Source organism: Mollisia scopiformis (assembly GCF_001500285.1).
Source record: "Mollisia scopiformis unplaced genomic scaffold LY89scaffold_39, whole genome shotgun sequence".
Lineage (NCBI taxonomy): Eukaryota > Fungi > Ascomycota > Leotiomycetes > Helotiales > Mollisiaceae > Mollisia > Mollisia scopiformis.
Window position 1 is genome coordinate 116376 of NW_017263619.1, and position 128929 is coordinate 245304.

At 47.5% G+C, this 128929-nt stretch overlaps 44 protein-coding genes and 2 non-coding genes across 46 annotated transcripts in view; 26 read left to right on the forward strand and 20 right to left on the reverse strand.

Annotated features, from left to right (window-relative positions):
- The window catches only part of LY89DRAFT_631905 (26S proteasome regulatory complex, non-ATPase subcomplex, Rpn1 subunit), a 3147-nt gene extending 1933 nt beyond the window's left edge, over positions 1-1214 (forward strand). Inside the window, exons 3-4 of the mRNA XM_018211289.1 lie at positions 1-1039; positions 1089-1214. The exon at positions 1-1039 is cut by the window's left edge and continues 1442 nt beyond it. Of these exons, the coding sequence (XP_018061311.1) occupies positions 1-1039; positions 1089-1118 (1069 nt within the window). The 3' untranslated portion in view covers positions 1119-1214. The remainder of the gene's footprint in view (positions 1040-1088) is intronic.
- Positions 1215-1227: 13 nt separating this feature from the next.
- On the reverse strand, positions 1228-3744 carry LY89DRAFT_631908 (DNA mismatch repair protein MutL). Its single transcript, XM_018211290.1, has 3 exons — positions 3540-3744; positions 3309-3488; positions 1228-3262 (listed from the first exon to the last, which is right to left on the reverse strand). Exons 1-3 carry the CDS (start codon positions 3636-3638, stop codon positions 1382-1384), a joined length of 2160 nt encoding a protein of 719 aa, XP_018061312.1. The 5' UTR covers positions 3639-3744; the 3' UTR covers positions 1228-1381.
- A 138-nt stretch (positions 3745-3882) lies between these two features.
- On the forward strand, positions 3883-5477 carry LY89DRAFT_661108 (uncharacterized protein; the record flags this gene model as incomplete). The annotated part of the gene is made up of 2 exons (XM_018212585.1): positions 3883-4195; positions 4271-5477. The coding sequence occupies 2 exons, from the start codon at positions 3883-3885 to the stop codon at positions 5083-5085; spliced, it is 1128 nt and encodes a 375-aa protein (XP_018061313.1). The 3' UTR covers positions 5086-5477.
- Positions 5478-5690: 213 nt separating this feature from the next.
- Positions 5691-8841, forward strand: LY89DRAFT_790056 (uncharacterized protein; the record flags this gene model as incomplete). The annotated part of the gene is made up of 10 exons (XM_018223328.1): positions 5691-5810; positions 5861-5936; positions 5968-5998; positions 6047-6216; positions 6302-6571; positions 6623-6894; positions 6942-7155; positions 7201-7293; positions 7338-8005; positions 8055-8841. 10 exons carry the CDS (start codon positions 5691-5693, stop codon positions 8691-8693), a joined length of 2553 nt encoding a protein of 850 aa, XP_018061314.1. The 3' UTR covers positions 8694-8841.
- A 3706-nt stretch (positions 8842-12547) lies between these two features.
- On the forward strand, positions 12548-16337 carry LY89DRAFT_790057 (ATP-dependent protease-like protein la). The gene is made up of 10 exons (XM_018223329.1): positions 12548-13307; positions 13357-14476; positions 14531-14790; positions 14838-15002; positions 15053-15140; positions 15284-15548; positions 15596-15682; positions 15733-15848; positions 15900-15953; positions 16002-16337. The coding sequence occupies exons 1-10, from the start codon at positions 12836-12838 to the stop codon at positions 16087-16089; spliced, it is 2715 nt and encodes a 904-aa protein (XP_018061315.1). The 5' UTR covers positions 12548-12835; the 3' UTR covers positions 16090-16337.
- A 1007-nt stretch (positions 16338-17344) lies between these two features.
- Positions 17345-18151, reverse strand: LY89DRAFT_373828 (uncharacterized protein). The gene has a single exon (XM_018207071.1). It carries the CDS (start codon positions 17793-17795, stop codon positions 17379-17381), a length of 417 nt encoding a protein of 138 aa, XP_018061316.1. The 5' UTR covers positions 17796-18151; the 3' UTR covers positions 17345-17378.
- A 9972-nt stretch (positions 18152-28123) lies between these two features.
- On the forward strand, positions 28124-31224 carry LY89DRAFT_661113 (uncharacterized protein; the record flags this gene model as incomplete). The annotated part of the gene is made up of 2 exons (XM_018212586.1): positions 28124-28729; positions 29977-31224. 2 exons carry the CDS (start codon positions 28124-28126, stop codon positions 31222-31224), a joined length of 1854 nt encoding a protein of 617 aa, XP_018061317.1.
- A 1035-nt stretch (positions 31225-32259) lies between these two features.
- On the forward strand, positions 32260-34581 carry LY89DRAFT_726096 (uncharacterized protein; the record flags this gene model as incomplete). The annotated part of the gene is made up of 6 exons (XM_018219027.1): positions 32260-33629; positions 34004-34033; positions 34109-34132; positions 34172-34193; positions 34254-34456; positions 34560-34581. The coding sequence occupies exons 1-6, from the start codon at positions 32557-32559 to the stop codon at positions 34579-34581; spliced, it is 1374 nt and encodes a 457-aa protein (XP_018061318.1). The 5' UTR covers positions 32260-32556.
- Positions 34582-37757: 3176 nt separating this feature from the next.
- Positions 37758-38715, reverse strand: LY89DRAFT_374286 (uncharacterized protein). Its single transcript, XM_018207072.1, has 3 exons — positions 38615-38715; positions 38457-38550; positions 37758-38406 (listed from the first exon to the last, which is right to left on the reverse strand). The coding sequence occupies exons 2-3, from the start codon at positions 38505-38507 to the stop codon at positions 37825-37827; spliced, it is 633 nt and encodes a 210-aa protein (XP_018061319.1). The 5' UTR covers positions 38508-38550; positions 38615-38715; the 3' UTR covers positions 37758-37824.
- Positions 38716-39564: 849 nt separating this feature from the next.
- On the forward strand, positions 39565-41675 carry LY89DRAFT_374327 (uncharacterized protein). The gene is made up of 2 exons (XM_018207073.1): positions 39565-40668; positions 40721-41675. The coding sequence occupies exons 1-2, from the start codon at positions 39722-39724 to the stop codon at positions 41463-41465; spliced, it is 1692 nt and encodes a 563-aa protein (XP_018061320.1). The 5' UTR covers positions 39565-39721; the 3' UTR covers positions 41466-41675.
- A 255-nt stretch (positions 41676-41930) lies between these two features.
- On the reverse strand, positions 41931-42002 carry LY89DRAFT_t88. The gene has a single exon. It is a non-coding gene; the product is annotated as a tRNA-Val (tRNA).
- Positions 42003-42322: 320 nt separating this feature from the next.
- Positions 42323-45144, reverse strand: LY89DRAFT_661119 (uncharacterized protein). The gene is made up of 4 exons (XM_018212587.1): positions 43462-45144; positions 42718-43285; positions 42600-42669; positions 42323-42551 (listed from the first exon to the last, which is right to left on the reverse strand). The coding sequence occupies exons 1-4, from the start codon at positions 44877-44879 to the stop codon at positions 42415-42417; spliced, it is 2193 nt and encodes a 730-aa protein (XP_018061321.1). The 5' UTR covers positions 44880-45144; the 3' UTR covers positions 42323-42414.
- Positions 45145-45279: 135 nt separating this feature from the next.
- On the forward strand, positions 45280-46783 carry LY89DRAFT_692049 (uncharacterized protein). Its single transcript, XM_018216459.1, has one exon. The coding sequence runs from the start codon at positions 45357-45359 to the stop codon at positions 46683-46685; it is 1329 nt and encodes a 442-aa protein (XP_018061322.1). The 5' UTR covers positions 45280-45356; the 3' UTR covers positions 46686-46783.
- A 14-nt stretch (positions 46784-46797) lies between these two features.
- LY89DRAFT_374372 (uncharacterized protein) lies at positions 46798-48727 on the reverse strand. Its single transcript, XM_018207075.1, has 3 exons — positions 48518-48727; positions 48443-48470; positions 46798-48341 (listed from the first exon to the last, which is right to left on the reverse strand). The coding sequence occupies exons 1-3, from the start codon at positions 48601-48603 to the stop codon at positions 46938-46940; spliced, it is 1518 nt and encodes a 505-aa protein (XP_018061323.1). The 5' UTR covers positions 48604-48727; the 3' UTR covers positions 46798-46937.
- Position 48728: 1 nt separating this feature from the next.
- Positions 48729-50064, forward strand: LY89DRAFT_374386 (uncharacterized protein). Its single transcript, XM_018207076.1, has one exon. It carries the CDS (start codon positions 48817-48819, stop codon positions 49819-49821), a length of 1005 nt encoding a protein of 334 aa, XP_018061324.1. The 5' UTR covers positions 48729-48816; the 3' UTR covers positions 49822-50064.
- LY89DRAFT_602064 (cyclopropane-fatty-acyl-phospholipid synthase) lies at positions 50059-51681 on the reverse strand (the record flags this gene model as incomplete). Its single annotated transcript, XM_018210227.1, has 3 exons — positions 50059-50173; positions 50311-51224; positions 51277-51681. The coding sequence occupies 3 exons, from the start codon at positions 51679-51681 to the stop codon at positions 50059-50061; spliced, it is 1434 nt and encodes a 477-aa protein (XP_018061325.1).
- A 1294-nt stretch (positions 51682-52975) lies between these two features.
- On the forward strand, positions 52976-53932 carry LY89DRAFT_692056 (ribonuclease H1 small subunit). Its single transcript, XM_018216460.1, has 3 exons — positions 52976-53378; positions 53429-53718; positions 53766-53932. The coding sequence occupies exons 1-3, from the start codon at positions 53249-53251 to the stop codon at positions 53802-53804; spliced, it is 459 nt and encodes a 152-aa protein (XP_018061326.1). The 5' UTR covers positions 52976-53248; the 3' UTR covers positions 53805-53932.
- Positions 53831-54582, reverse strand: LY89DRAFT_374393 (uncharacterized protein). The gene has a single exon (XM_018207077.1). The coding sequence runs from the start codon at positions 54462-54464 to the stop codon at positions 53856-53858; it is 609 nt and encodes a 202-aa protein (XP_018061327.1). The 5' UTR covers positions 54465-54582; the 3' UTR covers positions 53831-53855.
- Positions 54583-54802: 220 nt separating this feature from the next.
- On the forward strand, positions 54803-58223 carry LY89DRAFT_661134 (MCM-domain-containing protein). Its single transcript, XM_018212588.1, has 3 exons — positions 54803-55148; positions 55196-57689; positions 57741-58223. Exons 1-3 carry the CDS (start codon positions 54871-54873, stop codon positions 57861-57863), a joined length of 2895 nt encoding a protein of 964 aa, XP_018061328.1. The 5' UTR covers positions 54803-54870; the 3' UTR covers positions 57864-58223.
- Positions 58224-58472: 249 nt separating this feature from the next.
- LY89DRAFT_726106 (uncharacterized protein) lies at positions 58473-60868 on the forward strand. Its single transcript, XM_018219028.1, has 4 exons — positions 58473-59237; positions 59291-59404; positions 59451-59583; positions 59635-60868. The coding sequence occupies exons 1-4, from the start codon at positions 58718-58720 to the stop codon at positions 60707-60709; spliced, it is 1842 nt and encodes a 613-aa protein (XP_018061329.1). The 5' UTR covers positions 58473-58717; the 3' UTR covers positions 60710-60868.
- Positions 60869-62242: 1374 nt separating this feature from the next.
- Positions 62243-62571, reverse strand: LY89DRAFT_743306 (uncharacterized protein; the record flags this gene model as incomplete). Its single annotated transcript, XM_018220935.1, has 3 exons — positions 62243-62256; positions 62322-62473; positions 62546-62571. The coding sequence occupies 3 exons, from the start codon at positions 62569-62571 to the stop codon at positions 62243-62245; spliced, it is 192 nt and encodes a 63-aa protein (XP_018061330.1).
- Positions 62572-63287: 716 nt separating this feature from the next.
- On the reverse strand, positions 63288-63959 carry LY89DRAFT_602176 (uncharacterized protein; the record flags this gene model as incomplete). The annotated part of the gene is made up of 2 exons (XM_018210233.1): positions 63288-63400; positions 63458-63959. 2 exons carry the CDS (start codon positions 63957-63959, stop codon positions 63288-63290), a joined length of 615 nt encoding a protein of 204 aa, XP_018061331.1.
- A 1024-nt stretch (positions 63960-64983) lies between these two features.
- Positions 64984-65520, forward strand: LY89DRAFT_692060 (uncharacterized protein). The gene has a single exon (XM_018216461.1). The coding sequence runs from the start codon at positions 65306-65308 to the stop codon at positions 65477-65479; it is 174 nt and encodes a 57-aa protein (XP_018061332.1). The 5' UTR covers positions 64984-65305; the 3' UTR covers positions 65480-65520.
- A 366-nt stretch (positions 65521-65886) lies between these two features.
- LY89DRAFT_743308 (uncharacterized protein) lies at positions 65887-67002 on the reverse strand (the record flags this gene model as incomplete). Its single annotated transcript, XM_018220936.1, has 1 exon — positions 65887-67002. One exon carries the CDS (start codon positions 67000-67002, stop codon positions 65887-65889), a length of 1116 nt encoding a protein of 371 aa, XP_018061333.1.
- A 90-nt stretch (positions 67003-67092) lies between these two features.
- LY89DRAFT_374431 (uncharacterized protein) lies at positions 67093-67497 on the reverse strand. The gene has a single exon (XM_018207078.1). The coding sequence runs from the start codon at positions 67399-67401 to the stop codon at positions 67183-67185; it is 219 nt and encodes a 72-aa protein (XP_018061334.1). The 5' UTR covers positions 67402-67497; the 3' UTR covers positions 67093-67182.
- A 183-nt stretch (positions 67498-67680) lies between these two features.
- On the forward strand, positions 67681-69796 carry LY89DRAFT_743309 (uncharacterized protein; the record flags this gene model as incomplete). Its single annotated transcript, XM_018220937.1, has 6 exons — positions 67681-67805; positions 67856-67933; positions 67996-68532; positions 68589-68834; positions 68883-69151; positions 69201-69796. 6 exons carry the CDS (start codon positions 67681-67683, stop codon positions 69794-69796), a joined length of 1851 nt encoding a protein of 616 aa, XP_018061335.1.
- Positions 69797-70102: 306 nt separating this feature from the next.
- LY89DRAFT_743310 (MFS general substrate transporter) lies at positions 70103-72461 on the forward strand (the record flags this gene model as incomplete). The annotated part of the gene is made up of 11 exons (XM_018220938.1): positions 70103-70327; positions 70378-70454; positions 70509-70560; positions 70608-70782; positions 70832-70855; positions 70913-70976; positions 71129-71136; positions 71188-71547; positions 71686-71829; positions 71877-72037; positions 72087-72461. The coding sequence occupies 11 exons, from the start codon at positions 70103-70105 to the stop codon at positions 72459-72461; spliced, it is 1665 nt and encodes a 554-aa protein (XP_018061336.1).
- A 1272-nt stretch (positions 72462-73733) lies between these two features.
- On the forward strand, positions 73734-75919 carry LY89DRAFT_726110 (HET-domain-containing protein; the record flags this gene model as incomplete). The annotated part of the gene is made up of 2 exons (XM_018219029.1): positions 73734-73988; positions 74195-75919. The coding sequence occupies exons 1-2, from the start codon at positions 73851-73853 to the stop codon at positions 75917-75919; spliced, it is 1863 nt and encodes a 620-aa protein (XP_018061337.1). The 5' UTR covers positions 73734-73850.
- Positions 75920-76129: 210 nt separating this feature from the next.
- Positions 76130-79448, reverse strand: LY89DRAFT_790076 (uncharacterized protein). Its single transcript, XM_018223330.1, has 4 exons — positions 79297-79448; positions 78973-79195; positions 76861-78915; positions 76130-76813 (listed from the first exon to the last, which is right to left on the reverse strand). Exons 2-4 carry the CDS (start codon positions 79098-79100, stop codon positions 76522-76524), a joined length of 2475 nt encoding a protein of 824 aa, XP_018061338.1. The 5' UTR covers positions 79101-79195; positions 79297-79448; the 3' UTR covers positions 76130-76521.
- A 118-nt stretch (positions 79449-79566) lies between these two features.
- On the forward strand, positions 79567-81386 carry LY89DRAFT_374684 (glycosyl transferase). Its single transcript, XM_018207079.1, has 4 exons — positions 79567-79858; positions 79909-80736; positions 80785-81073; positions 81120-81386. The coding sequence occupies exons 1-4, from the start codon at positions 79808-79810 to the stop codon at positions 81185-81187; spliced, it is 1236 nt and encodes a 411-aa protein (XP_018061339.1). The 5' UTR covers positions 79567-79807; the 3' UTR covers positions 81188-81386.
- Positions 81387-83123: 1737 nt separating this feature from the next.
- Positions 83124-84086, reverse strand: LY89DRAFT_631956 (ribosomal protein S12). The gene is made up of 3 exons (XM_018211291.1): positions 83784-84086; positions 83441-83734; positions 83124-83364 (listed from the first exon to the last, which is right to left on the reverse strand). Exons 1-3 carry the CDS (start codon positions 83934-83936, stop codon positions 83293-83295), a joined length of 519 nt encoding a protein of 172 aa, XP_018061340.1. The 5' UTR covers positions 83937-84086; the 3' UTR covers positions 83124-83292.
- A 137-nt stretch (positions 84087-84223) lies between these two features.
- LY89DRAFT_692066 (uncharacterized protein) lies at positions 84224-85100 on the forward strand. The gene is made up of 3 exons (XM_018216462.1): positions 84224-84433; positions 84484-84839; positions 84898-85100. Exons 1-2 carry the CDS (start codon positions 84287-84289, stop codon positions 84655-84657), a joined length of 321 nt encoding a protein of 106 aa, XP_018061341.1. The 5' UTR covers positions 84224-84286; the 3' UTR covers positions 84658-84839; positions 84898-85100.
- Positions 85101-85437: 337 nt separating this feature from the next.
- Positions 85438-91684, reverse strand: LY89DRAFT_661156 (uncharacterized protein). Its single transcript, XM_018212589.1, has 3 exons — positions 91350-91684; positions 91099-91294; positions 85438-91048 (listed from the first exon to the last, which is right to left on the reverse strand). Exons 1-3 carry the CDS (start codon positions 91513-91515, stop codon positions 85693-85695), a joined length of 5718 nt encoding a protein of 1905 aa, XP_018061342.1. The 5' UTR covers positions 91516-91684; the 3' UTR covers positions 85438-85692.
- A 126-nt stretch (positions 91685-91810) lies between these two features.
- Positions 91811-92400, forward strand: LY89DRAFT_374777 (uncharacterized protein). Its single transcript, XM_018207080.1, has 3 exons — positions 91811-91944; positions 91994-92225; positions 92275-92400. Exons 1-3 carry the CDS (start codon positions 91830-91832, stop codon positions 92291-92293), a joined length of 366 nt encoding a protein of 121 aa, XP_018061343.1. The 5' UTR covers positions 91811-91829; the 3' UTR covers positions 92294-92400.
- On the reverse strand, positions 92200-93645 carry LY89DRAFT_692069 (putative Deoxyhypusine hydroxylase). Its single transcript, XM_018216463.1, has 3 exons — positions 93037-93645; positions 92277-92989; positions 92200-92227 (listed from the first exon to the last, which is right to left on the reverse strand). Exons 1-2 carry the CDS (start codon positions 93510-93512, stop codon positions 92482-92484), a joined length of 984 nt encoding a protein of 327 aa, XP_018061344.1. The 5' UTR covers positions 93513-93645; the 3' UTR covers positions 92200-92227; positions 92277-92481.
- A 291-nt stretch (positions 93646-93936) lies between these two features.
- On the forward strand, positions 93937-94008 carry LY89DRAFT_t87. Its single transcript has one exon. It is a non-coding gene; the product is annotated as a tRNA-Gln (tRNA).
- A 371-nt stretch (positions 94009-94379) lies between these two features.
- On the forward strand, positions 94380-95246 carry LY89DRAFT_692070 (uncharacterized protein). Its single transcript, XM_018216464.1, has 2 exons — positions 94380-94854; positions 94927-95246. Exon 1 carries the CDS (start codon positions 94437-94439, stop codon positions 94749-94751), a length of 315 nt encoding a protein of 104 aa, XP_018061345.1. The 5' UTR covers positions 94380-94436; the 3' UTR covers positions 94752-94854; positions 94927-95246.
- A 1112-nt stretch (positions 95247-96358) lies between these two features.
- Positions 96359-97843, forward strand: LY89DRAFT_602266 (L-fucose:H+ symporter permease-like protein; the record flags this gene model as incomplete). Its single annotated transcript, XM_018210236.1, has 2 exons — positions 96359-96671; positions 96732-97843. 2 exons carry the CDS (start codon positions 96359-96361, stop codon positions 97841-97843), a joined length of 1425 nt encoding a protein of 474 aa, XP_018061346.1.
- A 744-nt stretch (positions 97844-98587) lies between these two features.
- Positions 98588-101747, reverse strand: LY89DRAFT_790085 (uncharacterized protein). Its single transcript, XM_018223331.1, has 3 exons — positions 101233-101747; positions 99505-101179; positions 98588-99456 (listed from the first exon to the last, which is right to left on the reverse strand). Exons 1-3 carry the CDS (start codon positions 101506-101508, stop codon positions 98789-98791), a joined length of 2619 nt encoding a protein of 872 aa, XP_018061347.1. The 5' UTR covers positions 101509-101747; the 3' UTR covers positions 98588-98788.
- Positions 101748-101857: 110 nt separating this feature from the next.
- On the forward strand, positions 101858-103378 carry LY89DRAFT_692074 (uncharacterized protein). The gene has a single exon (XM_018216465.1). The coding sequence runs from the start codon at positions 102190-102192 to the stop codon at positions 103339-103341; it is 1152 nt and encodes a 383-aa protein (XP_018061348.1). The 5' UTR covers positions 101858-102189; the 3' UTR covers positions 103342-103378.
- On the reverse strand, positions 103179-104347 carry LY89DRAFT_692075 (GCN5-related N-acetyltransferase-like protein). The gene is made up of 2 exons (XM_018216466.1): positions 103977-104347; positions 103179-103927 (listed from the first exon to the last, which is right to left on the reverse strand). Exons 1-2 carry the CDS (start codon positions 104023-104025, stop codon positions 103410-103412), a joined length of 567 nt encoding a protein of 188 aa, XP_018061349.1. The 5' UTR covers positions 104026-104347; the 3' UTR covers positions 103179-103409.
- Positions 104348-104604: 257 nt separating this feature from the next.
- Positions 104605-106366, forward strand: LY89DRAFT_602123 (amine oxidase; the record flags this gene model as incomplete). The annotated part of the gene is made up of 6 exons (XM_018210229.1): positions 104605-104733; positions 104786-104823; positions 104874-104899; positions 104963-105325; positions 105382-105680; positions 105734-106366. The coding sequence occupies 6 exons, from the start codon at positions 104605-104607 to the stop codon at positions 106364-106366; spliced, it is 1488 nt and encodes a 495-aa protein (XP_018061350.1).
- Positions 106367-108877: 2511 nt separating this feature from the next.
- LY89DRAFT_743325 (uncharacterized protein) lies at positions 108878-110396 on the reverse strand (the record flags this gene model as incomplete). Its single annotated transcript, XM_018220939.1, has 3 exons — positions 108878-108987; positions 109043-109480; positions 109649-110396. 3 exons carry the CDS (start codon positions 110394-110396, stop codon positions 108878-108880), a joined length of 1296 nt encoding a protein of 431 aa, XP_018061351.1.
- A 366-nt stretch (positions 110397-110762) lies between these two features.
- LY89DRAFT_767316 (uncharacterized protein) lies at positions 110763-112011 on the forward strand (the record flags this gene model as incomplete). The annotated part of the gene is made up of 2 exons (XM_018221753.1): positions 110763-111487; positions 111567-112011. The coding sequence occupies 2 exons, from the start codon at positions 110763-110765 to the stop codon at positions 112009-112011; spliced, it is 1170 nt and encodes a 389-aa protein (XP_018061352.1).
- Positions 112012-112284: 273 nt separating this feature from the next.
- On the reverse strand, positions 112285-126985 carry LY89DRAFT_767318 (uncharacterized protein; the record flags this gene model as incomplete). Its single annotated transcript, XM_018221754.1, has 2 exons — positions 112474-126985; positions 112285-112422 (listed from the first exon to the last, which is right to left on the reverse strand). The coding sequence occupies exons 1-2, from the start codon at positions 126838-126840 to the stop codon at positions 112285-112287; spliced, it is 14505 nt and encodes a 4834-aa protein (XP_018061353.1). The 5' UTR covers positions 126841-126985.
- A 1891-nt stretch (positions 126986-128876) lies between these two features.
- LY89DRAFT_602139 (P-loop containing nucleoside triphosphate hydrolase protein) overlaps positions 128877-128929 on the forward strand; it is a gene marked incomplete at both ends in the record, with an annotated part of 3941 nt that continues 3888 nt past the window's right edge. The window contains one exon of the mRNA XM_018210230.1: positions 128877-128929. This exon is cut by the window's right edge and continues 194 nt beyond it. Coding sequence (XP_018061354.1) covers positions 128877-128929 — 53 coding nt within the window.

Here is a 128929-nt window from a genome sequence, read left to right on the forward strand (position 1 = left end):
GACGTTCCTTGATGATGACCGAAAATCACAATTGAAGGATAAATGGACTCGCTTCATGGCCCTCGGTTTGGGATTGCTGTTCTTCGGACGTCAAGAGGAAGTGGACGTTATCTTAGAGACTCTGAAGGCTATCGACCACCCCATGTCAAAGCCAACTTCAGTACTTGCTGAAATCTGCGCATGGGCTGGCACGGGTACCGTTCTGAAGCTCCAAGAGTTGTTGCATATCTGTAACGACCACATCGAGGAAAGCGATGACAAGAAGGGCGATGAGCTCCTTCAAGCTTATGCTGTCATTGGTCTCGGATTGGTCGCGATGGGTGAAGATGTGGGACAAGAGATGGTTCTCAGACAATTCGGCCATCTGATGCATTATGGCGAGGCCAACATCCGAAGAGCAGTGCCCTTGGCAATGGGTCTACTCAGTCCCAGCAACCCCCAGATGAAAGTTTACGATACCTTGTCGAGATACAGTCACGACAATGATAACGATGTCGCGATCAACGCTATCTTTGCAATGGGTCTTCTTGGTGCTGGAACAAATAATGCCAGATTGGCTCAACTGCTCAGACAATTGGCCAGCTACTATCACCGAGACCAAGAATCACTCTTTATGGTCCGAATTGCTCAAGGTCTCCTCCACATGGGCAAGGGCACGCTCTCCATCAGTCCATTCCACACCGACCGACAAGTATTGTCAAGAGTCTCAGCTGCTGGTCTTCTCTCAGTCTTGGTTGCCATGATCGATGCCAAGCAATTCGTTACTGACAAGTCACATTACCTCCTTTACTTCCTTGTCACAGCCATGCATCCTCGCTTCCTCGTCACTCTCGATGAAGATCTTAAGCCCTTGGTAGTCAATGTCAGAGTCGGTCAAGCAGTGGACGTTGTTGGACAAGCAGGTCGACCAAAGACTATCACTGGATGGCAAACACAGAGCACACCTGTGTTATTGGCGTATGGTGAGCGAGCAGAGTTGGAGGACGAGCAATATATTCCATTGACGAACAACCTCGAGGGGTTGGTCATTCTGAGAAAGGTGAGCTTTGTTCCCATTGATTTCTTCACCAAAACTGACGCAGATATAGAACCCAGACTGGGACGATGGTAAGAGCTAGGGGAGTTGGCATGGGATGAATAAACTGTATAATAGCGGTAGACCTGATCTCGCGAAAGCATCACCTACAAACTGATAGATGAAAAAACAATCGGGCTTTTCAATGAATCCATTTCATACTATGTCTACATTGAGCAAATGCTTCTAAGATATGAGCCAAGACGCCAGACTGTATGATGCATGCTATGCTCTTGTAAAAGATTGTTACCGCCGCCCATATGTGCAATGCCTGTAACCCACAGTAGCAACGATGATTAGATACATCTAGCAACGCTCAAACACCCTGTACAACCCTTTCAAGTTGGCTATTTCTACAACGGCGCCTTTGGCCAGGGGTCTCGTGGCGATCAATCGTGCTCGGAAGGCTGGGAACAGGATATGTTCAACGGCTTTGACGATTTCTTCTCTTCTTGCCTTGAGTTCGTCGTCTAGTCCCTCTGGTCCGGGTGATGGTGGAAGTTGCTCGGGGACGTAGTAAGAGGCTAGTTCGCGGAGCAATGTCTCGAAACATTCCTTTTCGGATGTCCAGTTTACGTGTGGTCCCAGCCGGAGCAGGAAGCGTGGGAGTTTGGCGAGACTGGGTAGGTAGCCTTTGAGTAATAGGGGAATACTGATTAGTTGTCCTTCTTCTGAGATCTCGAAAGAGAAGTATTCTAGTAGCATTTCGCGACGATCAATGAGTTGGGCTGAGACTAACTCGACTACTTCTTCGATTTCGAAGTCGTCTTCTTCGCTAGCTGGCGGCGAACTCTCCTTTTCGTACTCGGCGGCCATGGCGAGGAGTTCCTTGATGTCAAGGGGTGGGTTGAAGCGGATTACCCCCAAATTTCCGAAGTCTGTGAGGCCGACTTGGTAGAAGTATTCGTTGCAGACCATGCCATAGTCAACGAGGAAGAGCTTTACTCCGCCTTGGATGGCGGCAAGACGTCGACGCTCATCAACTACACCGACGAAGGTGTGCCCAGCGAAAATCTCGGTCAGCTCGTTGTGCATGTCATCGCGTACTTCGGTTCGAAGATCTTTTACCGTCATGAGGCGACAGGTTACTGGTTCGCGGTCTGACTGTTCGTACTCCATGTCGTTTGTTCCAGCTTCGGGTGGTCCTGGTGTCTCAGAAATTGTTCTTGCTGTACTGGGAGGTAGCATGCTTGTAATCTTCCGGAGTTTGGCATCAGTGCGGACTAAATTGTTCTCGTAGGGTCTTGACTTTGGTGTCGCTCCTGTGGGGGTAGGAGCTCGAGAATCATCGTTGCCAGTGGTTGGTTGTGGTACTCTGGCTCCAGGAAGCAGTGTTTGTGTCATGAACGTTCGACTTGTGTCTACATCGGCCAGCTTCGTCCGGATGTCAGTGCAAATCATTTCAATGATTTCGTCCTCATTCAGAAAGTTGACTTCTCGCTTGGTAGGGTGGACATTGACATCGACTCTGTGAGGATCAATCTCCAGACTGAGATATGTCCATGGATGGCCACCTTTGGGTAAGAAGGTTGAGTACGTCTGTTCAATCCCCTTCCGGATGTTATTCGAGTCGACGGATCTGTTATTGATGAAGAGAAGTAGTGTAGTCCTTTTGACATGATAATTTGCGTTTGTTGTCCAACCTCGCGCACGATAGCCATACTTCTCGCTCGAAGATGTGAACTCAATAAGCTCGTTCGCTACAGATGTTCCATGGATCTGGCGAATTCGATCAACCGTGGAGGAATTGGATTGCGTTGAGATGGTGGTGCTAGCTTCGCCATACTTCTTGCAGCTGAATGCAACTCCATCGCAATGAACAGCGTACTTTCCAACCACTTCAAGAATCTTGTTGTATTCTTCGGATGCAGATCGGAAAGCGCGTCGTCGAGTAGGAACATTATAGAACAGATCCTCCACAGTGATTTGAGTTCCTTGTCGACCTGCTGTGGGTTTCGGGTCCGCACTCTGGCCTGGTTTGGCTGGCTTGAGACGTCCACTATCGTACAGAGCTTTCCAGGCGCAGGTTGAGTTTTTGGTCTTAGTCGTGACAGTGAGGTGGGCGATATGACTTATACTAGCCAAGGCTTCTCCACGGAATCCATAAGTTCCGATCGATTCCAAGTCCTTGAAGTCTTTGAGCTTAGATGTTGTGAAACGCTCACATAATATCGGAAGATCTTCTTTCTAAGGGACATTAGCTCAGCTCATAATGTTTGCCGCGAGATGGTACATTTATTCCATGACCGTTGTCTGTAATCTGAAGAAGTTTCAATCCTCCTTCTTTGACAAGAACTTCAAGAATCGTTGAACCAGCATCCACGGAATTCTCTATGAGCTCCTTGAGAGCATGAACGGGAGCGACGATGATCTCGCCTGCCGCAATCTTGTTGACCACATCCGGATCAAGAGCCTGTTCTCAAGTTAGGATGAGAGCAGCAGTTTCGAATTATTTGCTACTCACTTTTATACGTCTTGGTGCTGTGACACCAGCCGAAAGCTCGCCAGCCTTCCTCTTCGTACCCCTTAGAGACTCCGCATCTATCTCCATCGGCTCGGCCATTGAATGGCGATGTTTTGGTTCGCTTCTCGAACCATGAAGCGTTTATTAGTGCGCCAAACAAGAAGAAGTATCTAGACGCACATCGATGCTTTGGATGTGGTCTACGAATACTTGGTTGTAAGTTCCTGATGTTCGATGCCATGGCGACTTCTTGAATGCCCGCCCCACTTCCCCGCTAGATGACTAAGCCACAATGAGACCTCATAATGGAGCTTCTCACTATAACCCTCTGTCAAGTATCACTATGCTTCGAGGAAATTCAACGCGATCTGTCCTCTCGCGTTCTCTCAAATCATTTTTCAAGATAAACAATGGACCAGTCAGACACCGCAAGCTTCATCTAGCACCGCCTTTCCTCCTTGACGACTACATCCCAAGATATCATTTACTCTCCTCTGTCGACGCGTCAAAGAAGAGATCTGCTGCTTATGCGCATCTTCGAAATTGCAATTTGTGCCCTCGACTATGCGGAGTCAACCGCTACGAGAAGACCGGAACATGCCTCATTGGTGCTGAGACTGTCAAAGTGAACGTTATTGCACCACATTTTGGCGAAGGTAAGTAGAACCGCTAAAGTACGATCCCTTTGATATCACACGCAATTGAGCAATCGCTGACTTTTCCCTTCTCAGAGCCTTGTATACAGGGACACAATGGATCCGGTGCAGTTTTCTTCTCAGGTTGCAATCTGCGCTGCGTCTTCTGCCAAAATCATGATATCGCCCATCAACGAAATGGATTCGACTTGACGCCAGAAGAACTTGGAGAATGGTATATCAAGTTGCAGAACGTAGGAAATATTCACAACATCAACCTCATAACACCGGAGCATGTTGTCCCACAAGTCGTCCTTTCGATTCTTCATGCTCGCGATCACGGTCTAAAAGTACCAATCATCTATAACACCTCAGCTTTCGATTCGTTAGCATCGATCCAGTTGTTGGACGGACTAGTGGATATATACCTTCCTGATTTCAAAGTATGGAATGCGAGCACGTCGAAGCGACTTCTCAAGGCAGACGATTATCGAACGGCTGCCGTTGAAAGTATACAGGCGATGCATGCACAAGTTGGGGATCTTTGCTTCACTCCTGATGGTATTGCAAAGAAAGGTCTACTTGTGAGGCATCTAGTGATGCCTGGCTACGAATCCGAAGGCGAGGAAATCATGAAATGGATGGCTAGTAATGTTTCAAGGGATGTATTTGTGAACATCATGGAGCAGTATCACCCCGATGCTCATGTTGGCAAATCCAAACGACCTCGAAGATCAGTGCCTGTGCCTATAGAACCAGGCGGCGAGGCAAAACCTAGCGAGTCAGTAAGATATGAAGAGATCAATCGCCATGTTACCAAGGAAGAGGTATCAGCCGTGCGGCAGGCAGCCGAGAAAGCAGGCTTGTGGAGGTTTTGCGATCCACCAAGACATGATGGGTTCAATTTATGATCATGAGTGAGCATGAGTTACATCAGATGCCAGGCAGATTGTCATTCAAAGGTGTCTAGACATATTGAGGCAACAAGATCCCTGATTCTCCCCGAGTCAATGGGACTTAACGCTCACAACTTTGCTGGATTTGTTCCCAGCTCGTTGATCTTTAAGAGCGTGAGCAATGAAGCATCGTCATTGAATTGCCAAGATACGGATTTTGATATCAGAAGAGTGGCATTCAATAGTTTGTCGCGAAAGCAAGATGGTTTGGACAAGGCAGAGGCGACAACGTCCATGCATTCCAACACCAGGGAACCTAATGGTTCGTGGGACCATTGAACGGGTTGAACATTACGGTAGGTTATGATATGACAAGAACAAAATGAATGAACTTGCGAAATAGACACTTCAACTGAGTGTGAATGATGGAATTACTGCCTACTTTCATGCCAATGCCTTCCCTGTCTCTACATAATATTTGTGGCAAGAGCTACCCATGGTCTGGCTCAGTAAATTGCCGTCGACACTTCTCTGCAGTTGCTCACCTACACTTTTGTCTCGTCAACTTCTGGTTAAGTCAAAACCACACTCGCTTCTTCTTGGTCAATTTCTTGGAAAGGATGTCCAATTTTGCTCTCGCTCTCTTGCTCTTCTCTTTTCTCCTCGCATTGGCTGCTCCCTTGCACATCAATCCTCGAGATTTCGATGCTCCGTTCTTGGACTGTTATGACTACATCATTGTATCTGCAACTCGAACAAAGTGTTCTTGCGAGTGACTAAGTCTTCACAGGTTGGAGGTGGAGTATCTGGGCTTGTTGTAGCAAACCGCCTGACTGAAGATCCCAATAGCAAGCTCTATATCCACTGTCCTAATAAATATCTGCTAACATTTCGAAGTCACGGTTCTGGTCCTTGAAGCTGGCCCACTGTAAGAACTGCCGCCGATCCTACACGAGCTGCTGTTGACATTGGGTAGTGACGACTATGAGGATTTCATAATGTTTCCGATAGAAGATGGGTACGGTCTCGGCACGGAGTATGATTGGAATCTTTGGACCGCTCCGCAGACCTTTCTTGATGGTGCTTCTCGACCGTACGACATGGGACGGGGTATCGGTGGTGGAAGTCTCATCAATGGAATGTGCTGTAAGTCGTGTCTGCATTTCTTGGTCTAGTCAACCCGAGCGATGTACCACGCAGGCACATACAATACTTACGCACTTTGAATCAGGGACTCGCGGTGGTAGTGCTGATTATGATGCGTGGAAAGCACTTGGTAATGACGGCTGGGGTTGGGATGATTTGCTTCCATATTTCCAGAAGGAATGTCTACCACACAGTTTCCACTTCATCAACACTGACAGACTCCAGACTGAGAATTATACAGACAACGTCGATGCTGATTTTAGTCGTGAGCTCTACATACAACCAAATATCTCAACTCATGGTACATCTGGCTATGTCCATGTGGCATACCCAAGATACTTCTATAATCAATCTCGTATGCCACCTCTTTTCGTGATCGATATCTGCCTTTCTGACAATCTTTTAGAGCTCTTTCTAGACGGGCTGCAAGAATTAGGAATACCAATTTTGACGGATCCGAACAATGGCACTGCCGCTGGTGGAATGCTTATCCCAGATTCCATCCACCCTGATAATCAAACCAGATCGTACGCCCGCTTGGACTATTTCGATGGATTCATCAACCGTCCAAATCTACATGTGACTACTCATCAACATGTAACTCGAGTACTTGTCAGTGTACCGCACAATCTCAAGGGAAGAGACTATCCAGCAGGCTTCTGGATCAGCGGCGTAGAGGTCTGCGCAATATCCTTACTTTTGAGGGTCATGCTGAGAGGTTCTAGTTCGTCACCGATGGAAGCCTGACACTCCACAATGTATCTTGTTCTCGAGAAGTTATTCTTGCTGCCGGAGCAGTTCATACACCTCAAATTCTCGAACTTTCAGGTATTGGCTCTGAAGACATCCTCAACCAGTTCGATATCCCCGTCATTATCAACCTGCCAGGAGTCGGAAACAACTTCCAAGACCATCCTTATGTTGGCGTCGTCTATTATTGTGGGTTTCGAGTTCCGTGATGTTGAATGTTGCTGATATGCAAAGTTGATAACACGAGCTATGTCAATATCGACATGATTGAAAATAACCCGGGTCTAGACAATCAAGCAGCCCAGGAATATTATGCTAATAAGACAGGTAAGTAAGTTTGACAATTGACGCACAGTGTCTCACACTTCTAGGTCCCTGGACAGCGGGAGCCATCAATACTGTCGCTTTCCCATCCTTACCTTCGATTTCTCAGAATTGGACAAACATGATGACAGATGCTTCAAGTCAGAATACCACCCTGTATCTGATACCTGGTCTTGATCGAACTGTTATTGCCGGATATGATGCACAGAAAACAATCCTCACAGATCTGCTCAGTCGGAGAGACGTTGGCGCATACGAATTATTAAATGACAATATTGGATTACTCGCTGTCGCTGCAATGCATCCATTCTCTAGAGGAAGTGTCCATATACAGTCCACAAATCCTTACATGCAGCCTTTGATCGACCCCCGGTACTGCTCGAACCCTCTTGATTGTCAAGTCCTTGTCGAAGCTCTTCTCTTCAATAACCAACTCATCAATACAACATCGATGAGACTTTTGAGTCCTACACCATACTATCCTTTCTTCCAGGGTGCAACCAGAGATTCTCTCATGCCAGCAATCAGTATTGGAATTAGAACCGAGTTTCATGGCACTGGTTCAACTTCAATGATGCCGCTTGACCTCGGTGGTGTTGTCGATACGCATCTGCGTGTCTATGGAACCAAGAATCTCAGGATAGTCGACGCTGGGATCCAACCTCTTGTGCCAGCAGCGCATCTCCAAGCACCTGTGTATGCTGTAGCAGAAAAGGTCTGGTGTTTCATTATTTTCAAACATATCTATACTAATGTTCAGACAGGCAGCGGACATCATCAAAGCGGACAATTCAGGTTTGGTTCTTTCCGGTTGCGGTGCCAACTCCGGATTTGCTGGTCAAGGTCCTGTGATAGCCAACCACTCTATCATCAGCTCAACGTCAAGTTCGGTGCTAGTCCCATCGACATTCCCAGAATTCCTTAACTCGAGTGTCCTCTCTTCAATGAACACTGCACAACGTTCGGCCAATCCCACTAGTCCACTGTCTCTGGCTTCTGGTGCTGTGCCGGACCAGCTACCAGTATCATCAGGAGTCAACACAAATGCGATTAAGGGCGCGGTTTCTGTGTTCCTGAATGGAGCTGGCATCTTGACTTCTCCACCATTCTTGCTGAGCAAGGGCTTTGTGGCGCCATTGACATTTCCTTTGCAGCCATCAACCGTTCCTGCAGTACCAACAATGTCACTGATTCATCGTGCTCGGGGAGCTTCTCACACGAGACACCATGCAGTACTAAAATCGAGCTCTCCAAGTCATAGAACTACGACGTCCGCCCCATTCTCACCTACAACATTTGACACTCGCCACATCTCGGCTACTTCTGCTTCTGGTGTCATAGCTGAGACACCAGGCATCGTCACTGTCAAGATTGCTGCTCGTGAGAAAGAGGATGGTCGTTGAGTCAGATCGATTGCAGATCTTCATGGACTCGTCAGGAAGCGATATCTTGGGAAGGTACAAATCCTAGCAATATTGCCATGGTAGATTTTGGTAGTTGTCCCTGGACTATAGGGATTGATTTTGGGCGAAGTTTTAGTCATCATTCTACAGAGAAATACAAAAGGAGCTTCTAGTGTTCGTGCTCAAAATCTTGTTAGTACCAACAGCCAATGAATGAGATCACTGTAATTACCCAACCCATACAAAGTTTTACGTTTGCTTGAAATGCCCATTGCAGGTGGGTCAATACTCATCTGCATGTTTCTCCTGTGTTGGGCTACTTACTTATCGCAGCTGTCGTCTGCAGCTCAAAAGCAGCAGGTTGTTCCAGCTGATATCATTTCTTCACAAGATCGAGGTCGAGTCCCAAGAACTAATTCACTACCAAGTATCACGTCCAATGCTGCAAGCGTCCTTCATCTAAAGAGGGTGTTTGAAATTGACTGTTGTCAAGACTCTGATTGTTCTCATCTAACTACTGTCTTTTGATTGTTATTTATAGTTACCAAGTGCCCAATTATTGTCAAGTGCTTGATTGTTGTCAAGAACAAAGCGGATTTGATGCATTTCATAAATTGTCTAGCAAGCGCCAAAAACATATCTCTCAAATGAATATGGGTATGAAGAGGTCGCCGCCATGGCATACCTCGTCGTCTGTGCGGGAAGACTCTAGAAAATGTCGGTATTGTTGATGGAGAATGTTGCAAAGGTTGGGAGTTTATATAGCCGTCTCTCAATAGATCTCTAGAGGGAATTCTAGTATTCACTCTCGTTAGTCAGCTGTTTTTCGCCGACTTCTGGATTTGAGACGAGGTTCTGCTATTCACTCTTGTCAAGGAGCCGTTTCCGCTGGTTTTTGGCTCTGGTATTCTTGCATTCACTCATGTCAAAGAGCTATTTTTGCCGACTTTGATTTGAGATTCAGAATTCTTGTATTCACTCTTTGTCAACGAGCTGTTTTTCGCTGATTTCTGTTTTTGAGGTTCTGGTATTCACTCTTGTTTGTCGACTGTTTTTTCGCTGACTTCCGAGTCTGAGATTCAACTGAATCCTCGTGGTGACGCTAAAATTATGGCGAGGGTATAAAAACATCTTCTCATATGTTGCAAATGTTTTTTTTCTTGCAAATCTTAAACGCTCGATTCCTCCAGCTCTCCAGCTCATTCCTGTGTTTCCTTGCACAACATGTGATTGCTTGGAATACTAAGTATCATTTCTGTCATGTTGTGTGTTTTACTTTGAATGTTTATCTTTGGGATTGTAGATTAGATTGAGAGGCTGGATTTAATATTAATTAAGAAAACAAATGTTATTGACAATGACGTGAAATTGGCAGTGATGTGAAGTTGAGAATCATAACTAGGATAGAAAGTTTCACTGCACCCAATATTTTTTCAACAATAAGTTGAGACCAAAAAACATGGACATCTAACCCGACTCATCAGCAACAAAAGTCGTGATTGGGACCGGGACAATAAGGCCACCCTAACATTGTTCACCGGACTTTCAAGTTGGGGAACTTTAAGATAAGATGCTTGGTTTACGAAGAGGAACCAGAAAGAAGCATTTATATACTTCGCATATCTCGAAATACAACACAGACTCGATCTCAAAATTCACTTCCTCAGCACGTTTCTTTTCGAGCTGGTATACTCTCAAATTTCTCATTCACTTTCCAAATTCGACCCACGTAACTTATCTAACACGAGTCTCACAGCCTCATGGATCCCAGAGTACAAGATCTATAAATACCTCACCACGTTCTGCCCCGTCGTCCGTCGCACAACTCATTTGCAGGTGGATTCGTGGTTTCAGGATGACTAATATGAGTTCAGCGGCTAAGATGATTTACAAGATGGGTTGACAATTGCTCATGTGACGACGCGGAAGAAACTTGACACTGGAAATAAGATATTGATAACAGAAATGAGATGACGACAACTAAAAGAAACAAGCCAATGAGTGGTGTAGTGAGCAGCTAGAAGAGTTCTTTAACGCTAAATCTGATGCCCGGCTCCCTTAGCTCAATCACAGTCTCATCCTCCCCAAAGTCTTCCAATTCTTTTTTGTTATTGAAATAAAGAGAGCAGTTTTGATTTTTATATACGCTAGAAAAATTTCTCCTAGCGGCGATAAGTTTGTAGAGATTTTAGTGGATTCTTGTCAATGATAATGAATGAAAAGCAGAGCAGGCTTCTTCAAGGTTTACTGTAAATTTAACAGTTCCATATTATCTATCGCTTCTCTGCGCTTTTGAACTTTATTCGCACAATTGGATAGTTAGGGGGATGTTAGAATGAATATATGTGACTACGTCTCTGACTCCAGATATATATATACCACAAAATCTCTATCTAAATATCAAAGAAAGCCTATCGAAGACCTCATTGGGAGTTGTGAAAGTCCCGGCCCTTCCCTGCTTGGTGATTTATCGGGTGGGTTTTGCGGATTGTAATAGATAGCAGAGAGAAACTAACAGCAAAAATAAAGGGCTAATAATAGAAAATCAGATATTAACAACAAAAATAAAACAATGGCAAGTGAAAGCGCAAGGTCCATGAACAGTATAAGCAAATTCTGAAACCGGGTTTGAACGCCGACTCCCGTATCCTCCTCCCTTTCCTCAATGACGAGGTTCTCTTCATCGCTGAAGTTTTCTTTGCTGTAACTAGGAGAGTGGTCTTGATTATTATATACCCGTAGAAATTCTTCCCCAGCGGTAAGTTTGCAGGAATTTCGGGGAAATGAATTCACTAAAATTCCTTTATGGTGAATGAAAAATAGAGGACTATCAAAATCTGCAAACTTGACATAAAATCTGTCTCTTACCTGTGCTTTTAATATTCCATGTACACAGATTGCGCGCTCACACTCACTCCGCGGCTTGGTGTTCCACATATATCACCAGATAGTACTGGCGCAGCATTCGCTTTCCGTCTGGTTTACTCATCTCTTTGCCCAATGTCTTGTCGATGCTGTGCTTGTCGCTGTCCAAAACTCCCTTCCAGATTTCGGTCAGGCTGCAAATCACAAAAGCTCGACACAAAGAGATTCCCGCAGCTGGCTCTCAAAGGAGTAATAGAATCTACATACCCCTGTATACCTGCAGCTCTTACCTATAACAACTCTCTGGGGCGAGAATAGCAAGACAATGAACAAATACTCGTTGATGTCCTCAGCCTAGAGTAAAAGCATGGACGACCTTGCCTCCGCGTCTTGCTGCAATGACTAGGAACGTACATACCTACCAAATGCCATTTGGTCCGGCACTCCTGCTATTACTTGCAACCTTATGATGTATCCCAGGACCGCAGACGATGGGCAATATCACTTGACAGTCGTTGTGGTTCGTACCTTCAGTCCTCTAACTCCACGAACTTGTACTGTACAAGCATCGAGCGAAATCTCTGAGCTTCGACTATCAGGATTGCTTGAAATCTGAGATGAAATATGATTACGCATCTGCGCTCCATAGACAACAACGCAGCGTAGACATGGAACATTGACAATACAATAACTGAGAATGATTCAAATATGTACAATTAGCAACTAGACTTGAGAGAACAATGAATACGAAAAGATTTCGGGCAACGCTCGGACGGTGTGCTCAAAGAAGTACGAAAGTCTGCGATTTAAATGGTCACTTGCAGTCTCAAGGCTTTCCCTTGCTCACGGCATCATTCAAGAAGATTGGAAGAAGCCTCAAGTTCTGCAGAACCTCGAAAGGATTCACATGATCTCGACAAAGCACGTGACTGGACTTTCCTCGAGCTTTCCAAGCCATTGTTGAACGTGAGTTGACCTATAATTGGCATATTTCAGGTCATGTACTGACACAAATGTTCGACTTAAGTTGATCAGGCAAGGGAACCTTCCTCCCGCGTGTCATTGTTGCACAGAAGTAATCTTCAATGTTCGGAATCCAACCTCGGCACGCGATGACGGTATTTGTTGTTTGCCACAGCTGAGCTTCCTCCGCATTCTACTCCACACATGCACACGACAACTACAGCTTCACGATCAACGATATCGCGGCCACAGCAAGCAGTACTCATCATCTTGTTCTCGATAAAAAAGCTAGGATTTCGGAATAGCAGAGCAGTATGGCGCCTATTAAGGCCGCTACGCTCCCGATCATACCATTAGCAAAAGATACAGTCCTTCTTCCCGGAATTGTCCTTAGGATACCAGTTGCGGGCAATCGACCAGACATCCCAGCATTACTTTCAAGTGTATACAGCCGTGCAGCCTCGAAAACTCATGCTGAAAGGCTCGACAATGTCAACATCGCATGCGTGCCGCTCAATTCCCCATCCTTGTCCCAGAATGGGCAGAAGTTGATCTCGCAGGACGAGAACAAGTCGGATGCTAAAGAACGAGTAGACATAAACCCATCCCAAGCGACGAAGAAAGATTTGTTTGGATTTGGCACAGCAGCGAAGATATCTGGTGTGGAGGGTCGGGGCACTGGAGAGTTTGCTTTGCTGGTGGAAGGAGTGGCTAGAGTCCGGATAGAGAACATCACCCAGGATCGACCATTCTTTGGAGCGGATGTGATATACGAATACGATGATGGTGAGCATATTCATTATTTTGGATTGGCAGATGTGCTAAAATACTCCAGCAATAAATCCAGAAGACGTGGCCATGCAAGGCCTGTTTGCACATCTCAAACAGCTATCACGCGAGCTTTTGACTCTCCTTCGACTATCCTCTTTACTTCCTCGCACTTCCGGCTCGTCAGGCCTATCACCCGTGCTAGCACGCCGTCTTGAGATATTCATAGCACGGAAAGGACTACAAGATGCTGGGGTTCTAGCAGACTTTATGGCCAACATTGTTGAGAGCTCGTTCGAGGAAAAGCTGCAGATCTTGGCAGCTTTGGATGTGAAGGAAAGGGTCGAAAAGGCTATCGAGCTGCTCCAGCGACAGGTTGGGAATATCAAGAATAATGTTAGCATCACAACAATTACCAGTACTATTCCTTCCAATATCGATCTGGACCAGATGAACAAAATCAATCAGCGAACCAGAAGACCGGGAATGACTATGCCACCTGGGATGGCTAGCATGGGCGGAGGTCCAGAAGATGAGAATGAACCAAATGATATGGACGAATTGAAGAAGAAAATTGATGCTGCAAAGATGTCCCCGGAGGCCGCCAAAGTCGCAGATCGAGAATTGAAACGTCTAAAGAAAATGTCCCCAGCCCAAGCAGAATACCAAGTCACCAGGAATTATCTAGAAACCTTGACAGAAATTCCTTGGTCTGCGATGACAGAAGATCAGCTAGGTGTCGAGACCCTACCAAGAGCGAGGAGACAGCTAGACGACGATCATTATGGACTTGAGAAAGTTAAGAAACGATTGCTAGAGTACTTGGCTGTTCTCAAGCTCAAACAATCTATTAATCAGGATGTGAATACCCAGATCATAAAGGCAGAGGAAGAGAAAGCCGAAGAGAAGGTTGAAATCCTGAAGAGTAAGCGGCTGATTGATAAGTCCCCTATCCTTCTTCTGGTTGGCCCTCCAGGAGTTGGAAAGACAAGTCTAGCGAAGTCGGTGGCAACAGCACTTGGGCGCAAATTCCACCGAATATCTCTTGGCGGTGTTCGGGATGAAGCTGAGATCAGAGGTCATAGAAGGACCTATGTTGCAGCAATGCCTGGTTTGATTGTGCAAGGGTTGAAAAAAGTGGGTGTATGCAACCCAGTATTTCTCCTCGACGAGATTGACAAAGTTGGGTAAGTAATGTTCCAGACATTCTCGGTCGAATGTTGAGGCTGATTGTCCCAAAGTACGACAAACTTCAACGGTGATCCTTCAGCTGCCATGTTGGAGGTTCTCGATCCCGAGCAGAATCACACATTCACCGATCATTACGTCAATATCCCAATTGATCTCAGCAAAGTCTTGTTCATTGCAACAGCCAACAGTCTAGACACAATTCCTCCTCCACTTTTGGACCGAATGGAGACAATTTACTTGTCAGGATACACCACCCTAGAAAAACGACATATCGCTTTACAACATCTAATTCCGAAACAAATCCGGACAAGTGAGTACCCTTTTAATCGTGTTCTGCACATCGCTCACGCCGTGTAGACGGGCTTGGAGACGGGCAAGTAGAATTCAATCAGGATGTTGTGTCCAAAATCATCGAGTCCTATACTCGTGAATCAGGAGTCCGAAATTTGGAGCGAGAGATTGGTTCCGTCTGCCGTGCGAAGGCTGTGGAATATGCTGAAGCAAAAGACTCCGGGCATGAGGGTAAAGTTTCCCTATCTGACCAACATGAGCGGTGCTTACACGTCTTACAGAGAAATACAAACCGCAACTATCTGTGCAGGACATTGAAGACATTCTCGGAATCGAAAAGTACGACGAGGAAATTGCCGAGAAAACAAGGTATTTATCCGAACCCCCTCTTCATCACTCCCTCCCGGTGTTGTACTCCCCAAACCATGGGTGACTGCGTGGGATGCAAGATAGGAGATACAAAATCTCCGAAAATATATTAGAATGAGGTGATGGCTGACACTTGTACTCAGTCGACCCGGTATAGTGACTGGTCTCGTGGCCTACAGCTCAGGTGGCAACGGAAGCATACTTTTCATCGAGGTTGCCGATATGCCGGGAAGCGGGAGCGTGCAGCTCACGGGAAAGCTGGGAGACGTTCTCAAAGAAAGTGTCGAGGTTGCACTGAGTTGGGTCAAGGCCCATGCGTACGAACTTGGCCTGACAGCCGATCCTTCCGAGAACATCATGAAGAATCGTAGTATTCACGTTCATTGCCCGTCAGGTGCGATACCAAAGGTATGTTGAATGTGTCAAAAGGTATGACAATGTACTGAATTCGCTAGGATGGCCCATCTGCCGGTATGGCTCACACAATTGCACTTATTTCCTTGTTCTCTGGCAAGGCTGTACCTCCAACCATGGCCATGACGGTAAGTTTTCTTTCCGAGTAGGTTTGAGGCACTATGCTAATACGAGTCAGGGTGAGATCTCTCTCCGAGGCCGTGTTACAGCTGTCGGTGGCATCAAGGAAAAGCTCATTGGTGCTCTCCGAGCGGGCGTCAAGACCGTTTTACTACCCGCGCAGAACAGGAAAGAGTAGGTTACAATACTCCGATTATCTTTTTGCATGCACTAACCTTATTTCAGTGCCAAAGACTTACCACAGGAGGTCAAAGATGGATTGGAGATCATCCACGTTAGGTATGTGCAGTTCTTACCATCATTTAAGATGGCTCTAACGTGCAATAGACATATCTGGGAAGCAATGCGCCACGTCTGGCCTGAAGCACACTGGCCCGGCGAGCAAAATTTCGCTGGCATCGAAAGTCAGTTGTGAGCACCTTACCACTCCCGGTCAAGCAGGCGATCCTCTTGAGCATCAACCCTACTGTTGATCTCCACTCATTTCATTCTTACCTTGTCTTTTTTTTTTTGGTTTGGGCAGAGCACAGCACAGCGTAGCATTTGCTTCCTCCTTCAGCCTCATCTTGGAGTGCTATGGAATGGTATCACAGCAGCAGGCGTTCAAAGATGTATTTACACTACAAAATAGGACTAGGTAATAGGGCATGGAATAAACATTACTATCTAACCCCCTTGAGCCGCAAATTCGGAATGTGCCGTCGTTATCGTCTTGCATTAACTCGGAAGGAGGTAAGGAGAGATCATCACCGTTGTGTCTCGTGGGGCACAACATATCGCTTTCCCCGAGATGAGCTGTCATTTTGAAGCATGCGATTTTCAATGTTGGACTCGGGTTCTAGAGCAGGGCTCTTCAAGCTAACGGATGGAATGGAGATCTAGACTCTAGCAACAATCCCCGGACACAGAATTCGGAGCCCGGAATGTACAATGCAACGACGGGAACGATCACTTCCTCCAAACCAACACGAAACGAAACGAAGCAAGGGCAACGTTACACGACACGTCGTATTCTTGCCGGCCCAGACTGCCGACTACATTCAGCTGCAACGTGATCCCTCCCTCCCTCGGAACGAAGCGAAATGGGGATACACAAACAATGAGAGAGCACAGCATGGAGTCGGAAGCAAGCGGATCCGCGAGTGCAGGTAACCGCAGGAAGAGGAGAAGGAGGAGCTAGGGAATTTTCTGTCACGTGTAAAGGGGTGGGACGGGATGGATGTTGTGTGAGGTGGGACTAGGGCTCGGAGGAAGAAGGAGTGGTTGGGGTGTGGGAGGGAGGGGGTTTATTGTTGTTGTTGTTGGGCGGTGATGATGTGGGTATTCGTACTGTTTGGGAGGTAGTTATGATGAATGGTTTTGAGTTGGGATGGTACCTCAAAGGAGAGAAGGTGAGATGTGTGTGTGCCCTCGGAAATTCAGAAGAAATTAGGGCAAGAAGAAACAACAAACACACTTGCAAAATGTTCCGGCACGTATATTCCGAATCTGCACCCTCCGATTTCGTTGGGATGAACTGTTTTGCGGACAAATGGTTCATGCAACCAACGGGTATCGGAAGATATCTATCTCTCGTTCCTTCACTGGAACTCTGCATGCATATTTTTTCGGGAAGGGAAGCATATTGGGGCATGTGATGGCATGCATGTATGTATGTTTGTTTCTGCGCCCAGGATTCATGCCGTGTAGAAGATTTTTTTGCATTCAGCAACACTTATTATTGTTTGCTAGAAAAAAAGTACAAGTTGACTTGGGGTGGATGATGAGGAGTATGCATGCATGCTTGCTAATGCACCCAGCATTTCCGGGTTGCAGAAAGCCATCTACATGGGTCCTTGAACATGCATGCATAGATTGTTTGCAGCGGAGGTGCAGGAACGAGAGGGGTGTTGCATTTTGGCAGAACTTTGAAGAAGGTTCACGTGGGTGGTGGTGATGATGATGGAGAAAAGATACAGATATCCATCCGCACGTGCGAATGTGGTTGTCCGAGGATAAGTGGCTTCGACAAGTAGAGACATTGAAGGGGGAGAGAGAGAGACATGTTCGACAGCATGTATACGGCACAACGGGAATATTCAAGCCCCAAAAACACAAGCTGAGCTGAGACAAAACGAACATCTTTCAAAACCTAATATCACGCAATAACCTGTCTTACTGTTTTTTTCTTTTTCCTCGATCTCTTCAGAACGTGAGACGAAACAGGTGGCTCAGAAAATCCTTCAGAAACTCGGAAATCACGAAATCTCAGACCTCGGCGAAAGCAGGTATATTTCCTGTTCGAGGTACATTCTTGTTTTTATGTCTCAGCTCTTCTCTCCGGAAATACTTTTTCCCTGCTGAGACATCTTTATCACGCACGTATTCCTTTTTCCCGATCCAAGATCGAACAACGGAAGAATTCTCGGCACGTCGAGAAATATAAGATGTGGATCTTTTCTCGACCATTTGCAGAAGTGCAAGACATGGACTGCGCTCGAAGAAGTCTCGTTGACCTAACCTGGAACACGAGTTTCGGGCGGTGAAAATACTATCACGCGGACGAAAAGGTCTTGTGGTACCAAGTGAATCATCGCTCGGAGTCAACGGTCAAAGCTTCAATGACGACATTCTTCTTCTTCAGCTCGACACGATAGATTTGCTTGGCTCTCTCTTATTTCTTTTTTTTCTCCGATTCCGCGGAAATTTCCAATACAGATAGAGATAGATCTGACCGGATCACGGACCGAGAAGCTAGCTAGCCGTCCGTCCCAGCCAGCACTTAGGTACTATACTTGACATCAAAGAAAAGCTAGACGAGAAACGGTAATTATCTTCGTAGCACATCTCGAGAAATGATTAATGATCAAGTAACAAAAAGAAAAGAAAATGAAAAGAAAAGAAAGAAGCGAAGGATCGTGTCCCGGGAGCGAACAACAAGATCTACTTGTCATCTTCCCCGCTATCTATCTATCTATCTTTACCATACCTGTAAAAGAACTTCGCTTCGAGCCTTTCCTCCCTTCCTTCCTTCCTACTGCACCCACACTAAATCAATCCCCAACTTTCCTTCCCATCAACGACGAGTGCCGGCACCAATCCAAACCCACCCATCCACCCAAGCAGAAGATCGCCACACTACAGTAGCCCTGAGCTTAATCTAGCTGACACCTCGACGCAGTATTTGAGTTTTTGAACTTTGTTTCCCCGGACTTGTTTCCTAGAGTAGTAAGGATGATCTATCTAGTGGAGGGAGCGTGATTTAGGCTGAATGGTTTTTATGTACAGGTACCGCGTTGTTAGTCCATTTTTATGTTTCAATGGAAAATAGGAGGATAGGGAAATTTGGAAATCGGAAATCGAAAGAAAGGAGAATTTTAAGGATTTTTCCTTACTGGGGTGAATGCAGTAGCGGTTAATACAAACTTATTCCGTACGTTTGCGTCCCAAGTACATAGTTAGTTGTATCGAAAGAGAAACCGAAATTTCCGTGTCAGCCAAATTAATCCATCAATTGGCAGCTGTCACGAGCTTTCCTCTCCAGCTGCCAAGAAAACCGCATTTCTTGCTGCACATCATCACCACAGGAAACTACGAACTCTGTTGCTCGAATGGGATTAGATTTAGAGGCTGGTGTCGGCACTGGCCTCCAGGTCCAGCTCGCGCTTTCGGTTATGTGCCGAACCGGATTCGAGAGACTATTCACTTGATTGTTAGCTAGCTCACAATTTAGGCAGAAAAGAAAGACAAGGAGAATTTAGAAAAATCCCATTAAAGGAGTTTTGACTTTGCGATCGGATATCGGATCTTCAATCTCAATCTCGATCTTTCTCTCGGAAGAAAGGATCGTGGATGATCGGAACATAAAAAAAAGCAATATGTGTTGCCTTTTAATTCGTAGCTTCGATGTTGGAATTCCGGTAGCCAATGCAAGAAGTGAGATCGAGAGGCGCGTCTTGACTAACTAGTGTGGCGCAAAACAGGGCAATCCGGTGTTCCGCGGAAGAGCTTCAAGTAACTATGACTTGCAGCTGCATCACAAGCTGAAGATCGCGAACTAGTCCTCATGCAATAATTGACAGAAGGGGAAATTTGGGACTTTGACCAAGTATTCCTGAATGTTCGAGCCCCAATAATTGCATATTGTAGTGGTAGTAAAGAGCTGGAATCCAACCTCAAGGAGATCGCCGGTCGATGCACAGCCCACTACTGTACTTCACTTACTCATGGCATTGACTTATTGAAAAGTATCTAACCGAACCTTCACAGCTCAGCCTCATAGTGCAACGCCATGACAGCAAGGCTACTACAAGGCTGCATGCGCCTCATCTCCTCATCGTCGGCATCTGAGTCCAACTAAGTGGGGAGAATGCCGTCCGTTATTGATTGCTGGGCCATCAAGGCTGAGATTGGCGTGACTGGCGGCGTGCTATCGATTCTGTAATCGATAGCTTCCATGAGGTAATAAGTAATGAACCACCGCGTTTGGCGCGACACGCGCCTTTCGTGTTCACGACTGATTAATAACAGCTCGGATCTCGCAGCCGAAAACCACTCTATCTGATGCACTGAAAAAACGTGCGAAGGAAATTAAAAAATTCCTCTTTTGTGTGCCCATCTGATATTAACAAGGGGTCATGGAATATAGGACATGGCGCGGTTGGCGATCCTCGTTACCGTCAGCCCTTTTGGATCTGCGCGCCAGATCCAGAATGTCGGATAAGTTATTGGTGTATTATTAGGTGGAGCGGGCGTTTGGGAGTGGAGTGGATCGAGCTCGCGACGTCGTGTGTGCTCGGTGTGTAGGTATGTTCATCGGGTTCTCTCAAAGTAGTGATGATAGTGATGGAGTCTGGAATAAAGTTTGATGAAAACAGATAAACTGCGCACAGAGGCTTTTCGGAGAGAATAAAAAATGTTGAGTTAAACAGACAAAAAGAGGAAACCCCGTGCGCTGCTTTATTTCTCCGTCATCTGAAATGAGCCAAATTCATGCCTTCGACATCGTTGTTTTGAAGAGCACGTTCGTTCGTTCATGCCCCCCGCACTCTTTGCCGCCTTGCGGCGTACTGGCACGAGTACGAAGAGCGAGTATTCCCGCTCCCAGCGACATTGCACAATTTGCGCTGGGCCGTTTGAGATTAATGAGAGAAGCGTGGTCCACTTTTCGTTCGCAGCCTCGGGATTGACAGCCACATGTGACACGCTGGAGTCTCTCTTACTCTTCTGCGACCTTTTATTACGAGGCTTTTCATTTCGAAGCTGGGTGAAGCTTGGTATACATACGTAGTCCCAGTAGTTCCGAGGGCCTCGCTTAGAAAGGAGAGGGTAGCTGCCGTTGACGGTTGTTAGGGAGTGGTTGCAACTTTATGTGAGAGCACGTTGTACCTGTCAATGCCAATGTGGTTGTCGGTTGGTCTGGAAAGGAAGGCCACTGGCCCTATCATTCCATTCGTGTGCATCTTCCCCTGAAGGAGCGACAAAGCGATGAACGGGAGCACGGATCGTCCTGGTATCCCATCTCGGCTCCCAGAAAGAGGAACACGCCTGTGCAGAGTCTTGCGTCGTACGAGATAGCATGGCATGGTGGATCTGAGATTAGATGAGATCTGAACGATAAGGGAAAAAACTTTGTGACGGGCCCCATCCCGTTAGCGAGAGATGATGCCACCGCCACGAGGCGTTGTATCAGGGCTCAGGTTCAGGTTTTGGCTCTTACCAGACATGCATAATAATAAACGAGCCCGAACCTTGGCCTGGTCGCTCTATATCGTGATGCTCATATTACACATGGTTCGGTTGGGCCATCAAACGCATCATGATCCAGGGAATCAATAGCGTCCAATAACTCACCCTTTCCTCTGTGTCCGTCTGCTAATGGCGGGAAATTGAGCGCTCGAGCCAGGAGAGGGGACGTTGCCATGTCCGTGTTGTCTGGCTTGTTCCCATTTGGATCTTCATCCATACCCGAAAATATATTCCCATATGTGGAAAGACAAGGATATAAATTTCCATGTCCAGGGCAATCTCTCTCTCTTTCGCTTGGTTCCGAGGAGTCGTGACGTCCGTGAACTGGCAACATCGGCAAGTTGGGAGCGGCGGCGGCGTGTCTTTGATGAATGGTCCCCGGGTTTGATATTGCAGTACGACGAGTCTGAGATTTGTCTTCCAAAGAAGAATCTGCTCCGATGCTCTCTCTCGTATTGGCATTGTTTGGGATCGTTCGTTCTCTGGAACCGCTCCAGCGCCGGAAGCAGGCATAATAGACGTACAGTGTCGTGTGCTTGCTGGGTCCAATTCCAATCTGCGGCTGCACACCGTCAATCAGTACCAGCGGATGCAACCTCACGAGCCCTCCAATAGCCGCACAAGTGCACGATCAGGGTCGCATAAAACACCACCCCGCCATCAAGGATAGAGGATGGACGAGCGCGCGCAGAGCCAGGTCGCTGTGAAATAAAAGAGGTTGTCATCTGCGATCCTGAAGCCCTGACTCGTCCACACAGCCAGATGCATAATGAAAGTCCAAGCTCGCAAACCTTGATGTTCCCAGTTTCCGTTTCTGCTGGTCGGAAGGGGCAAGGCACGCATGATTGAGGGTGCCGAAATCAGCTATTGTTCATAGCGAATATTGGGAGGCATAATGAAGATGCGCATGTTGTGGAAACGTGCACTGCGTGGATGTTGAGGCTGATGGCGATGTGTTCATCTCATCGGACTATTCCCCGCTCGGGATCGCGAGCCAGGCGGCGAGTTATGCCTCAAAACGAGCGAAATTAGACGAACTATTGGCAGGGCTATTGCCTGAGGCCGTTTTATGCTTTTCTGGGGGCGTCGATCGTGATGTTACTATACTACAATTGAACGGCGATGCTTGTTCCTGAGCGTGACGGTGATTTTGACAACGTCGAGGCTCAATTTATTTCCAGGACCCAGAAAAGGTGACAGAGGCGTGAGCGTTCTCCGGCGTGATCTTCCGGTCCAGCTGTCGTCCGAAGTATTTCATACAGCAGTTTTGGCTTTGGGGATCCACTTGCGCACGTCGTCTCGGGAAGCGTTCAGTTTCCAGAAGCCAAGTCTCTGGTGGGTAACGAGTCCAACGGCTTCCAACATCCACCAAGCCTCACTATGGCAAAGTTAAAACGACGCCTCTGGATTTTCCTTCAGCACGGCATGCTGCTGGCTGCTGCACGCAAGCTCTGCTCGCAGCGAGTGGCAGACACTAAAGCCCATCGGGCAGCTGTCAGTTGGACTGGACCAAGGGCGTGGGCCGTAGGAGTTAGTCCTGTACGGTATCCTGTCCAGCAGTACAATAGCGAGGGTGAGGGTGGGCCACAGCGCGGACGATGGCGTCGCTAGATGCGGGAAGCAACTGGAGCAGAAAATCTAAAGTGATGCAGAGGTCCGCCGTTTGGGTCAAGTCGTGCGTCGCCGGCGTGCTCTGACGCTGCTCTAGCTCCACGTCCTCCAGCAAATTGCAGGTAGCAATCAGGGATCTCACTCCCTGTCAAAGTCTCTGAAGTTGGAGCTGGCAAACTCAAATATCCCTCTGCTGCGGCTAACTACTTAGAGCAATTCACGACTCGATGCTGACTGACATCGGACCACAGGCGCATTGTGGTTCGTGATCCCCTCGAGTCGGGACTCTTCATGCGGATCGGGCTGCACACTCACTGTAGACACACGCATCGGGGACGAGAGACGAGAGTGAGACGGCGTGTGGTGGTCTAAATTTAGGTGTCTGCTGGCTGCTGCCATGGATGTCCCAGCTGAGGAGAGAGTACCTAACATAGAACACGATATTTGCTCGAATGGAGCAGTGCATCGACGCTGGAAGGGTCTCAGATTGGGAGACGCCTTGCAGATGCGCGAGGTGCATTTTGACTGCTGCAGACCGGGGCTGTCCTCGGACGGGATGTGCTCATGAAGGAAGGAAGGATATCTTCTTGAACCCTCGAGGATAAGAGACAATTTGGAGAATCCTGTACCTGTCTGTAGAACGTGTCGCCGTAGCTACGTAGACATGGTCGTGGCCGGGTCATGGATATTGACATCGTTTGTGGCGCTTGCCGTAGTTACCGAAACGCAGGCCAGATGGGTGCAGATTGAAGGAGGGATAGGGATAGGGATAGGTATTAGGGATTAGGGATCATGGATGGAGGAAATTGGGGAGATGGGACGAGCAGCAAGATCGGTTGAGTATGCGGGTATGTGTGTACTGTACTGTATTGTATTGTATGTGTGTTCGGATCTGTTGAGTGTGCGTGTGTCCAGGAAATCACAAATATGGTTGGTGACAGCCACTCGACCGCACTGGCACAGCCGGCTGACTGGGGAAAGAGCGAGGGTTGCGGATGGGATTGGGATACTGTCGAGGGGGATGCTTGCGTAGGCGTGCGTGGGCGTCGGACGTTGAAGGCTTGAAGCACCCAGCTACGTAGGCGAAGACAGACAGACAGGTAGGTAGAAATGAACAGACTGACTGACTCAATACCACTCACTGGCTGATGCAAAGGTGGAAAAACTCAATCTGGTGGAGGTGGAACTGGTGGCAGTCTGAGAAGATGTCAAGCAGTTCAAGCCACCTGCACCTTCACCTGCATTCAGTCTGCACGCAGCCGTTTGATGCCGGGTCCTTGATGCTTGCTTGAGCCCGGTCGTGCTATTGTCCTGGCATGGCCCGTCTGGAGATTCGGGATGGATCATCAGGATCGCCCAAAGGGTCGGACTATTGTTTGGCACTGTCGAAATATGTTGCAACGAGAAGAGAACACGAACACTTTGGCAAATTTTGGCGAATTTTGGCGAATTTTGGCGACGCTGTTGGTTTGCTCTGCGCCCGCCATGCGCAATGGCCTATGAGAAGAGCGGGATGGCGTGGATTGGAGATGGAGGGGTAAATTGAAAGTTGTGTGCTCAGCTCTCATCTCATTTCAACCATCGACATCCAACTGTAACGATGTTGGAACAAGCTCGCGCCGACCAGGTCCTCGTTATTGTCCGGTGAAGATTGCAACGGGCGTGCCGTGCGGTGGTTTATGATGGGATGACGGGGTTCTGTGACAGCTGCGAGGGCGTCGTAGGGTTGGTATGGAGGGGGAGGATGACGATGGCCGCGGTGAGGAAATTAGAGGCTCAAGATTCGGGTTTGATGGACAGGAAGCATGTTTTGTAAAGCTCCGATACGCACTCGGGCCAACTCCTGGGCTGTCCGCATTGGGACAACCCAGTCGTCGCCATGATCGGAATGGGTCGAGTCGAGTGTCATAGAGGATTGTGCTTGTACTGTATGGTAGGGAGGGAGAGAGCGAAGACGGGGACTAGGACTGGGACTGGGACTGGGATGAGAAGCCGTAAAGCATGAAAAACACTTTGATCACTCGCCAGCTCTTGCTTGCTGGTGGAGGTGCCGGCGATGGTACCTGACCTAAAGTCGCCTACGGCATATACTTTGCGGCCAGCTACAATATATATTGCATTACTTTGCTCGATGGTGGATCTGCCGTCAATTTCACCCTGTCCGAGAGCTGTTCATTCGTTGGGGGAGGAGGAAGCCGCCACGCCTGTATATACCATACCTACCTGACCTGCCTCCCTGCTCGACTCTCCTCTACCTTTTTCTCCCCTGGCCAGCTCCAGCTCCAGCTCCACGTCTAACCCGAAAGTTCAACATACTTGTACTTGTACTGGGTTGACTGCTTGTGCTCTTCTTTACTCTCTCTTCTTCCCTCTCTCCTCTTCTTGTCTCCTCTGCTTTCCATTGGCCGATACTCATTGGCAGTTCGGCACGGCGAGGCATCACGGCACGGCCATCCACAACATATCTCAACGACAACGGGTCAATCAGAGACATTCGACATCCTCCGAAGTGAAGAACCACCATACGGAGATTATTCACAGAGACTGTGTGATCACATCACCGTTTCAGGCGGCGCAAAGAAGGTACGCAGACCAATTTCATAGCTGCTGTTTCTGTCCTATCCCCTTCAACCATTTACCCTCGCCTTTCAGCTATTGTCGTCTTGAGATTACGTACTCTGGTCTCTTCGTCGTCCAGGCCCAGATCAGAGGCCGAGAATCAATGCTCGGATGAGAGTTCACATGGAGTTCCAGCGGACAGACATGGTGGCAGCGAGCAGAAGTGAGGTGCATCTCGCTGTCTGTCAGAAGTGCAAGTCCAGTCCAGAGGAGTCAACATCTGCACCTCCACCTGCATAGCATCTGCGGGCTGCAGCTGTTGGAGCGCACGTCGAGATCCCCAAGGGACATGCATCCTCCTTCGACAGCGGGATCGCCAATCCGTGGAGGCCCTGGAGCATCCCAACGGCTGTCTCTGCTCGACAGCGGGCCTTGCACAGCTGCAGGTCAATTCTAGTCTGGTCTGTCTCCACGGCCTCTTCTGAGTTCTCTTCTCTTCTGGGCCCCCTTGCGTGCGGATGCACACGCCGCAGAGAACCCAGTCCCAAGTACCCAACTCCCAGGCATGCAGACTCCGTACATTTCCACCTCCCAAGTTTAGGGAACGGGATGAGCAGAGCCAGACAGACTAGATTGGCAGCAGCAGCACCAGCAACCACTCAAGCAAGCCATCCCGCCAACCCAACTCCCTCCCTTCACTACCCATCATCCATCACCCTCACCCTGCCACAGTTCCACTTGGTCAAGCAACTGAATCTCGGAGACCTAAACTAAAGTTCAGCAGGGGTGTCGAATTTTAACTCCATAAGATCAACCTCCCTCGAGCTGCCCCCCCGCCCAGTCGACACCGCAGGCGAATGCACGTCCTCCTGCTACCCTGGAGAGCCACCGTCCGTCAACGCCCCTGTCGAACCCTGACTAGCTAGCCGACATTCCTGGCATATCCTACTTAGCACTGGCCAGCCCGCCTAACCCGCCTAACCCGAACAACGCTAAGTCACTAACACTCACTAAACCGCTACGCTAAGCTGCACTCACGCTGCAGGCCCCCAGTTCAGAGCCCGCTGTCCAGGGCCCACCAGCCGCGCGAACGGTGGACGCTGAACAACTGCTTGGGTCGACGTGACTTCACCACTACCCGACACGACGGTGTCAGAAGAAAAGAAGAAAAAAAAGGGACGAAGGAGCCAAGGACGGACGGATACGACTGGGACCTCCTTCTTGCGGACTGACTTGACTTGACTGGTAGCTGTACCATACCGACCAACCGACATACCAACGTCGTGCACCGCGTTGCTTCACGGCCTCTCGAACTCGGTCCATTCCCAATCCAATCGAGTGCGCGCTGCTCGAGGCACGCACGCTGGGACGCTCCCTTTTCTGCTCTGTTGCCCCATCTCAGAGTCCAATTGAATTGTCAGACAAGCCAATACAAGCTCTGTTTCCATTCATCCCATCAGACTTTGCGCCTGCATTTGCTTTTGCTTTTCTCCCCGGTTTCCAGACGATTTGCGGACGCTACCGACCACGCTTAACAAGCCTCACCCATACCTCATTATTTCACCTACATATCCTTACCATACCTTATCGATATACCTTGCCGCTCTTCATACAAGAATAACTCTCCAAGGTACCCTTCACCCATTGCACACCGACAACCCAAAATCAAGCACCAAAAAGCCAAATCGAGGTCGTCCCGAACCCGTACCACGATCCAGCTTCCAGTACCACGCCGAACATCCTGGCAACGACTCTTGTTCCATTCCAACTCTAATACGCACTCCCTCAACCCACGCTTTCGTTCAGTACCACCAAACCACCACCTGTACAGTCTCACGGCCGCGATCACGATTAATTTTTAAGTCTTATTACCGCGAATTCCCTTCCGAAATCCGAACGGCAATTCGGGGTTTGGTCCTTGCTCGAAGCTCTGTTCATATCCATCACCGAAGCAAGGGTTCGAGATCACCTACGCACGTTGCACATCCCGCACTTTTTTTCTACTCTTGCTGCAGCTCTCCGACCACGTCAGTTCTTCACGAACATTTTGCATCTGCGGTATTACCTGCGGTACATGTCTTGTGAGATCTTGTCTTGTCTCATCTGACTGCGAAACTAGCGCATACGATTCGGAGACACACTTGGGTAGCTCTTCCCGAACACAGACATTCGATCTCCTCCACCCGGAGCTGCTGGTCCTGTCCTCCACCCCATCACATTCTTTGGCATTGAAGCTGCGCGCATTCTTCCCGCGCGTCAAAGGCTTCTGCCCGTCCTAGAGGTGAGTAGTGAGAAACAGACAGAAGGGAACGTTCATGATCTTATGCTGAGCAGTCCAGACCATTCTTTTCAAATCCAGTCGCAAACAGAAGCCCGACCTTCTCGAGGCCGGTGGAATCATCCAAGGGCTTTCCAGAGCATGCAGATACCGAGTAAACAGCCTTACCAGCGACTTACATATCTTTCTTCCCGTTGGAGAAGAGGTGGGACGTCTGCGAGATTCGGATCGCATTCCCCAGACCGACGTCGCTCTTGTTGATCCCGTCTTTTCCATGCAATCCTCAACTCTACGCCGCGACCATTCGTACACATCACTCGGCGAGCGTCGAGGAAAATCAGACCTGGCGCGGTTTTCCCTGGATTTGAGTTGGGCCAGAGCGGTGTCCGACAGTGCTCGTTCAAGGGCATACCCCTCTCCGCCCATGTCAGGATCTCCGCCGCTTCCACCAAGACGAAACCCCGAGTCCAGCGATCGTGGTCATGGAAGCTATGGATCGAGTGGGCAGGACGTCTATAGGGGAATACAAACACCGCAGATGGAGCATGCGGAACAGCAGCGAGGGCCGCTCATGCGCGGATACGTGCCAGATCAAGGGCCTTCGATGCCATATCCAGGACCGTACAGTCTAGCCAACATGCCACACGCCCAAATGCAATATCAACCACAACTTCCACAGATGGTTCCACAACCACAACAACAGCAGCAGCAACTTCATGGCTATGCGCCTCATCCCCCGCAACCTCCCGCGCCATTCTCAACGCCTGACCGACCGCCAATCAGCCAGACCTCCGAATTTACCTCCCCGAAACAGCAAAGAAAGACAAAAGGGCACGTAGCGTCGGCTTGCGTGCCTTGCAAGAGGGCGCATCTCAGGCAAGTCAGACACGCCTCTCTGAAGGAAGGCAAGCTAACCCGTGAACAGGTGTGATGGTACGTTTGTCTCAGCTATGATACCGCGATTTTTGCTTTTCTCCCCGAACATGCCCACATCTGTCATCGAGTGCGTGCTCGTGCAATCTTGCTTTTTGTGCTCATCCAATTTGGCGGCGCCGGGCACGACAAGTCAGAAAGTACTACCGTGTTTCTCCCATGCCATTGGCACAGGCGTGTCTTGTTTCAGCCAATTTTGGATTGGGAGATGATCGATATGTTCCGAGGGCCATCCTCTTTGTTTTTTTTTACCCCGCTCAAGCGAGCACATATAGCTGCTATGCGGCGCCACTTACTTGAAATCTGTTGCGCGCAATGATCTCCTTTCTCCTGCGCCACCGCACGGTGTCACTCCCCTAGCGTTTTTATATCGTTGCGGGCGGCAGACGTCAAAAAAATCGAGCTGACCTGGCCTGGTCCTTTGATCGCTCGCAGGATCAAGGTTGATGGAAAATTGGTTGATCCGCCCGGCCACGAGCGAGACGATGGCGGGGTCCCGGCCCGATTGGCGGGTCCAGCACCGATGGAATGGCAGCGTGGCATAAGTGGCATAAGCAGACGCATAAATGGCACCTAGCGGGCGAAGTTATCCCAGTTGTCTCCCATTTATGCAAGCGCAAGACATCTGATGCCCATCCCCTATTCCTATTCTTGGTAACGAAGCCGAGCAGGATCAGACCGCCGTCTCGCGTCCATTTCCTGGCACAGCTTGGTAACGACTGTCCATCCCGCTCGACTTCCGCATTCGTGGGCAGCGCAGGGAATAATGATGCGTCACGGTTTGACGGTTGACGGCAGATCGACCGTTGTGTTCATTTTTGCTTGGCTTTTCTCAATGATTTCCAAAGCCGAAAAGTTAATCTGATCCCCAGACTTGAGATGTCCGAGGCTGGTCCAGGAATAGTAGCCGGTTTCAAGTGAAAATTCCCTCTCGCACGACCATGTGAGAAGGCTTCTCCGGAACTACTGTCGTGTGGCCGTTCATCGGTACATGATACTGGGCAAGCGCAGACGAGTTTTTGAGATCGTGGTTTCAAATCTCGAGATGTTCGATGCAGTGGCGTCCCATCTGGCAGCATCTGGAGGGAACTACGTCCCATGTTTGCTATTTTTACGACGTCGTCGCATCTCGTAGCTTTTTCTGTTTTTGTCTTTAGACCAAACCTAGATTTGCTGACTAGCGCAACAGCTCAGCGACCATGCTCACGCTGTTTGAGCAACGGAAAGGAGGATGCGTGCGTCGATGTGCAGCACAAGAAGAGAGGTCGACCACGTTTGCGGGATGAACGGGAGCCGCGATTCGAAGGAGTAGGACAAGGATATCCTCAGCATCCTGAGGCCTCGATGAGACGTCCGCTTTCGTCCTATAATCCCAGCGATCAGTCTGGGTTCTCAGATACTATGCAGAGATCGAACTCGTATAGGGTCTTGAAGTCGCAGGGAGGTGGTCCGATGGGTGGTCCAATGGCTCCAAGGTATCTCGATCATGCAAGTGCTGCAGATGCTAACATCTATGGGGCTCCAATGCCTCTGACTGCCAGAATGGGTCCATCACAAGAACCTGCTTGCGCTTATCTTAACCTTGAAATGCAGATCGTCAAGGCTACTCCGAGTTTTGGCGAAACAATAGGTGTTCCTTCGGTCTACCAAAGAAAATTACAGGACATCGTAAGTCCTAACGATCGGGATAAAGTAGCTCGTCTCCAAAGGATATTCGAGGATGAGCGTCGTGAAAGAGAACCAAACATTCTCCCTCCCATATACCTCGTCAAGTTCGAGGATGATCGCGTCATCCAGTCGTTGGGATTTGGTCCTGAAGAGATGGGACAACCCAGAGCTGACAAGCCGGAGATGTTCACTTTCCATGCACCAGATGGGCAACAAAGGACTTTCCAGATCCGTATGGGCCTGGCCAAGAAGGAGTCGACATATTATATCGTCCTCCAGATACATGTCCCTCCTACCCAACAGCAGTTCCCCCAACAAGTGGCGTCGCAATATCCCCAAGATTCTTGGTCTCGAGATTCACAGCAGCAATATGGTTATCAGACCCCTCAACAATCGTTCGCTCCGAACCCTGCTCTCTCTCCTTTCACCGCTACTCCTGGATTTGGCGACCCTCGTGGTGATATGACAGCTTATCGAACTCCAGGACCTCTTGGAGCCAACATTCCTCAATCTGCGAGTATGTCTTATGCCCAAGCTCCCCCGAGACAGGATTACCCTCAAGGTCAAACTCCATATCAAACGCCACGCAGCGAGCTCCAGCAAACGCAACCGCAACGACAACATGACCTCCAATTGCCCCCAATACGAGATCAACGAGGTGAAAGCTCCTCGGGCGATCCCATGCGGCGCAGGGATGATCGCAGCGGTCGCGTTGACATTGGTGGACTTCTCGAGAATCCAGACCGTTCACGAAGGGGACCTGGTGGACCTTGATCTTTTCGCAAAACCGGATTCGGCATGTGAATCTACTCGGTCTGAAATTTGCTTCGGCGCCAAACACGAGTGTTTCTCTTCGTCTTTCGCGATGGTTGTACTCGTCGCGTTCCTGACACGGTCTCGTGTCACCTTTTCTATCCGACAATGATCTTCTAGATGGTACCCTCTCCTACTTCTTGTACTATAACTTGGTTGTGGATGTGATAGCGTTTCTTTCCTCTCATGTGAAGATACCAACCTGTATATTACCATGTTCTTTTTTCCCGGTTTCTGTCTTTTCCTGGTTGAGCTTTTCGCGCGGGGGCTAATCGTGCATCACAACGGCGTTGTCTTTTTTGCATCCATCCTAGGCGGGGTAGGCTTCTTGTTGTACGATACGGAATGGAGAATCGAGATGTGTTGATGAATAGTATTCGGGAATGAATGATGTCCTTTTTTTCGTCTGATTTGTTTTCTTTCGTTTGCGAGTGTTTGTGGTTGGAGGTTGCGTGAGGAGGTGTTGAGGAAGCTAGTTTACGGACAAGCTTCTCCCCTGCAGCGGTTCCTGCGGCTGAGAGGTCGGCGCTTGGCTGGATGTAGGTAGTGTAGTGTAGTGAAGTAAATCGAATAGGAAGACAAGTTTTCGAGCCAATTTGTCTAACATGTGTAATTATTCAAATTGAATCTCAGAGGAATTTCTGAGGATAGACAGACGCATGGATGGAAGTCGCCCACCCATTTCAGCCTGATGCTCAAACATTTACTGTCTTGTCTTGTCTGTCCCTTGGTGCTTGGACTTGCTGATGCCCCACATTATCATATTCCCCATCCCATCCCGTTCATATATAAGTACTGTCAAATTGTTAATATCAATGAATCAATTGAAGACAGGTCGTGATGCGATTCCATTGGTCGATTGACGGTTGGTCCGGAGAATTTCTAGAATGGGCGCGCGCGCGCGGGGAGTAGGGGAGGGAAGTGTGGGGTAAGCTTAGGGACAGGGATTATTAGGTGAGGAGTAAGGGTGTGATGATGATTGAGGGGTAGGAGGGGTAAATATTCAGGTTGTTCTATTTGATTCTTTTGTTTGCTTTCTCTTCTGTTCTGTTGTTTTTATTTTGATGAGGATCGATTGAGGATCGATTTATTTGTCTATATCTTTTCTCTGGTTTGAGAATCTCATTTAGCATCGAGCCGATATCACATCATCCAGCACTCACTGCAAGATCCGCATCTCCATCTCCCTGCTGCTGCTGCTGCTTTACGAAGACCACCACCTACCATCCATCCACCCATCCGAATCCTCACTCCATAAAACACCCCCTCTACCATATACTTGAACCCAACAACATGGCCTCCCACCTCCACAACCAAACCAACACCCTCGAATCCACCACCCCCGTCCCCCCCTCCCAAGCCCGCACCGCGCAAATCCCCCTCCAATCCTTCACCCTCCCGACCTTCCCACCCGAAGCCTTCTCCACCGCCACGAACCTCTCAGCGCTGATTCTCACCAGCGACGTGAAGCTCGATGAATACTCCTCCGAACTAGAGAAACCGTACGAGATCCCGGATTTACCGGCGGGCATCAAGACTCTTACTTTAGAGTTATTTTCGCTGGGCTTCCCGTCCGGGTGGTTGGTTGCTCTCGGGGAGAAATTGAGGGGGTTGAAGGCTTTGACGCTGTATTCGCAGCTTTTTGCTGGGACGACGACGGCGTCGAGGGAGGATGCTCTTATGTTTATCGAGAAGCAGAAGGAGTTGAGGGAGTTGCATCTCCTGGATGTCTTCCTGCCGAAGGGGTTCTTGACTGAGTTTAAGGGGAAGTCGGGAGGGGATGTCAGGTTTTTGGAGGTCAGTTATACGTTTCGGCATTCGGATCCGGAGTTTCTGGGGGCGCTGAATGCGAGGGAGATTTTGGGCGTGGTGGAGGGGAGGAAGGGAATGCTGGGGCTGAGTGTTAGGGTTGAGAGTCCGGATGTGAGGGTCGAGGATGAGGATGATAGGGAGGGGACGGAGGAGGGTGTGTTGGTTGTGGGAGGGTTGGGGGAGAGGGTGGTGGATGTGTTGAAGGAGGGAGGTGGGGAGTTGAGATTGTGCGATTTGACGATGTTTGAGTTGAGGATTGGGGAGGTGGGATCGTTGTTGGAGGTGTGTAAGGAGATTAGGGTTTTGAGTGTTAGTGTCGGGTTAGAGAAGGGGTGGAAGGAGGTCTTTGATGGATTAGGGGCGAAGGAGAGAGAGATTGAGGTGTTGGAACTGGTAGGTGTGCCGGGAAAGGAGGTCGTGGAGGCTATGAAGGAGGAGGGAGGGTTTAGGAAAGAAGACGTGGAGGAGTTGGGGAGGAGTTGGAAGGGGTTGAAGAGTATTAAAGGAAGTATATTGAGGACGAAGGGAGAGGAATGGCTGAAGGAGGGTGAAGAGTGGGTTAGGAAGGTTTGATGTTGGGACGAAGACGTTTAGATGCAGGATAGACATCTTGGCTGGAGAAGTGAGGAGTAAGGGACAGACACTCAGAAGTTATGCTTGTGATGAAAGATTTGAAAAGCGGACAGACATCTGTATCTGCTATGTATAGATCTGGGAATTGACATTCTCTTGAGCACTATCTTTGGTTTATTATAATTCAAGTGAAATAATCTTCAAACGCAATCTGGAGCACTAGAGCCTCGATATTAGGGCGGCCCCTTCCCCTCCTGAAAAGACAGCGAGGTTGCGAATATCATCAATAATGGCCGGGAAATTGACAATCGGCAGACCAGTATTGATGCTCACAAGAAGCTTGATTCGTCCCTAGACATCACGGCCAGGCAGCATACTATTCATCGTACGCGCAAGGGCATTCGAATCCTTGATATGTTTATTAGTCTTTGTAGCCATGAGATTATACTATTACTTACAGGGCCACGGTCCGCGTCAACAACATGTTAGTTCCATTGTGTATATTCGCAAAATCTTGTTGCAGAGTACGAATATCACCGCGGATGGTGTGTATGTCTGCACGCACAGCTCCCATACCGGTCTGCAGTTGCTGAAGAATTTGCTAGATCTGTGTAAGATTGCTTCAAACGCACAGCAAGAAGCAACACTATCAAGCGTGTACAAGCTACATCGGCATCAGAAAGCTGGATAATGGCACCAAAGCCGCTCTATACAAGGCCAACGAGTCTAGTACAGAGTGGTACAACCCAAAGACCCAGGCATCTGGGGTAGATTGGCTTGCCACCAGTGGTGGTGGAGCAACATTAATGTAAGCAAAACAACAAGATGTCCGTCCCCATGAAAAATCTTATGACACGCAGAAACCTGGTGTTGGGAATAGACTTTCATTTCTGCTTTAATATTGAGTCTAGATGTCTGAAAGGCCCGCAATGACTTTGCATTGTTATGTCGGGAGCTTGAGACAGATATTTAGACAAAGGATTTGTTTATTTTTGGTTTGTTATACATGAAGCAGACAGACAATCAGGATTTCATTTCTCTAGTGCTAGGAATAGAAATTCCTAGAAAAAGAATATCGTGTTTTCATTTAGTATGCTACTCTTGAGGTTATAGCTCACAGATTACAGGACATTGACAGACATTTATTGGCTGTCAAGGTTGTAGTTTAGATTCTCCTCGGCTTATTTAAGTTGATCTGAGGGGCTGCCAAGTTCCAGTATACCTGAAAACCGGCTCGGATAACAAGTTACTTTCGGCTGGCTCCGGTGATGCTGAGAAAGGTGATAGATTCGTTCTGGTTAGAACTATGATGGCCAATATATCTTGAATCCTTGAATGTAAACGAAAATTCTGTCGCTCGTTTATCTGGATTCCAAGCCGTACATTCAATCTAAGCATACCTTTACTTGTTTCATTGTGGGAGTGACTTTCAAAAGCACGGAGAAGAGATAGACATTATGAAACTGTCATGTTTGTACATTGTGAGGGACAATTTCTTGTGAAAAGATTTCTCCTCCTTGCATTCACTATGGTTCACGGAGAGTCACTCAAGTTTCTGCACACAAACATGGCCTCGACGATGGATTGGGACTATTCGGGATCAGACACGCCGAAGGGTCTTGGTACAAGGGAGTTATCCATCCATCCTGGACTCGACAGCTGCTGCCCTTGAAGACAAATAGGCTGTATTGTCTGACGTGCCCCAGAAGACCTTATACCGCTACGCCATTGAGAGCTGGTTTTCTACAGGTATATAAGATCCAAGATCTCTTTCCATATCAATTATATCAAAGAAAACTTCGCCATCAAGCGAAACTCATCATTGAGGCGTACGGGCGTTGGAATCAAGAGCAACTCTCAAGATATTACATAGCACTCTCACAATTGATCGCCGTACATATCATTCCATTCGTGGCCTTACCCTTTGTTAGTCATCTTAGTCCTGTTGTCAACGTCTTCTTCTGTTGTCAACGTCTTGCGCCGAGGTATTTATAGACTGTGGCTCCTAGAATTTGTGACTCTGTCCCGCTTCGATTTCGAGGAGTGAATACGAATTGTAGATTGAATCGAGCTGGAAAATGAAAGGGTAGGTGAGAGGTTTGAACCTCACAGACAGCATATTTAAGTGAATTTCGAGAAGTTTGGTTGGAACTTTCTTTATTCTTACGTGCAAACTCGAAAATTAACTGTGAATGTTTACCCCGCACTACCCCGCAGTTTTATATATCCTAAGTATATAAGCATACTCTTTTTGCCATTGACCCACCACGTAACATAGGCTTTCACAGAAGCTCTACAGCCTGGCTCTGCGTTGTTGCAGGCAAAGTTGAAGCACATGCTGACAAGAGAATTTTCAGGTTATTTCGTTGATCGGCTTAGTACAGCGATCTCTTCTCGAAAATATGAAAGCGAAAGTTCTTGATAGCAAACTAGAGATAACTTCAATTGGTCTGAAATCCTGATCGAAAGCGAGGTTACAAGGACATATTATGCGCACTTAATTGAGACGTTAACTTGACAACAATGCTTCAGACAAGCAGAAGTCTTTAGGTGAAAGTCCGAGTTAAGCAGAGCACTTTGAGTTCAATAAAGTTTCTGAACAGAGCTTGGACAAGGGACAAGGTCTGTTGGTGACTTTGAGACTAGTGAAAGTTTAATTTGAGAAGAATACATGCAATGTTACTGAGACAGAACAGGGGGCCAAACTTGTTTACAAGCAAGAGGCAAAAGCGAATGACCTCAGCTCAGCTGCATGACACAAGTTTCTAACCTCGAACAAGCAACGTCATTGAAATACACGAGTAAGCCACAATTCTCCTCTTGGTTTCCATGAAGTCATCTTTTGTAGAACGGTTCTCGAAGTGACGCGCTTTTAAAGATTCCTTGGCGTTTTCTCCTTGATCTCCCATGTGAGAACTTGAAAATTGACACTACTTTGGTGGCGACGTACTCATCGACCGTACTCTGTGATCTGGGAAATACATTGTCGAAAATGGTATGTGTTGTAGCTTGATTTCCTTTGTCTTCTCATCCCCTTCAGCTTGCCAATATTTGCGAGTCGAAATTAGATTGGTTATGGTAAACTGCAACTGACCAAGTAGGAAGTTTTTGGGTTTGGATGTCATGACCAAGAAAATAGTACGCTTGGCAGTGAGGAAAGCGCTGATGAAGCAACTATTATGATGCCTGTAGTGGTTGTCGAGTCAACGCTCCGGGAAAGAGACCGAACCTGAGGATGGTGCTGCTGAATCCCATGTCGAATCTGATCTCTGACTATGTAGTTGTTGCTAAGAAGCCTGCTCAATGGATCTGACCTCCTCTCGTGTGTCGAAAAGCTGAGCTTGTCTTGTCATAGATCACGCGCGAGATACGATGAAGCTTGCAGTAGATCCAAATAGCCTGACATGCGCTACAATTCTCTAAACTATGATTGCCGCCAAAGAACCTGGAATCTCATCGCCCCAATCGAAAGTTGAAGTACTAATTCGGTCCAGAGAGTATTTGGATCGTCCCAGTGTAGTTGGACTGCATGTAGAAAATGGCTAGACAACTCCGTTTCCTCTGGTCCGGAAAACGTTCTGCGTAATGTTATCTAGCCTCTCCTGTGTTATTGATGGCTTGCGCTTCGCACATTCATGACATGAGAGAAATGGCTCCCAGTCTGAGGCGAAAAATTGCACAATCTCAGAGGCATGCGGACGTCTCTCATTGGTGCGCCTCAACATTGCACAGCATGCTTGAATAATGAAAGAACTTACGATGATGACGTAATTCTCTGTTCTCTTCCTATCAAGAGCAGAAAAAAGAGTAGTCTCGAGAAGCTCAATGTTTTCGCTGTAACATCTCGACAGTATATCTACTGGTATCAGGTCAGGTTCCAGGGCCGACAAGATTTCGCAATATACACAGCCGAGAGAGAAAACGTCAGACTTGCGATTCCGAGGAAGTGGAGGGCTGGCAACTATTTCCGGGGCGCAGTATCGTCTGGTGAAACCAAAAGGTATGCCATCTGTAGTGGTATCGTAGCCTGTTGCATCGAATGAAGCTCCGAAATCAGTAAAAATAGCATTTCCTCCATGAATTAGAATATTTTCCGGTTTGACATCCTTGTGGCGAATGTCTTCTGGTGTATGAATGCGAGACCACTGGCTAAGCACCCGGTCGCCATCAAAAGTATCAGTCGCTCTTCCCTAGATGGGAGACCTCTTTCTCGGATGTCATGGATATAGTCTGCCAATGATCCAGAATCGGCAACCGGCTGAACAAGAATGGAAAATTGTCGGCCCTCCGAATAAGAGCCACATAGCTAATCATGTGGTGATGCTCTGGTAAGCTTTTCATGATCTCAATCTCGTTCGTGAATTGGTGCTTGATATACTCGGCGTTTGGACCTGCCACTATATAGCACTTTCGCGCGAAGACTTGTCCGCTGGTCTTGTGTACGACTTTTTTCACGATTGCATATGCTCCCCTACCAAGGATTCCTTGCTGAACATATAAATCTCCTATGTTGCCAGCATTCCCATCATCGATACTTGGAGATTTAGTTATTGGCCTAGCAATAGTACCAAGACCGCTGACGTCTGGCCCGTTTTGCTGATCGAAATATCTTAGACTTTGTTGGTGGTCCTGCCCAGCCCTCAATGCGACAGAAGCATACGCAGAATCATTCAGGGGAATTGTTCGTTCGTTCTCGATGGGAATTGGGAGTTGGTCGTGATCGTGGACTCGGAGTGTATCTTGTTCTTGCAGATTCATCTATGGGGAAGACATTAGCATCGTCTCTCTTAGATTCCCCATAAACTCACCTTCTCACTTTCCATATGTCGGGCACCATCACCCCCTTTTAGCCAGTCCATAGACTCTCTTGTATACCACCCCTTCACCAGGTTATACTTGTCCCTATGGCAATGTCAGATTCATTTCATCAAATGAGTCAATAGAAGTATGTCTGGGTTGTACTGACTTGGTCCCGCAGCTTGATATCGACAGTCTAAGTACAGGTCTTGTGGTGTCAATGCCAAGTTGCGTAATTCCTCAGCTTCGGGTAACAGCAAGATGGCTCGGATGCTGAATCTACTCTTCACTCGAATCGATATTACCATTCAAGACCCGAAATGAAGCAGATAAGAGTTGTACACAAAAAAGTATAGAAGTTCCAGGCGTGCATCAAGCTCAAGATCAGAATTTCCACTCTCACAGCGGTGTGCGTATGGGAAAACGATTTTCATGCTGCCTATCTTCAGCCTCGCGCCACCAGGTAGAAGTTCTAGACCAACGAACGGCACAGCAAGGAACAACAATAACTTGGCAATTGGCTCAATTGAAACGCAGATCTCGGATATCCATGTATAATTTGCATTCATATTTACCTTGAATCACGGCTCCTCGAGTCTGGTTGCTAGGGTTGGTCTATATTTAGCGTCGGCACGTGAACCCAGCCATTCTTTTCTCCAAGCCTTCTCGAAGATCTCCTCTATTCACCGTATGTCCCGGAAGTGCAACCGTGAAGATCTGATTATATTCTTTTTGAAGTACGGTCTCACATGCTGAAATAGGCTTTCTACACCTCGCCTATTTCGGAATGCCATCTACCCTTTTCTGCATGAGCCTCCTTGAAACACTCTCTGTTCGTTCCCCCGCGATGTATAGTCATCCCTTGTTCTGTCCACGCAACTTGAGGTTTGAGGCCGTCGGTGAGCCAAAACAACACCAGTTCACACCAAGCACCAGGCTGTGCATTGCCTGTAATATGTAGCCTTATTGACCACCTGGATCTCTTTTGTTTTTGCCTTCTCCGTGCTATCTTCTTGTTGCTCTTTGATTAATTCAACTGCTTTGTTAAAATGTTCAAATATTACTATTAGATATTATCGTCTGCTCGCGAGACTTGTATCAGCATGCAAATCTCTCGAAATATACTTTCCTCTGAGTCTCGTCTCCACCCGCAGACTCTGGTATCTCCTTCGACTGAGCTGTAAGACTCGACCGCAAATTCGTGTACACGGGCTACGCGCAGTTTTCCACCTTGCCTCGTGGGCCAGGCAGGGCAACTATATTCGATTGCGAGACAATGTCTGGTATCAACCACGATTGGGACTGGTACATGCCGCCGCCAGCGACGAAGCAGACACCGGTCCCTGAAGCCATGAATTCCAAACCAGGCAACGTTACCGAGCTGGATCATCGAAAAAGATTCGAAGAGGAGGACGCATCTGTGGATGGCGAACTACTTAGTATAGCTCATTTCGACTCCAGATACGAACGAGTCTCTAGACTGAGTGTTGAAACCCAATCAGATACCGCATCTTTGTCCACAAATTCAAGCTGGAGACACAGTATCAGAGACCCCACACCCCGGCAGTCCTACAAATCCATTACCGTCTCCAGATCTGTCCGTACTTCAGCTTTCGATCGAATCGATGAAGAGCTTGAGAATAAAATAGTTGTTGGGGAATTCAAAAGCTTGCACCGAGTTCCATGCCGTCGCCATGCTTCACCTCCTACCACGACTTCCCAGAAATCAGACTTCGAGACGCGATCTCAAGCTCAGCACAAAAACGTACCAACCTGTCCAGATTGTCTTTATTCAGCCATCCATAACTTAAGCTGGTCTGCTACATATCTTAGCCTTCACGTTTTCCAGGCAGAGCTGAAATTGACCAGCTTGTCTGATACCACAGCTGTTGATGTTGTGGGAAATTCTGCTCTGCATTATGCTGCCGCTGCTGGTGCACATGTGGCGTGTATCATTTCGCTCATACAAGCTAAAGTCAATCCATATCACATCAACACTGAAGGCCAATTGTTTTTACATTGCCTACAACCAAATTGGACAGCAGGACAGAACTCTGTCCAATTGTGGAGCGTAAATCTCATTACCACACTTAAGTTCTTACAACACTTGGATCTAACTGGATCAGTCGCATCGTTTCGTTGGCGAGATAATGAAGGTCGGACGTTCCTGGATACCATTGCCTCTCGTATACAAGATGATAATACGAAAGATCAAGTTTTTCAGTGTGTACTTCTAGAACTGATAGATTATCTGGTCGCTAACACTTTACTTCAGACTCGTTCTGAATGCAGGTTATTCCATGCAGCTTTCTGATCACTTCCTAGAAATGATTGTGCGGGATCCCCTTAACGCAAGTGATGATGTCTCTACTACTAAAAAGAAACTACAAAACGCTTGCACAACTTTCGACCACGCCCTATCTGATCCGAACTATGTCGACACTACGACCAGAGATAACGTCTTCCATGCACTGTCCAGATTGAAACTCCTCGAAAATAATACTCTCATATCGAGGATCGAGGACTTCGCTTCAAAGGACGTCGACCTCAACCACTTAAATCGAGAGCGCCAGTCCCCGCTTACAGCATTCATACTCAACAGACCTTGGCCCGGTTTCGAAAACCAAGAAACCGGAGCCACGATGTCGAAATACCTCGACGCACTTCTGTGGAAAGACCGCCGACGGTTCATCCCGAACAAAATCAATGTCAACATGCGAGACGGAAAGGGAGCAACTGCTTTATACTATGCTGCTGTCCGAGGAAGGCCTGACTCTGTTAGGAGTCTTCTTGATGCGGGGGCCAATCCTAATGCTCGCGTGGGAGTCGAAGGCCAGTCTCGGAGCATACTTGAGGCAACAGTGAGTGCTCTCGAAAGTGATTACACCCAGGATGCAGTGAAGCTGCATGAGTACGATGAAGTTATCTCTTATCTGGGGCATGAAGGAGCAGTGATGTCTCCGACGTTGCTTCAGGAAAGAAGGGTGTGTGCAAATACTGTCAGATTGATGCCTTTGTGAGGAGTTCTTTCGCGGATCGAGTCAGCCCCGGATGTATGGAGTCAACGATGTACGAGAAACGCAGTTCAATTGTACTTATACTTTGCTTTTGAGTAGACCTCTGCGAGTTTATTGCACGAGAGACTGTGTCCTGGTGAATGAACTCTCATGACCGATCTTTGCGAACTTGTATGATACTTATATCAGACCATTGCGGACCATATTTTCATGTATATCTTGTTATACATCATGAAAACTGCTATCTTTGCCCCTTTTTAAAGATTCAAAATAACGACTTCGACCTTAGAGCGAAAGACTCAACTGAATACTTCTAGCACTATTCCTAAAGTGGAGTCCTAAGCAGTTGCGCTTCGCTCTTCGCCCACCGAGACTTAGCGAATCTCAAGAAAAAACATGAGAAAACAGATATACCAACTGCCATCAGCATAAATATAAGCTACTGAAGCAGACAAAATCAAAAAGGAATGACCAGACTGGGGCTCGATCCCAGGACCTTGTCCGTGTTAAGGACACGTGATAACCAACTCTACAACGATATTAGATACACATTCTGACTCTGTAGCTGAAGGGTTTACTTACACACCATCCGGCCTCTGATTGGATGACAACTCTTTTGCTTATTAGGATCCATACGAGTGCCTGCAGAGTCCCGGGACGTCTTTTGTGGCCCCACTAGCATGAAGCGAAGGCAAGCGAGGAAAGACTTTTCCACTCTCCTTTCGTCCTTGAGCGTGGATTTTTGGATCTAGAGCTTTTGATCCTGGATGACCTACACACTGTAGCCGTATAAGTACATTCTTAGCGTACGAGGTTCTTGGATTTTGGATATTCGAGAGTCCGACACTAGCGTTGATAATGTCTAATCTTAATTACCACAATCTCCAAACAGAACGTAATGATCTATTAAAATATATTACTACATCAAAGCCGGGAAGAATTGATCGACTTCCTAGTGGATAGCAAAAATCACCTTCCGCTTCCTTTCAATCTCGGGGGCAGTCCATCCCATCATCAATGTTTCCACGAAACATTCTCCAATGAGCTTGCAATGCTCGATAGCTAAGTCTTTGATGGATTCGATATTATCTATGCTATTGTCAGTTTTTGAAAACATGTCTATTAGATCTCCTTTACCATAGTTGCACTTTTTTGTTCTAAGTGTTTCACAGTATCCACAAAGAGGAGGTTTTCTATCGCAAAGTTCCTTAGGGGTCGTAAGTATCAACTTTAATTTTACATTCATATGGCTTACCGATCCTTTCTGACATGTTCTACACCCGTTCAGAGCGTGCTTCTTGAAATCTTTTGGCCTGGTAAAAGCATCATATACTAGTTTATTTGGTATTGCCCCACCCTCCTCAAAAGAACGAAGGACATAAGGTATTTTAGAACCAGCAAGGCAGACAATAAAGTCGCCTTCTTTGGTACAAGCCGGAACCAGAGCAAGCCTACCATCCGGAAGCTGCGTCAACCGGCGGTTCTGGAATATTGAATACTTGTCTGGCTTTAAGGTATCTTTGACGAGATTTGGCAAGATGAACTGAGTATCGGCCCTTAGGTTCGGGCCGTCGGGCGCAAGAATTCTCGTGTGATTTCGTTTGAGTATACCAACAGTGTACAATGCGCCTACGATCCGTGCTCTACATTCGGAGTGCTGCTTATCGGCCGAGAGTCCAGCAGGTAGGAAAAATGGGTTACTTAAAGGGGGATTGTCTGGTGGACTAGAGAATAGCCCGGGACCGACGGCTTCATCCAAAGCTGCGCAGAACTTGTTATAAACCTTGAAGTCGATTGCTGAGGTATGGTTCCGAGGATCCGGACTATTAACAATAAGATTCAGTGTCATCGTTTAGCAAGCGTCAATGAACAAAGATCCTCCTTATCTGGTTGTACTGGAGTAACGTTCAAGATTTCATCTCTAGGGTTACTCGGGATCTAGACCAAGAAAGCAAGAAATTCATTGAACATTGTATCGGATATATGGATTTGCACTTACTATTCATCAGAGAAAAACCTTCTAATATCAAAGTTGCTAAGGCGTCCTTTGATCTCATGACTCATTGCACTAACTGAACCAACGTGAACTCCTAGATTCGCAAGGACGCCTTCATACCAAGCATGAGTCAAAACAGACTGGCTTGACCAATCTAATCCCAGCGGTCTAATTTCAGAGTATTGCTCCCGAGGGTGTTGAAACCTTGCATGATTTGCCGACCACTCGTGTATCGAGGTCCATGGTTTCGGCGGTTGGGCAACTGTCCAGTCAGGAGCCCAAGATACCAATCCAGCACGCCGTTTCTGAAGTTCAATGTCCTCCACAAATGACAGTATAGCAGAGCCACTCCTCTTCTCGAAGAAGTAGTGCGCAGTGTCCATGTAAAGCTTTTGACAACTTCTGCTGTAATCCACCCGAATCAGCTCTCCATACCCGTCGACCAATTCTGCTGATCGGGCAATCGTAGAGTGAGCGTATAGCATATCTCGCGGATCGGTCACGCCAAGGGCTCTCCGGGCTTGTAGCAGGGTCAACAGAAAAAGATCCCCATACATGTTCGACCCAGGGTCGTAGAAGTCGTTGCGAAACCTCGCCATAGCCAATAGGAGCTCAAGTCCGTTCGATGTTGCGCCGATGTCATATATGGAATAAGAAGGGATGAAGTCCAACAGATTTGATTCGGAGGTGTTTTTGGGAGTTGTAGTGGACGTTGAAGTCTCGATTGCTGAGAGCTGGGTTGTCTCAGGTTCTTGGAAAGATCGAACATGCTGACAAAAATCGTCCCATCTGCAACGGGTAGTGCCGCATTGAACCCAGGGATCTCTCGAGAACAACAGTTCTTGAAGCACCCAGATCCTCGAAAGCCAATCTTGCATGAGGAAAGACTCTCTAGACAGAATCCAAAGATCTTTACAAGTTCGTAATGCGAGAGCACTGGGAGGAAATCCCTTTCGTATGTTCGCGTTATACTGTCGAAGAGCTTCGAGGAAGAGCGCAGCTTCTGGAGTTGGGGAATCAAAGTATATTATCGTATGCGATGCACAGGCGTAAATGGCCCCCATCTGACGAACTTGCCTGCTTCGTTCCTCCACATCAGACTGGTTGATGCATATTGCGTCGGCCCACAGTCGTGCGGGCTCCGCCTTTAGACGAATATGGCAAAGAGCAGAGTGTAAGGTTGCTGTAATCTCGAGTTTCTTTCCATCGATTACAATTGCTCGGGTATTGTTGACGTCGCCCCAAACGTATGAGATTGCTGTGTACAGGCTATGAATATCTTCTTCACATTCAGTCAGACTAGTACATAGGAGCTCGCACTGGACTTCAGCGTCTAGGCTCTCTGAAGGGTACAGCTTGATGATTCGAATGGCATCGGAACCCCAAAGCTCACTATACTGGTACATTTGAGTTTCCTCCATCACAGATGAGAGATTGGACAGTGATCTGTCATGCCAAAGATGATGTAAGAACTCTCAGACTTCAGTCAATATCAATCGTGTCCTACCAGACCGGGCTTTCGATTGGGCAGTGCAAAGCAAGCACAAGAGCTGGAGAAATCAAAAACAACTTGACAAACGACGCTAACGGCATAACAAGAATAGGTATATGCGGCACAGACATATAGGTAGAGACAGAGCAGAGATGAAAGTTACATTTCTCATGTACACAGTCAAAAATGATAAACGACACGTCAAGAGGTGGCTCAGTCTGAAGATCACCTGCATGGCAGAGGGATGCGCACGGACCACAATATCGCGTCAGCCCTGCACGTGATGCGCTACAACCTCGAACAACGTGACATTCATTGGCTTTGCTTCACATCAAGTGTGTTCAGTCGTCTTCTTGATTATATATGCGGTATTGTCATTGATAGTCGTTCATTTCGACACCCTTCCATGGCCTCACAGGCCGTCACAAATGCGTGGCTTCAAGATGCTCGAAGCCATGCGGACGAGAACGAGCTCGACGAACCCAACTATTTCGCATCAGATCCTGAATCTCTTATAAGTACCTCCATAACATCCAATTTCAGCATTGGCACAGGCGAACGAATACTCACCGAAGCCTTCTCGAAGTGTGTCTCGACCAATCATGAACTCATCATAGTAACCTGCTTCTGGGCAAAATCATCCTCTCAAGAAGCTATATCGTCACTACTTCTCGGGCTATCAGAGAAAGCCTTATCACAAAACCACAAGATCCAAGTCAGGATATGCTTCTCTTCTTCTTCTATCCTTCAAAGACTGACTCAGACATCCTCTTTGGATGGCAAAATTTGGCCCCCTTCTTCATGGACCAGTCTTGGTCTTCCTCCTCAGGGACAACTGGAAGGGCTCGAAATGATCATAAAGAGCGTCTTCGTGCTCCCATTCAGTGTTATGCACCCCAAATTTATCCTCATGGACCGAAAACTAGCATTCATGCCTTCCTGCAACGTCAGCTGGGAGAACTGGTTCGAAGGGAGCATTGAGCTCGAAGGTGGGATCACTGAGAAACTATTCAACTTCTGGTCATCTTTTTGGTCAAGAGGTGGTGCCTCGTTACCCTACTTACCTAAGGATATCCAAGAATCAACGACCTCAGACGAGAACGACGACGAAGAGAAAGAAATCCAAACAATTCTCCTCCCGTCGCCTCACCACATCAACCCACGCTTCCAACCTTTCACTAAGTCTACACCTCCACCAACACCACTTAATCTCTTCGTCTTACAATTATTCACGCAGGCTAAGAGGGACATCTACATCCAAACGCCAAACCTCACCTCTCAACCCGTCATAAATGCTCTCTTCTCCGCCCTCGAGCGGGGCGTGGATATCCACCTCATCACGAGCAGCGGGCTCATGATTCTAGAACAACTCGCTACAGCAGGTACTATTACTGAGTACGAGATCTGGAAACTCGGTCGACGCTATCGGGCTCTATTGCGGAACTACAGCAAGTGCTCGGATCCGGAGAATATGATGGAGCAACCGGGTGTGTTGAGGATTGGGTATTATCATGCTAGGCAGGGAAGGAGGGATGAGAAGGAGCCGGTGAAGAGCCATTTGAAGTGTGTGATTATGGATGAGGAGGTTACGGTGCTGGGAAGTGGGAATATGGATCGGGCGAGTTGGTATACGAGTCAGGAATTGGGGATTGCTTTGTTTTCGAGAGAGTTTGCGGGGTATGTGAGGGGTGTTGTTGGAGAAGGGTTAAAAGAGAGAGTTAGATATGTTTGTTGATACCCCCTTCGGTTTCTGAATCCCTAAGCCAGGCGTTCATGTTTGCGGCGAAGAATAGAAAACGGCAGTTTGCAAATACATCCAAACCACAAGGGAAACGCGTTATAGACTCGTAGGCGTAGTGCGATTTGTTTTAATTTGCTACACACAAGCCACCAATAACTCCTTGACACCTTCCGCGCTTTGCCACCCATCCATGCGCCACCTAAGATGAGACCTGTGAAGTGTTCTACAAATCTATGAAATCCCGATCTACCAGCCCCAAGTACGAGTGCTTGCTGTGAACACCGGTGGCTTCCACTGAATCAAATCTGGATCGATCTCCCGCTTTGGTTTCGTCTTTGCCTTCTCTACCCTAGCCTCATGCTCCTTGATCAGCTTCATCGGAATGACGATTTTGTGATCTGTCTTGTGCCAGACTTGCATGTGCTTCGCTTGCAGTGTACTTTCAACATCCGCCGTGGTCATTGCCAATCTCTGGGCGAGCATCTCAATGGATATTTTCTCGTCCTTTTCATTGCACTCGAGTAATATCTCAATTAGGCGCTCGGTCCAGTACTGTCGATATGAAAGGAGACCAAGATCCGACAAAGGCTTTTCTGGTGAGCCGAGCTTATTCTCAATCTTTGATAATTCGTAAGAGAATTGGATCAGCAGTCTACCGTAACCTCGTCTTTGATACTGTGGTAGCGTGAGAATACAAGCTACGTTGTAGCCATCGACACTCTCTTTCTCTTTCGAGAAGTATCCAACGAGATGATAGCCTTTCTCATCCCGGCTGGTCATCACGTAGAACAAGAAGGGATCTACATCGTAGTAGAGGGTTTTGTGATCCAAGAACATCTTCGAGAGTAGACAAAGGTTTCGACACCACGTCCGTTGTCGTCGACCGTCTATCTCGAAGAAAGATACATAATCGTCTCGATAAAGTTCGTTTCCAGGAGGATGCTGCAATGTGCACTTTTGTCGATGTCGCTGAAAGGACTTGACATCGCCCCAATAACAGAGACAGAACTCACAGATATACATGAGATCTTCTTGGGTAAAAGCTTCTGGATAGGGAGAGAAGTACCAAGGGAAAAGGTCGTATTTGCCAAACTGGACTTTGGTGATGTTTCTGATGCGTGAAATTTCGGCTTGGTTCTGGGTCATGGAACCTCCCACACGAAGCTTTTCGATCTCTTCTTGACGGCTGAACGCTTCAGGAGGTTCAGCTTTTGCTGACACGGCCCGAGCTGCTACTTCATCCAAATCCATAGGATCGTCATCTTCGGCACCTGGGGTGTTGTCGAGGTCGAGAGGGGTAGTAAGCTTCTCTTCTCCTTCAGGATCAGGTGTCCCTTTTTGAGAATCGTCGAAATCTCCCCATGGACGCGGTGTACTAGCTTCTGATGCGACAGAGACCTCCCTCGTGACAGCTGGTCGCTTTTGACCTTTCTTCTGGCCGATAGTCTTCTTGGCTACAGGTGCTGAAGATTTCTTAGCTTCCTTGGGCTTCTCTGGACTTGGCCATTCCACGTCCTGACTGAAGTCGATACGGTTAACAGGAACCCATTCGTCCAAACGTTTATTGAAGTTGTCAAAGTTGCAGTAGAATTGCCGGCCACTTTTGATATCTCTGATACTGAGAATTTCAGCTCTTCGATGTTGGCCATCCTGAGAATCTGTCAGTAATCTTGCTCTAGTTCATGCTTTCAAAATAATGTATTTGGATGCTGCGTGAAATTGATTGCGCAAAGGGTTGCGTTGAAACTCACTTTTTGCACCATTGCGATACATCCTATTCTGTAGCGAGGTTAGCACACGGTCGCACACCGGTTTGGTGGACTCACTTCAGAGTATCAGCTGTCGCTCTGCCATTGATTTTCGGTACCTGCGATTCTCCCTTCGAATCTTTGTTGTCGCCGCCACCCGCCATGATGGAAATTGCGATTTATTTGATAAATTTTAATTGTTGTGGGATGGTTTTGATGCTGCCGTGATTGATGTTCTTGGAGGGGCAAGAACAAGGCTGGCGATGTTTCTTTAGCGCTGAACCTTGAGCCTTGTCGCCTAAATTTTGGCCTGTGACGAAAATTGAACTTTTCATTATTCGACCAACAAGAACAATGTGTCGATAGCACCACGCGCAATGGCACCAGAGCTCTCAAGCAACTGGAAGAAGCTTCAAGCTATACTGAAGCAGGAGGAAAAGGACAAGCCTGACCGGAAACGAAAAGAAATTCCTACGGAGAGGCAGCGCAATACGATCGCAGCAAAGCGTCGCCGATTGGATTTGAAGCCATCAAAAGCCGTCACAGCACGCCCTTTGCAGCTTGCGAAGAAGGGCAAAATGGGCGGTGCAATGAGTGTTGAAGCATCAGAAAGCCCAGATCCCACAGATTCTATCCAGCCAGCAAATGATGCGCCCTCCGCCTCTCTGGCTCTCTGGGCTGAGGACAATGATATCTCTGCGAAGGACCTTGCAGAAGCTTACGGAGGAGGCCTGAAGGACACGACGTTCAAGGGCACCAAGCCAGATAAGATCAATGGAGGTCTATCGAGGGATGTGGAGATTGGCAAATATGTGGGGATCGATTGCGAGATGGTAGGAGTTGGTGGTGAGGAAGACAGATCAGTACTGGCTCGAGTCAGTATTGTCAATTTCCACGGCACACAGGTGTATGATTCCTTCGTCAGACCAAAGGAGTTTGTCACGGACTGGAGAACGCATGTCAGTGGAGTATCAGCGAAGAATATGGCTACAGCACGAGATTTCGAACAAGTTCAAGAGGACGTTGCGGCAATATTGAAGGACAGGATCATTGTGGGACATGCGATCAAGAACGACTTGGCAGCCATGATGCTGGGCCATCCAAGAAGAGATATAAGGGATACATCGAGATTCTCAGGGTTCAGGAAGTATAGTGCGGGAAGGACCCCGAGCCTGAGAAAGCTTGCAAAGGAAATTCTTGGCGTCGATATTCAGATGGGCGAGCACTCCAGTGTTGAGGATGCACGAGCAACTATGCTACTTTTCAGACGCCACAAATCTGCTTTCGACGTTGAACATGCTCAGCGATACCCACCTCAGACTGCTCAGGGAACTTCGAAGGCTAAACCAAATCTCAAGAGAAAGAAGAGAACTAAGCGTTGACCATTGCCGATATGTCCAATCAGATGTCTAGAGGGACGAATAGCGATGCAATTGGAATCTATCTGGTCTAAGTCTCGCCATGTCGAAGGAGTTGTATCACAATTCCCTGAAACCTCATCAAATATTTAAAACCACTGGGAACCCCACCCAGATGGTAGACATTGCTGTCTAAAATAGGTCATCCCCGGCCAGACTCCGTCGCTGCAAACCATAAATCCGCTCCCTTTCTCCGCACGACTATAAGGGAATACCCTCCATTAACTCCATTGCTCCTTCACGGCCAGCTGTGATGATTACGTCTCCCAAAGTCTTTGTGGCAAAGCCAGCCGCGCAGTACTCGAAATAGTAGATCCTAAAAGTAGAGCGGTCAGTAAGAACTTGGTCTCGGGAGGACAAGAAGAATATTCGAGCTCATGTATCGCACAGCAATTGCGATACACACGATTTGAGCAACACGACCAGAAAGATTAACCGCTTGAATCCACTCACCATTTCTTTCGGAAAACCTCAATTTCTTTCTCGCCCATATCCTCGTGCTCGATCATCAGAGCTGGCCTGATTCTTGACTCGAAATTCCTGCAAAATGCTTCGCGCCATAATCGCAACGTTTTCGCATAGTGGCCACCAATATTCTCGATCCTCTCCACTACCAAAGTACCCTCGGATCCCTTGTTGATGTTTTCGACGAGCTGGTTGATGGATGGTAGATGACCGCCTGGAAAGATGTATTTTCGAATGAAATCCTCGCCTTTCGCGTACGACTCGTATCTTCCTTCGGGCATTGTGATGCATTGGAAGACAGCAATACCATCCTTCTTAAGGAGGCGATGTATACAACCAAAATATGTCTCCAGATATTCCTTTCCAACAGCCTCAAGCATTTCGATGGAGACTACTTTGTCATACAGCACCTTGGGAGTTGGCAGTGCTCGGTAGTCCATGAGCAGGACCTCAATCCTGTCTGCGAATCCCGCTGCTGCGATTCTCTTCTCGGCCAGTGCCTTTTGCTCGATTGACAATGTCAGAGAAGTTACTCTGCATCCTGTTTTTCGTACTGCTTCCATTGCAAACGATCCCCATCCGGTCCCAATTTCTAGCACGTGGTCGCTTGGCTTTATACGAGCTCCATCAATGAAGCGATTCAGCTTTGTCATCTGAGCCTCCTCCAATATCTCTTCCTCTTCGTCCGCGCTCGAAGCGAGTTTCCATATCGGACACGAATAAGTCATATCGTCTGACAAGAAAGCGGCAAACATTTCGTTGCTAATGTCGTAGTGTGCTGACACATTCAATAGTGAATTGGATAATGTATTGGTGCTTCGCGCGAGTCCTGTGATGGTAGCCGCAATCGACGAGGTCAATGTTGTCGCATTAGCCAATTGGCTACGGTTTAAAATGAAAAGCTATTGTCTGTAAGTCTTTGAGCTTTGAGGATTGTGTTCTTGGTCCACAAACCTCGAAGAAACCGGTCAAATCGGCACATTCAAAATCGCCCAACATGAACGCTTCTGCGAATCCCATGTCCGCAAACAAAAACAATCGCACCCAAAAAGCCTCCCTCTTCGCCATCATCTCCACCCTGCGAACTCCTCCACTCTTCTTTGTACCATTAACTCCATTCACGCCATTGGCCTTTTTGGAATGCTCCTTAGCAATCTTCTGCCCGTAAACGATCCGTTCTCCCGTGGTCTCGTCATTTATAATCAATTGTCCGATTTCGATGCGGGAGAGCAGAGAGTCGACAGCTGCCTTCGAGACTGACAACGCTGGACCCCAGGATACTCCTCCGATCGCACCTCGCAACAAGTCGGTGCCGCGGGCAAGGGGCTTCGTGATCGCTGCCGGAATATATGATGCCATTGCGAGTTACGTATATTACTCTTCCCGGTCGATCGATGAGTAGCACGCTCGGCAGCAGTGTGGGAGGTGTCAGAAAACGTTGAGGATTCTGCAGGAAATGAGGTTGAAGAGTTCTTGCGCAGAATCGCAAAATTTAACTCATTCACTAAGTGAGGTGGGAGAGAACCGGGTCTTCGACTTCGCCGCACAACGTAACCAAAAGCACACGAAAGAAATACAAAGAAAGGAAAGAATGAAGTCAACGATCGAAAATAAAGTATCCGTCCACGGACTGGATAATCTTCCGCGCTCCAGGAACACCGTGCCATGACGAAGTGTTCCAGCCTTTCTCGAACGGGACAAGGGAGGGGAGGTAAACCCAATGCATGTTGCCCCACTACTAGTGCATTTTACGTCTGCGTCTGTGCATGGCAATTACTTTCCGAGTTTCGGCCAAATTGTGAGAATGATTGAGAAAGTGTTATGATAAGATGAGCCCTGATGTTGCAATTGGACAAGAGCATGTTCCGGAAAGACTGGCGAATGCGAACAGAGGTAAGGAGGGCCCTCGACTGTGGCGGAAAATAAAGCTTCTTTCGCATAGCGGCCAACCCCGCCAATAGAGCGAGCCAAGTGCCTGAATCTCCCTAGCATCATCCCGTATACCTGTACAGTACATACCCATATGATGTGCTGTACAGTTACCGTTGCCCAAAAGCAAGCATGGTGGTGTGATTCCACAGCTGCTGGGCCGTGTTGGTTCACAGAGGCACAGAGGCTGATTCTGATTCTGATTCCACGAGAGATACGAGTATTGGATATGTCTCCCGATCGAGCAGTCTTGACATCATCATTCTTCTTTCTGAATTACCTCAACTCACTCCGGACAAGAAGATGCTCCGAAGAGCGACTTTCTGACTCCTTTCATTAACTCAATCTCGTAGACAAATTGGCCACATGTCAAGAATTGTCAAATATCAAAAAGAGGAAGGGTCAAGTTGTGTGTATGTAATGTACAAGGATCTCCCGGCAGAGCCATGTCTCCCCTCTCCGCCAGCCCTTGCAACGAAGGGTCATTGATCACCAATAGCCGCATGAAGTGAAGGGGACTCACGCTTCCTTTCGCAACGCTCGGAAGTCTTTTGAACCGCTGCACTGTGATTGGGTAAGGTATTGAAACGTGACTCGGTCTGTAGGAGATAGCACCGAGAGCGCTCTGTTTCGTTGCGGAGCGGAGCGGTGAGAGAGAGTTTTGCCTTGCATGAATGAGCACCTGCGATCTACACCCCGATTTGGGTTCCTGCCGATCTGCTCTCGTGTCCAGCGAGGAACAATTATTTTGGCGATGCATGCTTCTTTGAGTGCTTCGAGAAGCAAATGTTGGGGTTTACGACAGGCGGGATGACACGGCTACGACCTTGGATTTAAGGTTCTTACGTAGCTTGGCAGATTGCCGAGGTCTAGCGTGGAACGCGTCAACGCGTCTCCGTGTCGCATGCAAGTCGCGACGAGGCTATTTTGAGATTTCAATGAACCTAGGTAGATGCTAAGAATTGAGATAGACATTCCAAATTCGCAAAATCCAACAATGCTTGCAATTGAAAAGAAAACCAAAGGCCATGAGGGCAAATGCACACCCAATGTGCTGCCATGCCGGATAAATCACAATGGACCCGTCGACGCCTCCAAAAGGTACTGGAATCCGACTCAGACTGCTGGTAAGTGTGTTGGGCGTCAATCAGACTATAGTTAACCCGCAGAATTGCAGATGATAAAACTTCAGCGTACTTCAGAGGACGGAAGTTATACGGCAAGAAAGTCACCGTCCCAGAAGGGTACCGAGGAGTTGTGCTTTCTACCACTGATCGGATACTCCCAAAACCCGCAGCAGAAACAAACGAAGATGAGGAGGATGCGGAGGAAGAGCCGGAGGTCAAAATTATGGAGGAACAGTCGGACTTTGATGAGATAATGGTCTGGGGACATGAGTCTGTACCGGAAAATGCGGCGGATCCTTATGTGAAGGGAATGGATGAGTGGATTGCGTTCTCGCAACAGGTATGTACCTCTGCTGTAAGATTGTTGGGCAATGCTGATTGTCCCAGATTCACTCGTACAAGCCAGCCGATTCTAGTACGGCGTAATTTTTCAGGGTGCATTGTTTGGCGTTGGGAGATACCAGGCTGAATGGAATGTCAATCATTTTCGGACTTTAATCTCGGAGAAAGCTCCTGCTTGATGCTCTCTTCCTCTGCTTGACATTTCCGTCTACTGCTTTGTCTGCTAGTTGGTCTTGCTGAAGATCTCGTCTCATCGTCTTCTTCTTTCACCCTCCCTGGTTCCATTTCCAGCCACTCCTTCTGCTCTTTCAAAAACGTCTTCTTCATCTCTTGATATCCCTCATGCTCCTTACACCTCTCCCACACCTCTCTAAATATCCGACTCGCCTCCTCCTTCTCTTCCTTCCCCTCATGGCCTTTACTCTTCTCAATCACTTCCCCTTTCTCCTTGCCATCCACATACTTTCTGCCGCCCTTGTAATTCGCATACCTCTTGGACCTTGTCATGCCCATCTGAATGAACTTCCTACTCATATCCATTCCCACAAAGTCATTTTGCTCGTAGAACTCGAGGAACTTCTGCCAGAGAGTCTGTGAGGAGGCACGTGCGATAGAGACGGTCCGGAAACGCCAGTGTGGGAGGAGGTAGGATTTGTAGGGTTCGTATGTTAGGACTCCTTGTTCGCCACGGGCGATACGGTAGGTCATTAAATGGGATTTGGAGGGTTTGACAAAGTCGGACATTATGGATGGGAAAATGTTCAGAATTCTTACGGAGAATTGTGAAGGCTATTAGAGCTACATGACGTATCCAGACACATGAGCTAGTGAAATGCCAATGTTCATAAATCAATGTTCTGACATAAACACGCTCTGACATTGCACAGTAAATCTGTTAAGCTATACATCTTGTACACTAGAAAGAATCATAAATCTTTCTATCGCAAATTCTGTTTTCTCGGCCTATAATATCACGTGCACCCCCTTTTAGGAAAACCACTCTATTACGGCGACCAACATCTTCGCGTTTTTCAATTTCAAAGACGCGACGCGACCGTGTTTTACCGCCAATCTTTTGAACACTCCTGAAAAAAGATACCACCGGTCTTTCAAAATCCTCACACAACAACGCTCCTTTCAAATCGCCACAATGGCTTCTGTCATGATGTCTGATGCTGTCGAGTCTGATATTCCTGCAATGTCTAGCAGGAGCGGTACACCGAGAGCGCGCGCAAATAGGGCTTCCTCCGTTCGACCTCGAGGTCCCCCCTCTGAGAGCGTTGCGCCATTGAGTGACGACGAGGGTTTTGCGGATGATCAAGTGCCAACTGGTTCAGGAAGACCAAGGCAAAGGGATCGTGCTATTCCAAGAGTTGAAGATATTATCGGCCAATATGTTCAAAGCAATTTTGAAGATTTCCTCGAGAAGTGAGTGCAAACCTCCACATTGTCGCGGCCTCTTTAACAGTATATAGCTTCATTGAAGAACCATCATCCTCAGGAGTCCCTATGTCGAGTGCCGTTACCACAGACAAATACTACATCGCACAGATTCACGGATTAAGAACCTACTCACTCTCTACACTCTATGTCGACTACACACATCTGTCACAATACAAGGGTGGTGCGTTGGCAGAAGGTATTGTCGAGGAATACTACAGATTTCTGCCATTCTTGACAAAGGGCCTACACAATATGATCGCTAAGTACGAACCACGATACTTCCGAGACCATCGACAGCCCACATCTTCAAGCAATCAGACTTCTTCTGGTGCGAGTAATGCAGCCTCTGCCAGCGAGTCAGATTTCCAGGGCCGCAAAACCACAAATCAACAGACAGATAAGCTCTTTGCATTGGCATTTTACAATCTCCCTCTCGTATCCCGAGTTCGACATTTGAGAACGGCCAACATTGGGCAGCTTTTGTCAATTTCTGGAACAGTCACAAGAACTTCAGAAGTTCGACCTGAACTTTCTTTAGCAACCTTCACTTGCGAAAACTGCAGGAGTACTGTGCCAAATGTTGAGCAGACCTTCAAATATACCGAGCCCACACAATGTCCTAATCAAGAATGTATGAATCGTCAGGGATGGAGACTGGACATCAGACAAAGTACTTTTGTGGATTGGCAGAAAGTGCGAGTCCAAGAAAACAGCTCAGAGATTCCAACTGGAAGCATGCCACGAACGATGGACGTCATTCTCCGTGGAGAAATTGTCGATCGTGCGAAGGCTGGAGAGAAGTGTATCTTCACAGGTGCACTGATCGTTATTCCAGATGTTAGCCAACTTGGTCTTCCAGGCGTGCGCCCAATGGCTATTCGAGACAACCAGAACAGAAGTGGAGATGCAAGCGGTGTTTCTGGTCTCAAGTCACTCGGAGTTCGTGATTTGACTTACAGACTTGCTTTCCTGGCTTGTATGGTCACTCCAGATACTTCCACCACGGGAGCAGCATCAAGTCAACACCTAAATGGACAGTCCAACAATATTCTGGCATCTCTCAACCAGACTGCGCCAATTGATCCCAACGAACCTGGCGACCACGCTCAAGAAGCTGTACTTGCTTCAATGACACATGCTGAGATTGAAGATCTTCGAAAGATGGTTCACAGCGATCACATCTACTCTCGACTTGTCAACTCTCTCGCTCCTATGGTCTATGGCCACGAGATTGTGAAGAAGGGTCTTCTGCTTCAACTCATGGGCGGTTTGAGCAAGACCACTCCTGAAGGAATGGCTTTGAGAGGTGACATCAACATTTGTATTGTTGGCGATCCATCTACCTCGAAGTCCCAGTTTCTGAAGTACATTTGCTCATTCTTGCCTCGTGCCGTCTACACTTCCGGCAAGGCATCTTCGGCAGCTGGTCTGACGGCAGCTGTGGTCAAGGATGAGGAGACTGGCGAATTTACAATTGAGGCTGGTGCCCTGATGTTGGCAGACAATGGCATTTGCGCTATTGACGAGTTCGACAAGATGGACATTAGCGATCAAGTTGCTATTCACGAAGCCATGGAACAGCAGACAATCTCCATTGCCAAAGCAGGTATTCAAGCCACCTTGAATGCTCGAACTTCAATTTTGGCTGCTGCAAATCCTGTAGGAGGGCGATACAACCGGAAGACAACACTCCGAGCCAACATCAATATGTCAGCACCCATCATGTCTCGTTTTGATCTTTTCTTCGTCATCTTGGACGAGTGTAACGAGACCGTGGATCGTCATCTTGCTGAACATATTGTTGGGATTCACCAGCTACGTGACGAAGCTGTCCAACCAGAGTTCACTACCGAGCAATTACAACGATACATCAGATTCGCAAAAACATTCAAGCCAGAATTTACTCCTGAGGCGAAAGAGGTTCTAGTGCAGAAGTACAAGGAACTCAGAAGCGATGATGCTCAAGGTGGCATTGGCAGAAACAGCTACAGAATCACTGTCAGACAACTTGAGTCAATGATTCGTCTTTCAGAAGCTATTGCAAAGGCCAACTGTGTAGAAGAAATTGTTCCAAGCATGGTCATTGAGGCATTCAACTTGCTCCGACAAAGTATTATTTCAGTCGAGAAAGATGACGTGGATGTCGACGAAGATGATGATGAAGTTCTTGGTGCGAATGGAGCGTCTCGCAGAGATGGCGATGGTGATTCTCCCATGGCTGATGGAAATGATGATGATGAGGACGGGGACAATGGTCCAGATGGTGGCGCTGGGGCTAATGGCACCACTCCAGCACCTACTAATGGAGAGCGACCGAAGGCGAAGATTACGTATGACAAGTACATCAGCGTAGTCAATCTCCTGGTTCAGCGAGTCAATGAGGACGAGTTGAGCAGCGGTGAAGGAGTCGATGGCGAGACTCTCATCCAGTGGTATCTGGAGCAGAAAGAGGACGAGTTGGCAGGCGAGGAAGATTATCACGCTGAGATGGCATTAACAAGAAAGATCATCAAGAGAATGGTCAAGGTACGGCAGCTGTGCAAATATTTGTAGAGTATTTTACTAACAGATTTCTAGGAGAATATACTGATGGCGATCAGAGGTCAAGGCTTGGTCGGTGATGACGGCCAAGGTAGCTCAAGTGCTGCCGAACAGACTGTCTACGTATTGCATCCTAACTGTGCAGTCGAGGAGTATTAGTGGAAGGATGAATAGAAACCTTGTATGAATCACATCTGAGCTGATGACTGATATGGGGGATTGGGATGGATACCAAGACATTGTCTTTAACGGCGTTCTTCAGCGGCGTCTTTACGAGCAAGTTGTGTTTATGTTTGTCACGAAGCATATAATGAAAATGATTGTTGACATCCCTCGATGGGACCTTGCATCGTCAGCAGTGCATGCATGCGTGTGTTGGGACGAAGCGAATCCATCAGACGACAACTCTCCGTTCCTATGATCAACGCCATCCAGCTCTACAGGAATTCCTTGGGTCAGAATCAGTCAGCTGGCTGGGAAAGTTACACGAGGTCCTCCAACTGGCATCAAACTTGGCGGTCAGCCTCATCATGCGGATTAAGTGGTTGGTGCTGCTTGTTCGTCCCATGGTCCATCCCTGTTTTGGTTTAAGCAGGCGAGGTCCGGGACGTGCCGGATTTGGGAGCTTGGAACTGGTTTGATCTTTCTCATGTTGCACAGCTGCATCATGCCGTCTACCTGCTGCAGGTGTTGATAGAAGCAGGTGAGCTCAAGTCACTTCCCGACATAAGCTCCCGAACTCGCTGATTCCAGCCTCCTTCCATTCCTTCTGTGCCAACATCACATCTTTGACCCCATCATCTTTCTCGAAAACTCCAGAATCCTCATCAGCATAAATAAAACGTCGCGGAAGCGGAAAAAGAAATAGCCAAGCCAGACGTCCAAGCGGACGAAAAGTCAATCTGCGAAGCCAGCGCTTCCCAAACGAAACAAGCACCGAATGAGATAGGTCGTAATCGTCTATTTCCAATCCGAGTGCGACCGACGACGTGTCAAGCAGCGTGCCTACCAGCATGAGGTTGGTTGGTGTACCCAGTTGTACTAGCACCAAAACGGGTTGCCTATCTTGGTCCTACCACAACCGTCCTGTTGCTCCTTGGTTTGTAAGAAGTACCCAGCTTGTCCCCAGCCTCCCTTGTTTCCTTGATGTACTTCTTGTCCATATTCGAGTTTCCTATGTATTCGTCGCAAGTCAGACTTTTACCTTCAAGTACATATCGTTCATATTTGATGTCACCATGTTGACAGGGCTGAGGCGACGATGGTCGGTGGTGTCGAATCCTCCTGAAGGGAGGTCGCCGCTGATGCCAGCTATCATACTCTGTACAATGGGAGCTTTTGGAGAGGTTTGTTTGACAAGTACGCATATGTACTTGATAGAACAAGCAGCATGTAGAAAGTACTTTGGGGCTTATGATCCTGCACAAATCGGCTTTAATGGCTTGATGGACGAGGAGTTGTGCAAAATAGCACCAGTTCAGACCCAGGTCGCGCAGATAAACGGATTGTATGCTGTCTTGGGATTCATTCCTCGTAAGTCATCTTCTACTTAATCTGCCAGAGCGATTGCTAAGCAAAGTTTGCAGCCATCTTTCTTACAGGACCCTACGGGAAGATGGCGAAGATACTAGGGAAGAAGAAGATCATGTTGTTGAACGTGAGTAGTCTTACTTTGGCTGGCTTGTATTTTACGTTGGTTTGTAAGTAACTAAATTGCCGTTTCAAACATGTCGACTGATAACACAGGCTATTTCTACAATACTTTCGACATTCGATGGATTTACTTGACACCATTTCTCGACATAATTGGCGGAGGTCAAGTCATTATGGCGTCTTTCATCATGACCTACATCTCAGAGTGTGTGAATTCGAAGCGTCTGTAAGTATCACGAAGCCAACTCTCTTAACCATTTCCGCTCACGACATCCAGGAGCCATGTCTTCTACAGACTAAGCGCTCTGCAACTACTATTCGCATTCTTCGCCATGCTAGTCAGCTCCGTCACCCTCCGCCGCAACGTTTGGGTCCAATGCCTCATCGGAATCATCGTCCTAATCTGCATGATCCCAATCTGCCTCCTCTTCCCCGACTCACGACGCACCTTCCTCGCTCCTCCCCAACGACCAACCCTCATCCCATCCTCACCCGAAGACTCAGCCTCCGACGACTCCGACTCCATAACTTCCTCCCAATCCAGCTCCGAAACCACTTCTCTCCTCCCCATCGGCCCCCTAACCCCAGAAGACCCAGACTCCCAACCCGCCCTCTTCCGCACCATATTCTCCGCGCTCGCTTCCCACACCACACATTCCCTCTCCCTCTTCCACTCCATCATCTACGCAAACAAGTTCTCCCGCTACACGCTCTTCACGTACTTCATGCTCACGCTCGGCACCGGCATCCGGATCATCTTCGCGCAATGGGGGAGCATTACTTTCGACTGGCTGTTCGCGGAAGTCAACGCCATCACAGGATTCGAGATGGTCGTCTCGGGCATCATCCTCGTTTCTCTCCCGTACATCACGCACTCGCTCCTGAAGCCTAGACTCGGGTCCTCGAGCTCGGTCGACATTTTCGTCACGAAAGCTTCGGTGTTGGCGCACGCTGTTGGGGTGGTGTTGATCGGGTTCGCGCCGAGTAGAGTGGGGTTCATCTTCTCGATGACGATATGGACGCTGGGAAGTGGGTTGGGGGCTAGTTTGAGGAGTTTCTGTACGGGGATGATGGAGAGTCGGGAGGCGATTGAGGAGATTTATTTGGGGATTGGGATGATGGAGACGTTGGCTAATATTGTTTCGACGGCGAGTTGGAGCGCGGCATTCTCGGAGGTGCTGGAGATGAAGTATTGGGTTATGAGGTTGCCATTTATGGTTAGTTCTTCGTTGTTGGTTGTGGTTTTTGCGTGTGTTTGGGTGTTGGGTCGGTTTGATAGGGTGTTGCCCACGATGAGTGAGGGCTTGATGAATGATGATCATGACAGTAATGAAAGTGATGATATGCTTTAGTTAGATGTTTTGTAGTTTTTGTTCTCTGTTGATAAGCGTTGTAGGGCTGGTGATATCTTCGGTTGTTATGACTTTACGCACGATACGCTCGTTTGTATGGATATTATGAGTACACGCAGCGTGGGCGGCCAGTTACAGAATGTTAGATTCTCCTTCTCGTGAACTACGATCATTACTCCAGTCTCTCTTGACTCGTAAACTGGTTGCTTTAATTAAACGTGCATCAATGAGTTTGACATCACAACGTACCAGGTATCTTGGCATTTTGTTCTTATCAATTATGCCATCTAAGCAAAGAAGGAGCGATGAGCTGAGCCATATTCGTTTTAGGCTTCTAGCTACATTGGATTGGCAGTGCTCATTTGAGAAGAACATCGAGGAGCAACATGTCTCACAAATCGCACGAAATTGGTACAATGGGAACTGGGCGGCGCTTTCCTCCACTTCTCCATACCAGAACGCAGATTTAAACCCATCCAACAATATTTCTACATGTAGCACAATAGTACGGTTCTGGGCCAGTAGCATTGGAGGTTGTAATAGCACTTCAAAGCCAATATATTGTACTTAAATCCTTTGCCTTCTTTCTGTTGGTTATCAATCACTTTGCTTGAAACCAACATTGAAGGTCATCCAGATATTATAGCACTAATGATGTATTGATATGAGGAGACTACTTATCATGAGGTGGGGGACTGGATCTACGACAGACATTTTGAAAGTGAGAAATAGATCATTTAATGGTCAAAGATGAATTGGGAACAGATTGTATGATCGCGATTCATCAAATGATACTGATGAGGATAGTCAGATGAAAGTATCTCAGAATCAGAAGACGAAGGTGGCTGGCGCGAAGACTACCAGGAAGCCGACATCGAATTCAACTCGGAGTCTGATGCCGATGAGGACACCACGGGATATGATGGAACGGACTTCGAACAATGAGAGAACTAAAATGCAATACATCCTAGATATAAGTGTAAATGTTCGGGATAAAGTGAGATACTTTGCCGCTTTGTAATGTGCGGAAAGCCGAGCTGACAAATCAGAAGGCATGCTAATGTGTTTCAAAAATCGACTCCGATATCTAGACAATTACAACAAGAAGACCAAGACTATTGAAAGGACAAGCATTGAAGCAGGGATCTTGTTGTTTGCACTCTCGCCGCCAGACATCTTGCCTTGGTAGCTAGACAGAAATGTCCCTCCTCCACTTGAAGATTATTCCAGCATTCTTATATCTTTCTTGATCTGATTGGATTCCACAACGAAGCCTCCTGTATCCATGTATCCCAAGAACCACAAACAATATGTCCATTTGCGAGGTCTGCGAGCATTAAAGATTGCATTATAAGTTAGTTCATAGCTCGAAGGCTACAATAGCAAAATTTCACCACCAACTCCAGCGCAATAGAATTCCAACCCCCAATCACACTGAGTGTTCCAATCTATACGTGTCCCCTCTCTCCTCGTACAGGTGTTATTCGTGTTCTAATTCGATTGTCTCGTCCGTCTTAGCTGCTTCATTATCGATCAAACCCCGCCACCTGTACCATAACATACGTTAGCAGAAGCCTATGTCGATCACAGCAGATTTGTGAGGGAAAGGTACCACTTCGATTGGGAGCCACAGAATAATTGATCTCTTTCGTCCCCGATTTCTTCGCAGCTTCACTTCTCGCCAGCACAGCTTTCCACTTTAGGCCAATGAACAGAGCGCCCGTACCCACGACAGCTCCAATCAGCCAAGGGGTTCTTCCACGTCTACCGGTCATTGATATTAGCACACGCTATCCCTGTCCACAGGAGCTGAAGGGGGTATGGAGGGGCACTTACGGCATACCGGATCTAGGTGGCGCCATGGTGAACAAGTTCTGCTTTCAATGTCGAGGGGACTGAAGGAGATTCGTAGTAGAAGGTGTCGAGCTTGGTGGGAGAAGGAGAAGGACAACTGTATGGGCAGGTGGCAAATGAGTTGTTGGGAGGCAATTGGAGCTGTTGAGTAGCGCACACGAGCCAGGCAGGGAGCTTCGTGGTGTGGGGCCCCAGATCTCGACCAGATAGCCGAGTAGCTGCCGACACTAAACTCTTTTCCGCTTGTGGGCTGGCTGTGCTGAATAATACTGAACTGGGTGACCCGAGTTACAGTAAGCAAACTTTCTATCTGGAGACAACAGAGACAGAACTATCAGAGCTCGAGTAAGCTGAACTTTGTTCTCACTTACAGTAGTGGAAGTAGGTCCTCTTTCCTAGTCTGAAGTTTGCACATTACTTCGAAGAAATATCTGCACAAAAGCACTACTGAGAATGCTTGAAGACTCGGTCTCTCTCACACACATTGCGCCTATTTTTGTTTCGTTCATCATACTCTTCACTAAGTCATGTCCTTAAAATATTCCTCTTTAGCTCGAATGTCCTCCGCTGGCCACCTCGGTGTCTCAGTCTCAAAAACGCAATCCGTTCTTCAAGCACAAATCCTTCACTGAAAAGTTTCCCAACACCATTCATTCAATTTGTTTCGTCTCATCGTATCGCATCTCCTCTCATCTCTTTTCATATGTTCATGCTTCACTTCCGATCAACAAGTGTTCAACATACTCGTGAGTGCCGTCTTCTCAGCAGAAGTGATCGTGAGATCATACACCGACTTGACTTTCACCCACATCTTCGCATATGTACACCAGTATGAGCCTGCTCATTGTCAACAAGCGCCTTTCAATGTTTTCGACCGAACAGAGAGCGACTTACTCAAAGGTGGCTTCCAATCCTCGGGTCCACTATCGCCTTTACTCTCATTCACATTGTCCGTCACGGCGAGAAGTTGAGGATGCGTCAGATCATTCGCAAAAGTCTGTCTCTGTGCTGTTGTCCAAGCACTAGCACCACTCTTCCAAGCGTTACTCAGTGGCACAAGATGATCAATATCAAGATCACTAGCTGCTGTCCATGTAGCTCCATCATATGGAGACACCCACGTGCCGGAGGTAGCCTTGCAAGCCGAATCGACAACGACGTTAGTGCCGTCACGTTTCAGAACCGTTTCTCGAGTATCGCATGTTCCGGAAATTGTGATCCAGGTTGGGAACAAATCGCGTGCATAGCCGCTCTGCGAGCCAGCGACTGCTACTGTGAGAGATGCGAGTTCGGACTTAGCATCAGTTGTGGTTGGAATTCCTGTCGGGGCTGGGATGGGCGTCGAGAGAACAGCGGAGGAGAGAAGTAGAGTGCTCAGCAGAAAGAAGGAATGCATCGTGGACAGCAGGGCAGACAAAATTAGATGGAGCGAATTGCTTAAGCAACAAGAACAATTCTCCGTAGGATACGCGGCACTTTATACTTCAGCTTGAAGACATACTCTGTCCCACGTTGTCCTACCAAACTACCCGATATGATCACCGCACCTCATCTCTCTCAGGATCTCTCAACCAGCAATCGCTCTCCCTGACAGCACGCGCCAGATTACCTTCTTGGCACCTCATCCGAGCTTCTACATCTAGTCTTTTCTCCGACGAATAAACTTCATCCAGTTGCCTTCCAAGCATTCCCCGGCAGATCCCCTCAGATTTAAGCTTACTTGCCCTCCGTGCCTCCCGGCTTATCTCAGGGGTTTCAGATCCCTTATCGAATCGCTCCGGCACATGGTGCCGAAATCAGGCACTTGCAGCTCTAAGTCCTGGTTTGAGATTCTTGGCTACAGGTCTACCTTCTCTATTGGGATGTTTAAGAAACGGCGCACGCCGGACCCCGCATGCACGACATAGGTTTCGTGGTTGAGACTGAGCAAAGAAGGATGATAGAAGGCTTGGCGGGGTTGTGGGAGCCAGTTGATAAGGCATGTGAGTAGTCTTGGCACATAGGGCCAAGAAGTGCCGAGCCGAGCCCCTGAATATCAAGGAGAGCTAGGACGATACAATTCACTCTTGGGGTCATTCGCTTAGTTAGCTTTCTAGATGTCCTAGATTCTCATAGACAATGTAGTATTTTTGAAATTATACATTCGTCGTCCAAGCATAGAAGCAGAACAAGCAGCTACGAAGCATACAGACATTGGACTTCCATGGACATTCATGGCTGGAGAGAACATTGTTCTCAGTCTCCGTGGTCAACGGAAGCTCAAGGGAGAAAAGCAATAGCTTCTCTGCGTAAAAGAGCCAGGTGCCAAAAGGAAAGAAGGCTTACATATGACAAACCAAGATTCCTAATCAATGCTACTGAAACTCATGTTGGCAATGGTGATCCTGCACCACGACATTTTCAGATCCACGTGCCGCCATGTTTGTATCAAACGCTGTCAGTCACTCGATGACAAATGTTGAATCATGAACATAATTTTTTCGCCCCCAATGTTCTTGTTACTTGTAGCTTAGCTCCTTTCTCTTCCTTCATTTTTTCTTCTACTAGCATGCTTTCTCACTAACGAGCGTAGATATTTTACCAGAGTACACTTTTCCATAAAATTGAAAAGTAGTACTTGTGACAGTCGAGACACAATCTTTCCGCTCTGCCTATCCGTTCATCCTATTGTTCCGAGAGATTGAAGAAGACGAGAATTGTGGTGTTGACACTCTGCACAGTCGATGATGTCCAGCGCGGACCATGTCCTGCCTGGTAGTCTTGCGAGGCGGCAAGAGAATGAAGAAGGGATGGAGTAGTATCTGCGATCACGAACAAGTCAAGAAAGATCTATACGGAGCACTTGTGAAAGACATATTGAGTTCTCGAAGATTTCCTCCCGAGGAGGGTTATCTACCAGTAATCTTCATTCGCTAGCGTCTTTGCAAGAGTATGTACCAAAAAGCCCTCAATCGAGCCCAGAGACTACAGAGAAGGCAAAAATTTCAGACAAATGCAAGTTTTGTTGTACTCTTGACACACTTGTCTCCAGCCAGGTGCTCAACCACATTAATAACCAAGGTGTCAATTCCTAGACCACCGCCGTGAATGAAGTGTGGCAGAGTTCTTTTTCACCTCCGAGTAGAATTCCGTAGTTGAGGAACCCACATGTTTTTCTCTAGATACCCAACATCGAATGGCAGAGGGCAATTGAGACGAAGAAGAACTTAGATAATGGCATGGAATCTAAATCCAGTGAATATTCACGTCTCCATACTTTCCTACTATATAGTACATTCATCCACCTGGCTTCTTCTTCCTCGACAAGTCAATACTCATCATGCTTACAATCGATCCCCACTTCCCTCCCTTGTACTTTGCCAGGGTAGTTCCTCACAACCGAATGCGGCAAGGTATCCCCACCAAAAAGAATCCTGGGCCTTGTTGATTCTGGCTAGCATCGAGTTGCTCTTGCGGAAAACTTCCTTTACTTCTTTGTGTTCAAGAGTAGAAACAGCTTGGGAATCCTCTGATCCGGCTCGTGGCGAAGGGTGGAGGTTTTGCGTTTCTGCTCTTCGAGCCCTGCGGATGACTTTGGACGGGCCAACTACAGGAGGCAATTCTGTAGGAAGGGGAGACAATCCACTTCCGAGATCTTGCCATTTATTGACGACAATGACAGCACTCTGTCCTTCGAACCTCTGCAGGTTGATCTCGAATTCAGTCGGACAGAATCTGCACTGACAACTCATAACCTTCTCCAAACGACCTCTCGGAATCGTTTCAATGGCAGCAAGCCTTTGGTACAGTCGATGCGTGACTTCTCCATTGTCACGACTGAACGCATCCGTATGAGGACACTCGACCAGATTGTTACACACAAGGTACATCTGACTTCCCTCTTTCGATGGTATGACATATATAGTCTGTGAGCGCATGAACATTCTCCCATCGACGATCTTCGGTACAGCAACGATTTGCTTGACTTGAGCACCTTCTCTTACAGCTCCACTTCGGTAAGCAAGCAAATTCAACTCCTTGTCGCAGTTCTTTCCTTGGCGATGACGTTTCATGATCATTCGGAAAACGGTGAAACTAAAATTCGGATGAATGAATGTTGCTGTGCGTACTCTGCTATTCATTTTCCAGCACGGGTCTGAGAAGACAATACTTTCAGCCGACCCAGTCGCGTATTTGTGTATTTCATCCATGGAATGCATGTCTCGACAGTAATAACACTCGAGATGATCGGGATATTCTTGCTCCAACAGTTCCCAGCAAGATTCGCCAGCAGCTTGGGTCTCCATCATTGAGGAGGCATGTCGACGAAATCGGCGAAAGACCACTTTTGAAGACGGAGAGAGACGCTCAGTACTCCGTTGCGTGATTCTTGTGAGAGCTTCAGAGGAAGAGGATTCGAAAGTCTCTGACTTGATTTGTACAGCATCTGTAGGTGCCATTTTGGGCTGAGTGGCTGCGACTTGTTCGACGATGCTGCCTCGAATCCAAAGAAGTTTTGTGAAAAGAAAGTGACCATGCAGAGAGAGAGAAGTTCTGTGATTTTATGTGCGGTCTAGGTGCCGTTAGCATTTGTCTCTAATCCTTTTCCAGCGCATGTCGTTGTTTTCTAAAGTAAAGTGCTACGCGATGACGTTGAATGACGGATTCCATTTTCTCAAAATATTAGGACCCTCCAGATACCCCTCTCGAAATTTTTCTTCCAGCTTGCTTCCTGAAGATCCTGGGATTCCATGGCAATGCAATAATCTTAGACATCGTAAATTCAAATCTAATTTGGGTTGCGGAGCAGCCAAAAGATCCGAATGCTGCATAATTGCTGCTGGAAAAAATAGCAGCATCTAACAGATAGATAATTATGCCGCCGAGTTCGAAGGGGCGATTCTGCTAATAACGCAGCATATTCATACCTCAGATGTAGAGATGATGATCCGTCGTCAAAAGGATTAGAGAGGACAGGGCAGTCGAGCTAAGCCTAAAAATCCCCCATGAACGAATTTCAATTTGGGTTTAGCGTTGGATCAGGAAACTCACTCCACGCCGACAACGCGTTAATGCTCACAACGATGAATTGATCTTCCAAGAATTGCTAGAAAGACATCTTCCATTATAGTAATATCATGGAGGATACAAACGTTTCTCTTCCTACCAGAAGCCGTGCTCCAGGTCACCGTGCCTGCATCCCATGCGCCCGTGCTAAAGCAGGATGCGTGCTTGTCCCTGGCCTTGATGGAAAATGTGAAAGGTGAGTATCGAGAACCTCGACCCTGTTCAGAAAGGCTAACATAGCACCAGGTGTGTTCGACTACAAAAAACGTGCGAGCAAGCCGTAGTTCGGGAACGGACTCGAACAAGACGGACTGGTGAGACAAGGTAAGCACCTCCGGAACTTCCATCTCAAATTCCTCACTGATAATTCTTCTTTCGCTCAATAGAGCTTATGTCAAAAAGTTAGAAGAAAAGCTGGATGGTCTAGTCTCGTTGATCCAGTCACGAGAGCTGGGTGCTGAAGCCCAAAGCAGCTCGTTCGGTGATCCGACGGTGCACGACCATCTGAACAAATCATCTGGCAGCCATGAGATGGGTTCGGATGCTTATTTAGATAGCAGCATCGCTGCTTCATCTATGCTCAACACTGGATCCTATTCTACAGAATCGGTCTCCACCCCACCATCCTCACACCCGGTGGATGAGATGCTCAGTGCTCAAGAAGTCGAGATGTTCCTAAACATCTTCAAAAACGAGATGTGTCCGTCGTTTCCATTCATTCGACTTGAAGAGTCTGTAACCGCGACCGATCTACGCCGAGACCGACCATTCTTTTTCCTTTGCATTATGGCAATCACGAGTGGCAACACAGATCAGAAAAATGTGATGACGAACCTCGTCATGGAAACTCTGGCCAGTAGAATGTATGTGCATACTGAGAGAGACTTGGATATGCTTCTCGGTATCCTCACATATATAGCATGGTACCTCTTCCTGTCCAACCATCCACACAGCTTGAACTCTGCTGATTTTCTGATAGGTCATATCATCTTGTCATGTATAAAGGCCAGAAAACAGCTCTCTTTGCTTCCGCCTCCGTTTTGATCAATGATCTAGAACTTAATCGGCCTTCGCGCATGAAAGCCTCAGCCAATGATACCAATCTGTTCGAAGCCGCTGTACCAAGTACGAGCCAATTCCGCCTCAAAATCAAGTCGTTTGAGACCGTGGAACACACTCCGGAGGTACGACGAGCGTTGCTAGCATATTTCTACCTATCGTCGATGTAAGTCCAGCCATGCTGATCTACGATTCATCATCTGACATGATCTAGCGCATCTTCACTGCTCTATACCGCAGAACCCCCAAGAGTGACGAAGTACATCGAAGATTGTTATCAAGTGTTGAGTGCTTCTAACGATCCGAACGATGAACATGCATGTGCACTCGTTGAATCGCAATTGATAGTAGAAAGGATGAATCAGGCTCCTTGGAATGGTGAATCACCACTAAGCACAACACCGTCAGTTTTCTTTGTGAAGACAATCCAAGAACAATTGCGAATGTTTCGAGCGAAGAGAGCAGACCAAATCCAGCGCAGTTGTAAGTCTTTCGATTGCAGTCATATCATATCGGATAATAACACTGGTAGTCAAACTATCGCTGGTATGCGATTACATGGACATATACCTTTACAAGATTGGCCTTTTCCCAGCATACTCGGCAGAATTGGGGCCCATCGCACCCAGCTTTGAGCGTCTAGAACTTGTCTATTCATGCCTCCTGGCCGTCAAGTCCTTTTTCGACACATTCCTGGCAACCCCACCTAACAAATTCCGGAGCCTGTCGATGCCTGACACATGCCTATTTAGACATTCATTATTCACGTCACATAAGCTCGTCACCTTTGAACACCCAGACTGGAATTTGGACTCGTGTCGACAGACTATTTCTCTTTGCGACTTGCTCGGCAAACTTGCAGTTCAATTCGAACAAGCTGCTGTTGTGTTGGGGTTCGACACTCACAAGCCAGAAAAACAGGATTGGTTTACGAGAGGCGGGAAACACCTTCATCGGGTCAAGGATTACTGGGAAAAGAAAGAGGCAGCTGAACTAGAGGTGAATCGGGACAACACATTTCCTGCTTACCCGCAAATAGGAGACATTGATCTGCTCGATGACGCCTTCATGATGGATGTTCTAGGCTCCTGGGATGATCAAAACTTTGCATACCAGAGTTTTGGTTGACGGGATAAGGCACCGGAGCGGAGGTCTATTAGGATCCCGTTGCCGCCCCCACGGAATGCTAGCAGCACCTGAACCCCTGCCAACCGGAACCGAATGAACCACATACTCCGATTGTGATTTGTACCATCTGATGATAAAACACTCTCTCGTTCTGATGTACTTGGATAATCTTGGTGTCCTCCAGTCCTTACCGATTCGACATTACCGCCCCCCGGCTCAAACCGTGCATCAGATCCCGGGCCCCTCCTATCCAACATCGCGGATATGGAATCAACAAATAATCGATCTCTTGACCGGAACAGAGAGATGGAAGACAATCGCGGAATCAATAACCCGAGTGCCGACGAGAAACGAAGCGACGATGTCCAAAGCCAAGCCAACCTAGAATCACTCAAAGAAGATCCTACAAAACAAGACAACAACGATGATGAAGAGCCAGAGTATATCGAGGGGATCAAACGTCTACTAGTCGTCGGGACTGTGACCTTGGCGGCTTTCCTCATGCTTTTGGACTCTTCCATCATTGTCACTGTAGGTCAAATGACGTGGAAAGTGAGATCCGACTAATACTCTCGAACTAGGCGATACCCAAGATTACAGATCAATTTCACTCGGTGGCTGATGTTGGGTGGTACGGTAGTGCATTCCTGGTTGCCAGGTATGAGTTAATTACCTCTCCTCTTTTGTATCTCAATCACTCATAGCTTTCCAGTTGTTCTCTTCAGCCTTTGACAGGAAAGTTTTACACTCAGTTCGTCAGCAAGGTAAGTCCCACTTGGAAGGCTAGTGAGTTTCTCTGATGTTAAAAAAGTATACCTTCATGGCCTTCCTTGGCGTCTTCGAACTAGGATCACTCATCTGTGGAGTTGCCCAATCATCCAACATGTTGATTGTTGGTCGAGCGGTAGCCGGGCTTGGCACTTCAGGGTTGGTCAATGGGGCTCTGACTATACTCTCTGCTGCCGTCCCTCTAGAGATACGTGCTAGTAAGTGTAATGACTCTTCACAGTGAACTCGCTAACATATTTTGCTTAGTGTACTTCGGTTTCATGATGTCCAGTATGTCGTGATGTCTATTTGACGAAAGGGGCTTTGACTGACCAGTGACTACCTCAGCAATCCAACTTGGAGTCTTATTAGGCCCTCTGATTGGCGGTTCTCTAACACAATACACGACTTGGTAAGTCTCAAGTTCTTGGATGATAATTTCCTGTTCCTTGCTATCTTGGGAGTCATACTTTGGTGTTGGTGCTTTGAATGCACTCCTGAGACTTGCATATGTACTCCCAAAGCACACAAAAGAAGTTTACTGACTCCGAGATTCTGATATAGGCGATGGTGTATGCATCTTTGAATCCTCATAAATGTCCTCGAACTGACCAATACCCCAGGTTTCTTTATAAATTTGCCCTGCGGGGCAGTAGTCGTGGGCATCCTTTGCCTCATTCGAATTCCAGACAACACAGCCAAGACAGCGTTGAAGGGGACCAAGCTTCAAATTCTACACTCATTCGATATCCCGGGCTTCCTCCTCTTCGCTCCTTCGGCTATCATGTGCCTCCTAGCTTTACAATGGGGCGGCACCAAATATGCATGGAATAGCGCAACTATCATTGGTCTCTTCTGTGGTTCTGGGGTCAATTTTATACTCTTCCTTCTATGGGAAGGTCGCGTTGGAGATCGAGCTATGATTCCTTTTTCCATGCTGAGGCAGAGGACCGTTTGGGTTTCCTGCCTCTTCATGTTCTTCTGTAACAATCCCCTTTCTTTGTTTCTTGTCCTTACCTCTTTTCATATATGCCATATTTGGACTCTTGAACAAGTTTTATCCATTCTCCGAGGACTCAATTCTTGGTTGCTTTATGAAAGTATATACTAACTTCTTGCAGTCTACTCCGGTATGATGATGTGGGCGTATTATCTCCCCATCTATTTTCAAACCGTCCGTGATGCAACGCCGACCCTCAGTGGCATCTACATGTTACCCCTCATTGGAACTCAAATATTCGGGGCTATGTTATCGGGAGTTTTGAGTGGGTATTTTATTCAATTGTAGGATAAAGGTGCTAACAATGAGCAGTTAGTCGAATTGGCTACTACCTGCCATGGGCTGTCGCAGCAGGGGCTCTTACATCCATCGCCTCAGGCCTCATGAGCACATTCAAGGCAGACACGTCTACAGCAAAGTGGGTAGGATACATGCTATTGGGTGGATTTGGCCGCGGCATCGGCATGCAAACCGTAAGTTCCCTTCTCACGACACCCGTGCTCGCAGACTAATGGCTCATAGCCACTGGTCGCCGTACAAAACTCCATCAAGAAAGAACAAACTTCGACTGCGATGGCAATCCTAGTCTTCACCCAGACCTTCGGAGGCTCTTTGTTCCTCAGCTTTGCTGACACGGACCTCACAACCAATCTGAAGGACGGCCTCAAAAAGTTCGCTCCGGGAGTTGATGTCGAAGCTGTGTTGAAGGCAGGCGCCACGGGATTCCGGAGTGTTGTTCCCGCGGCTTCTGTAGAAGGTGTCATACTGGCTTATGATCACGCCATCAATTATGTGTTCTACATCACGATTGGAACTAGCATTGCGACGTTCTTCCTTGCGTGGGGTATGGGGTGGAAAAGTGTGAAGAAGGCGAAAGTGGTAAAGCCAGAGGCATGATGGAAGCGAAACATTTCTTTTGTTGTATATTGGTGTGCGTCTTGGCATGTTTTAGACCAAGCATTTCCACTCTTACATTGCACTAAGATAATCATCCACTTTGTAGTTTAATATTGACCCCAAGAAGAACTGGAGTCTTCACATTCTAAGATGTTGTTTTGGAAATTGACTTCCTTTAAGTTCTTAGCGCTTTTCAGCCAATCATCATCAAGTCAAGTGAAGCCACCACTTCTCGCTATTCATTTTGCACTTGATCTTTGTTCACGAAAATGGTACTCATCTTCGTTGAGAAAATCGAATCCCAAATTTCGAGGTGCGTCAAGAAAGACATGTTGCTATCGATGCCGGCGCGGATAGCGCAAATCGTGCGAATGGCCCCAATCGCGCGAAATGCGGAGAGAGTTGTCACTTCCAAATAGGGTTTGAAAAGCGGCATAAAAAATCCGATTTTTGAATTCCTACGCTCTATTGTCATCCACTGAAGCGGACTCCAAAGAAAGCTCTTTCCAAGAAGAAAATTCTGTACTTCATTCATCTTGATGAGACAATGGTGCAGTGGATCTAAGATATTCTCTGTACTTGGATAAGCTAACCACGGAGCCGGATCGTTGAGCTAGATTCTTCATGAGCATCTACCTAGGCATACTGGATGTATACAACCTTACCCCGCGATGTGAGCCTCGTCATTCTCTATCAAACAGCAGGATAGATAACATATTCTGCCTTTTATGGAAATCCGGATTTCTTTGGTTGGAAGACATTATGACTCGGTGAAATGGCATGTCGTGAAGAGGCTGTGTCTGCGAGATGCCGTGGCAGCCTCTCTGTAAAATACACGCTAAGCCTCACCGATTCCCTATTTGTCGTGAAAAACAATACAAATGTCCGAGGCTGCCAATCGATAAAGGATGTTGAAAAGAGACTTACGATCTACGTGTCTCATATTTTGACCAGGAGTACCTTTTGATGGAGAATATAATCAAGGGTGAAGAAGTAGAGAATTAGATATCTAGTATTCTGATAGAAAAGTAGCACGAAGTAATCCAGTCAGAGAAGTGAGATCACTGAACAAGTAAGAACGCCTGTGAAATGTTACAAAGGCATGTCATTTTGCTTCGGTGTGGTTGTGGCGGGAATAAGCAGATGACCACCTGCATGCAAGGCTCTGATTATCGTCGACCGAGTAGCTGCCTAAAGTCAGGCGAATTCAACAAGAGGAAGATAAATTTCATGCCAACCCCAATTCATATTTAGTGTTTCATTCTTGATAACCCCAAGGGTAATCGTCAACGCTAGCCGAACTTCTTTCCATGTTCAAGGACATAATTCCACATTCCAGCTAATCCCAACCCAGGGACATCCTCGCATCGAGACCCTTCATCTGCTGAGATGGAAGACAAAGTCGAAAGTCGAAATTCTCATGATCTACCCTTACAATGCGTAGATCTCACCCCATTGTCCACAACACTTCGCGGCCTTTCATTACAACCAGACCCCACGGACGACTTGTGTGAGGTTTGTTGCAAGGTAATTTTCAAAAGATTTTACGGGAATTTCTGTGGGCATTGAACTTCACTTCAGCGCTGGAAAGTTTGCCTGGGATAAGAGAAGCGGCGTCCATGTTATTCGACAATGTATCGAAGAAGTATCTCCTTCCGTTCCTGGGCAAAACTCAGCTTCTAGCCTGAATGAAGACCACGATGGGTTTTATGGGCGTCTGATAAACCCGACAGGTGGACTTTGGCCTTCTGAGGAATTGGCTCCATCTCTGTGAGACGGAACATGGCGATCGGTGCAGTCAGTCTAGCTTGGTATCAGAAACGGGAAGAAAGATTCGACTCATAGACGTGCTGAACCGTCAGCTTGTGGATAGCACCACGAACGAGCGGTACCTAACTCTCAGCTACGTTTGGGGTTCTTGGGAACAATTCACTTTGACCAGCCGGAACATCGGAGATCTGCGAGCCTCTCACAGTTTGAAAGGTGAGGATATGATAAGAACGATCCAGGATGCTTTTGACGCGGTTGCCAGAATGGGCGAGCGGTACCTATGGGTTGACCGCTTGTGCATCCTTATGGACGATGAGCAGGATAAGCTGGAACAAATGTCGAACATGGATCAGATATACAATGCTGCTGTTCTGACTATTGTCACCAGTAGTGCATGTTGTCAATGTGGTTCAAATGCTTGTATACCAGGCGTGCAACCAGACACCCGTCAATTGCTCCAACACAGCGAGGTCATTCGTGGCAAACGGTTCGTCACAACTCAGTCGGATCTTGTCTCTGCTATACGCATGCTGAACTGGTCATCTCGTGGTTGGACATTCCAGGAAGGATTCTTGTCCTCGCGTTGCCTCGTCTTCACACCCTATCAAACATACTTCCAGTGCAAGTCCGAGGAGTGGTGCGAAGATTCCTGTTGGGTTGGTGCTAAGCCGCTTGAGCCGAAAGCTCCTGTAGGTAATGCGTTGTGCCATATTCGCGACTACCCAGATACTTTCATACGATGCGATTTCAACCAATACGTTGACGCCGTTGAAGCTTACTCGACTAGGAATCTTACACTCGAAACAGATGCACTATGGGCATTTACAGGAATTACGAAAGCATTCCAACTTCAGTTCCAGAACGGCTTCGCTTGGGGCTTGCCCATCGAAAATCTCGATGCCGCATTGCTCTGGTGTCCATTGAAGCTCCAACAGGGTTCGCGGAAGGGCTTACATGCGGCAATCCTTGATCATCACACCGTTAGACTGCCATTTCCGACTTGGGCTTGGGTCTCTTGGCGCGGCGGGGTTGTGTATGGTGCGAAATGTGAGAAGGAGGTGACAGGTCTGGTAGAATGGCACCCGCCTGCTCACTACTCAGTGAATCCGAAAAATCCGCTTTCGGACCAAGTTGACAAACATTCGCCAACTTCTATACACAGCAGCGAGTCAACGCAATCGGAAGATGTTATCATGGACGAACGTGCCTTAGGTCTCTTGCGCTTTACTGCCGCTACCGCTTATTTTGACCTTAAGGCGCAGGGGGCGTATGCTCATGAGGATCATACTAAAGATTGTGCTTTTTGCAAGCAATGGTCTCTGTGTCACATCCGAGCAAGGTCAGGAAAGAACGTAGGTGGAATATGGGTGCCAAAGCCATGGTTTGAGGCACGTAGTGCCAGCCAGGCGGAGTTTATCCTTCTGTCCAAGCATATTCAAAACGCTGAAGACGAAACATGCCAACAGGTGTGGACGCCAGGCACTGATCCTCGTTACCCTAATAAAAGAATTGGTAAAGGTATCAAGCATGTTGATGGATGTGAGCATCAGTCCGGCTACAATATCATGCTCGTTGACTGGAAGGAGGGACCGCATTGCCGTGTGGCAGTCAGAATGGGCATCGCAATAATCCACAGAAATGACTGGCAAGAGGCAGAGACAAGTTCGAAATTGGTTGTACTGAGTTGAGCAATAGAATCTTAAGCTTTTTAAGTCATTACCCCTGTTGCGCTTAACCTGGTGGAACATAAACAGAGGGTCTGATCAAAACTTGAGTACAAAAGAATAAAAATACTAGGCAGCGCGATACATCAAAGTTTGCGTAGAATCAGTAACCACTGAGCGTAGCAACTTCCCTTGGACAGAGGGCATCACAAACATGTACCATGCCACTGGGGCCTCATTGATGTTTATTTTATTGCTACTTATTATTTAAATGTCTCGCCATCTGTGTCAGATTTGGAGACCACCATCCATCCTATGCTGCAAAGCATCATAGTGCCCGGTTGGATCTCATCAAGCCGTGAGAAGTAGACCATAAATGTATGTTCGCTCACTCCAGAAGACAGCCGCTTCATTTTTCTCATTCCAATCATAAGTTCGGTCACTTCCAGTGACTGACATGCTATAGTCGCTACGCAAACAGTGCAATGCTTCTCAAAAGCAAATGTATGGCATCTTAATCAAATACCACTCGCTTTCTTCCAATGCTTGCCACCCTTTCAAATATCTTAAAAACCGAAAAGAAAAATTGGATGCTAATAAATCTAGAAACACGTCACGTTATTCGTTCACGCAACAAGCAGGTCGACGTCCAATCCAATAGATCGCATGAAGAGGTTGACGTTTGCCAATCGTTGGCTCGACATTTCTGCAGGAAGGGTCTTGGAGAGAGCAACAGTCTCCATGACACGATCCTTGACAGCCATGACAAGTCGTTGCTGCTGCTCGGGGCTGGCACCAATACCAATTGCGGCAAGAAATTGCCAAACATAGACATCCTCGCCAGTATGGACTGTACCCGGGAAAATATTTGGCAGCGTAGGCTCGAGCAAGTCAAATAAGGTGTTGTATTGACCGACCCTACAAGCGAGTTAGTGCATATTCGGTCTGTACTCAATCGATCTTACCAGTGCTCCCATTCTTGTTCCGCAATATCACCACCTTGTTTAATGAGCTCGGCACGACTCAAAATCATGGTCAACATGCTGACACCAATCCTAGTTCGTGCAATCACGTCAACGTTGACGCGAGAGCAGATAACACCCAAAACAGCGGCAACAATGTTCAATTCAGCCTCATTGAGAAACCCGAAAAGTGGAGGCATGACTGCTAACGAGAATAGCTCCACTTGCTCACGAACTGCAGCATTGACTTGGTTTTCTCCTGGCAAGAGTATAGCTTGTCGGACAACATCCAACTGATCCAAGTGTACCACAATCATAGTCAAAATGGTAGTGCGCTGTTCTTGGGTAATGTGACGGAACACTCTGGGGATGGCCTTCTTACCCTTGCTGTAGGATAAGAAAGCAATGAAAGGATGCGTACTAGGGCCCCCGATTGGTTCGTGAATCTTGAGTTGCTGCCACAGTTGTTCGTTCAGAGACTTTGCCTTTTCTTGCCAATCCATATGTAGACCAACAAGCTCCGGGTTGATGTCATCAGTAATAGGAGGAGGCATATGACGAGCGTGATCTTCCATCTTCATCAACGTATTGTAGACGTTCTCGATGTCCCTCAAGACGGTCTTCCTGTCACTACCATTGACACCAGGCGGTCTGCGATCACGAGCAGAGCTACCAGGTCTGTGTCCATCTGTTCCACTCTCAGGACGCTTGATGTTGAGCAAGGGCTTCGGGGTCTTTGCGTTACTGAAAGAGATCTTCCCTAAGCTGCCTTCGATAACCAACTGCTTGTTCTTTGGCTTGTTCTTGGCAGCTTCAACGGCTCGTTGGACTTGTTGCTCCATCCGTTGCATGTGGTTATCGCCGCCCCGAGCTTGACGTCGCATGCCTCCATGCCGGCCACCCGTCTGAAAGAGATAGGTCTGGGCGAAGTTACTTAGAGGTTGACCAGGGTGCTGACGAGGACCACCTCGAATTTGATTGTGGACCTGGTAGTAGAAATCCTCGGATAAGCCAGCATCTGTACCGTGCTCATTTGGGTTACCAGTGGCAGTGACCAATTGTTGTAGCTGGATTCGAGTGATGAAGTTCTTGTCTTGCGGAGTCATCAGACCGTTGTCTTTGGAGAGTAGGAAGATCTTGTGGTTTCTCTTTGCACGCTTTGCATCTTCCATCAGAAAAGCAGCCCTCTCTTCTTCAGTAAGATTAGCTAGCTGTTGTGGATGGGTGATGATATGTCGGGAGCCAGATGGGCGTGATTGGTGGCCTGGATGTTGTACAGCAGGAGCCCGATTTTGTTGTTCAGCAGAATAGCGATTGGGGTTCTGGAGGATTTGGGTTGGCTGCGGTGGTGCTGCTTGGGAAGGAGACGGCTGTTGTTGGTTCCGTTGCAAGATTTGTACTGGTTGTGGAACCGGAACCGACCGAGCGTCATCTCTTGGTGGACCGCTGCCTTGAACTGGGTAATCTGGATTTCGAGGTTGTTGAGGATAAGGCTGATACTGCTGCGGGGGAGCTTGTGAGTATTGTTGCGGATGTTGAGGATGAGAAGGTGCCGGGGCTTGTTGCGGGACAGGGGCTTGCGCTGGGGCTGGCTTCTTGGCCTGTGCCCGCATAGCAGCTTCGACTTCCTCGAGACTCATCATTTTGCGGCCGCCAGAGGCAAGACCAGGAGTTGAAGGTGATTCAAGCGGTTGAGCCACAACTGGAGTAGAACGCTTTGGCGCAACGCCCCACAGATTGGCATCAACTTGCATCTCGGGCATATATTCAGGTTCCTTGTACCGCTCATAACCAGTTCTTGCAGGCTTTGCAGACGGCTGTGTGAACATTGAGGTCGACGGGGCAACTTTAGCAGGGGGCGGTTGACGACTGAATCGAGCTTGTTCTTCACTGATAGCATCCGACACCTTTGCAGTTTGTCCAAAGAAGTCAAAGTCCATGCCCACAGGCTTCTTCGCAGCAACCGCCTCACCACCACCGAATGTATCGTCGTTGAAAGCATCATCTGTCTCATCTAACTGGTCACCTAGTCCGTCGTACGTATCCTCGAAATCGAGTCTGAGGGGCAAAGCATCAGTAACTTGAAATGCCAAAAAATCCCACTGCGTAACTCACGCATCATCATCGTCATTGTCTCTTCCCGACAAGCCTGCAAAAGGATCTGCAGCTTGTGAGAAGCCAGGCGCACCACTGTTGTGTCCGCGATCGCGGGGCAGATTGGTGTCGAAACGGAAGAACGACATGGTTCCTTGATCTCTTCAGAATTCTCTCGCAGCTATAATTGCAGAGCCTCCATACAAGAGCGAACGAGTACGTGTGGGTAAAGTGATTTCTGTATCTGGGTGCTTGGCGTCAGCTTGGCGATGATACAGTCTTGTGGAGGACAATGAAACAAAGTTGAATGTAAACTCGCGGAATCGGTGACCAACTTGTACATACCTTTTGTGGAAGTCGAGTTGACTCGAGAAAGATCAAGGAGAAGGCAGATATTCGAAAGCTCAAAGATTGAGGTCGGAACACCAGCCGGCCAAGAAGGCAAAAGAATAGAATTGTATCTGCGGTTCCAATTGCTATCGAAAAGTGGTGATGGTGTTTGGAGTGGGGCTCGAGAGGTTTGAGGTTTGAGCTCATGGCAATAAACGCGCTAAGCCCCTTTCAGTTTGGAGTCTTTGAGAACCATGCTCGCCCTGCATTGAATACGGGCAGCAACTCTCTTTCGCACCGCTATCGTCGACTCCTATTCTGGCTGACGCGTGTGGTGTGACCCCTTTTACACTGCTCTTCTTTCTTCCTTCTCAACAACGACACATTCGCAGTGTCAATTTCTCTTCCTTCTTTTTAAGAACGTCTTTGGGTAGTCGTTTGGTCGCAGCCTTTTGGGTGCTGACGACTGATTCTTGGTTACGGCCTCTTCCGTTCAAACCACATCATCCAAATCAATCTTGCCAAGATGGCATCAGGCACTGCGAGATACTTGAGATATATTCTCTTCGCCTTCTTTGTGAGTCTGACTTTCCTCCCAATGGTGTTGCGATGCTAATCCCCATTAAGGGGCTTGCTGTCCTCTACTTTATTTCTTCCTCCTCGACGCAAAGATTACCTTCCCCGGGGCAGATACTAGGTGGAAATAAAGACTACAATGGCATACCAAAAGCCGGCACGACAGGTGTTCCATCGCCTTCAACAGACTCATCGACATCTTTGACAGGCACGACGCCCAATAATTTGGGTGCTTTCCCACCTGCGACTGCGGACGGCCCCAAGATGAATGCGACGTTCGTTACTTTGGCACGAAACTCAGATATATGGGAGATTGCTAGATCTATTCGTCAAGTCGAGGATCGATTCAACAGAAAGTACCACTACGACTGGGTGTTCTTGAACGATAAGCCTTTCGATGCGACTTTCAAGAAGGTTACCACCTCCCTCGTATCTGGAACTACACACTATGGAGAAATTCCAAAGGAGCATTGGTCTTTCCCAGAACACATCGACCAGGACAAAGCACGAAAAGTCCGTGAGGATATGGCGCAACGCAAGATCATTTACGGAGACTCTGTCAGCTATCGTCATATGTGCCGTTTCGAATCAGGCTTCTTCTTCCGTCAGCCCTTGATGCAGAACTACGAATGGTACTGGAGAGTTGAGCCAAGCATTGAGCTCTTTTGTGACATCGACTATGACGTTTTCAAATTCATGTCGGATAACAAGAAGAAGTACAGTTTCGTATTGAGTCTTTACGAATACGTTGAGACTATTCCGACACTATGGGATAGCACCAAGAAATTCATGAAGGCACATCCCGAACATATCGCCGAGGGTAACTCTATGGGCTTCTTGAGTGATGATGGTGGAGATACATACAATCACTGCCATATGGTGAGTTTTGCAGTATTTGTGGGTTCTAAAGGCACTAACGGTATCTAGTGGTCGAATTTTGAAGTCGGAAACTTGAATTGGCTCCGATCGCAAGCCTACATCGATTACTTCGAGTCCCTCGATCAGGATGGAGGATTCTTCTACGAACGATGGGGTGATGCTCCGGTCCATTCGATTGCTGCCAGTCTCCTGCTCAAGAAAGAAGAGATTCACTTCTTCAATGACATTGCTTACTACCACGTTCCTTTCACTCATTGCCCAACTGGCGAGAAAACTCGTCTGGATCTAAAATGTCACTGTAATCCAAAGGACAATTTCGACTGGAAGGGATATTCATGTAAGTGTACCAATTCTGATTATGTATTATCCTCTAACAAAATCAGGTACATCTCGATTCTTTGAGATTAACGGCATGGAGAAGCCAGAGGGTTATGAAAATCAACAAGACTAATAAGCAACATCATGTGCATTTTCAGGGGATAGCATTTCTTTGGGGCAGCTTGAGGATCTAATCCGGCATGATAGGGCGGCGTTGGTGTGTTGAACTTCGAACTCAAGCGTATGTAGATATAGGTTCGTGGGATTGGACAGGTTAGGCCAAAAACGTTTCGTTTGCGTTGATACTCAAATGTTGGTGATCGGGACTGCACCATTTAATCTGAGAATTTATTTGCGAGTGCTATGCTCGCAAGTCATGTAACGAAATCTATCTCAGCAATGCAAGACCCGAAGATTTTTGAGGGACGTTCAGGCTAACTTGTACCATTCCCTGGATTTGACCCAAATGTACTTTGTGGACCAAAGCACTCAGCTCTTCTGGAACAACGACATAGCTAAAAGCACTGGATTCATTTCTGACTTTCTCCTCGAGATCCTAGCCCAAAACATATCCAAACATTGAAGTCCTTTGAGTGTCCAAAGAGAACAGCGTATCTCACCTTAAATGAAACTTTGCAAAGCATACGACGTCCAATGCAAAGGCGGTGAGGGTTCTTCAAAGTCCAGATTCGGTTTCTGCTACATGCTGTCTTGAACTGCAAGATCATGTCTATCATGAAAGCCAGCCTGGACATGAGATCTTGGCGATGCGAGAGATATTGGCAATATTTGTTCTAGAAGCAAAAATTTCCCCAGCCCTGTGCGTCGAAACGCTGCATCGGAAGAATAAGTGTTGATGGTTCTCACAACTACTTCACACAATTTGGGAAGTCCTTCTCGAGATTGCACATCAAGTCCCAGACATGAGTACTAATCATTGACTTCTACCACTGCGCCCCTCAAGTTCACCTGCTTCCATTACCTGCACAGCTGAAGAAATTCGGATGCCACCACACCTGCATAGACCACAGCCTGGACATCTCCCCAAAAACAAAGTCTCAGCCACCACAGAACATTCCCCTTTACACGTGACACATATCCAAAAACCGACACCCAGCAAAAGAAACACTATTATCGAAAGTCTCAGACACGTCATGGAAGATACAAGTAATCGGGTATTCCACGCCTCGAGAATGGAATCTTCAACGCCGATCAAAGGGCAATATGTCGATATATGAGAGAGAATGGTCCGCCGCTGAAGTGATACCGACCACATTGGCGGAAGCTAGTGATGATGCTTCGAAGTAAGATAGAGAACTACCCCTCCTGGCAATTCAAGAACTGATGATCCGAAATAGGACACTTATTACATACCTTGAAGCAGCGAGGAAAAATGCTGGTACTAGTCAAATCGTCTTGAAAGGATGTACTATCACGGATGATCGTGTGATCGCCGGAGTCCGCTCTACTACATTCACAGCAATTTTCAGAGAAAACCAAACAGAAAACCAAGCAGAGGTTGCCGAAGATGCTGCTAAAGTAGGAGGCTCGGAGGAGAGTAGCAAAGCGAATGACAACATAAATGAGAGGGCGCACTTGACGATTCGGTTATTTGTTGGTCCTGGCTCACCGAGGAGTTCGAGGTCTAGCATGGAGTCTACCGACCAGAAATAATGACAAGAAGGCTAGGGAGGTGACGAAATTGGCACGAAGATATGAATATACGACATTTGGGCTAGGAGAGTAGTTGTGAAAAGAATAGGAGCAGGCCAACAGGAGAAGGTTATCTCAACTGTCCGGGTGTGATGTTTCTGCTTCCTGGCATATTGATGGACAATGTGATGATGGACCCTTTGTAGAAATTTGGTAACAGGGAAAGGCGTCAGCGGTGAGAAAAAATGCTTCCACGGAAGCAGAAACCGTAAATGACGAGATATATGACCACTTCTTCCTGCATGTACTTTGGCTCTTGGAAGCCTGAAATTTTTCCATAACTTGCGAGATGTAAAAAGGTGCTTGACAGGTTGAGAGCTTTATCAAAGTAGGAATACTCGCTGACAGAAAATGCACGCCCTCTATTGTGGGTGGGCTTTGCCAGCTCTATTCGTAGTATACAATACTATACATCTACACACAGCAGCCTCCTTGAACGCCACCAATGCAGACTTATGCCAACATTATTCCATTTCATCACAGGTCTCTCCAGAGCACTCTATCGTCTCCTAGATGCTTGTCGGTCTATGCTGCTGCTTTCTTTGGCTTTTTCGTTCCGTATTTCGATCGACTCGTAGCTCTGTTTCCCACACCACCCTACAGTATTCCGTTAGCATTATTCCCAAACTTTGCCTGGTAAAATCCAAGAGTCCCTAAGAGCATCGCAACTCACCAAGTCCATAGCCCCTCTAACCAAATGATACCTCACACCAGGACAATCCTGACTCCTTCCTCCTCTAACCAGCACCACAGAATGCTGCTGCACATTATGTCCTTCTCCGGGAATATAACACGTCACCACTCTCCCCGTGCTTAATCTCACTCTTGCCGTTTTTCGCTCCGCAGAGTTGGGTTTCTTGGGTTTCGTGATTCCGACCTTTAAGCAAACGCCTTTGAGCTCGGGGGCATTGACGTCTCGGAGGGCTGGAGAGACGGCTTTTCGTGCGCGTTGTTGTTTACGGCATCCCTGATCAGTTGGTTAGTAGGAGACATTCAAGCTGAGCAGGACATGGTACCTTCGCGACTTGATTGTAGGTTGCGAATGGTATTGGAGTCGAGGAGAAATTGCGGCTCAGAGAGGAGAGAGCTGTTGTCGGTTTGGACGCTGTGAATGAAACTGGCATCCGTACAGATGGCATTAGGAATCTGCGGAGCATTGAGACAGCCATGGTTGTGCAGGGTGTCGTTGCTGTCTGAACCTCTCAAGCTCGATGTCGTGAGATCTTCAATTTTTGGAGGAAAGATAGGAGTCACGTGTTAGATCAAATCAATCAGAACTTCATAGCTTGCAGGCGAAGGACTTCAGCAGAATTTCGAACTATAGAGCCATGTAGTTATCCAAGAGAGAGTAATTCCAATATAATAATAAGAGATGAAAAAACGACCGGATGTCATATCATGTGATTGTATAGCTTCTCATCTGGACGACACCTGCATTCCTTTCTCTTCCACTGCAATCAACAACATCCCAACATGTCCAATGGCAGCTATTCATCGTATTCTCATAAGAACGCACCATATGACTTCTCGAAAGAAGATCATCGCCATCACCAAAGCCGCAAAAAGACTTTCATGCTCCGTCGTCATCAAAACTGGAGCCCCACCTGGAATCATGTTAGCTGAAGGAAAGGAGCTGGACGCCGGAGACTGGCTAGAGGTCGTTAGGGTATGTTTATCTGATCTTCAAATCACATCAAAGCTAATTATAAGGAACAGAAATTAAGATATAAAGATTACCGTCTCGTCAAAAGAGAGGAGATTCCAGGACGCAGGCTGGATGTTGAGCCCGGGAATCTTGTAGAAACGACATCTTTGAAGGAGCTTAGAGATTTTCTTAGTAGAGATGAAGATTTATATAAGTGGTGGGGCTTGCAGATGAAGCACAGCTAGACTCGATTACACCTTTGAGGTAACACTTAAAAAGAGCTTGCTAAGCTGAAAATGTCCAGCCAAGGCGGAGGACTTACACCTGTCAAAAGTTGTAACTCATTCCCGTACATTAAAGAGAAGGTTTGACCACTCCCATCATGGAAAAGATCAGTTGTAGAACTCCCGATCATAAAGCCATTGAGGTATGAACACTTTCTGTACTGATTGAAGTTCCATGCTAAATAACCTGTCTAATGCTAGGTATTGTTCGATGTCTGTAATGTGTGACTGAGGTTTTATTAGCAAACCAACGTTCAATAAACATCGTTTCAATCCTCGGATCTGTCCACTTTTTCACAGATGCCGAATCTATGTCATCAAGAGAAGCTTTCTAATTCCCAACTCCCTCCTGCATTTCCTTCTTGAATACACGATTGTCGGGTTCGTCTTTTGCAAAAACGTAACATTGTTCTAGTGGCCGCAGACCTGTATTCTCTTCACAAAATCCAAGTACGAACCTATGGTGTCCCTCCATATGGAGGCTCGAACTTAGGGTGTGGTAACCTTTACAGCAACTATCGCTATGATAACATTCCTGAGATTCTTAAGCTCAAGTAGAGAGATGTGGGCCGACCAGTGACGCTTTTGTGAATTTTCAAACCCTGTGTCTAAATGAAATACCAGCAGCCATGCCTAATGGCTCAATTGATCTGCCTGGTAGCGACTTCAAACTACAAATTAACGTCTCACGATAATTCAAGAATTTATTCGATGGCTAACAGTAAGTTCGAAGGTGAAACACCTATATTTTATTTTTGAGCAAAATGTCTGTCCTTGACAATTCCTCTCTTGCTACCTATGTTTGGATATGTGCCCGATGATGATACAGCCAGTAATACGCCCAGCCATCTGCAAATGTATAGATCCCAAGCCTGGGAGAAGCAACCCAGCCTCAGGGTTCTCCGCAAAAAGACGCCATAGAGATATAATACAGGGGTGTCTCCGTGGCAGATTAACGCCTCCCAAACGCCGTTCTCTTGAATTACTGGCGCTTCATTACCAGTCACCATCATCGTCACTCTTTTCAGCGCCCTGCTTCTTCCCTAAGCCCTTCGGTCTTCCACGTCCACGACCGGGGCCAACTGAAGACGAGCGAGCTCTCTTCTTTCGTCCTCCGGGAGTGTCAGAACCCTTTCTCTTTCTTCCTCTACCACTTCCCGGACCACCAGGCGTACCAGGGGTGCCGTTATCTTCATCATCACTAGGTGTGCTGGGACGAGTCTGTTCTGCGTCTTCGTCCGCTTCCGCAGCAACCTTGAATTCTTGATCGACGCTCAACAATTCGACAAATGCACGGCACTGGTTGATCATGCTATCCTCTGTTGCCATCGAGTTCATGATTGTGCCAACTTGTTCCCAGAACTTGTCGCCAGTAACGAATGGTGCCTTGACAGGAGCTCGATTAAGGTCTTTCGTTTGTCCTTTGTTCTTTCCTTCTTGTCGATTCGACTTGATCCCATACTGTCGACGCAGATAGGTACGTGCCTCCCAGAGTGTCGATAGTAGCATTGAGGATGCCGTCAATAGTTTGAGGCGCATCGGGTCTATCGATTGCTGGATAGGATGTGCATGGCCATTCTCATCGACAACCAGAGATGGTTGATCAAGGCTCACATGGAAGATTTCGCTTTCAATCGAATGTGCGATACCCGTACCCGTAGATGCAACGACTTTTTCCATACCATTGATAGCCGAAAGGAGTTCATCAAGAGTGGCGTACTCGAAGAATGCCATGTTCTCAATGATGAATTGCGAAAAATCGAGATGGTGAGGCACATCTTCTAGATTTATCTTCGCTGGGTCAAATTCGATGCGTGCGCACAAGTTATCGTAAAATCGTTTGCGATTCTTGACTTTGCTGATCTTCATTTCCAACATCATCGCCAGCTTGGATGCAAACGGGTTCAATGTAGCGCCATGTGTATTATCTTCAACGTCTCGTTGATAGGTATATGCAAGCTGTACAGCTCGCATGTACTCTTTCTCAAGGATTGTCTCATGCTTTTCGTGAAGTGCTTTGTGCTCCTTGAAAGCTAGATCAGCAATCTTTGCATTTGATGATGTTTCCAAAGCAATCAATGATGAGCCAGTCTCTTTTGGATGGACTAGGCCTTGGCGAGCAATGCTGGACACTACTTCGGTAGCAAGCAGGCCTAGGTCGTCCTTGCGTGAGAGAGCAATGCGAATGATGTGATGCAAGAATCTTTGGGCAATACCAAGTGCAACGCCATCACCTTGACCACCACCCATGACTCCGAGCTTAGCAGCAGATTCAGCAGCTGCATTAGGCGCTCCATCTTTTCCTGCCTCAGAACGCTTCTCCTCGAGCGAAAGAAATTCCTTAAATGATCTCAAAATGATCGACTCTAATGCAGCATCTTGTTCGTCGAAGACGCCCAGAAATGTCGTGTAAATGTTCGCAGAGGAGAAGTTCTTTGGCCATGACTGACAGACCATCCCAATCGCGTCTAAAGCAAATTTTCTGACCTCTTCTGGCTGTGTCTGTGCAGCGAATGGAGCATAGGTATCTACCATCAACTTGGAAACCGAATCATCTTTGGGTTCTCTGTTTGAAGAGAACGCGTTGGGGAAGGCTTTTCGAAAAGCATCGATTTGAGGATCAAGGTTGCAGTGCTTGCCGCATGTACCATTGATCAGTAACAGCTTGCATACCTTCTTTGCCTCGATCTCTCCCAACTTTACATTCTTCATGTTGTAAATCCCAGTCAAACTTGACATGCCCAATCTTGTGAGGTGCTGGATATCACCTCCTAAAGCCACACTGATGATCCAGACACACGCCATGATATCGTCTAAGATCGCCTTTCCATGGCGAGAGACGGATTGAATTAGTACTATCTTGACGTCGGAAAGGAAAGTTTGATGGACTTGCGCCAAAACCGGAAGTACATGACGGAAAATAATGACCACGGACCGATAAATGGCTAGATCATCGCCTGCTCCAACATTCTTGATGTATGGCTTCAGCAGCTGGATTTGTTCTGCTGTAAAGAGTTGAGGATTAGACTTCGCGAAGATGGTAAGGATTTGGAGTGCATCGCGAGCTGATGGTGCATCGTCGCCCTCTCCGGCAGGGTTGTCGATAATGGTCTCGAACATTGTAGCTACTAAAGCTTTGCAAACTTTTATATTCGCAGCCTTGTATTTGGCTTCCGTCGAAAGTAAATGCTGTAAGACTTTGTCGAGGACAGTAGCGACGCCTTTGTTACGCTGAACGGTCTTGACCATGAGAGAGACATGATCCGCCATAGCGAGCTTGAAGTGCGTAGAATTCTCGCCCGAAGCCGAAGATTGGTAGAACGGTGACATCCATACTTCTTCAATGGTCTGGCGTGCTAGCTCCTGGACGCCCTCATCTAAATCGACAACACGAAAGAGCAATGAGTCGGCAATCTGACTTCGAACCTCACGGTTGGTATTTCTGAGATATATGTCCTTAGAAAGCTTGATTGCACGTTTGCGGACGCCAACACCATTATCACATAAACGGTGCAATATGCTCTCGATCATGGCCCCTTCGAGAGCAGGTCGTAGAACGATGCATTTGCCTATGAGTCCAAGGGCAGAATCCCTGACCTGAACCGAAGAATCACTAGCACAATCTTTGATAAGATGCATCACATTATGGTCGGTATCGAGGATCGTAGCATCAGTGTCCAATACTTGGTTGACGCTCTTCAAGCTCTTGCTGCGTACAGTCGCTTGATCGCTAGTCGTTGACTTCAGCAGGATTGAGAAAACTCGAGCGAAAGAACTGCAGAAAGGCGAGTGCAGCAACGACAGAGAGTATGCAAGTCGAGCGTGTGGCGGGCTGACTTTATCAAAGCTGTATTCCGTGGAAAGCCAGCTTCTATCATTGATCATCATGCGAATCCGATAAGCCAAGCGACCATATTCCTTCTCGATGTTGGCATGATCATAGTTCTCATCGTCGATCATATCGAAAGTTGAGCACACTTTTGCAGCCCATTCCGCAGTGAAGAAACCAACAGCACTAACTAGCTGTGGATCGCCATCGGCAGAAGCACGATCTTCAAGAAACTCTAAGCATGTGCGATACGGACCACAAGCCCAGGAAACGATCTCTCCTTCGGATGCTCTTCTCTCAAGTGAAGCTTCGGCTAGTCTCGCAAGATACTTCGCAAGATCGCTGTCCCCATTTTCGAGGGAGCCGGCGGTCTTTCGAACATGCGAAGTCAATTCCGAGATTGCGGCTCCCATCAGACCAAGCAGATCCAATGCCATGTTTCTAGCGGGCGCAGGCGTCTTCTCCCCCTCTGCGAGTAAAACCATTCTATGAAGAAAGAATCGAAGAAGTAGTTCAGCAGCGGGCCAATCGGTTGAGCTCAGGCATGTGATAAAGTCTTCAACGAACAAATCTAACAAATTGCGATAGGGAGTGTCTCCAGTTTTGGTGGACTTCATTGCTCTGGTGACAATAAAGTTTACAACGTAGTTCGCATTACCTCGAGCGGTATCGAGCAGAGGTGAGACTGCTTCCCTAAGTTCTTGTATCGCAGTCACTGGCTGCTCTTCGCCTCGAGTCTCCGAATTGATGGTGGTTCTTCCAGCTGCATGCTGGGCAGAGTCGTTCACCTCTCCATCTCCGTTGAGAGCCTCAAGAGCCTTGCGTCTGCGATTGTCCTTGGCATCGTCGGACTTAGTAGCACTCGTTTGGATGAGTCTCATAATTAGTGCCGAGACGAGTTGAATGCTTCCGCCTTCAGGAAGTTTGAATTGGCGAGCACTTTGCTTTGTGACGGGCAGCTTTTCCAATGATGTAAGAATATCGTCCAAGATACCTGAGCGTTGAGCAGGATTGCAAAGGAAAATCTGGGCAAGAACGTCCATGGCAACCACCCTCAGGCTGTCAAATTTCGCCACTCCTAGGACTGAATCTCGTTCGCTTTGAGCATTCTCCACGAAAACCAACTGAGATGTCGTAAATTCGAGTGTATTAATCACAGTCTCAGAGAGCTCAATATTGGCTACCAACGTCGCCATGAGTCCAAAAAGGCGCCGACACTGGGTCAAGAGATTGATGATAGTCTTTTTCTCAGCTGATAGAAGCTTGAAGAGAGAGGCTGTTGGCCCAGTGCTTCGTATCTCTACCACCGGAACGATACAGGTCTCCGTGACATTCTTGAATGCATTCAATGCCGATAGAATGACATCTTCCGAATAGAGCTGCTTGTCCTCGCGGCCACCAGACATGAGTCGTAACGAGGTCCGAGCTGCCTTGATGCCCAGTTCTGCGATATGGAGTTGAGGTACCCAGGCCTCAATCTCGGACTCCCCCATGCTATCCTCGATCTTCACGTCAACACTTTCAGCGTCTTTCAATGCGTATTCAGAGAGTTTCTGTAGCCTCAATAAGTCGTCCAAAGGCACCTGAGAGAAACGTCCAACGGCAATGACCTTCTGAAGAAGAGACTCAACCTTTGTCTGAGCAGAAATGGTCAAACTCAATCCTTCACCCGCAGCGGTAAATAAATGACTTGAGTGAACAGCTCCCGGTTGCATCTGATCTTCGGCTTCGAATATCTCCCCAAGATACTCTCGGAGATTGCGAATAGCCATCTCGGCTTTCTCACGCTGGTCTACGCTTCTGGACAAACGATCTTCATCACTCTCGCCTGAAGAATGTCTGCGCTTCCTGGAAAGGTGCTTGGGTGTGTCTGGCTCTTCGGGCGCCAGCTGATACTCTTCTGGCCGAAAAGTAGGCGGAAGATCGGGGATAACAACAGCCAGACTCTGTGATGATACTGTTGCTGGAGATTTTGTTGGTCCGTGCGAGGAGGTGGGTTGGTGGGGTTGAACAGGTTTGGTAGGAGGGAGGATCACAGCGTGGACGGGAGCTCGCTGTTCTGGACTAATGTGAGGTGGGCCAGTGACCGGAGACTCGACTGGAGATTTGGCCTTCGGCTGAGAAGATACATATTCTTGGCGATTGAAGTTCTCCGGAGGTTTGGGAATCACTACAGCGAAACTCGAATTGGATTTAGGAGGAGCCTGGTAAGGGGGAGTAGCGTATTGTCTTTTGGTTGACCTTCCATTCGATGGGGAAGCTACAACTATCGTATTGTCATCGTGAGCCTTTTGATTCGAGGCTTGGCGCGAGGCTTGCTGCGACTTCGACTTCGACGGTGGTCTTGTCTTTTGTGAGGAAGGCATGCCACTCGCAATTGGAGGACTCGGTCTCTCTGGGGAAGGATACGTGAACTCGACGTTGGTATGATCATACACCATCTTTGCGAAAGGTGTCAGAGATAGCTTTGGAAGTTCGTTCGGTGAGTGGTGTGAGGAAGGCTTGGGTTTAATCTTGAATTTGCTGCAACACGTTAGGCTGAAGCGAGAAAGAAGATGAAAGGAATTCCATACAATTGAGCAATTCCTTCCGGCTTCAAGAGATCTTTTAGGTCGTTTAATGATCTCTGCAATCTGTCGGAGGTATTGTTCGGAACTCGAGCTTCGCGATTGAGGCTATCGAGACCATGTCTTGCGGTGTCGCGTTCTTCTTGTGTTGAAAATATTGAGGGGGAAGATCGAAGACCAATCGAAGGGACAGGAACGATGTCTGAAGGTGACGAGGTTAGTCCAGGTGCCACGAGGTGAGAAATTGAAACAAGTACCTGAGTTGAAAGGGACCACCGAGGAGAAGGGTGAATATGGTAGAGCTTCGTCGACGGTAAGCACTCTTGGTCGTGTTTGTCTATTTGCATGCATTGGAGATGCGCCATTCATCCCATTTGGTCTGTAGATGGTGCCATTTTGGTTTGGATAGCCGTTGGTTTCCATATTGAGCTGCGAAACGGGCAATCAACCCAGACGTGAGGAAGAACGTTCGAAGATGAGGACGATGGCTTAAGGACAATCCATATATGGAGGGAGCATATTGCAAAGTTTTCCGTATATGGATGGCAGACTTGGCAAAGCCTCATGGATAAAACATCGTGGTGTTGTTGCTTTCAACTGAAGTAAAGGTTGTAGCCTCGTCAGTTGCGATCGTGCCTTTCCCAACTTAGCCTGATGACTAAGCCATGCAAGGCTTCGCAAAATTTCTTAGGGGAAATCTTAACAGTCCTCCAACATAATTTCAAGTGATAACCAAGATGTCTGCAATCGGGTCTTTAGTATTTTGCACAGACTGTGGTAACTTGCTCGACAGTTCCACTGGCAATAAGAATACAATTCTCGTCTGCGACTGCTGTGGTGCTGAAAATAAAGGTTTGTACAGGATTGCGCTGGCGTATTGTACTCTCTGACTTTGGGCTAGATACTGCATCAAAGACCATTACAACTTCTACAAAAGCGGCCTCCTTCCCATCTTTATTGAGGCAAAAGCGATCAGATGTGCAGACAGTGGAACGAAGTGATATGCAGAATGAGGCTACAATTGCAGAGACATGTCCTGTGTGTGGAAGGCAGGAAGTTAGGTACTCTGCGGTGCAATTGAGAAGTGCAGACGAAGGAAGTACTATTTTCTACACGTGTGATTGTGGCCATAAGTAAGTAAAAGAAAGGTTGAAATATGACTATGTACTAACTCGAGCGTAGGTGGAACACGAATAATTGAACGGAAACACTATTGGCGGACGTTTTCACCAGAGATGCTATATGTTTGATGTATATGTTCGAGTTGAGTTGCTATTCAAGGCACCAGCACTTGGTACCTGGCATTTTATGTCCCAGAAATCAAATACCCCGAAATCACCTGATGCCGAACCAAAACCAACGATGCGCCCAAATACTCCCTATCACTCCCTATGCAGTAGAGGCTTCGGGAATCAATGCGTATTCGACCTCCCCGCCCTTCTCGAACTCCGCCATATCCAAAGCAACGATCACGCTATCTCTTACGACTTGCTCCTTGTCATTCAAGAAACGCTTCAAGGTCTCTTCGACTCCTTCCTCTTCGCCAAGACTTCCAAGAGCTTCAGCAGCTTCATGTCTAACCATACTCGCCTCGTCCGTATCGGCAAGGGCTGCAGACAGAGCAGGAATGGATGCTGGATGGGACAATTGACCAAATACGAATGCGATTTCGTGTCGGAATAGAGCGGAAGGATCAGAAAAACCCTTTGCAAGAGCATGGACCGCAGGAACAGCAGTCGGAAGGTCGGGTGGTGAGGCTAGGTCCCTAAGACCAAACATAGCTCTATATCTCAAGAACAATGGTTGCTTCGTATCCAACAACGTCGTCTCCAACTTTTCAATACTCTCGCTCTGCTCCGCAGGTGCCGTGGGCGCAGGATCAATGGATTCAAAATCACTATAAATCATTAGCAAGAACCATTGCGACAAGTAAAACAAACCAACCTCCGCCTCAACTTCTCCAACTTCCCCTCCTCAGAATTCTCCCACTCGATCCTTGCAACAGCAATCTCACACGTCTCCCTCACAACCTCCACCTCCTCCACCCTATCCCTCAGCCCCCTCAACAGCTCCAAACTCCCCACATCCCCAATCGCGCCCAACGCCTCCGCAGCCTCGTGTCTACACATCGAATCCTCATCCCTATCCTCCAAAACGGCCTTCAGATATGGCACCGCCGCCAAATTCTTCGTCTGCCCCAGACAGTACGCGAGTTCGTGTTTCAGCAGCGCGGACGGAGACGTGAAGGCTGCGGCGATGGCAGAGATGGCGGGCAGGCTGCCTTGGCAGGCGAGGTGTTTGAGGGAGAAGAGGGCGCGGAAACGGCGTGCGAGGGGTTCGGTTTCCGAGGTTAGGGTTTTGCGGAGGGTGAGGAGGGCGATGTCTTCGCTCGGAGAAGGGTCGGTCGCTGATGGCGCCATGGTTGCGGTGTTGTGTTTGTAGAATGTTGGGTCCTTGGTGGGGAGAAATTTATTGTATCAAAAAATGTGAGGAGGCTAAGGCTAGCCTTGTCTGGTTTCACGTGAATATACCTAAAGCTTCTTTTTGTTTGCGAGGTTGACTATTCGTCAAATTTCTTTTATCTGCTGTCATTTACTTTAAGGTTTATCGATAGTACCGAGAAATCCTTCGTTCCAAACACATTCAAACTTTATTTTCCTCCGCCATGAAATAAATCATGTTCGCAATCGAAAAACTTTAAGTGGAGAAACGGCCGCGCGGGGCATCAGCCACCAATGACAGTCAAGTTTTCACTTTCAAAGCTCGGCTAATGTCGGTACTCGTATAAGCCCAGATACGCAATTTTGGACACATCTTGAGTTGAATCGCTCGGTTTATCTTCATGGTTTTATGGTGTAATGGTTAGCACATCGGATTCTGATTCCGGGGATCTGGGTTCGATTCCCAGTAAAACCTGCTCTGCGCAGGTCTTCATAAACCTTTTTGGATTTTTACCCTTTGATGTCTTTTGAAAGTTCTTCATAATTCCAATATTTTTTATGTTGCAATATGTGGTTCTTTTCTGGTACATTTATAGTGGACTGCTAAGCGAGGCGAAAGAATCTCGGTTCTTGCAGCCGAGTATTTGAAATATCGAGTCAAACTAGACACAGATCTTTACACCAGCAATCATTTACTTCTTATTTCCAGTGTTTAGAAATTGTGTGCTCATTGCAACGATCATTGTTTTAGAGGCTTGTTCATATTGAAATCGAATCAACACTTCGCACCTAGGTATCATACGGGGTTCTCGACTCAAAGGTTTACTCAAAGCCTCGATGTCTGTCCTATGAACCTAACATGCATGCTCTGTACAAAACAATTCTGCTATCTGTGCTATGAACATGCAAAACATCCCAAAGATCAATCCCTCGGAACTGCTTTCACGGGCTCATTTCTTCCTCGTTGTTCTTGTTGTCTTTCTCTCCCTCAAAGCTATTACAATGTGTATTACTCCATCTTGCATACAGAATCGCCTTCAAGCTGTACTCCGGCTCGAACTCGGTGCTATTATGTCTGTCCTCTGTTCATTGTTTGTCCTTGGCGTAAAACTTTACCCAGGTTCAGACATTCATCAAGCCTACGAGCTAGTGGGTCGGAGCGCAAGGACAGACTTTGAGCCTCTGCTGTGTGGTTTTGGACTACTGGGCACTTACTAGAGGGAGCTAAGCTGTGGCGTGTCATGTTTGTGACGAGAACAAGAGATGATTTCATGAGCTGTCACCAAGTGGCTTGCATAATGAGCGATTTACCACTCTTTAGCTGCAGATTGCGTTATTTCGACAGTCAAAGCTTTTTCTTATCGAAGCCAGGGAGGAAACTTTGATAACTGACCACTATCAAAAGCTTGTATCGATTGCTCAAGCATCCATGACAAACTGATAATGCAAGAAATATGCACGATATCAGCACTAGAACATATGTTCCCGCCTTCCAGAAGCTTTTCTTCCTAAGTTTCCCGTCATCGAATGCAACGCTGCAGAAACAGATGTCGATATCGATCTCAAGAAAGTATGAGATCGGCAATTGACAAGGATCCTCCACTTCCCGACAGTCCTTCTAGAAGCACGCTAGAAGAATAATCGAAGCAACTTAGCTCATAATTTCAGCGAAGGTGGAGCGCGGAGAAGGGGGATTGGTCTTCTTGGGAATCTGGGCTGGAATGTTTCTGAGTTTTGGCGAGGAGGAAGTGCGGGGTGGCGCGATGGAGAGATGGGGATTGGAGGATGGTGGGGTGACGTCGGCTCTGAATTGAATGGTGCATACGCCTGCAGATGCCGATGAGAATATCAAGGTGCTGTGATGGTAGTGGACGGAAACGTATGCAGATGCAAGAAGTAAGTTGTCGCCGGGAAAAGGTCTGAATAGGAGAGACTTCCGATATCAATTCGATAGGCTGAAAATCCCGCGAGTCAGACTTAATCACCTAGTTGAAAACTATTCAAGTTTCAAAGCAGAGCAAGTGATCGATTCTGTAGGTACCTCTAGAGAAGTTAGAGTCTTCATGCTCTGAGATGCCATCTAGACTTGCTCCCAAGAACGCCTTTGTGGATACCTTCATGCTCAACGCATCGAAACAAGGTTGAAGATACACCATCAGGTGATGTTAGTACCTGGGATTTCTCCAGAGATCCATAATGGGCCCGAGACAACAAGCCTGGAGATATGGGGAAATGCAGCTAAGCTTGTTGTGGAATGGTGCGGCCTCAACCACCAGCGAGAGATCTTGCGACCGAGTCAGAAGGTAGAAATTTTATTCGTCAATCGCTCTTTGAGTTTGAGACGATACAGCAGATCTGCAACTCAAATACCGCTTCGGTCGTTCTCTCGGAGTGGCAGATGAGCTAAAGTGTAGGGCAGTCCAATTGATGGTCTCGTCCGCAGACCGTCAGACACCGTCTGGCCACTAGAGATTGACTTTGAGCTCTGGACGCAATGCCGGTATGGGATCGGGGAGGATAGCGTTGCCACTACGGAAGAAAGTACATCCTGCTCTTTGGGCTCGAGCTCTCGACATTGACTTTCCAGGTCTGGGGGAGTCCAGATGCATGGGTGCAGCTAGTCCAATGGGACGGAGACTGGAGAGCTGGGGTCTGGAGAGAGCTTGATATCGAAAGTGAATGTGTATAAAGACAACATGCCCAGCATCGTGAGTTGAACATCATCAGCATCAACAACATCTTCTCACTCATTCACAGGAGATTCGCCAGACTTTGAAAGTCTTCATCACCTTCTTTCCCTCACTTCCTCCCAAACAACATTCACAATGGCAGGCGGAGTCCCCATTGCAGCACCAACCCTGGCATCAGGCTTCCTTCGAGGAAAGGACTTGATCTTCCCTCTCTCCCTCGTCATCTCCCTCTTCTTCCTCTGGGGTTTCTCATACGGTCTTCTCGATGTCCTCAACAAGCACTTCCAAACCGTCCTCGACATTACCAAGCTTCAATCTACCGGTCTTCAAGTCGTCTACTTCGGTGGCGGTTACTTGCTCTTCTCGCCTGTTGCTGCCGAAGTCATGAAGCGAAAGGGTTATAAGGTTACCATTCTCATGGGACTTTCACTCTACTCCTTGGGCGCAAGTTAGTCAAAATCCAAGTCCTAGATTTCTGTCAAAAAGGTGTATGCTAACTCGTCGAAAGTCTTTTTCTGGCCGACTGCACACTTCTCCACCTATGAGCACCGCATTGCCTCTTTCGGTGGTTTCTGCGCCTGTACTTTGGTCATTGCCTGTGGTCTCGCTACCCTTGAGACTGCTGCCAACTCATATGCTGTCGTTATCGGTGACCCAGCCAGTGCTTCAGCCCGTCTTCAATTCTGCCAGTCATGGAACGGTGTTGCCTCATTCATCGGTCCCTTGATCGCATCCAAATTCTTCTTCTCCGGCAAGAACGCGAACAACTTGGTCAACGTCCAATTCGTCTACTTGGCTGTCGCCTGTGCCGGTGTAGCCATTGCCGTTCTCTTCCTCGTTGCCAAGCTCCCCGAAGTATCAGAGGAAATGCTCAACTCCTCCACCGTCGAGAACTACGCCACCGACGAGTTCGGACAAGAGATCGGACAAGGACCCATCTACAAGCAATACAACATGATCTTCGGTTTCATCGCTCAATTCTGCTACGTCGGAGCTCAAGTCACTATCGCTTCTTTCTTCATCAACTACGCTACCGAGAACGCCACTTTCACCTCTGCTCAAGCCTCTAACCTTCTCTCATACGCCCTCATCACTTTCACCGTCGGTCGATTCGTCGCTACTGCTTTGGCAACCGTCTTCCAGGCCGATTTCCTCCTGATGATCTACGCCGCTATTGCCATTGCTCTCAACGCCGTGATCTGCGCCGCCCACGGCAACGCAGCAGTCGGTGTCCTGATCGCCATCTTCTTCCTCGAAGCTCCCATGTACCCAACTCTATTCACTCTCGGTACCGCCAACTTGGGCCGCCACACCCGCCGTGGCGCTGGTATCCTAGTCATGGGCGTCAGCGGCGGTGCAGTCTTCCCTCCCATCCAGGGCGCTATCGCCGATTCCGCAGGAACGAGAATCTCGTATGTGGTCCCATTGGTCGGTTTCGTGTATGTCTTGGGATACGTGACTGCTCACTGGCTCCGCACTGGACGTCACATCATGAGAGTCAAGGATATTGTGGCGGCTGGTACTGCTGGGGGTGCTTTGGGAGGTGTGGTTGAGACGGTTCATTATGATGGGGATAAGGATCTTAAGGTTGAGGAGGCGGAGCTTTCGAGATCTTCTTAGATGGATAGGAGATGATGCATGGATGGAGTGGGAGAAAGGAGTTCACAGGGGGATTGTAAATATTGATTTTTTCTTTCGGGAGCATTATTTGATGATCATGATAGATTCTAGAAGGAAGACGGGAAGATACCAGACAGAATAGAGAGAGATAGAAATTAAACTCACATCAAATCATATTCCACTCCCCGATTCTTTTGTGACCGAACTCCAAACTAGAAACACAACTGCCGAAGAAAGGCTTCGAGCATCTATGATAAATCCTTACTTCCAGAAATCCACACCGTTGCTTTCTGAATTCCCCACCTAGCAGCAGCTTAGTCAAACTCATAAATGATAATATTCATGCGTAGACATCGCGGACGGAAGAGCAAAGCTTAACGCGGAGTATCAATCGCGCATGCAAGTATTCGTCTTTGTTGCTGAATGAGTATTGTATACGGTAACTGAGTTGACAACGGTGATAATGAAGTTGACAACGACAAGAACTAGGTCGGCAACGGTGAGCGGTGATTCTGAAGCTGAGTTCGAAACACGAAGATACTCACTCACTCACCTTCGTGAAGTGAGGGAGAAACATGAGTTGAAATTATTGGAGATGTGGGGAATGAGTAGGGTGTACTTCATGGGAAAGGGAGTGCTTCATCGTCATCACACTAACCTCACAGAGATAGCTTTTCTCTGAAGAAATGCAACCACACATACAAGCATCACAATTTAAACACGACGAAAGCACTGATTAGAAGCCTGATCCATGGTATTGTTGACTACTACACACAGATGCTGCTGAATCTTGAGCGCAAACCACACACACGTATATCCTAACCCGCATGTTTTTTACACTCCTCCATTCCATGCAAGTCATTCGTATCGTTATGTACGCTCGAAACCCTAGAGCTTATGCACAAACGCCATGCAAATGCAAATGAGACCAACGAACAAACACAATTAAGCACCTTCAACACGTTGCAAGAATTCTCGAACGCGTGTAAGCTCGACATCATCTTGCTCACTGTCTACAGCGCGTAGAAGATTCTCGAGAACGCTGTCGACAATGGATTCCTCGACGCCGGTACAAAGGCTGATGACTTGGCGGTATTTGCCTGCTAGCTCAGAGCTCTTGCTTTGGAGGTCGCGGACACTTTCTTCGAGGGCTTGGTTATTGGCTTTGTAGGCGTTGAGTCTTGCGCGCAGGACGTGAACTGGAGGTAGAGAGGAAGCTAGAGCTTGACGTTCTGGTTGGCTGATGACGAGCGGCTGATGAGGATGAGGGTTGATCCTGGAGAGGATGTTGGCAGCTTGTTCAGGAACTGCATAGCCTTTGTCTGCGTCTCCCAGTTGAAGCTCAATTTCGCCGTTCATTTGACCGTATTGTCCTTGCATTTGAGACAGGCGTGAACGCTCTTCTTCATATGCCCTCATGAGGTTGGCGGTTTTGAGTTTGCAGATATCACGCTCATTGGCTTCTGCTTGATAGCCCTCAAGACGACGTCTTTGCTCACCAAGATCTCCCGAAGCAGCACGAAGTTGAGAGTGAAGATCGTCGATAACGTTTTGCTTCTTCTCCATCTCTTTGGTGAACTCATTTTCAGTCTCAGTGAGGAGTGTCGTGATAGCTATAGATGTCAGCTTCGTTGTATACGTGCATGAATGCAAACCCTTACACGTGATGATCTCTGAACTGCTCTCTTTGGCATCTGTACCAACTCCTTTGTTTAAAGCGCGCTCCTCACCAGTGCGGCCATCGAACTCTGTTGGATCACCTACGCCGAAATCCATTGGACTGAGATTTGATCGATTTGCGATGGAAGCGTCTGCGCCAACTTCGAGAAGTTGTGAAATGATACTCCTGTTGCCAATTCGTGCGGCGATATTGAGAGCTGTGTCGCCAGATCTGTCTTGGATATTGACAACTTCAGACATGAAACGACCAATGCCGAGTGTTTTCAAAGCTGGAGGGCCGTTGTTGAAAGACTGTTGACTGTTTGGTTGACTTCCTTGCCGAACAACAAATTCAAGAAGTGTTTCGAGATGGTACTTGCTCGCTTGACTGCGTCCTTTGACAGCAGACGTGACAGCAATATGATGAAGAACAGTTCTTCCACGTGTATCCCGAATCTCAATACTGGGGCCAAGAAGTTCCAGAATTTCGGGGAAGCTGCCGAGTTCAAGATTGTTTGTTACCAAACATGAGCGCATCAGAGCAGTCTCCCCAGAAGAATTCACTCGGAACATGCTAGCACCACGCCCAATCAATGCCTTGAGTAAGTGACGTCGCCCAAGAGTTGCAGCCCATATCAAAGCAGTGTTGCAGCTCGCATCAATGGGTGTATCTAGCTCTTCTGCTGTCAAATTGACAAACGCCTTGTGCTTACTGAAGTCTGTTTGGTGCTCATTGGTGAACAATGTCATTAGGAGTTCTCTCTTTTCAGAACCATTCAGACCTGCAGGTATTGGAAGAGGTGGGAGGGGGATGATAATGCCATGTGCATACTGGGACTGGTAAACAAAGGAGTCGTTGGGCTCCGTGGGTGAGGCTTCGCGCATCGACATGCCATAGTAGTTGCCATTCAGGATATGCGTGTCATCCATACTCGGCGATGCTCTGATCCTCTTTCTTGGTGGTTCTTCGAAGTCGCCATTGCGCATCTCCTCTCTTGCTGTGTGGGAAAACTGGGTCGCGTATGCTGAATCTTGGCCACCAATAGTAAAGCTGTCCACGGAAGCAAAGCTTTGTTGAGAGCCACCAGGGAAAGTAGACTCTTGGGACCCAATATGTTGTTGTGAAGAAGACTGTCTGCTAAAACTAGCTGGCCGACTCACATTGCCGTTCCTGATGCGTGGAACTGGAGAATCAAAGCGTGCCTTGCTGATAGCAGCAACTGCGTGAGAGGCAGTGCTTGAAATATTCTTGAAGAACGTTCCGGATTGGCCTCCATTTCTGCCGTCTGCACCAGCATTGTAAAGTCGCTTTCGTTGAGCGGCCATAGCTTGCTCTTTTGTAGGGGTATCAATCCCACCACGTCCTGCAATGCCTCCATCTTGACCCATGTCATAGGTTAACAATGGCCGAAGGAGCTCTTCAACACCATACTGCCTGCAAAATTCGAGACCTCGTTCGAATTTGATCCAAGTGCCTTGATATTTGCCATATCCACCTTGGACCTTCTCATGTTCTCCTATCAATATCTCTTTCTCAAGGACCTTGGTACGCTTGCCCTTTTCAATGCCGGCAACTTTCAAGATTTGTGTCGCATTCAACCAGCTGTCTTTTCGCCGGCGCATTACTGCTATTCCATTGACTTCCATTTCGTACACATCTACCCCTGAATATATGGCCTTAAAACTTATTAGCGACTACAAGATATGGAATGAGGTCAGACAATGCTTACAGAGTAGATCTGGGGCGCAGAGTTTCTGCGATTGACACCATTACTCCCATCATACTGTCGAAAAGAGTTTCCTTGCTGCATCATGAGCCCGCTGCCCTGCGAGCCCTGGCTCATACTGAAAGACATCTGTGGGTTCGGTCGAGTAGACGCCGAATCTTGGTCTTCGTATCCGACGCTGGCAGACGAGAAGGAACGTGGACGGTTTAAGTGATTTTGACGAGAATGTGAAGTGTTCGCAAGGGGTTGAGGGTTTGTGGTGATTGTCGCAGAGGCCATATGGTCGATTCTAGATATGGAAGCGCCAGAGGTATGTGGGATTGTCCGAGTCACCGAGGGAGATTGAGGAAGAGTGACAGTATCAGTCTCTTGTTCGCGACTCTACAACTCTTGGATCGTCGTCCAGGACGTCGTCGTTGGTTTTCCTGATCACTCGCGATAAGGGACGCGCTGTTCAAGGCCACCAGGGAAGACGTGTGCTGTTCGTGTAGCGGGCGTGGAGGATCTAAGTGTTTTCCGAGTGGGGTCGTCCGTTCATTGGTTGTGTGGGAGATTGACGCGCTTTGCGAAGACGCGAGCGGTCCAGATGCAAATGCACGAGTATGCACGCAACGACCCGAGGACAATACTGTGAATACAATGCGATTCACAGTGATGGACGAAGAATTTAACACGGCTTTAAGAAAGGTGGACCACACCTATTCGCAATAATACTTCTTCCTCTTGTTTTTTTAGATCGTTCACAGCAAATGATGTCCGAAATGGGTTACGCGTAGGCGCGACGATTCTGCATCCTTGATTTTCAGGCGTCAATATATACCTAGGGAAAGTTCTAGGATTGAAAAAGGTACGAACAAAAGCAAACAACGTGCATCAACGAGAGCAAACTCCGACACAAACGCCATTCTATTGGGATTGGTTGGTGCTTTCATTATGGTTACCTGAATTTGAGAAATCGGAATGGCACCACCAGAGCAGGTCCTGCACCTTTACAGGCGTCTTCTGCGAGCAACGACCTATATTCCAGACTCCTTCACTCGAAGCTACATCCACGGTTTTGTTACATCTCGTTTCAAGGCCAATTGCACCCCTGCCAATCTGTTCAAGCCAAATGCGAGGGCATTAGCTTCCAATCGACTCAAAAAAGCTCGACATTGGGCCAAGATCATTGAGAGTGCTTCACAAGGACATATAGCGGATCTGCAGAAGGTCCTTATACAGGTTCACGGGAGACAGGGTCCGAGAAAACGTGTTTTATTACGGCAACTATTACAACCAGAAGAGGATCGTTTGCCCAAGGACGATTCGGCCCTAGAAGACCTCATCCACAAGCCTGTGGCAGATTCATCGCTAAGATTCGAGCGTGGGACGAAATTATACGCATTATGCGAAAGCCAGCGAGAAAACCATCATCCTGAACATAACAAATCCAAGCTTCGCCATCTCGAACCCAAGATACCAGCGGAGAATGGATGGGGTCGGCCGACACCAAGGAAACTTGCAGAAAATTTGAGGAAGAGATGGTGGGCTGAATCGATCGACAAGCTGCTGCCACCTGTACCTCAAGGCGAGGTCCAACGTCTGCGAGACTTGGCCTCCGGTGCTATACCTCTCGATGAAGCTCCTCCAAGACGAGCAAAGGGGACGATCTCTGATCTGTACAAGGCAGAACAAAAACACATAAGTGGAGACCAGTTATTAAATGTACTCAGATCACCTGCCAGGACTGAGCGACTCGGAGTACCCAAGCTGGACTTTGATCCATCCCGTGGCTTGGTTATAGCTCACACTGAGGAATCTGCACCGAAGCCCTTCTCTCCATCTCATGCTCGGTCTATGCGGAGAATGTACTCACTGATATCACAATTGACACCTTTGATGATTCAAGACGAAGTTACGAAGAAGTGGATTGTGCAATGGGGCGGTAGAAAATCAAAAGCTTTGAATGGAGTGGTATCGAAGCCCTCAGCACAACATCTGGAGCTTTTTGAAGGGCTCAACGGCGTAGATGACAGCGCAAGACCCCTTACTAGAAGACAAAACAACACTCTCAAGAAGAGAGAGCGTGCAAAACTGGAAGAACTCGAAGGAGAGAACAGACTGGAATTATGATACCCCTTTCAGCAAGCAAATATACCACCCAATGCATTTTGTCTACCATCTATTCCACCACTTTTTGTCTACGAAGGAGCATTCTTAGCCAACCCCACTAGCGCCTCCCCATCAACCCTCATAGTCTGCCAGTCCGTCATAGCCTTCGCCCCAATCTTCTCATAGAACTGTATACTCGGCGTATTCCACGTCAAAACACTCCACTCCAACCTCCCCCCATCCATAGCCACCACCTCCTTAGCCAACTCCCCCAGTAACCTCCACCCATACCCCTTGCCCCTCAACTTCTCTTTCACAAACAAATCCTCTAGATAGATTCCCGGCTTCGCCCTCCACGTGCTGTAATTATAGAAATACAACGCCATCCCAGCCGCCTCCCCGCTAGGCGTAAATAACAACAGACATCGTGCGGGCCGAGAGGCGGATATGGCGTCTCCTGTGGATTGAGTGGTGTTTGACGGGGAGACGAGGCCGGAGGGCGCGAAGGCGATGGTGTTGGAGAGGGATTCGTGTGTTGCGAGGACGGCTGCGGATTCTTTTTCGTAGTCGGCCAGTTCTTGGATTAATTGGAGGATGGTGGGTACGTCTTTTGGTTTGTTAGTTGGAGAGTGGTGGTTGGAGGGGTAGCGAGGTACCTTCGCGGACGGCGTGGCGGACGATGACGCCTTCTTGGGCAGAAGGCATGATTGCTGTGATGGAATGTAATTGAAAAGGAGAGCAGTGCCCAGGTTTCTTTTTATCGAGGGTACTGGACTGTGTAGAGTTCAGCAGAGAAAAATCTTCAATGTCAAGTCAAGTCATGGCAAAGGCGCTGGCGGGGCAATGAAGCTTTTGTAAGATCTTCTTACCCCACCATCTGAGTCTTGGTTTCAAGGGTCCCGGGACGCTAAAATGAACGTCGAAAGACCCCGAAAGGGTCCGACTTTTAGAGTTCTAGAAAGTGTCTCCGAAACTTAATGTGAAGCCGAGAGAGAATGTTGACATCAACTATTCTCAGATATTTGTGTAACATCGTTAGAAGATAAGTTCTTATCTTTATGATGCTTGATGTGGTCTCTTCCACCAACGGAGAAGGCTCCCGCGTGGACTTGCCGGAATAGGGTATTGTGGAGAGCACGACGATGATGGCTTTGAGTTCTTTTCGTCGCGTTCGTTTTTTATTGTATTCATGCAATGAGTTTGAGGTGATGTTTCTTTCCTAACGTTACATCTCTGAGGCTATGAAGTACAACCAAAGAGGCACTTCTTTATAAGCCTGACACCATGTCATCTCCAACCCCACACATTGGGATAGTCGGAGCTGGTGTATCTGGCCTAAGATGTGCTGAAATTCTACTCAATCACGGATTCCAAGTCACAATCCTGGAAGCGAGAGACAGAATAGGAGGGAGGGTGAGTCTTCATTCGGTACATTTGAGAGTCCTTTTTCTCACATAAGCTCTAGATCTGCCAGAGTGACAAGCTAGGCTATCGTGCTGATATGTAAGTTTCCCAAACAACCAATCACACCCAGATTGCTGATAGTTCTATAGTGGACCGAATTGGATACATCAAGTATGTTCTCTTTCCCCCTGGAGCCGTTGAAAAGGAACTCATCCCAGCATTTAGTCCGCAGACGAAGGCCGTCATCCCATCGTTGATCTAGCAAGGGAAACGAATACTCCGCTCCATCCATGGAACGACAAGCAGAATATCTACGATTCTTCTGGCAAGCTTCTTCCAGATGATAAATCCGACAGGCTTTCATCTTTGCTCTGGCAATTCATAGAAGAGGCTTTTACGTACAGCGCTACTCACCAGAATGAGATTTCCGAGTCAGATAGTTTGTATGACTTTGTGAAATCGAAAGCAGAAGAACATATCAAAGAGCAGGAAGATGTAGAATTGTTGCTTCAGATGTCTCAGATGTGGGGTGCGTATGTGGGGGATCAGGTGTCGAGGCAGAGTTTGAGGTTTGCTTGGATGGAGGAATGTTGTGGTGGTGGTGAGTGTTCTATTCTTTTTGTTTTTCGAATTCATATTGATAGGTGAATTTAGAAGGAGAGATGTTTGTTGAGTCAACATGGGAGGCTATTTTGGGAGAGATCGCGGGGATACCACTCGAGAAAGCGAAAGTTTGTCTTGGCGAGAAAGTTGTCAATGTCCAGACCAGTAGCCGAGCATCTGAAGGTGGCAAGGTCACTTTGAGTACAGAGAAAGGGGAGACTTTCTTGTTCGATGAAGTGGTAATGACGACGCCGCTCGGTTTCCTCAAGCGAAATAAAGGGGCTTTCGAACCTGTGTTGCCACAAAGGCTACTTGATGGAATAGATGCTATTTCCGTCGGACATCTTGAGAAGGTATACCAAAGAATTTCTATCCTTGTGGAAAACTTATAATAATCAGCGAGCAGGTCTACATCACGTTTCCCACCGCATTCTGGGTCGACGCACCATCCACTCCCTTAGCCCCCAACCTCTCACCTCAAGAACGAGCGAAAGCAGAAGACACCTTCCCAGGCTACACGAATTGGCTATCGCCGTCATACTCAGATGCCACCAACCCCTCCCGATGGCCAGCAGAATGCTGGAATCTCGCATCATTCACGCCCCCAAACCGTCACCCAACCCTAATATTCTACCTCTACGGTGAAAGCTCTGCCTACCTCACTACTCTTGTTCACCGAAAGTCCACAGAAGACCACCATAACCTTCTCAACTCATTCTTCAAACCCTACTATTCCCTTCTATCAAACTACGATGCCACGAGTCCCGATTGTGAACCGAAAGCCATTTTATCAACGGAATGGCAGAAAGATGAATTGTCGGGGTTTGGCAGTTATTGCAATTTCCAAGTCGGGGTGAAGGATGCGGCCGAAAATGTCAAGGCAATGAGGTTTGGGGTTCCGGAGCAGAGGTTGTGGTTTGCGGGCGAGCATACCGCGCCGTTTGAGGAATTGGGGACTGTTGCCGGGGCTTATCTCTCTGGGGAAGGTGTTGCTTTGAGGATTTTAGATGGGTATGGAGTGAATGGTAGTATCAATTGATAAATAAACATACGTATGTTCCTATCATCTCGGAAAAACTTCAAGTGACAGCCTCGCGCTAAGCTTCAATATTAGCTTTTCCACAACCGACTCTTCGGTTCCCTAATAATGTTAAATAAACAGAACCTGCCATCCTTCTCAGCTGGTAAAGTGGTCCCATTCCTACTTTGCGAAACATCTAAGACTAACAAGTTATAGGATGTCGCCATAACCCTTACTAAAAATAAAATAAAAACTAGGGAGAGTCGACTAGGGTGTTTTCATAAGTGCCATCTTCACCATGGTAGCAAGTCCTATTTGGCAATCCTTTCTCCTTACCGGCGGTGCAGCATTCGACATTCGACACTCGACATTCGTATACGGAAACCTATTAAATTAGGTTTATATCGACCACCTCACATTTCAAAGTGGGCTGGGAGAGAATTTTGCTACTTTTTTCTTTGCTCGGTCTCGCTAAGCGAGACGCGAATATTATAAATAGAGCGCGTGCTTGCTTACATTTTGATTCGAGACTACACACAGGAATCGTCTGTGTTCTAGATGAGTCAATAAGTATGAGAGTGTCATTTTTACGATAAGCTCTTCTCATTTGGTAGGCACGTTTTTTTCTTTCAGATGCGGCTTTGTTTACCCTGGTATAAAGGCCGCGAGAGGTGATTACTTTGCTTGCTGTATCAAAATAATAAATAGTCGCACTCGTCATGGAAGCGGCCGCAATGTATATCGGTATCTCCAACAGTTGAGCAGTGAAATTTCAAGAGGTTTCCTTTTCCTGCTTGTTTACCTTCTCGGTAGTGATTCTCGACACCCCCTTTCTTCGCCATTCAAACCTCGCGAGCCATCTCGCTTTCCTTTGTCGCGGGGAAGAAATTAACCCCACGTAAGGTCAACGGCGCATCTTGGCTGTTGTTTTGATGAGTTGTGATAGGATATAGATGCAGAAGTCTTTTCAATATGACCTGACATAAGAGATATGGACACGGCTCCCTTCCTCGCTATCGAAGAACGAGCACGGGTCATTTATAGACTCAACTATCAAGGGTCCAGAGAATCCGGACATACGGTCGCCGAATCCGAAGGCTTTCAGTGGAAATACGTCAAAGCAAATTCACAGACTGGCAAATATATATTGCGTTATAAGTAGGTCTCCCCTTTCCACCTCGCTAAATCTCGCTAACCAGTCTTAAAATGTATCGGGGAATTTTGTCTCCACTTTACGACATATCTCTCTTTCTTCCTGCCATCAAGAACTAACTCGGCTACGTGTCTTCCACTACCGGCACAGCACACGGTGACGTCCCTGGTCTCGTCTACGCAGGCGTCTTCATCACAACTCGTGGCATTTACACCGCATTCCCTTGGAACATTACATGGATGTCTGATAACTTTGCGAGAAGCTATAAATGCAACGTTGGAATGGCCTCTCACATCGGCGCTGGGGATTTAGCTAGTAATTTCTGCAGGGTGGCTGATAAGCCGAAGTATATACTTGGCCATTCACTGGAAATTGAATTTGTGAATGTAGGACCGGTGGCTGTGGTGATGTTGAGGACGGAGTACAAGAGAGTCAATGAGAAAAGGGATACAGAGGGAAATGAAGGAGATGAGTGAAATGGGAGAGATGGGAGACAAATCGCCGTGCTTTAGATGTCCGTTCAGTTGACTTGATGCATTGAGGTATTTGAATCACCTTTGGGACGGTCAAGTATTTATACTATCATCAGTAACTGTACATGTTACTCATAAACTCAAGATATCAGTTTCTCGATTCTCCCCAATCTGCAGACCACTTTCTGTTTTGAAATATCGCCAGCAACCTTCTCGGAGAGGGCAGCTTGGGCATACGCGTCCGACGGATTTCATTGCGAGTGATGTTTACCATCTTCTGGCCTAGCTCGTTCAATGCATCGACATCTGATATGCCTAGCTCTAGACAGTCATTTGCTTGAGGCATGTGTTGATCTGCGCTTTTGAAATCTATCAATTCCGTAGAGTCTCGCGTGACGATTGGTCCTTCAGTTCCTGGGGAAAGACCAAGAGACTCGTATCTTGAGTCATTATTAGGAACACTCGGCACTTCTCGCCCTAAATCTTCTCCCAAAGAACCCATGCATGGTGTCCACGAGCTGTCAGTGCGTTCCGACAGGATTTCAAAGGATGTTATGTGCCTCGAGTATGTATCCTGAGATCCAACACTGGTATCTCGTGTGCTAAAGGATGTTAACGATGTTAGACTAGTATTTCGTGTGCTTGCTATCGTCGAACGGTTTGTTGTCGTTGAGGATACAGAACTGGTATGATCGGTACTTGTCGTGCTGGGTGATTGTTTCAATCTTTGTTCCGGCGCCAGATTCGATTGGTAAACGCCATTCGGTTGGTAAATGTCGCATGAAGGCGGGCCCAATGGGTAGTGCTGTATGTTGAAAGCAAGAACACCAGGAACGTCGATCTCGGTAGGCAGAGATACTGAATATGCAGAAATTTGGCTCTTGATATCTTGAAGTGAGTCGTTCACGGGACAGCATAGCCCCGCCCAAGCACATCATCTGCAACGATGTGATCATACACCTCATATGTAATGGCATCTACGACCCAAGCGCCGCTATCACCAGACTGAAAAGCTAGAGCAGCTTAGTATTCTGCTCTGGAACTTGATATTGCAAGAAATTTACTTACCCGTCCCATTATCGAACGTGAGAAGAAAGGTCCGGACCAAGCTCTTGCCTGGGGATAGCATCATAAACGACCATGCAGTCGATAGGCTTCCTAAGATAGGTCCACGAGAAGAAATTACCACCACACGTTCTTCCAAGTCGTAGCCTTTACGTTTCTCAAGTGGTCTTGGCTCTTGCTGACCACCAGTGGCTTTAATCATGTTTGGCAAGCTCATAGACTTTTTCTTAATTGTTGTCAATGCCCAGTCCAGATTGCGACCATCTTCAATGCAATTTGGGGAAGTCATGGAGATACGGCCTATCATTGATCTTCCATCAAGAGGTTCGCTAATCTCCCCAGTATCTTCCGTTCCTTCAGTGTTGGTGCGTTCCTCCCCAGTGATAGCATCAAACGAATCCAAGTCCAGCTCAAAGCCATCGTCTTCAGTGGAGACCTTGTCTATTTCGTCATGAGTAAGCTCGTCATATGTTTCATCGTACGAGTCGCGGAGCAGAAAGTGCCCTGCATTCATTCCATATAACTTCCTCTCTCTTTCATTGTCGACCACAATTTGCCTCCCATTGTGGCTTTACGTCGGCTGTAAGACATTCCACTCATGATATGTACCCACATAAAGTACCAGACGATAAAGCTTCTTCAAGAGGTGGCTAAAGACTCGAATTAAATCCTGGGCGATAGGAGAGTTGTGTTGCGATGGCGTAACTAAACTTTCAGCAAGCTGTCTCGGCTTCAGAGGGCAGACAATGACTTGCAGTCGCGGCGATGTCTCGGTGGGAATGTCTGGCTCGAAGACAAACTTAATGAACGGCTGCTTGAAGAAGTTGTTGACCCTCTTGAATATGGCCCTGTCGCACTGAACAAACACATACGGTTCTGCGCTTGCCTCGTCCTCTCCTAAGACCTGTAAACTCATCAATATTCCTTGACAATGAGGCAGGCTCCTCGTGAACTGATTGAGACTGTCAGCATACAGTTCTCTTAAGTCCAAGAAGCGTTCATGAATCAACGTCGGAATCGGCTTCGAGTACGGTTTGAGCTGCTTTCGTTTTCGAAATGGATGAGGCCATAGATTCTTTCCGCCGCTGACAATACCACCGTCAATAAATTCTGCTTTCGAAGCATTGGGGGCTAAGTTTTGGGGCGCGTAGCCACGGTCGACGCTCTTGGAATCCAAAGTGGGATTCTTGTTGCATGGCTGTGGTGAAGTAATCCTCGGTGAGTGGGGCACATTCATGGCAGCAACAGCTGCCACCGGACTGTGGTGGTCGTTGTCTTGATTCTCTAGCATGAGTCCTGGAGGTTCTGGAGGTACAGCCTCGTTCGTTTCTGAGTGATTGGTGTCTAGATTCTCCATCGTAATTGTGTAGGCGAGACGTAAGGATACGATGTAGCTTAAACTCTGTGCGCAAAATGCTACAAACGAAAAAAAGGAGAAAAAAAGAAGAATCAACTTGATGTAATGAAGAGGGGAAAACAAAAAGTAGGGAGGCATGGGACAAGGCTCGGTGGCTGAGGCTATGTTCTGTGCTTTAGAAGTAAAGGACTGGGCGCCACATAGAAGGCGGGCGCAACCAGAACCACTCCGCCACACCATCATAACTATAGATACTGCATAGTCTCTTGAGACTTCGAGAAACGATATTCTTGCTTTGGCATCTATTTCTTTCTGGTGACATCCTTTCGAGGTCCGAAGAAACAACTCGAGAATCTTTCCATAGAAATGACGTCGCAATTCCCACTTGGAAGTGTTAATAACGCCCATCTTCAGCAGCTCGGAGAAGTGCTGTGGTCTTGGGAAGTTTGCACAGAATGCCTTGCCGGAAAGCCTTGCAAAAGCAAAGACTGCCCATGGCCTCGCTCAACACATCTTACTCTATACTTCCAGCATTACAAGCTCCTGACATCGCTCTACGAATGCAATATCGAAGAAGGTCAAACCTCAGGTCTCGTTTCTCATGAAGACATATTCAAACTTATACGGCAATTGCAATCAAATCCCGAGCTCACTAAAGCAGAATTGCTACGCAAGCTTTTCCCAAATTTTCCCATTCGTGATGATCAGGAACGTGCTCTCAACTTGGCTGCGCGCATCACCATGATGGTCGATTGTTCTGCATCCCGTCAATCATCTGTATTACTCGAGCATGGAAATCATAAAATTCGCTGGAACAACGATGTCACTTTCCCACAATTTTTGTGCGATACCTTCCCCCAGAGTGTCCATCCTAGCATTCAGGACATCACTCAGGAACTCAGAGGAACGAAGCTGAAAAAACACGCGAGATTGTGTTTCAAGCCCACAGATGATCTGAGAAATCATTTGAGACTTGACAGGAAGGCTGCTGTTGTTGAAATCTTTCACCACACTGCTTTCTTGAAAGAGCAGTTAAGATTCACGAAAGACTTGAAAGTCGAGAGCCTCTCTGCCACTGACCTTGCTAAGTTGTAAGTATCAAGACTAAGACGGGTTCAAAGCTACAAAATCCCAAATAGCAAAGTCAGCACTAACAGTTTAACACTACAGAGGTGTCCTTCCTCGCGCACTTGCTCTTGAAGCACTGGATTCTATTCAGAAAGTACTATTTCCCCTCGCAGAGCCTGATTCATATAAGCTCCTCGAATCACTCACGTCCACATCTACAAGCAACTTTGACACCGATGTTCTTCGATATGTGTCAAGTGCGATTCGCAAACCAGAGGAGGACTCAATGCCTTATCGTTATTTCGGCACTCGCCTCGCTGATCTTCACGAGGAATTAATGAACCCTACACCTAGAGGAGTCGAGAAGTGGTTCGAGAGAAACAGCGGTGCTAGGTTTATCATGATGGCTACTATTGCCGGTGTGATCTTTGCAATCTTCCTGGGGATGTTGAGTTTAGGCGTCGCTGGGTTTCAAGCTTATGTGGGGTATATGTCTTGGAAGCATCCCGTCATTCCTTTACCAACTCCGCAGGCTACTGCTCTTTGAAATGGAAGAACTGCGTGTCAGACAGAGTTAAAGCTGTCAATATACTCTCACGGGAATTTCTCAGAGTCCCAAAGAAGGAGAAAGCATCACAGAAACTTCTGATTTAAATATAGATAAAAGCGCAAATAAGACAATGGAACGGTCTCAAGGTTCAGTCTAAAATCAAATCAAACAATGAGAAATCACGTAGCCTTTCTTCTTCTGCCAGTTACTGTTTCTATAAAACAAGGCGCAGAACCATGAAATGATGCCCCGAGACAAAAGAAACGCAGCCTAACCCTGCCAAAATCCAAGAAACTCCCTCACCATTCCTTCCGCCTCTTCCACACCAATCATCTCATTCGGTGCAAAAATACCCATATCCACCTCTCCCGCCTCACTCTTGTATCTTAGCTCAATATCTAGTGATGGCTAGATTATATGTTAGCCTGTTTCTCCTCTACTCCATAACGCGAGACTTACCAAATATGCCCCATTCCTCACTTCCTCCTCATCCACAATCAAATTCTCATTAACGTGCTCTGTGACTATTTCTGCTCTTCTCCCTAAGTCTTGCACTGCTTCCCAGTCTCCTTTTGTATCTTCGTGTGTAGTACCAGGATTCGGAGACTTCAAGATGTTGACAAAGCAATTGACCCTGGTTCCCGTCCATTCATGGATCTGCTCGAGACTAGCACCCACCATGCTCTTCTCGCTGATCATACTCAATCCCTTCTGGACATCTCTCGCTACTTCTTCGATGCTTCTCTCTATTGGATTTGGCACGCAGAGAGGAAGCAGATTCAAAGTCGGCGCTGCCAGGGATGACAGATCTTCTCCGAACGGTGCTCGGTTCGCGAGATAGACACCGAATGTGACTTGTGGGATTGGTTCTTGAGAGGCTGATGAGCCTTGGAGATGTCGTGCATATATCTTTGCAATGGCAGCGAGGAACAAAGCATCGATTGTCAAGCCATTGGATTGTGCGAGCTTATTGAGAGGCTTGATCTTGTTCGATGGGTGAAAGACTTCTGTTCTTTTCTTGGTCTTTGATGGTGTAGTGGATTGAACTACTTTCAAGGGATATAGTGTCTCTCCACTCAAGTAAGAGATCCACTTATCCTTTGTCGTGGCAGACATTGAACACACAGACTCGGCGACGAAGCTCTTGAAGCTTAGCAGGGATATCTCAGGTTGTTGTCCAGCGTAAAGACATTGCAGCTCCTCAATCAAGATTGGAAGACTCATACCATCATAAATGGCATGATGCAGAACTATCCTCAAGGTAAAAGAAGCACCTTCCGCGTCTTGAACAACCAAATCTAGTGGCGGCAATCTCAGATCAGCATTCGCCTTCCTCGTGACAGGCAAAATTTCCCCTTTTGAACAGTATATGATCTCGTTCTTCGGATCCTTGAAAACAACTTGCACGATCTGTGTTCCGAGCTCCAAGAACCCAGTCCGAAGGATATCATGACTGGCGAGTAGAGTCTTCCAAGCGTTTGCGAGGGCTTGTTTCTTGAATGGTCCAGGTAGAGCATATGTGAAAGTTTGATAGAACATAGCGCCCTGTGAAGCTCGCCACTGCTTGATCATATACACCTCTCCAGCAGTAGCAGGCATAGTGTAGTCTACCTCTCCAACTTCCTGTTCAAGCACTTGAAGCTCAGAGGAAATGTCGATTGATTCCATCGCATTCGCCAGAGTATGATCAATATCGATGGTTCCGTTCGTCTCGGGAGTTGATTGAGAAGCAGCTTTTGCCATAGAGAATACGGTATGCTCCCTAAGAATATTCGAGACACTTAGCTTGATACCATAATGCTTTAGCAAAGCCGGGAGCTTCAGCACCAAAATCGAGTCCAGACCAAGGTGGAAAATTGAAGTGTCTTTCTTGATGGTATCCTCAGGAACGTGCGACACTTCATGAAGTGCCTTGCGAATTGCCATCTCAGCGTTCGACCATTTGTCATCTTCTGCGGGGGTAGACAATGAATGCATATTCTTCGACACACTCTGATGGATCTTGAACTTAGGTAATCCACAAACAGAAACGCCATCAGCGTCCGAAACAATCGTTGGAGCTTGTGAGTCGGCGATGATCCGTGTCAAGATTGCTTCTAAAGCATCAATGACACCCTCAGTCTCAGTAGCATTGCGAGCAATAGATTTGCAAGCCGTAGTCCAGTAAATGTACTCATCGTCGACAATCTCCATCTCAGCGCACACGGGGAACTCAACATCGGAGGCTCCATATACTGATTCGTACAACCTATCTTTGACCTTCGTAGACCTCCTTCCCTGGTAGATGAACAGCGTATCAAACAAGGTTGTATCCTTTCTCTCTGCTTGGTTGTTCCTTGAAGCAAGTGCATAAGCTTGAGCCGTGCCGAGTGGGAAGTGCTGATATTGTCGAGTAGTATCACTCATGTCCTGCATATAGCGAAGCATCTCATTCAATGTTCCATGAACGACTGATCTCACGGCCACAGTGTTCATCAATGGGAACATAACCTCATTTGCTTCTTCAGAGTCGCGACATGAGAGCACAGACCCAAAGACCACGTCAAGTTGACCCATGAGATGCGATAGAACGAGAGCCCAGCAAGTCTGTCCCAGGGTCTGGAGTGTCATTTTTGAAGACTTGCATAGCTCTTCAACCTGACCTAGAGAGACACGAGAACGTCTCTCAATCCTCATCGATCCATCGCGGTCTTTGACTTCGCTCTTTCTCGGAAATTGTGCGGATGGCAGATTGGATAATGTGGTCTTCCAGAACTTCTTAGCATCCTCCGACGTTGACTCAAAGACTTGTTCCAGAAATGGTTTAAAGTCTGGGCGTAGTTCGAGCCTCTGATGATAAGATCTTTGGATATCCTCATGGATGGACCTCAGAGAAGTTCCATCGTACAGCGCATGCGAGATAGCAATCGCCAGGTAATTCAACGTCCCACATGAGACAGACTGGATTTGCAATAACGCCCCAGTCTTGGCTGCAAGATTTGCGGAGTCGGCTTGGAATTGATCCATGAAAGTCTCAAAAGATTCTCCATGAGCTAGCTTCGTGTTTGAGAAGGCCCCATGTCCAGATCCGACTTGATGAACAAGCTGGGCATAAGCAATAGGCAGTTTTGGATCTTCAATCTCAATGAACGTCGTTCGAAGAATGGGCGACTGGTCCACCACATTTTTGATTGCTTCCATCAACTTCTCCATGTCCACGCCATCGCCGAGTTTGAATCCATCAACATTGAAGTACCGCTTATATCCAGAATTGATCATCTCGTTCACCATGCTCTGTTGCAGTGGCGTTGCGGGTAGCACCATTTCCACATCTTCAGGAAGCTTCCCAGTACTTTGAAGATACGCCGTCAAGTCGCGACTCATATCATCAAGATTCTTGCCTTGCACCACTTTCTCTGTTCCATTCTTGGAGATCTTGCCAATCATGTTCGCAATAGTTTGGCATTTAATGATGACGCTGACCGGGATTTCGATGCCTCGCTTCTTGAGTCTAGATGACAGCTTGATTACATCAATACTATCAAGACCAAGCTCGAAGATGGAGGAATTGTTTTGGATGCTGTCTTCGGAAACTTTAGCGAGGCTTGCGATTTCCGTACGGATCTTCTGTGCATCTTCTGTCCAAGAGAACTCGCCGTTTGTAGTAGATGATTTATCAATGTCATCCGAGGTAGGAAGACCATTTCTCTTCTTGTTTCCTTGCCCAATTTCATTCACAGGGACGACATTCTTGCCATCACTGCTCAAGATATCTTGCAGTGCTCTCTCGACAGCAGTGAGAAGATCATCAGCCTTAGCTTGGTCCATGATCCTGCCCTGAGCAACGATCGTCAGATCCAGCTTTGAATTGTCCTGATTAAGTGTAGCCTCAAAAGCCAATGGATAATCAGCAATTTGTCCACCGTCCTCTGACTTCCACAGGGTCTCGTCATCTTCCTCGTTTTCACGTTGAAATACAAACAAGCTCTCGAAAAGCGGCTCCCCAGTTTTGGCTGAACTCAATTTCTGAATATCCTTCAGTGCCGTATGTTGAAAGTCCTGCATCTGCATATTATACTCGTGGCACTTTGATATGAGAGCTGCCGACGTGGTCCCAGTTTGAAGGACGATATGGAAAGGAACTGTGTTGAAAAGAGGTCCTATGACTCTGTCTGCGCCTTCAAAGTCAATTGCTCGTCCTGAAGTGACGATGCCGAGCGTGAGATTTGATGAGGTAAACTTTTGAAGGACTGATATCCAGGCAGCTTGAAGGACGGCTTGAGGAGTGACACCAAGCTTCTTGCGCAGGTTCTCGATCTTGCTGATGTCTTGGATGTGGCTTGTAGCGACGACGTCTTTCGTAGCGTAGGATGTAATTGCGAGTTCGTTCGCTGACCATCCAGCAAGATGTTGTGTCCAAAATTCATGAGCTCCAGGAACCTGTGCCAGGGGACCATAAGGCAGTGATGATGTGAATGAAGGTCCATAGTCAACATCCATACCGCGATATTCATCCACCACACATCGAAGAAGCATTGTCAGACTGTTTCCATCGTACAGCCCATGGAATATTCGAAATGAGAAGCCTTCTCGAGCCGAGAAGTCAAGTTTGTAAGGAATTTTCAAAGCTATAATCTTCTCCACAGTATTGTAGTTGGTTGCTGGATTTCTCCACGAATCATCCACTTCTTTCAGCACAACCTGTGCGAAGCCATCATCTGTCGCAATGAACTTAGTTCTCAGTACCTCAAGGTGTTGGATGGCTCTCTGCCAAGCAGCCATGAGTCCCTCCACATCAATTTCATCATTCAACTTGAACTCAAAACTGTTGAAGTAGAGAGGCAGGTCGCTCTCAAGGAATCGATAAATCATGCCCTCCTGGACTGGCGTACACGGTGTAACACTCTCCACATCCGCGCTCTCAACGCCCAGTTCCTTGCAGATGCCGACCATATGTTTCTGAGAGAAAGCTGTGATGTACTGCGAAGCTGCCACAAAAGCGTTTTCGGTTTGAGTATCAAGTGCAGAATTGTTGAGAAGTGCGCGAACAAGACCTCCGATCGATGGATTGCTCTTGACCACAGAAAGCTTCGCATTCTCCAGGCCAGAATTTTGTAAAGCGCGAGAGAAGCCGATGATGGAGATGGAGTCCAAACCAAGTTCAAAAACATTCAAGCTTCGAGTCAATGTTCCCGCTTCAACGCCTAGAGTTCGCGCCACGATGCCAACTATTGGTTTCTCGTTTTCTGACCATTTCTTGTCTTCTAGTCCAGATTGACTCAACCTCTGCAATTCCTCAACGCTTAGCTCGTTATACATAGCTGCGAGCTGTTTTGAATCTGCTTTGTTGTTCGCGTTAAGAGGAAGCTTCTTGATAGGTATGAAGTGAGTCGGGACCATGTATCCAGGTAATCGAGATTTGCAAGCATCTCTCATCGTCGAAATTGAACTTCCATCACCGTCAGAAGACGAAGTGACAAAGAAAGTGACAAGCTGCTCCTTCTGCTGTGTACTGTGCTTGAGCACCAGGGTCACGACTTCCTCGACCTCGTTGACGCCTTTCTTGATAACTTCATTGATCTCACTGAGCTCGAGACGTTGACCTCGTAGCTTGACTTGATCATCAGCTCTACCAAGGAATATGAAGCTTCCATCGTGCAGGATTCGGACAAGATCGCCAGTACGGTAAACTCGGTCGTCGAATGCTTTGAGAGTGGGGAACCTCTCAGCTGTCAAGTCTGGGCGGTTCAGATAGCCTTTGCCAACCAATTTGCCAGATACGCACAGTTCACCAATACCGCCGCGAAGAACAGGGATCTCCGTGCCTGGTTTTAGAACATAAGAACCGACATTGATATAAGCAGGCCCAATGTTAGCTGGCTTGCCATTCTTGGGCACCCGACAATACATCGTACATCCGATCGTTGCTTCAGTAGGACCATAGCCATTATAAATAACGGCATGTTCACCCCAGACATCTAAGATCTCTTGCTTGAGTTGTTCTCCGCCAGTGATGAATGCTCCTCTACATAGTGTAGGAACATCATCCGGATGGATAAGCCGTGCCAGACTAGGTGTGAGATCGATGTGAGTGATCTGCAACTGCTGGATAGCGCCAGTAATGTCTTCAAATATCAGATCTCGAGGGGCGGAAGCAACGCATATTCCTACGCTCCAGCTCCAGAATTGTTCCATGACGCTGACATCAAAATGGAAAGAAGCAAATTGCAGGTACTTTGAGTCTTCACTCCAGTGACCAGCGAAGAGCTTGGAGAAAGCTAGCATGAACTGGACTGTATTCTCATGGGTAATCAAGCACCCCTTGGGCGTTCCAGTTGTTCCACTGGTGTACAAACAATAGGCTGTATCGTCAGGCTTGATATTTCTCGCCAAAGTAGGTCTCTCAGATGAGTAGCCATTGAAAATTTCGGGCGAGTCCAAGGAGATTATCTTGTTTTCCAACAGTCCACGAAGATTCTGTCCAGGTTTCCCTGCCGCCAGAACCAGCTTTGCAGCGGAATCCTCAACGATGAACTTCAGTCGATCGGCAGGTGCATTCGGATCAAGGGCAACAAATGCACAGCCGGCCTTGAGAATCCCAATTGTAGCGAAAGAGGCTTCTGCACATTTTTCAAAGCAGATTGCAACAATATCGCCAGGCATAACATCATGCTGCATAAGGAGATGCGCAACTTTGTTGGCTTCCTGATCGAGTTGAGAGTAAGTCCATGATCTGCTTTTGAAGTTTCCAGTCTCCAAGCTTGTCGCAAACTCGAGAGCAGTCTTCTCTGGCCATTCTTGTGCTCCTCTTTCCACAAATTCGTGAAGAAGAGTGACTGGACCGGGAAGCACATGTTCTATAGCCGCTGTGATCGAGAGTAGGTCAGGTTGGATTTGAGGGACTGCATCGCACGAGCTATTGGGATTCTGTAGCAAATCAAGTAACATTGCATCGTACTGTTGAAGAATGAGTTCTGCTTGCTCATTAGGTATGAGGTCTTGACGGTAAGTGAGACGAAGCAAGAGTCTATCATCATTCGTAGGCTGTACCTCTAGCGATACGGCATAATTCACAGATGCCTCTTCTCTGGCGATTGTCCACGGAAATTGGATGTCCTGGTCGTTACTGGGAAGCTTTTGGTACGCAAACAAAGTATCAAAGATTTTGCCTTCTGGGTGACCGGCCCATTTCTGAATCGAAGTAAGGGGTGTGAATTGATGCTTGTGAAGGAGAGCATTGATGTTCATCGTTCTTGTGAGAAGCTCCGAATTACTGCCAGTAATATCGCATCTGAAGGGTAGAGTGACAATACTTGGAAACGAGATCGCATCTGCATCTTCACTAACAGAGCGACCGGAGAGTGTCATGCCAAAGGTTGTCGAAGTTTCGCCAATATAAGCAGCTAAAATTCTTGCCCATGCTGCTTGTGAAGCGGCTTGCATCGTGACACCATGATTCCTGCATCTTGCCTCAAGTTCAGTCAACGTTGATTGCGAGATGACTTCTTTCACGGCACTCGTGGTATCCGAGAGCCGAAGTGGCGTCAAGTCTGGGAAGCGATTGACGACGATTTTGTTCTCATCTCGCTGCCAAAATTGTTGCTTTGCTTCCATATCGTCTTGCGTATGCCGTAATATCGAGCCAAGCATAGAAGCAATTGAAGGGCGGGCTGCCATTTGACTATCTGCATAGACTTGTGCAACATCTTCGAGAATCATCTGGATTGACTGAGCTTCGTAGAGAGCGTGATGGGCTGTAAATTGTATTGTTTGCTTTCCCTCTTCCTCGCTGAGCTGCAGTGTCCAAGGGCGTCGCCTCAATTCTTCAGATGTGGAGCTTGAGCTCTGTACATTGTCTTTAGCCTCAACCCAGGGTAGCTCAAACTTGTCTGAGCTGTAAGTGACCATAACGAAGGGATGATTCGAATCTTCAGTTGAACAGAATCCGGTCCTCAACATTTCATGATTCTTGCACACAATGGCCCAAGCATGCTTCAATTTTGAGATATCCACATCTGGCAAGACATTGAACCAAACACTATTGACATATTCATGGCCTTCAGAATGCAAAGTCTGAGCGAGCATACCCTGCTGGACCGCCGTACAAGGCCTGATTGCCTCGACTTCAAGGGGATTGATTCCATTCTTGGCGCAGACGGATTCCCGGTAGGCCCCATCGAAGGCACTAAAGTCGAATTCGTCGATCTCGGAGATGTGGCCTCCAGTTTTTGATGATAGAAAATCACTCAATTGGGCAATAGTAGGGTGGGCCAAGATATCACTTGCCAAGAGTGCGTGGCCCTCCTTGCGAAGTCGAGTGGCGACTTGGACGGTGCTGATGCTGTCGAGACCAAGTCGAAAGATGCTGACGTCTCGCCCAATCCTGTCAACAGGAACGTCAGTGAAACAGGCTATGATGTCTCGCAGCTGAGTTTCTTGCGGTGACATGGGCTTCGTTGTAGCCTCGCCTAGGGAGACTTGTGACTCGCTCTCCTCCCTGCTCTGAATCTTTTCAAGAATTTTATCTCGAATCTCAGAAGACATCATTTGCCTCCTAGGATTCTCTAACGCGAATCTAAGCTTCTCCTCGAAAGAACGCAATATGCTGTTGGCCTCGGTGTCGGAAAGAACGGATGTGTATGAATGTAAAATAATTTCAAGGGTATCATCGCTATGCTTTGGAACGAGCTCACAAACGAGGGGAAAATCCATGGCTCCACTGTCTTCTTCTATAGTCCATATGGAGGAGTCTAGAGCTCTAGGCGGTTGCTGCAAAATGAAAAGGGTATCGAAAAGACGCGAGCCATCAGGGCTAAATTTAGATTGGATGCGACGCAGAGGTGTAAGTTGAAATGGAATGGAGTCAGCGTTAAGTGTTTGTAGCTTGCGGAAAGCTTCGAGGTAAGTGAGATTGTGGATATTTTGCAGACGAGCGGGAATGGTGTTAAAACACGGTGCTACCAAACGCTCCACGTCTTCGACGGGAACTGTGCGGCCACTGACAACATTGCCGAAACAGACATCAATTTCCTCGACTAGTTCTGATAGGGACGATGCCCAGGCTGCATGGCAAGCAGCTAGCAAAGACGTGCTGTGCTTCTTGATGTCAGCCTCTATTGAGTGAAGTGGGCCCCGAGATGTCATTCGATCAATTCTCGTGATTGGCTGTAGCTGGATGGATGCCGACGAGGGCCTTGAAATCTCTTTGAGGCTGGTATTTCTGCAGCTTTTCAAAGTTGATTCCCAAAATTTGTCGGCGATGTCAAGATCCATCGTTTCTATCTTATGCAGGAAAGGGACGAACGAGACCGGGGGCGCAAGAGACTCCCGGCGATAGAGGCTCTCAACCTCCTCGTATAGTACAGAGAGGGCGACACCGTCGTATAGAGCATGGTGCATAGAAATCGAAAGCTTATGACAACTCTCAGATCCGGTAAGCTGAAGAGTATAAGGCGGCTTCAGTTCTTGAAGCAGGTCGTCCTTGGAATCTCGGTCGAAGCTCAAGTCATGCTTTTCGAGCACTACTTGGACATATGGATGTTGCTTGATATCGGTGCTCATGAAGCATGTGCGCAGTATTTCATGTCTTCTAACCATATCACGCCAACATGTCTGTAGCTTGTTCACGTTTCCACAGACATTGAGAGTGACGCGGTTGTCATAAAGACTTTCAGGGGATACCTCCGCTGCTGATAGCATAGCTTCCTGCAAAGGAGTACACGGAAGAATAGCCTGCACTGCTTTTCCAGCTCGTCCAAAACGCGTGATGACTGAGGTTTTGAACTCTTCCTTGAGTCCGAAGTGAAAACTTGTCTGATCGCTGGCGCTTGCACTGCGATCCTCTCCGAGTCGAGACGATATTCTTTGGGCAAGTCTCGTGACTGAAGGGAATTTGAGAATATCAGATATCTCCACCTGAAGCTCAATTGATTGACGCAAAGTCCTCGCCAGTGAAATAGCAGAAATTGAATCGACACCAAGGTTGAAGAAGGATGTATCTAGGTGGATATCTGCACGTGGCTGCTTGGTGATTTTCGCTACTGTGTCCGCAATTTTATTCTCCAGGCCTGTCCAAGCGTGGTCTTCTGCCGTCTTTGGACCTTGCGAAATCATGTCAAGGTAGTTAAGGTCGAGTGCGCGGAACATCTTTACCAGTCGACGTCTATCGATCTTGCCCTGAGCTGTAGATGGAAGAAATGTGATTGGAAGGAGCGCAGATGGTATCATATAACTTGGAAGTGCGGCTTCAAGACTCGTGTAAAGTCTCTCGATAACTGTGGTCTCTGGGGTGAGAAATTCAAGTTTCTCAGAAGTAGACAATGTGGATGCCCAGAAGCATACTAGTCTTTGCGAATTCTCAGTATCACCATCGATGACCATCGTAACACAATCTTTGACCTCATCGGATCTGAGCATGATGTTGTTGATCTCGCCAAGCTCTACCCTTTGTCCTCGAATCTTGACCTGTTCGTCTTTGCGACCTGTGAAGGCCAGAGATCCATCTGGCATTAAACGGCCGAAATCACCACTGCGGTATAGCTTCCCATATCGAGGATGCTCGATGATCTTGCCAATATTTTGACGACTGTCCATATACCCACGGAAGACTTGGGATCCACCAAAGCAGAATTCCCCAACGCCACCTCGCGGGACTGGACTGAACTCCGAAGCAGGAGAAAGTACAAAAGCTGAAGTGTTCCTGAAAGGAGGCCCAATATTGTTTATTGCATGACGTCGAGACACTAGTGGGTTGATAGTGCAGATATTCGTAGTCTCACTAGGACCATACCCTTGCCACAGACCCCTGTCCGCCCACGCATTAAACACTTTTTGAGTGACGGCTTCACCGGCCGTAACCAAGAACTGTACTTTCGGGACCTTCTTCGGATTCACCAATGCAGCAACAGTGGGTGTCAAACTCAAATGAGTGACTTCGAGTGCGCGTATCGCATTTTCGATGTCCTGGAACAGCACATCTTTGGTCGCAGAGCAGATACATCCACCAACTCTCCAAGCGAAGAATATTTCGAAGACGGATACATCAAAAGCCTGAGAGCAGGACTGCAGGAAACGAGAGCTGCCGGATGTGGGATAGAGATCCTGGAGAACGTCCAAGTTACTGAGAAGATTGCTCTGAGTTACGAGGACTCCTTTTGGGGTGCCAGTACTTCCAGAAGTAAATACGCAATAGGATACATTCTCGGCCATAGATCGTGAAGGTATGTCTCTCGGAGAGAATAGATCAAATTTGACCTCATCTATATATACCACTTTGACAGATGGCAATGACTTGAAAAGAGATCGAGAAGCTGATTGCGCCATTAATATGTTAACTCCTGCTTCTCGGAGAATATATTCAAGACGTTCGCGTGGAACATCAGGCGTGAGCGGCAGGTATCCAGCACCAATCTTGGCTGTTGCGAGAATGGTAGTGTATAAATCGCTACATTTTTCCATACAAATGCAGACAAGCTCATCCGGCAGTACACCGCACTCCAAAAGATAAGAGCCCATCTGGTTACTGCGAGAGTTGAGCTGAGAGTACGACACACGGTCCACATCGATAGCGTCGCCCTTGATGCTTGCCGCAAATTCTATGGCAGGTCTGTCAGGCTCTTCTGCTGCGATTCTCTCCACGGGTGAACTCAGAGTTTCTCCTTTCGGTCTAAAGTCGGGAGCCTCGTTTTCAATAGAGAGAATGTTAAGGCTAAAGTGACTGAACGAACTCGTAATTGCCGTATCAGGGTCCCTCACGAGGTCACGCACAATCTGCTCTACTTGATGTAGCAATAAATTGACTTGTGAAGCGGGGAAGAGTGCCTGCTGGTAATTGGCTTTTAATTCGATGTTTCCAGCGCTTGGGATGATTTCCATGGTAAGATTGAACTCTAGATTGTCCAAAGTGTCTACCAGAGACACATTCTCTCTCTTATGATCGACACTGTGTAGTGTTTGTTGCCAGATGAGTAGGGTGTCGAACAACAACTGACGGGGGTGAACTCCAGTACAAGCCTTGATGTCGCGAAGCGGCAGAATGCTGTTTTCCAAGTGTTTCCTATTCGTGGCATTGAGTTCTTGGATCAGGTCTCGAAGTGTCGTAGACGTAGACAAATCAATGCGGACAGGCAACGTCGCGAGACAAGGCCCAACAATATCCTCAATCCCGGCAACAGGTAAAGTTCGGCCTGAAAAGACTGATCCGAAGCAAATATCAGAAGATCCAAGATACGAGCCAAGAACAAGAGCATATGCGGCTTGGAATAGAGATTGTGGGCTAACAGAGAGACTGCGCGAGCACTCCTCGACCTCTGTCATTGAAATTGAGGTCTCTTGGCGAATCAAAGCAAGTCCAGGAGGGCTGTCTACATCGGTGTGAAAGTTTGGCATGCGAGCAAGTTCCAGGTGTGCAAGATGGTCTTTCCAATAATCTTTCAGGGTCCAATCATCGACATCAAGTGTGCCGTCCATGTATGCATCGACAACATCTCCAAAACTGGGCCTAAGCGGTGTTGGCCGTTCTGCTAACAATGCATCGAAGTCGTCTAGTAGAAGTTCCAGAGACCACGCATCGTATAAAGCATGATGGATATGTATCAGCACTTTGATTGCTGAAGTAGCTTGCAAAATCTGAATTCGAAGTGGGTGATGCAGTGACATGTCTTTGGATCTATCGAAACCATAATCGAGCTTGTCCACTTGCTCAATCCGAGACTCCGCCAATTCCCTCCAAATGACTTGAACATAGCCATCAGAAGCCTGAGATTCCGAGAAGCCTGTTCTCAGGATAGGATTAGCGCTGGCCAGTTTGTAGAGCGCTTGTACCACGTAATCGGTATTGTCCATCGCAGGCAGCTCCAGTTCAACCCAGTTTCGGTAGGCCCTTTCGTCGATAGCAGTTTCCGACAGCATTGCGGTTTGAAGTGGAGTACAAGGCATTGAGAATTCAACATCTTTGGCATGGCCGTTGAGTACAGCAGTAATTCCCTCGGTGTTGGTAGCTCTACCTCTACTTTGCTCAGAAGGAGGCTTGGAGTCGATAGATTCGCAAAGGCGAACAAGGGAAGTCAAAGTGTCTGCTTGAAGGACAGCAATGGTGCTCACAGCATAGCCTTCTGATCGCAGTCTGGATGCTACTCGGATAGCGACTAGAGAGTCAAGGCCAACAGAAGCAAGACGCATAGACCTGGGAAATGGGCCAAGAATGTCGTGGAGTACTTTCTTGACTGCTTTTTCAGTCTTGCTCGATGATATAGAATCATCATGATCCATACTCGCTCGTTCTTCTTGGTAATTCGACTCTAATTTCCTCTTGTCCACTTTACCGGAAGGCAGATATGGGAATTTCTGCAAAAGAATGATCTCACTTGGTATCATAAACTTTGGAAGCCATTTGGAACAAGTGTTCATCACATCTTCGGTATGAATGTTGACATCGCTGACGAGTGCAAAGACGAGAAGCGCGTTGGCGAGCACGACTGCCGAGACTGTCTTCACACCCTGATGCTTATAAACAGCCTCTTCGATTTCTCCAAGCTCAACTCTCTGGCCGCGTAACTTGACCTGTCCTGCACTGATACGACCGAGGATTTCGATGGTACCGTCTTCGAGTTGCCGAGCTTTGTCACCTGTGCGGTAGTAGTCTCTGCCTTCGAAGTTGACAAAAGCTGCTTTATTCTGCTCTGGACGATTCAAGTAGCCGTGTGCAAGCTGTGGACCACCAAGCACTAGCTCTCCTAGCTCTCCCACGGGCAGGAATTTCAATTTTGAAGAATCGTCCTCAGTCTCGCTAGCAGCTGCAATGAAAGTGGAGACTGTGTCGAAAGGAATGCCAATGTTTCCTGGTTTGGCGTTTGCCTCCATCTTCGGGTAGATGGTGCAGTGTATTGCTGCTTCAGTTGGCCCGTACATGCCATAGAGCATGTTTGGCTTGGTCTCTGAGCCACCAAATTCTTCCACGATAGGTCTCGTGAGCATTTCTCCTATAGTCAAGAGTAGCTTTAACCCAGGCGCATTTGACCTCTTTTGAAGCAAAGAGCCCACAACAGTAGGAGTGAGCTCAGCGGCATCGATATCCAACTTGTTGATCATGCCTGGAAGGTCATTTAGCAATTGAGCGCGGTCACAGCCGACCAAAGTCGACCCTCTGATCAGCGGGAAGAAGATCTCGAACACGGACACATCGAATGAGGGTGCAGCGAATTGTAGGAATCGCTTAAATTGAGGTATGTGGTTCTCGTGCGCAAGAAGGGACTGTGTTACCGCCAAGTGGCTTACAGCAACTCCTTTTGGCTTCCCACTCGATCCAGACGTGTACATAACATACGCCAGCTCATCAGGGTTGACATCACGTGATGGTCTCTTTTCCACGACCTGCTCTTGATCTACTGAGGGAAATTCGTCGACGATAATGACTTTGGGTCCATTCTCCCATGATACAGTATGTTTGAATGTAGAGGTCGTGATAATGACGCTTGCCGACACATCTCCAACAACAAACTTGATTCGTTCTTTGGGCGCATCGAGGTTGATTGGGCAAAATGCTCCTCCGGACCTCAGAATGGCGAGTTGAGAAATATATAGTTCTGGAGATTGTGGTAGTAAAACGGGGATAATGTGTTGTCTTGATGACTGCGCTTGAGATTCGCTCAGGGAGTCTTGTATCCTAACTCGTAATGAATCGGCGCATAATAACAGCTCTCGATAGCTGTAGGTCGTGTTTATTTCATTGCTAGTGCAATCGAGGGCGCATGCATCGATGTGCTGATCCCATGGAATTAGCTCATGCAGGAGTTGAGGTCCGTTTAGGAGTTGTGGAGGATCGTTGAGAATCGAAAGTGAGGAAGCCATATTTGGGACTTCAAAGCCCAATGATCATAGCGGAGTTAGATTTGGAAGCCTCAAAGATTTGAGGTCCAACGGAAGTAGAAAGCGGTTGATGACTTCCTAACGTGGCAACTGGTATATGGAAAGAATGGTTGAATATATTCACGTGCTTAGAGGCAATCGTGATCGACAGTACTTGTACTGGTGTGCTTTGAAATGAAAGAATTGCTACTGGGCAGTAGATTGTCAGGCGCAAAGTAAAGATCGCGAGCGGCTGAAGATATCTCCAAAGAGCTTCTTCATGTTTGCTTATTGCACTTGCTGGCACGCGGTTTGCGAAGTTGTTCAAACGCGCCATTCTGATAGCGTGGGATAGCTTCGGCAAACCAATCTCTGGTTTCCAGGTTCGTCTTCGTGACGTATCAAGATGCTTCACTTACCCCAGCCAGGGGCTGAACACACGGAACGGAGTAAATTCATCTGACCAGAATCCCGAATGTCACTGAAGTTCGTGACAAACGAAATGACCAGAATAGCAATGGGCATTATAGCTTTTGGAGTCATGAAATCGTGGGATTTTGCCCGCTTGCAATGGTTGCTTTTCCGGCCAACGAGTGAGTTGTGTTGTGTGGATAGCAAAGCCCTGGATTCAAGTTCTCCGGTGACCGAGAGATGCAGGTGGTGCTATTGCGGGCAGTGGCAAGGCAAGAGGGACGGCTCTGTCCAGAAATTGTTTCCCACTTTTCGCATTTGGTTCATAAGCAGAAGAAGAAAGAAAGTCCACCTCTGAAGCTAAGCAGCAGGATCTGATAATGGTTTGTGCAACACGTGGAAGTCGTGTCACCGACATAGGCACGGGAAGAACTTGGCTGCAAGGAAGAATTTTCACTCCAATCTCATCTTATCAGATCATCAGATTGTCAGGGATGGAGGGGGTGTGAAAGGATCCAGCCTCGGTCCGGTCTCGGGGACGCTTAAAGGTGACGTTTTTGACGACGATCCATGAAGGTCCGCTTTCTCCATCACAACTTAGAGCTACCAATTAGCCAGTTAGCCAGTTCAGCGGAGCATCCAAAGGCGAAATTTGAGACTGGTATGCCGATGCACTTCGCTGCGAACTACGAATCTAGCTAATGTCCCCGAAGCTGCATGAGGGCTGCATCTATTACCACGTATGCATCGAAGGGACCGTTGATCGATGGGACCTTCGTCATCTGGACATCCACTTGGTTAATTGACGGATCTTCCAATTCTCTTGAGTCCCCTTGAGCTTCAATGAGTAATATTGCTAAAGGGTCTTGGAATGTCACTTACCAGGAACTTGGCACGTCTAGGCATCTGCCGTACTTGGTAAAAGACCCAAAGCATCATCGAACAGGAGCTGAAAATGGCCTTTCAAGTCTGTGGCGTAACCCCGGCTTCGAACCGTCTTCTAGTTCCGGCTCCAGCACGCCACCGTCTTAAGCTTAACGCTGGGAAGATGATCACTGCCGAGGCGAGGCCAAGGGACCCTGTGGGAACCCTCGTATGCACTGTGACGGTGAAGTATGTTGCTACCCCTCGTTGGTTCTCTGTTCTCCCTCTCGTAGTGCGGAAATGCTTCGGAGATGGAGATGATTTATACACATCCATGAATTCCATTATTGATGCAATGCAATCATTGGTGGTGAGAGTTCACCCAAGGTCTATCTCCAGATTTGGGGCAGCGTTGTTTCTTGTCTTCCTTGTATTGTGGAGACAGTTGGAAAATCTAGGGCGAGAGAAAACTTCTGGAGCGCACAGGGCGGTGTTGATGCCTCATGCAGACTTCTCTATTCACAGTAATTTCTCTTACAAGGTGAGTCTCCCAAGGAACACTAGCGTACTATGGCTAGTACCTCCTTGAATCTTACGCTACAGCATTGTTGATACTATGCTACTATTGGTGGCGAGGGTCTACCCAAGCTCCCATCTTCAATTTTTGCGCAGGACCGTTTCATTTCTTCCTCGGCCGCGTCTATCGAGCTCTTGAAATGCCATTCATGTTTCGATGACAGCTGTTGGCGCAAAGGGTCTGGAAGATGGTCAATTATCTTAGGCTCCTGGCCCAAGAGACAGGATCATACAGCGCTCT

Coding starts and splice junctions, on each gene's coding strand:
- LY89DRAFT_661119 (XM_018212587.1), bottom strand. CDS start 44,879: ATGGAGGAAACTCAAATGTACCAGTATAGTGAGCTTTGGGGTTCCGAT. Junction 43,286..43,461: donor AGGTTTTTCTCTGATGAATA/GTAAGTGCAAAT, acceptor TATTGTTAATAG/TCCGGATCCTCGGAACCATA. Junction 42,552..42,599: donor AACAAAAAAGTGCAACTATG/GTAAAGGAGATC, acceptor ACAATAGCATAG/ATAATATCGAATCCATCAAA.
- LY89DRAFT_692070 (XM_018216464.1), top strand. CDS start 94,437: ATGCAAAACATCCCAAAGATCAATCCCTCGGAACTGCTTTCACGGGCT.
- LY89DRAFT_692069 (XM_018216463.1), bottom strand. CDS start 93,512: ATGGCGCCATCAGCGACCGACCCTTCTCCGAGCGAAGACATCGCCCTC. Junction 92,990..93,036: donor TTGGAGAAGTTGAGGCGGAG/GTTGGTTTGTTT, acceptor AATGATTTATAG/TGATTTTGAATCCATTGATC.
- LY89DRAFT_692075 (XM_018216466.1), bottom strand. CDS start 104,025: ATGCCTTCTGCCCAAGAAGGCGTCATCGTCCGCCACGCCGTCCGCGAA. Junction 103,928..103,976: donor CCGCCACGCCGTCCGCGAAG/GTACCTCGCTAC, acceptor ACAAACCAAAAG/ACGTACCCACCATCCTCCAA.
- LY89DRAFT_374684 (XM_018207079.1), top strand. CDS start 79,808: ATGGCATCAGGCACTGCGAGATACTTGAGATATATTCTCTTCGCCTTC. Junction 79,859..79,908: donor ATATTCTCTTCGCCTTCTTT/GTGAGTCTGACT, acceptor ATCCCCATTAAG/GGGCTTGCTGTCCTCTACTT. Junction 81,074..81,119: donor CGACTGGAAGGGATATTCAT/GTAAGTGTACCA, acceptor TAACAAAATCAG/GTACATCTCGATTCTTTGAG.
- LY89DRAFT_692074 (XM_018216465.1), top strand. CDS start 102,190: ATGGCACCACCAGAGCAGGTCCTGCACCTTTACAGGCGTCTTCTGCGA.
- LY89DRAFT_374327 (XM_018207073.1), top strand. CDS start 39,722: ATGTCTGGTATCAACCACGATTGGGACTGGTACATGCCGCCGCCAGCG. Junction 40,669..40,720: donor ACGAAAGATCAAGTTTTTCA/GTGTGTACTTCT, acceptor ACTTTACTTCAG/ACTCGTTCTGAATGCAGGTT.
- LY89DRAFT_631956 (XM_018211291.1), bottom strand. CDS start 83,936: ATGGCTGTCTCAATGCTCCGCAGATTCCTAATGCCATCTGTACGGATG. Junction 83,735..83,783: donor CCTACAATCAAGTCGCGAAG/GTACCATGTCCT, acceptor CCAACTGATCAG/GGATGCCGTAAACAACAACG. Junction 83,365..83,440: donor TTAGAGGGGCTATGGACTTG/GTGAGTTGCGAT, acceptor GGAATACTGTAG/GGTGGTGTGGGAAACAGAGC.
- LY89DRAFT_726106 (XM_018219028.1), top strand. CDS start 58,718: ATGAGGTTGGTTGGTGTACCCAGTTGTACTAGCACCAAAACGGGTTGC. Junction 59,238..59,290: donor TGTCTTGGGATTCATTCCTC/GTAAGTCATCTT, acceptor CAAAGTTTGCAG/CCATCTTTCTTACAGGACCC. Junction 59,405..59,450: donor CTTGTATTTTACGTTGGTTT/GTAAGTAACTAA, acceptor CTGATAACACAG/GCTATTTCTACAATACTTTC.
- LY89DRAFT_374372 (XM_018207075.1), bottom strand. CDS start 48,603: ATGGCGGGTGGCGGCGACAACAAAGATTCGAAGGGAGAATCGCAGGTA. Junction 48,471..48,517: donor GCGACAGCTGATACTCTGAA/GTGAGTCCACCA, acceptor ACCTCGCTACAG/AATAGGATGTATCGCAATGG. Junction 48,342..48,442: donor GTATCGCAATGGTGCAAAAA/GTGAGTTTCAAC, acceptor ACAGATTCTCAG/GATGGCCAACATCGAAGAGC.
- LY89DRAFT_692056 (XM_018216460.1), top strand. CDS start 53,249: ATGCTTGCAATTGAAAAGAAAACCAAAGGCCATGAGGGCAAATGCACA. Junction 53,379..53,428: donor GAATCCGACTCAGACTGCTG/GTAAGTGTGTTG, acceptor GCAGAATTGCAG/ATGATAAAACTTCAGCGTAC. Junction 53,719..53,765: donor GGATTGCGTTCTCGCAACAG/GTATGTACCTCT, acceptor TGATTGTCCCAG/ATTCACTCGTACAAGCCAGC.
- LY89DRAFT_373828 (XM_018207071.1), bottom strand. CDS start 17,795: ATGTTCGTTTTGTCTCAGCTCAGCTTGTGTTTTTGGGGCTTGAATATT.
- LY89DRAFT_790085 (XM_018223331.1), bottom strand. CDS start 101,508: ATGGCCTCTGCGACAATCACCACAAACCCTCAACCCCTTGCGAACACT. Junction 101,180..101,232: donor CTGCGCCCCAGATCTACTCT/GTAAGCATTGTC, acceptor ATAAGTTTTAAG/GCCATATATTCAGGGGTAGA. Junction 99,457..99,504: donor CAGTTCAGAGATCATCACGT/GTAAGGGTTTGC, acceptor TGACATCTATAG/CTATCACGACACTCCTCACT.
- LY89DRAFT_374393 (XM_018207077.1), bottom strand. CDS start 54,464: ATGTCCGACTTTGTCAAACCCTCCAAATCCCATTTAATGACCTACCGT.
- LY89DRAFT_374386 (XM_018207076.1), top strand. CDS start 48,817: ATGGCACCAGAGCTCTCAAGCAACTGGAAGAAGCTTCAAGCTATACTG.
- LY89DRAFT_374777 (XM_018207080.1), top strand. CDS start 91,830: ATGTCTGCAATCGGGTCTTTAGTATTTTGCACAGACTGTGGTAACTTG. Junction 91,945..91,993: donor CTGTGGTGCTGAAAATAAAG/GTTTGTACAGGA, acceptor ACTTTGGGCTAG/ATACTGCATCAAAGACCATT.
- LY89DRAFT_692066 (XM_018216462.1), top strand. CDS start 84,287: ATGACTTCTCGAAAGAAGATCATCGCCATCACCAAAGCCGCAAAAAGA. Junction 84,434..84,483: donor ACTGGCTAGAGGTCGTTAGG/GTATGTTTATCT, acceptor TATAAGGAACAG/AAATTAAGATATAAAGATTA.
- LY89DRAFT_374286 (XM_018207072.1), bottom strand. CDS start 38,507: ATGGACTGGCTAAAAGGGGGTGATGGTGCCCGACATATGGAAAGTGAG. Junction 38,407..38,456: donor GACATATGGAAAGTGAGAAG/GTGAGTTTATGG, acceptor TCTTCCCCATAG/ATGAATCTGCAAGAACAAGA.
- LY89DRAFT_374431 (XM_018207078.1), bottom strand. CDS start 67,401: ATGCTGCTATTTTTTCCAGCAGCAATTATGCAGCATTCGGATCTTTTG.
- LY89DRAFT_692060 (XM_018216461.1), top strand. CDS start 65,306: ATGTCCTGCCTGGTAGTCTTGCGAGGCGGCAAGAGAATGAAGAAGGGA.
- LY89DRAFT_692049 (XM_018216459.1), top strand. CDS start 45,357: ATGGCCTCACAGGCCGTCACAAATGCGTGGCTTCAAGATGCTCGAAGC.
- LY89DRAFT_661134 (XM_018212588.1), top strand. CDS start 54,871: ATGGCTTCTGTCATGATGTCTGATGCTGTCGAGTCTGATATTCCTGCA. Junction 55,149..55,195: donor TTTGAAGATTTCCTCGAGAA/GTGAGTGCAAAC, acceptor AACAGTATATAG/CTTCATTGAAGAACCATCAT. Junction 57,690..57,740: donor TCATCAAGAGAATGGTCAAG/GTACGGCAGCTG, acceptor ACAGATTTCTAG/GAGAATATACTGATGGCGAT.
- LY89DRAFT_631908 (XM_018211290.1), bottom strand. CDS start 3,638: ATGGCCGAGCCGATGGAGATAGATGCGGAGTCTCTAAGGGGTACGAAG. Junction 3,489..3,539: donor CAGCACCAAGACGTATAAAA/GTGAGTAGCAAA, acceptor ACTTGAGAACAG/GCTCTTGATCCGGATGTGGT. Junction 3,263..3,308: donor ACAACGGTCATGGAATAAAT/GTACCATCTCGC, acceptor AATGTCCCTTAG/AAAGAAGATCTTCCGATATT.
- LY89DRAFT_790057 (XM_018223329.1), top strand. CDS start 12,836: ATGGCGCCTATTAAGGCCGCTACGCTCCCGATCATACCATTAGCAAAA. Junction 14,477..14,530: donor GACGAGATTGACAAAGTTGG/GTAAGTAATGTT, acceptor ATTGTCCCAAAG/TACGACAAACTTCAACGGTG. Junction 15,003..15,052: donor AAAAGACTCCGGGCATGAGG/GTAAAGTTTCCC, acceptor CACGTCTTACAG/AGAAATACAAACCGCAACTA.
- LY89DRAFT_790076 (XM_018223330.1), bottom strand. CDS start 79,100: ATGTCGTTCTTCCGTTTCGACACCAATCTGCCCCGCGATCGCGGACAC. Junction 78,916..78,972: donor GACAATGACGATGATGATGC/GTGAGTTACGCA, acceptor TTTGCCCCTCAG/ACTCGATTTCGAGGATACGT. Junction 76,814..76,860: donor GAACAAGAATGGGAGCACTG/GTAAGATCGATT, acceptor ACTCGCTTGTAG/GGTCGGTCAATACAACACCT.
- LY89DRAFT_661156 (XM_018212589.1), bottom strand. CDS start 91,515: ATGGAAACCAACGGCTATCCAAACCAAAATGGCACCATCTACAGACCA. Junction 91,295..91,349: donor GGTGGTCCCTTTCAACTCAG/GTACTTGTTTCA, acceptor CGTCACCTTCAG/ACATCGTTCCTGTCCCTTCG. Junction 91,049..91,098: donor CCGGAAGGAATTGCTCAATT/GTATGGAATTCC, acceptor AACGTGTTGCAG/CAAATTCAAGATTAAACCCA.